Consider the following 144179-nt stretch of genomic DNA (forward strand, 5'->3'; position numbering starts at 1 on the left):
AAGGCGCCCCTCCAGCTGACTATCGACTCAGGATGCTGCTGTGAGCAGGGAGGGCCCTGTTCAAGAGGACCGAGGGGCCTGAAGAATGTGGGGCTGCAGCGAGGCCTGTTGGGTGGACTGAGTCACATGGATCCTGGCTCTGTGTCACATGGCTCTTCCCAAGGTGTACCAGAACCAACCAGCAACAGAGCCCAGCATTCCTGCGGTCACCCCTCCCCCTCCGCTCACTGCAACTTTCTGACCCCTCGGACCTTGGGGGCGTGGCCCTTTGGTACAGGTGCATGGAGTCCAACCGCACAGCACCTTCAGGGTGAGCCGGCCCAATGGGCTCACGTAGACATCGGCTAACTGCCCCGGAAAGAACCACTAGTCCAAGTCCACCCTCAGTTCAGGGACGCTAGAAAGCAAACATTAACTGAGACCCATGGGTTACCCTGACCTGCCCCTGGGCACACTGGCCGTGCCAGGTTCCCTCTAGGCCCAGATAGCTGCCTGGATAAAGAGGGTGAAAGGGCGAAACTCAGGGTAATGTAGTTTCAATTTATGCCAACAGTTGAGGGGACAGGACGCCTGGAATGTGGACTTTAAAATGCCCAAGTTAATGAAGCAGGGAGCACTCCACCCGCAGACAGCACCCCAGCTCCGCGTGGTTGTGTCTGACAGGGCGAGCCGTGTTTTGAACTCTGTGTGTTGAAATGGGCAAGGCACTGAGCACATCTCATTGCAGCAAGCCCAGAGGAAGAGACCTGAGTCCCCAAGGCCTGGCTGCAGGGCACCATCTGCCATTCACTCTCGCTGGCAGCTACTTGGCTGCTTGCTCTGTGCCCCCCGCCCCCAGTGGCCATGTGAGGCTGGGGGCTGGAACTGTTTCGGGAGCTTCAGCTGGATTGTAACCGGTCTAAACAGGCTTGGGGAGTCTAATTAGCCCTCAAAGAACAAGTGCATCTCAGGCTGGGAGAGGATTGGCTAGCCCTCTCCACGAAATGCCCTAGACCACTTCTGCCATCTTCATTCCCTAAGGCAGTGGTTCTCAACCTTTCTAAGGCCGCAACCCTTTAGTACAGTTCCTCACGGGGTGGTGACTGCCCCCAGCCCAGCCATAAAATTATTTTCATTGCTACTTCATCACTGTCATTTTGCTACTGTTCTGAATCAGGTGACCTCTGTGAAAGGGGTCATGCCCCACAGGTGGAGAAGTACTGCTCTACGGGCTCTCGGTGCCACTGGGCCACCATGACCTCTTAATCCAGGAGAACCACCCCATTTGTGGATCCTTGCTGCAGTGGTTACATGTTGGGCCATTAGCCATGAGGTCAGGCGTTTGAAACCACCAGCTGCTCAAAGGGGGAACGAGAGGGCTCTCTACTCACAGGGTAGTTCCACCCTGGCCTGTTGTTGGCATGTCCTCGGGCAGTGAGTTTGAACTTAAGCACACTTGGGCAGTTTCTTCTGCCACAGTAAAGTATCACCGGCAACTTGAGATTAGAATTGGCGCACTATTCAGCCTACCATACCCACCCACCTGGAAAAACTCCCATCTACCTTTGAGCTTTCTGCTCAGATTGTTTTCTGGGACGAATCCTCCGAGCCGTGGTCATCAGATCGGATGTCCTTCGGCCAGCAAGCCCTTTCTCCAGTCTGTGCATTGGGGACAACCGAGGCATGTGCCTCACAGGTGGCTCACAGGAAAATGAGATAAGAGTGTCACTGTGCTTGCACGCGCACGCACACATATAAGTGAACATTGTTGTTAGGTGCCATTGAATCCATCCCCACTCACAGCGACACTCTGCGCACAGGAATGAAAGGCAGCCTGGTCCAGCACCGTCTTCACAGTCACTGTCGTGCTCACGCCCCTCATTGCAGCCGCCGCGTCAGTTCTTGTCCAAGGTCTTCCTTCTGGCCCGAAGGGCTCCTCTTGTCCTGCTCCTGGTACATGCTCGGCTGTTCTTCATGAGGTTTCTCATGAAGACAGTGCTTTGCTTCCCGTCACAAGATTGTCCGTCTCTTCCTTCTTCACAGTCTGTCCTTCATCTGGAAGCTCTGGTGAGACCTGTTCCCTTTGGAACACCGGTGACATAACTTCCAGCACCATAACAACACGCAAGCCAATACAGCCTGACAAACCGGCAGACACGTGGTAGCAATCAAAAGGAGCTCTTGCTATTTTTATTCTGTTGGGCTTCTAACCACAAGGATGGCAGGTCAAATCCACCAGCAACTACTAGGGAGAAAGATGAGGCTGTCTGCGCTTAAAGATTTAGAATCTCAGAAACACTGTATGAAGTGTCTCTGAGTCAGAATCGACTCAATGGGTGATGGGTTTGGTAGGTTTGTTTTTCTATGCATGCTAAAGTTGGATGGTGAAAGAGAAGAATTGATGCATTTGAACTATGGTGTTGGTGAAGAATATTGAATATATACAAACAGGAGGTTGCTTACAATTGAGGATGAGGACATTTCTGGGCTTGCTTACTTTGGTCATGTGATGCAGAAAGAACGATCTCTAGGCCAGCTGTCATGTCTGGTCAACTAAGGGTCAGCAAGAGAAAGCCTCAGCGGGTTGGGCTGACACAACAACCCCAACAGGGCGCTCCGGGATCACGCAGATGGCCCGGGACCAGGCACTGTTCCTGCTATGATATGCAAGGTCACCACGAATCGCAATGACAACGGAAAACAACTCTGTTCAATATTGGGAAAACAACTCTGTTTAATATTGACAAAGATAAGGATCGTGGGTCATGTCAAGCACATAGAGGCGTTGGTTTAAGAATGCTGCTCCAGCCAAGACTAGATCATATCTCTATTTGAAGTAAATAAAGGTGTCAACGAGAAGCTTGCCAAGAGCACTTAGGAAGTGAGGTCTCATAGGTAACAGAATTCTTAAAACTCCCTCTGGATTCCCCTGCATCTGTGGGCCACTGAGGCCTGGGAAAACTCAAAGCAGTGGTTCAGGAATTGTTGGGCTCAAAAGCTACTTTCCACAGGGTGCAGACCAGACTTTTAAACACGAAACTGCTGAAGCGCTGAAGTAACCACAAACAAATCTAACTGGTTTTTGTGGCGGTTACCGTTTGTTTAACATTGTGTCCAGATGTCTAGATTGGGAAGGTTCACACCACATTAGCGCCAGAAAGTGTTTATCCCCCCAGCTCATGGGCGGGGTTAAATCGATAGGGCCCCAAACTGCAGACAATACCCTTGTGTAGGGGAAGGCAGGGGGGGGATCCTGGGTTTCCGAATAGAGTGGATAAGTAACCAAACAAAGGGAATCACATGTGCAAGGACTTCCCATCATGCTCAGCTATTTGCCCAGAGGAGCATGGCCACGTAATGAGGGGCTTTGTTGCCGACTGCTCCTGGGCGAGCCTGTCAGGAGAAGACTCCTTCCTGGGAAAGAGTTGGCTGGCGCCCATGAGTGAGTACGTCATGAAAGACTGCTTAGCCACCCCCTCGTGGTGTGGGACGCAGCCCTCGAGCCCTCCAGGTTTGAGAAACTGGACCCAGCGGTGCCGGCTTACTTTTTTTGTTGGGGGTGGGGGTGGTGACATTTTCCTTTGGATTTTTTTCTGTTCTTTTACTGCACTTGGTCGGAGCCCTCGAGGCCTAGTGGTTGTGCATTCGCCTGCTAACTTCGAGGCCAGCAAGCTCTCCGTGGGAGAGCGACAGGGCTTGCTGTCCCAGTGGAGAGTGACACTGTCAGAAACCCACAGGGCAGTTCTACCCTGTCCTGCAGGGTCACGATGAGTCAGAATCCACTCCACGGCGGTGGGTGTGGCTTGCGTGAGTTTTTGCTTTGCTTTTTTTTTTTACCAAACTTAACCATTAATATCCCCTGTAACACGTGGTGCTGGGATGACAACACCTGGGTAAGCATTCAGCTGCACCAGCAAAGTCAGCTGTTCGCACTGTTTCTCGGGCGAGAAAGACTCGGTCCTTGGCCTCGCACGAGAAAGAATTCGTGCTGAAGCCTAGTTCGTGATCCAAGTGAGTTTGTCTAAAGGGTAGAAGCAGTTTCAGGCATTACAGTAAACGGAACATGAGAGAGAGAGAGAGAGAGAGAGAGAGAGAGAGAGAGAGAGAGAGAGAGAGAGAGAGAGAGAGAGAGAGAGAGAGAGAGAGAGAGAGAGAGAGAGAGAGAGAGAGACCTTGGCCCAGCCTCCAGGGACTGCGGAGGAGCAGTTAGAAAAGAGGGTGGTCTCCTAGTTCAGGCCTTTTTAGGGCCTTCCGCTGGGAGGCATGATCGTCGGCGGCGCTGGTTGACCCCATTTGCTGAATTAAGCCCACCTGGCCTAGGTTGGGGCCCACGCAGGTGTGCTGGCTTCCTGGCTCAAGGGCCTGAATGTGCGCATGTCCTCTTCCCGTCAGCAGGGCAGGGAGACCCTGGCATGGAGTGGGACAGCCCCTGGTTTCCGCCTCTAGCTCCCTAACCGAGCCACCAGAGAACGATAGGGCAGTCAGCTTCCTTAAAGATTCAAAGTCTGGGCGTTCCTATGGGTCAGTGTTGCCCTCTCCTGTGGGGTCAGCAGGAGTCAGAATCGGCTTGGTGGTAGTGGGACTCTTGGTATTTGGGGATGACTTCCTGTTCTAGCACAGAAGTGGAAATGCACTTATGCATACATGTCTCTCTCTCTCTCTCTCTCTCTCTCTCTCTCTCTCTCTCTCTCTCTCTCTCTCTCTCTCTCTCTCTCTCTCAGGCCAGTGTTGGATGCGACCTCTGGGGTGTCATTTTAGGTTTGATCTGGAGTAGCAGGATAAAACAAGAAGAAATGCATGTGAGCAGATCAAAGTTTTCATAGAGAGTCAGCTCAGGCCAACACTTGATTTACTTCTGAGAGATACTCGAAAATGCATCGTCTAAGACAGGACATGTCCATAAATGTCATTCTTGTGAAAAACAAAGGGAAGAAAGATAGGCGGCTTCCAGATAGAAGCCTCCACCAGCTGGCTTTATCTCAACAAAGCCGAGGTTGCCCTGGGCCTCAGCAAGGACGAAACATGGCCCCCAGCATACTGCGCGGGCAGCGTCTGCAAACACTTGTTTAGAGCTTGTTATACCAGGCTCTCTGACTGGGACGCATTGCATCCAGTCAATCTGCCTCCTAAGATCCTCTAACGTGTTGAAAAGTGACCCAAGCCATGGTCTTTTCATTTGCCTTTTATGCATGTGAAAGTTGGACACTGAATAAGAAAGACTTCGAAGCATCGTGCATGTCCGTGCCAGTGCTGGCAAAGACTACTGAAAGTCCCACAGGTTCCCCTAGGAACTCGCACCTCTGTCTTGGAAGAAGTACAGTTAGGACATTCAGAAGCACGGACGGCGAGACTCTGTCTCACGTCTGTCAGACATGTTATCAGAAGAGACCAGTCCTGGAGAAGGGCACCTTGCTCTAGTCAGTGATTTACCTTCCCTCTCCTCGCCCTGGTAACCATCAAATAAGGCTTCTTTGAGGACAGGAGTTCTCAACCTTCCTCAGGCCATGACCCTTTCATATAGTTCCTCATGTGGTAGTAACCCCCAACCATAAAATTATTTTCCTTGCTACTGCATCACTGTCATTTTGCTACTGTGATGGATTGGATGACCCCTGTGAAAGGGTCGTTCGACCCCCAAAGGGGTCGCAACCCCCAGGTTGAGAACCGCTGTTTTAGGGTAAAGCCCCTTTCTTCTTTACAATAGTGCTTCATATACTGTTTATCCTTTTGTAGTTGACTCAATTCACTCAGCATCGTGAGGCCTTTCCAGCCTGCCTTCCTTCTCTCCTTCCCTCCTTCCTCCCATCCCTCCTTCCTTCCTGGCCCCCTGCATGTAAGGAGACATCACACGGTAGGTACTCTGTTGAGTCTAGGTACTAGTCAATGTCCGTTGGTGGGCATTGACGTTGTGTCCATCTTTCTGCAGTTGTGAATGGTGCTGCGATGATCAGGGGTGCGCGTGGACACCCTCCTGTTACAGCCGGAGTTGCTGCTGCATCTCCTCCCTTCTTCACCACTCAGCCCAGTGTTTAGAGCTGAAGGGGAAGGAACACGGGAGGGCTGGAGGCCGTGGCTTTTCTCTCTCACACACATACGTGCTCTTATTTGCGGAGTGTAACTCACATGGGGAAGAACATACAAAGCACAGTTGCATAGCCCGTCTCATCAGCACAGGGACAGTATTCAACACACACACACACACACACACCGCCATGCACACGCGTGTGGTGGCTCTTCCTTCTTTTCCATCCCTCCGCCCTCTCTCCTTCCCGTTCTGTCTCACACACTCACCACCACCACCACCCCGGGTCTGCCACAGAGGCTCTTATTTCTCTAGGATATGCACTTAGTAGGGGGGGTTGCTGGGCCACATGATAGTCCTATTTTCAAAATGGATAGGAAGCTTCAGGCACTGTCTTAAGCTGGCCAAAGATCACCCTGAAATAGCTAGACGAACGTGTAGCAAAGATGCTCCTGCTGGCAAGGAAGGCAAATACCTTTGCTATGAGACCTTTATCGCTGCGGCTGCTTGTCCTTTCAAAGCAAGCCTTTCTTCAAAGAAATGCCCAAAGCAGAACCGGTGTGTTTGAAGTGAGATGAAAGACATGTACCGTTTGACCTAAAATAGAAGCTATGGGAACTTAAGCCTTTGCATTCTGTTGAATGGGCTTAGAGAAAATTTTCTAGAGATACTTGGTTTTTAAGAGTTCTAGTATGATCAGGTACACCAAGGTATAGGATTGGAGAATACCATATACTCGTGTGTAAGCCGAGTTTTTTCCAGCACATTTTGAATGCAGTTTTTGTGGTAAAATTAGGTCCCTCGGCTGATATTCAGGTTGGCTTATACTCGAGTATATACGGTAATCACTTAGAAATAATTGCTCTTCGTGAGAATGTTTTAAACATTCTCCTTGCCTTTCCCACAGGTCCTGTAGTAGGTGCTGTCAGACTCAGAGAAGGGACTAGACATTTAGGGGTGGCAATGGTTTTGCAGCCCTTTCTCCCATATGAAAACACTAGAGTGTCTACAGAAACACCCTGGTCTACCAGAGGCCGAAAACTCTGTGGTTAGGGTGGCAGACTCTGAGGTCAGCTGGACTGGGGTTGAAATCATCTACCACCAAGTAATTTAATGTCACTATGCCTCCCATTCTTCCTCTGTCAGAGATTATGATATGACTCACAGGCTTTAAGGTGCTTACGAGGATAAGTGAAGCCGTGTGTGTAGCAGCTTCTGCATGGCGTCAGCCCCAACTGGCAAATGCCTTTTTACTGAAGACAACTTTGCATGACGATCTCTTGGAGACCTTCCGCAAGGGGACGGCATCACCAGCAGACTTGTGTCTAATTTGTACAGACATTAAAGAGCCGTTTCACGCAGGCCTCCAACTTTGTTGCTGCTGCTGTTGTGAAGTGTCTCTGGAGTCCGTCGCAACACATAGCAACTCTGAATGCAACAGAAAAGCCCTGCCTCGTCCTGGGCCATCTCCACCACCACTGCTGTGATGGCGTCCGTTGTCCCAGCCACTGGCTGTTGCCACTCCCTCCCATTGTGGAGCACACTCTTTGGGGGCTGAGTCTGCTTTACCAAGCCTGGGTGTCCTCCAGGGACTGGCCTCTCATGCTAACCTGCGGGAGAAAGCCTGGGCAGCCTCATTTCTAAGACGTCCTGGTTGTGGTTTTTCTGGGACAGCAGTCCACAGTGTGTTCTGTACTCTTCCCCAATGCCATAGCTCCAGTGAATCCACGGGTCTTCCATTTTTCCGTATGCCTTGTCTCCCCTCCACCTGTACAGGGAGGAGTTGAACATACCTGGCTTGGTGCACGTTAGACCTCAAAGTGACATCTTTTCTTTTTAGCCTATATAGAAGTCTTTTGCTATGGACTGCTATTGCCCGATGCAATATGACATTTGATTTCTTGACTGCTGCTTCCCGGAGCTTTAGTTGTGGCTCCATAAATCCTCAACAGCTCAATCTTTTCTGCGGTGGTCATGATGTTGCTCTTGGTCCAGTTGTGAGGCTGTGATCCTCAGTGGTAAGCGATTCCAGTCTTTCCACTATCGGCAAGCAGGCGTTTGTCACCTCCACCTTGCCGGTTGCTAATGAGCCTTCCTCTAGTCCTAATGCCATGTTCTTTACCACATGGTCCACCCTCTTGGACTTTCGGCTCAGCGTCCAGTAGAATAAGTATGGTGCATGGCTACAGCCCTGTGCACACCTTTCCTGACTTAAAACCATGCAGCCTTCCCGTGTGCTGTTCAAAGACCTGCGGATTGGGCTGTGTGACAGACAATTCAGTGTGAGTGCAAGGAAGCGTTTCGGAAGTCTCCCTCTTCTCAGTGTTACCCATAATTTGTTATGCTCCAAAGTTGAATGCCTTTGGTTAAAACTTTACACCAGAGGGATAAAATCAAATCTATTGTGTATGAAACTCTCAGGGCATACCAAACTTCCAACATCATGTTGTTCATTCTTATCACGATATAGTTAGACCACTATCTGGTAGAAAAGTTTAAATTTCAATAAAACCATCCATTGATTGAACAGTGACCCATCAGGTACCCTACAATGTGCCTAAGATAGCTCTAGACACCGGGCTACTGCTCTGGGAGCCCTGGTGACATAGTGGGTTCTGTGTTGGGATGCCAACTGCAAGGTCAGCAGTCCTAAACCACTGGGTGCTCCTCTGGACAAAGATGAGGCTTTCTACTCCAGCAAAGAGTTCCAGTCTCTGAAATCCATGGAGGAAGTTCTCCTCTGCCCTATAGGGTCGCTATGAGTTAGAATGAACTCAATGGCAGTGGTGTGTGTGTGTGTGTGTGTGTGTGTGTGTGTGTGTGTGTGTGTGCACGTGCACGCATCCCTTTCCTCATGAACTTTATACTTCTCACTGTGGACAAGTACCAGTGACCTAGCTAAGCAGACACTTCTGTGGACTCTCTGATGAGCTAGCAGTGACTTTGCTAAGCAGGAACACTTCAAAGGCCCTGTGAGTGAAATGATGGGCAGCCTTTTAGAAATGGAATGGAAACCCCCGAAGCGGCCCGCTGTCCGAGAACACTTGTTCTGCACTTTGCCAAATGAAGCCTGTCCTGAGGTGTTTGGTAGCTTCATTCTCGTTATCCCGGGATGCATCGCATCACAGTTCATTGTGCGTGTGGACCAGACTTTATCTGTCCACTCCTCCACAGGTGGGCATTTTGGTTGTTTGCATCTTCTTAAAAGCAGTTGACTGAAAGGAAATTGGCTAGCCCCTAACATTCTTGAGGAACTGATACCAAGGGATCAAGTAGAAAGAAAACATTTTGAAAAGGATGATGGCAACATATGTCATGTGCTTGATACAATGGAGGTATGGATTGTGATAGGAGCTGTAAGAGCCCCCAATAAAGCAATTTATGAAAATAAAATAAGTTTTAAAAATTATTGAGAGCCCAGAGAAGCACTCTCACAGCCATGTCCAGCTCTGTTGCGGTAGAGGTGAACTGTTCGCAGGAGCTGCCGACCCCATCACGCCCTAGAGGAACAGGCTACACCGCCGCCACCGACTACGTCCCATTGCTTCCAAATGAAGCTCTGTTGTCTGCCTTCCCAGCAAAGTGGGTTTTACCCAGTGCTTCTCCTTAATGTCCTCACCCCGGGGCAACATCTGTCACCCAGTTGGTAGACTTCAGCTCGTATGCTGGCGCTCTGGTTACAGAGGAGCCTGGGAAATCTCTGCCTTCCCCTTGGTAAAAGTAGAACTCAGAAAGCTGGGGATTTTCCAAATAGGTGAATTGAAAAGTGACTGGGCAGGAAAATTATTTAATAAACATTATGAAACATTACTCAACCCCTTTGTGAACCCCAGACCAGTACACCCCTACACACAACCCCAAGGATATGATTGTGCCTAACAGAATTCTACTCTCCCTTGCATAAACATTTAAAAATGAAAGAAAAAGCCCCATACGAGAAGAGGCTGCCAGGAAGTGGTTGTGGTACGGCACCTTTGGAGAGCAAGTGTTTCGTGATTAGGAATGAACTGGTGTCCACTGGCTAACCAATCGCTATCAGGTCCAATTCCCAGCAACCCACGTGTGGGAGTAGAGATGTGTGGCACGGAATTGTCGATGGCTGAGCTCTCGGGGGCATCCAGGGGGGTTGTGGATGTCACCTTGGCAGTGTCTTCCCCAGGGCTTGGGGTGCACTTGTCTAGAGCAGCAGCATAGGTGGACTTGGAGCCATGAACACTGCCTTCCCAGTTGGATGTCCTCTGGCCAGGCTGTGAAGTACTTTGTCAGCATCTGCGCTCTCTCCGGCCTGCTCAGCACCCATTTTCTCCTAAGCTGTTCTCTGGAAAAGGAACACCCCCAACTGTGAAGGATGAGTCATTCTCATCTGCTGACCTTGGACTCCTCGCAGCGCTCGGCCGCCCCTCAGAGATCAGAGATCGTGTCCTATGACCTACAGACTGAGAGTTTGGTAATGCTGCCCGCGGTCTCTGGAACAGATAGTGAAACTGGTACTTGAAGTATATGTTCTCCACGCTCCCACATTCAAGGCTATTTTTGTTGTAATAGGGGACAAAGGCATAAGGCAGACTGTGTCTCTTCTGGTGTCATATTGATCAGCACAAGATTTCCCAGGAAGCCACACGAGGTCCTGAGTCACAGCAGAGCAGAGTCGCTTCCCAGGGGTGAGTGGCGATGCCACAGCTCACAGATGATTGAGACCATATGGCAGGAGGAAGGAAGCCCTGAGCTTCTTCAGGAATGTCTCTTTCCAGGCTGTCACCTTTTCAGACCCAGAGGCCACAGTGGCTTCTATTTACATCCTCACAGCTAGGGAAACGTGATCTCCTGTGTCCCTGGGGCCAAACTCCACTGCCCGCACCATCTCAGCTTAGCAAAAGTGTGAGTTCAGGGAGACCTGAGGGATTTCAAGTTTCCTCCTCGCCAACCTTTCCAGAGTGGAACCGTATTTCAAGCTCTTCCAGGGTCAAAGTTCTACAGCCCCTTGGGAATTCCAGGGAAAGGGTTATCTTTGAGGAGCCCTTTGCAAACAGGTCGCGAAGAAAACTTCATTCAGAAGGAAACCCTGGAGGTTGTGAACTCATCTGAATTCCAATCAGAACCTAAAACGGGGCCAACCGTGAAGACTCCGAGGCCAGTAGCTGAGCTGTTCAGATGACAGTGATGGTTTATTCAACACGTGACGAGGTGACCGCTCCAACATTCCTTGGTCTGGAGAACAACTCTTTTCGTGTTGTCTGTCCTAACCCGGGCTCATTCCATATTTAGAGTGAAGAAGCAAGAACCAGGCTCCCACCTCACTTTGAAGATCTGCTAGCTTCTCCCTGAACACAGAGGAAATAATCAGAGACGCTGGGATATCTGAAGAAGAATGTGGCGTCAAGATCAGAGGAAGGCTGATCAACAACCTGGGATATGCAGATGACACAACCTTGCCTGCTGAAAGTGAGGAGGACTTGGCGCACTTGCTGAGGAAGCTCAAGGACTGTGGCCTTCGATGTGTGTTACAACGTGATGTAAAGTCTCACAGCAGGACCAATAGTTAACGTTAAGTTGTCGAGGAGTTCATGTTGCTCAGCAGGTGCAGATACGCAGCACAGTGCTAGCGAGGATAGTTGATTGCATCTTGCTTGGATCTGCAACCAATGCTCATGGAAGCATCAGCCAAGGGATCGAACGAGGTGTTGCATTAAGTCAGTCTGCTGCACAAGACTTTAAAGTGTTGAAAATTACGGATAATACTTTGAAGACTAAGAGATGCCTGACCTGAGTCATGGTATTTTCAATCACCACACCTCATATGCATGTGAAGGTTGAACGTTACGTAAGGAAGACCGTACAGGAACCGATGCGAGAGTGCTGGCCAAGAACATTGTTGGGACCCTGGACTGCCGAAAGAACACGGATGGCCCGGATGCTCTTTAGAAACAAGGGTGTCGAGACTTCCTCTCCTGTGCTTTGGACATGTTACCAGGAGAGAGCAGTCCCTGGAAAAGAACATCGTGCTTGGTAGCGGGACAGCAAAAAAGGAGACGGCCCTCAAGAAGAGGGGTTGGCATGGCGGCTGTGAGGATGGGCTCAGGCCTAGCCTTGTGAGGCTGGGGCTGGTGTGGGTGGCGTTTTGTTCCGTGGTTTGGTCCATATGAGTCGGCTCTGGCTCGAAGGCACCTAACAAGAGCAGGTCTTCTCACCACGTTTCTGTCTCTTGCCACAGATGCCCCCTTGCTGAGGCTGTTCTGCTGACTGCAGGCCGCAGGTTTGAAACTACCAGCCACTCCTCAGAAGAAAGACGGACTTTCTACTCCAGTAAACAACACAGTTGGCATCAGTTCAACAGCAGGGTGGTTGGTTCTCTTTCACTTTTTCAGGTAAGTTTTATGTTTTTATTATTCTGTTTTTGAGACTAATGCTGAGCTGTACAAAAATAGATCATCACTTGCTGAAGCTGTGGGCCGTTCTGTCTGGTCTTCGAATGAGACCATGGTACAAAAGAGAGTCCAGCCACCCAAGGCAGTTCCAAACACTAGCAGCCCTTTGTTTGTAGCTGATCAGCATGCTAAGGGGCTAGAACAAAGGGCTTCGCAAAGTTTGTGGGGATTTTTCGTGATTTGACGTTCAATTCTTCCACGAACTGTTTGAAGCCGCCTGGTATGTTTGTGTAAAGCCACGCACACACCATTTCTCTTCCGTCTGCTCTCCTTGCTTGCAGCTGTTCCTCAGTTTCTCTTTCCCCCACAGCCTGGGGAGACCCTTTCCCTTCGTTCACTCTTAATCTTCGTTGCTTCTTAATCTCCTGCCTCCTTCCTGTTTCTTTTCACTCTGCATTACAAGAACTGCCCAAACACTATGGGCTGTGAGGGAAGAGGTGACACACCACAGAGAATGTGACTCATGTCACTGAATTGTGCGTGTGCAAACTGTTGAACTGGTGGTGTATGTTCTGCATTGTATAATTTCACCAAAAGTAAAATAAACATACCGTATCTCCTCATGTATAAGCTGAGTTTTTCAGCACATTTTTAAATGCCGTTTTTGTGGTAAAATTAGGTGCCTCAGCTGATATTCGGGTTGGCTTATACTCGAGTATATATGGTATTTTTCAAAGCTCCTAGTTTAGAAATGTAGAATCTTCTAGAGAGCTGGGTGGAGGACAGTCCTCACGGGGGAGGTCAGCAGTCCTTGAACTGAGTGAATAGCTACCAAAGTAAATAAGCATTCATTTGACATACACCTGGGCCTATTTCTTTGTAGTTCACCTACTACTACTTCCACGTTTTGCAAAATGCTTCTCAGTTTCTAAATATGATCCAGCACATCAGGTAAAGGATTGACGATGACATGGCATCTTTGGGGTAGAGGCAGAAGCAATAAATACACAACTGCTCTTTACTTATCCAACATGACACATTTAGAACAGTAATAAGAACTCTACTCTCCAATTTTATAATGATGTACAAATGCTGAGATCAAGGCAAGAGTACCCTTGATCATGATGGTCACGGTTATGTGTCACTTTGTCTAGGTCCTGATTCTCCGTGGCCGGGCAATTATGTAATGACGTAATTTGGCAATTATGTAACCATGTACTCCTCCACTTTGTGATCTGATGTGGTCATCCTCCACTTGTGCGTGATACCGATTTTTACATTTTGGGTCTTTGGAACCTGTGGCTGCACATTTTATGTCAACTTGCACTTGTGTAGGGTTGGAACCCAACCTGTCAATCAAGGCATAGCCTAATGAGGCCTCCTGGGAAGTGTGGCCTTTATATAAGAGAGACGCTGGGGACCCCTCCTCTGTCTCTGCCTCTTTGCCTTCCTCCTTCTTGGGACTATGTGTCTGTCTCTAGGGATGGCCACATGTGGGCCACCCCACCCTGGGAGCTGTCATCTTCCCATTGACTTTGGATCCACAAGACTCTGCACGCACTGACCTGTGACCTTCCTGCATCCTGCTATGTTATTGGCCTGCACCTACGTGAGCTGAGGAGAGCTCCGGCTAGCATTGGACCCATGGACTTGAGTTGGACTGGGCTGGGGAGTCTTGTTGATATAAAATTACTCCTTGATATAAAGCGCTTTCTTATACATATATGAGTGTCATTGATTTTGTCTCTCTAGACAGACCAGCTTAACACAGAGCCTAGCCATGTGAGTAAGTGAGGAGTGGGTCTACTTATGACATAAAATTGCTGTGAGTTATTGGTGGAAATAACTTAAATGAGGACATAGAGGAAGAGACGGAAGAGTAGCAACAATGCCAGCTAGCTACAGTATGTAAGTTATGCCGACTTAGGCTCAATGAATACTAACGATAATAATACTTACACCTTTTTAAAAATACTAATACCTTTTAAGTGTTGATTATATGCCAAGAATTTTACACAGAATGTCCCATTCATTCCATAACAGCTCTGTAAAGTAATATTTACCTACCGCAGAGAGTGATTTCAAAACTCAAGAGAGGTAAGCCATTTGCTTGGGGCCTCTCATGTAATTAAATAGAGTTGGGAATTGCACATGGGCAGTCTGACTCAGAGACGCTTCTACCCATGCTCTACTGCCTCTTCACACTGGGAGGCCCCATTTGAAAGACGAGAGAGAGCCCTGGAGATTGAGACAAGGCCACGGGGCACGTGGGCAGGCCTTGTGCTCTCTGAACAGAGAAGGATAAGAAGTGGGGAAACCCCACTTATCACAAGACATGCTGCGTCGGAAATGCTGCACAGGGGCTAGCTTAGCTGGCTGAGACCACCTGCTGCATCACGCAGCTTCATAGGCCACTAGCTTCATACAGAGACTTACTTCTTGCTCGTATGGACTCCAACCAGCGTGCTCTTGTCAGACACTTTTGTTGGGCTTCCCCTCCACACAGTGACTGCAGGCTTCAGGCATCTGCCTCTTCGTGAAAGAAGGAAAGGCAGAGTGTGAGGAAAGACACAGTGGATGATAATTCATCACCTCGGCCAAGAAGTCGCTCACATCTCTGAGGCTTCTATCCACCCCACTGATAGGGAGTAATCAGGAGCAGTGCAGTTGCCAGGGAAAGGGTGTGCTTGAAACCTAAGACATGTTCCAACACCAACTAGGGAAGGGGCTCATGACTCTTTAGGGAGGGAGAGGGTCAACCAGTCATCTCCATTAAGAGTGGCATAATTGCCTGCAATTGTTGGCCAATGACATTCTAAATCTTTGCCTTTTGTAGGGAGTGTTAGAAATACAGTTCTCTGGAGATTTAGACTGGAACATTTTTCTAAAGAGGGTGATTCATACTCCAAAGGGCTCCGGGGCCAGCTGAATCTTGACCTTGGCACTTGGATCAGGTCTACCCTGGCGTCTTGGCTTGTAGTCCAATGTCACAGATTCTGACCTTGGGGGCACCCCTGCCAGAGGATTGAGTTCTGAAGCCATTCTCCCTATGGTGTTAGCTGGACGCACTTATACCTGGTCACACGATGTACTGGGGTTTGGAATGAGCTTTGGTTGACGAGCCTCTGGAGAGGCTCCGACAGGAATTCAATCCCATGCTTCCACCCAAGCTCTACTGTGCAGACTAAAGGCATTCTCAGGAAACATTTAAGTAAATGAGGCTGTCCAGAGAGAAAGGGGCAAAAAAAAAAAAAAAAAAAAAGGAGGATGGATAAATTCTGAGGGGAAAAAAACAAACAAACACAAACAAGCAACACGAGGCTGTACTCTGAGCCATATTTCAAATTCGAAATTTTTATACTCTTCCCAAACTGTTGTTAATTATGGGCGGTGTTCTTTGGAAGTTTGCTAATATTACTAGTTCTGGGAAGGTTTTTCCAGCTTCTTTTTCATGTGTGACTGACTGCTGATTTCATCAGCTGTTTCTCATTTCTTAGTATGGGTCCAGTTCAAAGATAATGGGTAACAATGCGCCACACACACACACACACACACACACACACAACCAAAGCATGAGTAAGTAACGCTGATGTTGACTATACAGTATTAAATGCCTGGGACTAACCTCTTTAGGAAATTATCCCAAATGTCAAGAACAGTGAACTACAAAACTTTTTAGTTACAGATTTTCTGAAACACTGATACCTTTTTGGCATTAGGAAATGGTATATAACTGCCTTTCAAAAGGCCCCTTGAGGATAAATGGCAAAAATCCCCTTAGATTCCAGACGAGGAAATAGCCTCTGAGATCAGTTTCTCCCAAGGCCACAGGGAATACATAGAGGTGGAGCTCTTGATTCCCAATTTCCCATGGCGGTGGGGGGTGGGGGTGGGGGTGGGGGTGGGGGGTGTTATCTACCACTATCAACAGCCCTACCCTTAAGCTGCCACTTGTTCTACCAAACAGCCCAAAGGACTGCAGGGTAGATTCACACAGACCCAGTGAGTTGGTAGGAGACCTTTGAAGACAATAGTAGGCGTTACCAGTTGAAATTAGCACCCAATACTGTTATAGTTGGTTTTTTAAAAAATATTTTATTGGGGTTCATACAATTCTTATCACAATCCACACATACATCATTTTTGTAAAGCACGCTTATACATTTGTTGCCCTCATCATTCTCAAAATTCCCATTCTGCTTGGGTTCCTGAAATAAGCTCCTCGTTTTCCTTTTTTCCCTCCCCCTCCCTCCCCGCTCCCCCTTCCCTCATGAACCCTTAATACTTTATAAATTATTTTATCTTATCTTACACTGCCCAGTGTCTCCCTTCACCCACTTTTCTGTTTCCCATCCCCCAGAGAGGGGGTTATATGTAGATCCTTGCGATCGGTTCCCCCTTTCTAGCCCCCTCTTCCTTCCCGGTATCGCCACTCTCACCGCTGGTCCTGAGGGGTTCACCTGTCCTAGATTCCCTGTGTTTCCCATTCCCATCTGTACCGCTGTGCATCCTCTGGTTTGCAAGGTAGAATTGGGACCATGATAGTTTAATCACATGTAAAAGCCTCCAAGAAGCACTGTTGCCTTTACTGCAGGTCTCCTTTACGGAAGCTCTCTTAGCCTCTCGCTCTCCTCTGGCTACGTCTCCTGTCTTCTCTCTCTCTCTCTCTCTCTCTCTCTCTCTCTCTCTCTCTCTCTCTCTCTCTCTCTCTCTCTCTCTCTCTCTCTCCTGTTACCATCCCAGCTTCCTCACTTGTCTTCTTGATGTCTCCTGCCCTCCATCCACTGGGTCTTCCCCAGATGACCCAGCCCCTTCTCTGCACCAGGACAGCTATCGCAGGGAATGGGGGTCAGGTAGAGAGTAATCCTGCAGGCCCAAACCCTTGCCCATTTGGGGTTTGCAGCAGAATCAGCCAGGTGTGTCTGCTGGAGCCAGTCAGCAGAGCATGGTAGGATCTAGCTATATGGGAAGTCATGCCCGTGGACATTGGGGCAAGAGGGGCACTGGAAACAGAGTTGGTGACTGAGGTAGCTGTAGAACAGATAGCTCTGCTTTCAGGAAAGAGGCACACTGGGCATGAGTTCAGAGGATAAGTTCGAATCCTAGTGCCGACAGTGACCAGCTGTGTGACTTTGAACAAGATGCTTAACTTCTCTCAACTGCCTCTTCCTCATGTCTAAAGTGGAGACGATGGCGTATCCACAGACAGAGCTCTTCGTGGGGCCTTGGTGTACAGGAGTCCCTTTGATCCTCACATCGACCCCACGGAGTGTGGACTGTCACCAACCTCATTGTACCATGGTGCACGGAGGCACAGGAGGTTGACTAACTTACCCTGGATCACAAGACATGCAGGGACTCGAACCCAGGCCGCCTGGCTCCTGAGTCTTCCCTGTTATTGTCAAGGTGTGCTAGGTGGTGACCATTGTAAGGCTCCCAGCTCCAGGCCTGGCATGGAGTCCTTACTAAAGAATTTCTTAGGAATTAAGAGACTTGGTGTGGGGATGGCAGGAAGGGAGTCTCGGCACACTAACCCAAGGGAAGAGGTTGAATGGAACCTGTGAGAGGCCAGACTGGGCGAACAGGTCATCATCCAGACAGACTAAAGTAGGGGTCCAAGGTTTAAAGCAGGACCAAAGCCATAGCCTAGTCCTAGGTCTCCCAGGAAGTCTTCCCCGTGCAGCTGACAGTCCACTGAGCAGACTCCCACCCCAGCAGTTACCCCAAAGGGCTGGAGTCACTTGAGGCTGTTGTAAATCCCACCACGGGGGGCTCTGCTGTGACTTTGCATGGGTGCTCTGTGTCCCCGGAGCTCGACATCTAGCCTGGGACATCATAGTTGTGATGAATGCGTGCAGACATAGGCAGACGGGTTGTCTAGGCAAGACTGACAATCCCCTGCCTCTTATCCAGAAGGCTGGCACAAGGTGGGAGTCCCCCCGGTGATCCCTGGGCAGCTGTCAATCCCACTCCAAGTGGAGGTAGGACAAGGTGGCAGGTGCATGATGCCCTTTGGATCAGAGGGGGAGCTGCAGGGTCTGTGCCTGGCCACACAGCCAGAGAGCGACACTAACAGCTAGACCACCACAGGACCTGAAGGAAGACCGACTGGCCCTGCCTCCCACATCCAAAAGCCTCAGCCTCCCCTGGCCTGAGCTGCCGTGTGGGCGCAGCCTACCAGAGCACTGGCAATCATACCTCCCGAGCAGGCCCTTGGCCCTCTCAAGATCCCCAAGGCTTTCCAAGGAAGCTTTCAAAGTATCTAGAGTTGGGGTATCACAGAAATGCTCCCCTCAGTAGCTTTTGAAAATGATTATTTCATGATTTTTCTGTGGTTGACAATACACACAGCAGAAAGTACCCCGATTTCTACACATGTCATTCAGTGACCTTGGGTGCAGTCTTCAAGTTGTGCCACCATTCTCCTTCTCCGGTGCAGGAGCCCGGGCGGAGGGGGGGGGCGTGTAGAATGCGGGCCTTGGGCTGCTGACCCCCAAGGTCAGTGTCTGAATCTATCACTTGCTCTGCGGTAGAAAGAGGAGGCGGTAGTGCAGAGGTTCTGAACCTTCCTCACCCTGCAGCCCTTTCACACAGCTCCTCATGTGGTGGTGATGCCCACAACCATAACATTATTTACGTTGCTGCTTCATCACTGTCATTTTGCTACTTTTAAAAAATCAGGTGACCCTTGCGAAAGGGTCATTTGATCCCCAAAGGGGTCACAACCCACAGGTTGAGAACCGCTGTGAGAGTTTCAGTCTCAGAAACCCACTGGGGGCAGTGTCTCCCCTGTCCTGTCCTCTCGGGTCGTTATGAGTTGGAATCGACTCAGAGGCAGTGAGTTTTGGGGTTTTTTTTCCAACCTGTCCCTCCCCCATTACCATCAATCCACTGCCCCTCCTCACATGTCCTCGGTAACCTCTGGGGTTGGTCCCATCTGGTCAGTCCCATCTCATCGAGAGAGTTCTTTAAATGAGCACTGGGCTGAAGGCAGACCGTCTGCTCAGCAGACTTTTAAGTAACTGCTCTTCTTATGCAGGTCGGTCCCAGCATGCCAGATCCTGGAGTCCCTAGCCCCAGCTCCACCCCGCCATCTCTAGCCCCTCTTCCCACATATAAAAGGCTTCTTTCTGCTCCTCTCAAGCCTAGGACGGGAGGAGCTGCGCTCTCTGAGGCGTCTCCACTGGAAACTCCAGGGGAATTCCAAGCCTGGTGGATGGCCTGCCGGCTGCTGAACTTGGCTCCTCGAAGAGCCCTGGCACTTGAACTGGAAGGCTCAGCACAAAATGTCTTCGTTTTCTTTTCCCAGTGTTGTTGCCCCGGCCAACCTCCAAGTTCTCAGAAATGTGCCCGATTGTGTAAGCTGGAAACAGGCAGGCCAAGATGTAAAAGGTTCTGGCACAAAGTATAGAATCAATGTATAATCACCTACCAGGCCAAGGTCAACTTTCATGATTCTCCTTTGCAGCTTCCGCCACGCCAACCTACTTCTACAAAACAAAGACAGTAAAGTCGCAGTCACTGGACACCTGGCTCCATGTCCAGTGCTGGCTCTTCCCTGTTGGAAAAATCTAGAGCTGGGGCTTGTCCCTCTGACCTATACTCTTCACACACCCTCCTTTTTCTGGATGTTAGACATGGCAGGAAACAGGCCCCCGCAACCATCGTGCTTTCAAAATCCAGGTGACTCTTATAATCCATTCTCTGGAAAGCACAGTGCCCAGAACATTCCGGGCAGTCCCGGGATAGCCAGTAATAATAAGAGTCGTCTGCAAATGATATTGTTGCTGAGAGACATGCGAGAAGGTAGAGCCAGATGTCGATGAAGGCTGTCTGTGTGCAGGCTGGCTATGGTGCGGGGGTGACACATCTGACAATCCTGTTGACCAAGAGAGGGGATCGAGCCAGGCTGTGGATCAACGGAGTGGACGGCTATCTCTTTGGTGGGATCTGTGGGTGCGATGAAGGCTTGGAGTCAGTCCCAGCTCTACTCCCCAGACCCCAGCGAGTTACTAAACTGAGTGACTGGAGCCAACAGTCTCTGCTCTGTCTCTCAGGATACCTTGAGGTTTAAACTCAGTGACCGGGTGGATGGGGTGGTGACAGCGATGAAGCAGTTGTTTCTTAGCTCCAGTTTACTCTGGGGCTGGGGCTCTGTACACCACAGCTCTCCTTGGCCAATTGCTGGCTCCCTACGAGAGGCTGCCAACCACGGGGCCTCAGAGCCCGGAAGGCACAATGGTGAGGTGCTCTGCTACGAACTGAAAGATTGGTAGTTGTAGCTTGCCCAGCAGCTCCACAGGAGAGAGATGTGGCAATGTGCTCCCATAGAGATGACAGCTGACACAACCCTGTGGGACAGTTCCACTCCGTCACATGGAGTCTCCCTCCCTCAGTCTAAATCAACTGGGCAGCACCCAGAGACAACCACAACCATGGAACAATGGGGAGCAGTAACTGAAACAGGACCAAGATGAACTGAACAGACAAGGCACCCACGGCACCAAGTTGAAGGAAGTGCTCCTTCTAAGAGGTGGACCTTGCACTTTATGACCTTCCTGGAATGGCCATAGAAATTCAGATGGAATACCTTGCATTGTCAGCTGTGATGGACAGGTCTGGCTTAAGGAGACCCTGCTACCTTCACATTCTGGGGCACTTCTTGTAATGCTTTCGGTCCCTTTGTTCCCTCCATCACACCAACCATGGAGCACTCGGGGTTTCTGCTGCAGTTCGTTCTGGGAGGTCAAGTCTGCCGTTGGAGACCCCATGTGTGCCCAGTACAACTCGCCGTATGGTTTTTAAAGCTGTGACCTTTCAGGGGCACATCGCCAGCTGTGTCTTCCCAGGACTCCTGTGGGTGGATTCAAATAATCAACCTTTAGGACAGGGGTCCTCAAACTTTTTAAACAGGGGGCCAATTCACTGTCCCTCAGACCTGTTGGAGGGCCGGACTATAGTTAAAAAAAACAACAAAAAAAACCTATGAATAAATTCCTATGCAGACTGCACATATCTTATTTTGAAGTAGAAAAACAAACGGGACAAACACACCTGGTGGGCTGGATAAATGTCCTTGGCGGGTGACATGTGGCCCGCGGGCTGAAGTTTCAGGGTGCCTGCTATAGGGCAATAGTTATATGCTTACCCAGAGACTCCTCTGGGCTTTGGTGGAGCTGCAGAAACTTCTGAGGACAGTGGGAATGAGAAAGTCCTTTGTTCCCATTCCTGTCTTGGATGAAACCACTTGGATGGATTCCAGTGGCCAGGGTTCTCTGGCTTTGGGCATCTTCCCTAAGTCCACACCTGCCCTGCGCTGACCTGTCTGGCAGAAAGTAGCGCGAAGAACAGGTGAGCAGTCAGCAAGGAAGGGCTTGGAAGAACGGCCACGAGTTAAAATCATGGAGAAAGATGAGGAATCATCTGGAGTCTGGAAGCACCGTCCACCCAGTGCAGTTGGCAACTGGCATCAGGAGCCCCAATTCCGGTGAAACTGTGATTGCACTTGGCTAAGACAAATAACATTTATGGTGTTCAATGATTTTGTTCCCATAATAACCCTGAGTGAATAAACACTATCTTTAGCTCTTCCTGGAGGAAGACACAAACACTTCTACTGAAGCAATGTTTAAATATGAAACACACCGATTCCCCTCTGCCTCCCTTACCTCAGACCTACTGCTCCAACTGGTATTGAAATAACCAATGTGCGGTTGTTTGAGCTGTTGACATCATGCTCGGGGACAACCCGGCTGCAGCTGCCACATGAGCTTTGTGTCTGCGTTTCATCTATTCTAAAGCCTAACTCAGGTTAGCCAAGTCCCAGACAGGAGCTGTGGGCCACGGACCAGAGCAGGCCTTATGTCTTTCCTTCCTTCCTTCCTTCCTTCCTTCCTTCCTTCCTTCCTTCCTTCCTCCCTCCCTCCCTCCTTTCTTTCTTTCCTCTTTTTTTACCATGCAAGAAAAAGATAGGAGCAGTATTTTCATAAAGAAAATTTAGAAATATGCATTTTTTAAAATGAGTCATGCAAATGATAATATTTGAAATCATTGCTCACATTTTTCCGAAGGCTTATGGTTTGGGGGATATTGCTATAATACTCAACTTGAATTTATCTAATCTTTAAAAATAATCCTTTAAAAAAGTAGCTGCTATTATTCTCATTTTACAGACCTGGTGTGGAACCTTTCCCAGGTTAAATGACTTCCTCAAGGTCATGGTTGTTGGGTACGGTCAAGTCAGTTTCAGCTCTTCGTGACCCTCTGTGAGAGCAGAAATACCTCCTACAGTTTCTTGGCTATAATCTACGGAAATGGACCGCCAGGCCGTTCTCCCGCAGAGCCCCTAACTGAGTTTGCACCATCCACCTCTTTGGGAAGAGTGGAACACTTAGCCATTGCTCTGCCAGCGCTTCTCGTTAACGTGATGCAACTATTAAGAGTCGGATCTTGAACCCAGTTCTCTGTCCAAGTCCAAAGAGGTCCAACCTTCAGAGGACCTACAACTAATCTCTTTCCAGCAAGCTGATGAAAATAGTCCCTGAAACTGGGCACAGACCTAGGGAGCAGAATGAAGAGCAAGGTCTTTGGGAGAGAAGCAGTGCCTTGGTTGCAGTCCTCAAGGAGGACTGTGCCATGCATCACTTCAGGACAGCAAACACGTTCATACCTGAAAAGCTCTTCTCAAGATTAAGCTAAAGTGAAACGGGGCGGGGGGAATCGATGAATAATTAAACCCCTTTCTGGATGTTCTTGGCATTGGGACAGAAAGCAAATGATTATTGTCGGTTCTGGAGAAATCCCTAGGTCCTGGGGACACACTTTGTACTATGACATTTGAACATTTGACAGGAATAGGAGCTCGATTGAGTAGATAACAAACACTGATGTTTATCTTCTCCTACTTTAAATACTGAGTCCCAACATTTTATTGGTGGGCGAGACATATCAAGATTACCAGATCTAACACCTCCCTTTCCCGTACCTGTCTCAAGATTCCTGTTTATTGTGATTTATTCAGACAAATTTGTCAGTGAGACAGCAGTGCTATTTCAAACATAATATCCATCTCACCTATTTGTGTCTCTCTGCCCCAGATATTCATCTTACCTAGATAACAGCCAGCTAGTTGTGATAAGAAACAAAATCACCACTTAGGATCCAAAGTAATCTTTGAACTAAATATTCCTAACATTTCAGATAAACACAATGACTGGCTTTCCCCAAAAATGTTAGCAAGACTCCATAAATATGGCTGATGTTTGCGTGAACTAGTTAATGTTAGCCATAGTTCTGCAATTACTAACACTTGAACATGTCATCACCATCGCAAGTATCACCTGTATCTGGTTCGGTCAAAATTACTATAAAAAGAAAGTTGACTAAAAAAATTTGTTAAAGAGAGGTGGTGTCTGCCCATAAATAGAGGTAACATTTAAAGATCAATCATCTACTTGCCATATATTCTGCTTAAAGACTCATACCCACATACATTGATATTGACCTGTTCACCTTGAATTGAACCACAAGGAGCTTCTAACGTTGGAAAGAATTATACCTAATTTCTAACCCAAACCCTCAACCTGATTTGACCATAAATCCACTTACTGCTGAGTTCCTGAACACGTAATGCATAGCTGCTAATAAAAACACTCAAGAGAAGAGTGAAGTGGCCAAAGGCAGGCAGGGCTACACGGAGACTTTAACTGCAGCAAGCATTAATCAAGAACTCCTCCGAGGAAAGATATTCCCTTTATAATAAAATCAATACGGCTTTCTAAAATCATAAAAATGCTAAGCAAGGTCAGTGTCAACAACAATTTCCCCACAAAGACACACAGCTCCACAATGGTATACAACACATGTACCATTCTCTGCACAGATTCTGTTGGGAGGGAAATTGGGGTGGGGTGTCGTTGGCTCTGTTGTCTGAAGCACCTGGGGCCGGTGGGTGTGTGCTACATAGCCCATCCTACCCTCCACTATGGAGGACTCTTCTCAAACCCATTCTCCTCTCCAGACCCTTTGTCCCTTCCCTTCCCTTCTCCTTCTCCTTCTCTATACCATGACTCAACAGAACAGTAGTTCTCTTTCTGCCCAGCACACTTGGGCCATCTCGTTATGGACTTTACACCACACTAGGTGTGGTGGCTTGCATGTTGGCTATGATGCTGGAAGCAATGAATCCAATATTTCAAATACCAGCAGGGTCACCCATGGTAGACAGGTTTGAGTGGAGCTTCCAGAATAATAGCGACTAGAAAGAAAGATGGAAACTTAGCAAATGAAAACCCATATGGACCACTGTAGAGCATTGCCCAACTTACTTGCTTTGCACACAGCAGTTGAAGGGATTAATCACTAGAGGAGGGCACCAAGTTGGGTGAAGTAGAGCCCAGCGAGCGTGAAGGAGACCTTAGGTGAGATGGACGAGCCCACTAGCCATCAGAATGGGCTGGAAGAGGCCATCAATCATGAGGAGCTGAAGGACTGGGTAATGTTGCATGCTGTTGTCAGAATAACAGCATCTACCATATATACTCGAATATAAGCCGACCCAAGTATAAGTCGAGGCACCTAATTATTACCTGAGAAACCAGAAAAACTGATTGACTCGACTATAAGCCTAGGGTGGAAAATGCAGAAGCTATTGGTGAGTTTCAATCAAAGCAAATGAAAATAAAATTACTAAAAATTGAGACATCAGTGGGGTAATGTATTTAAATATTTATTTTAAATAAAAAACATAAATAAAAGGACAAGTCATTTAACATTAGTAAACCAGCACAGTAAGTGGAAAATTGGTTCAACAAAATCAATAAGGTATCAGCAATGATACCTTAAGAGTACTATTCCCTGAGCTCAATCAGCAACCAAGCTAAAATGTAAAGAGTTAAAATCCTTCAAAACTGGTTTCCTCATCATCATCCGTATCCCAATGCAGAGCTTCAGCTGGTGTGAGGTCATCATAGACGCTGCCCTCACTGAGATCGCCGTCATCACCATCACTGCTGTCATTTTCATACAAAGCGCAATCTTCACTGCCATCCATAGCGTTCACTACATTTCTGGAAGGCACCTCGCACCATGTCTTCTGGAATGTCTTCCCATGCATCTCGAACCCACTTTGCTATTAACTCTATGTCAGGCTTCATGAGATTTCCTCCTTTTGTTAGTCGGGCTTGACCAGATGACATCCATTCATGCCACATCCTTTGCACATGGTCTTTAAAAGGCTTATTCAAAGATACACATCATAGGACGGCTCTGATTGGTTAGAGGTGAGTAAACAAACATTCAGAGCCCTGCAGTGTCAGCCAGTGGGGCTTTGAATGAACAGCGGAGAAACAGCAATCACCCGTGAGATAACGGGCGCTCGCCCTGTTACCTAGGGGTGAGGTGGGGGGGGGGGGTGGCCAGCGAGATGTTACACCTCGCTGGGGTACCACTGACCCGTGTATAAGCCAAACCCCAGTTTTTTAGCACATTGTGCTGAAAAACTCGTCTTATACACAAGAATATACGGTATGTCTCTCTCTAGCTACATCTCCAGTCATCTCTCTACCTATCTCTGGAAGAAGGTGGCAAATGCATTAACTTTTCTATCTAAAGGACCTAGCATTCTGTATGGGTCTATTTAATAGATGGATAAATTTACTATTTTGTACCATGACAAACTCCTTCCATCTGTTGTGGCAGAATATATAAGGGAGGCTCGAAAAACTTCATTATCTTCTCATTCAATGTTGTTGTTGAAGACCCCTCCTATCTTTATGCCTATATATGCTTTCTTCCTCTGATATTAACATTCCGAACTGCAACGTATATTTTTAACACACGTTTCCTTTGGTGGGAGGATGATCACGGTACACATCTGGCCACCTTACTGAACGGTGAGCTGCTTGTGGCAATCAGGTGGCATTCGAGGGCACTGAGCGTCCTCTGGAGGGACCTGTTCTCTGAAGCATATGAAGAGTTATACTCAAGGGGCAACTATTCTGGTTAACTTTTGCAAGAAAAACGTCTTAGGGGACACTGAAAGACCTTCTCTTGCACCTGGCTGTGTGACTCGGCTTTCAGGAGCGAGAGCAAGACTGACGTCTGGAAACCGCTCACCCCAGGTCCCGGCAGGCCAGCCTGTTTTGACCTCTGAGTCATGCTGTAGACCAGTCTTTCGGCAGTGCTGATGGGGACCATGATTCTCTATCCCCTCCAAGCTGCACTCCCGCCTGAGTAAACAGCCCTACTGCTGTAAACAGGCAAGAGGCTGTCAGCACACTATCCCACTCAGCTCTGAAAACCTACCATTTCCAACTTTTGGCAAGTACACAGTGCTCTCTTGCTAAGAGGACTCTACTTGAAAGTCAGAGGAAGCATACTTTCAAGTTAGGAGACCACAAACCATAGGGCTCCGGGGGCCAAATGTTCAGAAAACAGGGTCACCACTTTGTGCGTGGGTTGTTGTTTTTCTGTGGAGCCAAGGAGTGTAGCATGCAGGTGTGCACATTTGCATTTGTACCGCCCACCCTGCAAGGCAGCCCGCCGTGGTGTTGGCTTGGTGGACTATTTTGGGTAAGCAAGGGACAGTTTGCACTGACTTGACTTAACCTCAGAGATTGGGGTTTTCTTGTTGTTATGGTTGTTGACACGACAATTGCTAAGACCACAAGGAAAATCCAACGGAGGAAAACAAGACCAGTGCACTCACTTCCACTCCTTGTTGTAGATGCAATTATGGCTCCCCCAAACAGTCTGCATGTGAAAGGAACCCGGGGGGGGGGGGGGTGCGGGGGGGTAATCCTCTGTTAAGTGAATAAGGAGGCTTTCTCCACAGCTAAAGAGGATGGGAGGAGGAAGCAGGGTGAGAGGGGCTAGTTGGCTCTGTCGATTGTAGCAGAGCAGTTGCGGTTGTTGGGGAGAGCTTGGTGCTGGCGGGGGTGGTGGGGACCCACCGAGACTGCTCCTAAGTATGAATCATTCGTAAGTTTGCATTCGTCAGAGCCTAGCCGTCTTATTTCACAAGTAGTGGGCTGAGTATACACTCATCCTGAAGCTTGGAGGGTTGGCTAGTTGCTCTCTTGCGGTGATATTGTGCACCCTGGAAGGCAAGTCAACACTTTGGGGTGACATTTCAGTGGAACAGCAGCTCCCTCTCCCCAAAGGCGGCTTTGAGGATTGCAGAAGAAAAGTGCAATTTAGGGAATTTCTGAAATCCTTGATCCAAGCCAGGGGGTCTCGAGAGCAGGCAAAACCTAGCCCCATATTTCACAGGCAGCTCAGTCAACCACTAAGCAGCCCCTGGAAAAGATGCTCAATTAATTGGGGGAAGAATCATCACAAACACAAGGCAGAGATGTCCTGTGAGGTTTGCATGCCTCGATTAAGAGCGAACTTGAGCACCCAGAGGTTTCTTCTTGTTATTGAACCTAAAACTGGCTGTGGTTAGAGTAGACATCAAGATGGCAAAACAAGCGTTATGTCGAATTCAGGAAAAGCAGCGTCACTGCCTGTCCTGGGCTAACACTCCAGGCTGAACCGTGAAGCCATTTGGCTCTGGAAGTCTGTCCCCCTCGCATTTTTAAGGCACATGACTATGTGTGTACGGCGCTTCCAATTCCCTCTTCACCCTCATGTTAGTGCACCCAGTATAATTACTGTTCCCGTGGTAGGAGTTGGGACGATCATGACCTGTTTGACCTTGAAAAACGAGTTGCCACCCAGTTGATTTTAGTTGGTTTCAATGCAGCGTTAGCCTAGAGGCGTCAGACTAGAACCGTGCTCCACAGTCTGTTCCATGGCGGCTTTTTTTTTTTTAAAGATTTTTCAGACCAATTATATTTTAAATCATTTTGCTTTTAAATGATGAGCAATCTCCAGGCCTTTCTCCTGATGCACCTATTTCTGGGTGAACTCCAGAGTTTAGTCAACAGCTTAGCCGAGGAGCGGCTACCATTTGCACCAGCCAAAAACTTAACCCAGAGACGTCCTCGATTTATTTGTTCAATCAAAATTTTTGAACCCATATTGTTGGACCACAGAAAGCAACACTGCCTGGTCCTGTGCCATCCTCACAATCATTGCTAGGTTGGAGCTCTTTTTTGCTGCCACAGTGTCAATCATGTTCTTGAGAGACTTTTTTTTTAAACCAAGTATGATGTCTTCCTCCAGGGACTGGCCTCTCCTGACAACATGTCCAAAGTCCATGAGACAGAGTTTCACCATCTCGTTTTGAGGAGCAACCTGGTTATACTTTGTCAAGGCAGTTGTGTTTGTTCTTCTGGTGCTCCATGACACCTTGAACATTCTTCCCCAATGCCGTCATTCCTATGAGACCATATTAGCACCCAGTATTGCTTTAGGTCCAGCTATAGATTTTGTTTTTTCTTTTCGATTTTTTTGTTGTAAATCCAGTGAGGGGTTACTTTTCAGATCCTCAGCTTTGTATTCAACAGTTTAAACCACGAATCAAACCCCCCAATAGTTTTCCATTCTCCCACTCCTTGATTTCGCTTCTCCCTCTTGTGGGCTGTTATTTTCCATTTTTCCCAAGTTCACACCCATCCATCTAGCCTGTTGTTTATCTTCCTTCCTTTGCCCTCCCCATCTTGTCAATCTCCAACATCTGTTCCTTTTGGTCAGAAGAGCTCTATCTTGGTTTTTATGGGATTTTCCTTCCCTTGTAATAGTGGGATCACATAATTTTTGCCCTTTTGTGATTGAGTAATTTCACTCAACATGATGTTCTCCAGGCCCATCCCTGTCAAGAGATGTTTCACAGTTTTGTCATTGTTTTTTCACTGATGCATAGTATTTAATTTTGTGTATGTACCAGAGTTTCTTGATTCCGTTTTCTACTGATGGGCAGTTAGCCTGTTTCCATTTTCTTGCTCTTGTGAACATGGGTGTGCATATATTCTTTAACATATTTACAACCCCGCTAGGATGGCAGGAGGGTTCTGATCTCTCTGCAGCCTCTCCAGAATTTGTTATTTTCTGTTTCTCCCCCTTTGATGTAGTCTTTTGATGCACATAAGTATCTTATTTTTAGTAGGTCCTAGTCATCTATTTCTGTACCTACTATGTGTGTTTCCTTTATTATATTTGATAATGTGTCTATGCCCTGCCATGGGGCCTTTACATTTGTCCCTATTTTCTCATTGATAATCTTTATAGCTCTGGGTTTGACATTTAGGTCTTTGATCCACCTTAAATTCATTCTTGCACATGGAGTGAGGTATGGATCCTGCTTCATGCATCTACAGGTGGAAATCCACTTTTGCCAGCACCATTTGTTGAGGAAACGATCTCGTTGCCATGTAATGTCTTCTGTGGCCCAGGTACATATGTATCTCAGTTCGGATTAGGGAGTCATCTTGCTCCAGGTCCACGGTAGATAGCAGAGGTTTTGGTGGCGAGCAATGTTGGAATCTCTTTCCTTATTAGAAGGAAAGAGAAGTTCAGTGAGACCTCTGAGCGTGCAGGAAGCATGGCACTCACTTAGGTTACTGGAATCTGGGCATGAGAAGAGGTTCTAGCTTTCCTAAGTCAAATCCACTTCTTAGCTTTGTGACTTGGGGCCAGTCTTAAAGCACTTTTTAAGCCTGAGTTTCCATACTTGAAAAATAAAAGACAACTAGACCCTTCTCACTGAATTGTTGTGGGGATTAAATGAAGTCATAAGCAACATGATCAAGACTTTTAAAAAATCATTTTATTAGGGACTCATACAACTCTTATCAAAATCCATCCATCCATTGTATCAAACATATTTGTACATTTATTGCCATCATCATTCTGAAAACATTTTCTTTCTACTTGAGCTCTTGGTATTAGCTCCTCATTTTTTCCCCTCTATCCCTCATGAACCCTTGATAATTTATACATTATGATTATTTTGTCATGTCTTATTACACTAGCTAATGTCTCCTTTTACTCACGTTTCTGTTGGGAAAGGGTTATATGTAGGTCATTGGGATTGGTTCCCCATTTCTACCCCTCCTTCCCCTTCCCCTCCTAGTATCTCTACTCTCATTATTGGTCCTGAGGGGTTTATCTGTCCTGGATTCCTTGTGTTTCCAGCTATGATCTGTACCAGTGTACATCCTCTGGTCTAGCCAGATTTATAAGGTAGAATTGGGATCATGAGAGTGGGGGGAAGGAAGCATTAAAGAACTAGAAGAAAGTTGTCGTTTCATCGGTGCTATACTGCACCCTGACTGGCGCATCTCCTCCCTGTGAACCTTACATAAGGGGATGTGCAGTTACCTACAGATGGGTTTTGGGTCCCCACTCCACCCTCCCCCTCATTAACAATGATATGATTTTTTGTTCTGATGATGCCTGATACCTGATCCCTTTGACACCTCATGATCATGCAGTCTGGTGTGCCTCTTCCATGTGGGCTTTGTTGCTTCTGAGCTAGATGGCCACTTGTTTGCCTTGAAGCCTTCAAGACCCCAGATACTATCTCTTTTTTTTAATTAATCATTCTACTGGGGGCTCATACAACTCTTATCACAATCAATACATACATCCATTGTGCCAAGCACATTTGTACATTTGTTGCCATCATCATTCTACATTTTCTTTCTACTTGAGCTTTGCTATCAGCTCCTCATTTCCCACCCTCCATCCCAATTCCTCTCCCCTTGATAATTTATAAAATATTATTATTTTGTCATGTCTTATACTGTCCAACGTCTCCCTTCACCCACTTTTCTGTTGTCCATTCCCCAGGGAGGAGGTTATATGTAGATCATTGGGATTGGTTCCCCCTTTCTACCCCACCCTCCCTCCACCTTCCCAGTATCACCACTCTCAGCACCAGTCCTGAAGAGATCATCTGCCCTGGATCCCTGTGTTTCCAGTTCCTATCTGTACCAGTGTACATCCTCTGATCTAGCCAGATTTGTAAGGTAGAATTGGGATCATGATAGTGGGGAGGAAGCATCTGGGAACTAGAGGAAAGTTGTATGTTTCATCGTTGCTACACTGCACCCTTAGTGGCTTGTTTCCTCCCTGCGACCCTTCTGTAAGGGGATATTCAGTTGCCTACAGATGGGTCTTGGGGCCCCATTTTGCACTCCCCATTATTCACAATGATTTGAGTTTTTGTTCTTTAATGCATAATATCTGATCCCTTTGGCACCTCGTGATCACACAGGCTGGTGTGCTTTTTCCGTATGGGATTTGTTGTTTCTGAACTAGATGGCCACTTGTTTACCTTGAAGCCTTTAAGACCCCAGACATTATATCTTCTGATAGCTGGGCACCATCAGCTTTCTTCACCACATTTACTTACGCACCCACTTTGTCTTTAGCAATTGTGTAGGGAAGGTGAGCATCATGGAATGCCAGTTTATTAGAACAAAGTGTACTTGCATTGAGAGAGTACTTGAGTAGAGGTCCAATGTCCATCTGCTGTCTTAATACTAAACCTATAAATATGTGCACATTTACATGATCACGATTTTAATAATATTATATATAATCTAATTTATAATTCTATTATATATAATTTGGGGCACTTTTCAATATGCCAAGAACATATAAATATACGAACATCAGCATCATCAGATTTTTAAAAATTAAAAGAAAGGAAGCAAGGAGATTAGTATATCTAAAGCTCTGACTCCTGTGCCCAGCACACAGCAGACCAACATGATCCTTCAGACACATCCAAGCAAGTCTGCAGACCTGGAGGAGCTCCCCACTGGCTGTACCTGTGTGCTCCCGGAAAGAGTTTGTACTAAGAGAAGAGAGTCGAAGTTCCTAGGAATGATCGAGGAGGTGAAAGCAGGAGGAGACAGGTGATGCTGAGCCAAGGGCCATACCTCCTCACCCTACCCCTGCCGTGGGCCCTCTGTCTTCTGTCCTCAACCATGCATAGGGCAGAAGCAACCAGTTGCCATCGGTCAATTCCACCTCATGGAGGCCCCATGTATGTCAGAGTCGAACTGTTCTGCATAGGGCTTTCAAAGGCTGATCTTTAGATCAATGTATTCTTCTGAGGTGTCTCTGGGCGTGTTGAACTTCCAACCTTTGGGCTAGTAGCCAAGTGTGTTATCCGTTTGCACCACCACGAACTCCAAGGAGGCAGAATAACAACAACAACAACAAAAGCCAGTTCCCCAACCCGCTGCTATATTTTGAGATATTAGGCAGTCCCTGCTTTTAACCTTTAAACCTAGTGCCCAGGAGGGTGTCAATGGAGACGTCCCCTTTCCCAGTTTCAGAGGTGTCTGTTGAAAACTAGAGAACTGGCCACTAGGTACTGAGCCAACAGCTTGGGGCCGTGGCCTGTAAGACTGACATATTCGAGATAGAGAAGGAGTGTACATAGGTCACTGAGTCAGAACCAACTCACTGGTACCGAACAACAACTAGAGGAGGAAAGGAGGCAAACAGCAGTCCCATGGTACCTGGGGGGGGGGGGGGGGGGATGGGAAGGCATTTAACTAACACACCTGGACATCTGGCCAGTGATGTCAGTTCTGTTGGGATACATTTGTTGGACATCAGAGTGTTATTGCATGGCCACCTAAGGGATAGACTGGGGGCTGGGCCAGGCAAGGTAGAGTCACCTGAGGGGATGAAGCTTGTCCTTTAGGGATGGGCCTTAGCCATCTTGTTATTGTTAGGTTCCAACTCATATAACCATGTGTACAACAGAATGATGCATTGCCAGGTCCTGAGCTAGCCTTCCCATGGTTGCTATGTTGGAGTCCATTGTTGCAGCCAATGGGTCAATCCATCTTATTGAGAGTCTCCTGCCCCCTGCTCCCACTGATCCTCTACCTTACCAAGCATGCTGTCCGGCTCCAGAGGCTGGTCCCTCGTAATAACATATCCAAACTATGTGAGATAAAAGTCTTGCCGTCCTTGATTCTAAGGAGCATTCTAGCTGGACTTCTTCCAAGACAGATTTGTCCCTTCTGGCAGATGATGGCATACCCAATAGTCTTTGCCAATACCATACTTCAAAGGCGTCTGTTCCTCCTAGACCTTCCATAGTTATTATCCAGCTTTCACATGCATCTGAGGTGATTACAAACACCCTGGCTTGGGCCAGGTGCACCTGGATCTTCAAAGTGACATATTTGCATGTTAATATTTTAAAGTGGTCTTTTACAACAGATTTGCCCAATACAACACTCATCTAGTGTTGCTATAACAGAAAGACCACACGTGGGTGGCTTTAGCAGACAAAAATGTATTTTCTCACAGTGTAGGGTGCTGCTCGCTCTAGGGAAAGTCCCTCTGTTGGCTCTGGGGAAAGGTCCTCGTGTCCTTTCAGCCTCTGTGCCTTGACAACTTTCATTGGCAGGGCCATCTGTCTTCACCCATCCCTGTTGGCTTGCTTCTCAGTAAAACAGCTGCTTTTACATTTCAAAAGTGATTGGCTGAAAATTATAACCTTACAGTCCAGTGTTTCCCAAAGTGTGTGACACCCCCCCCCCCACTCCTGCCCTTGGAGGCTGCTGGAATGATCCGGGGGCTGCACAAGCAGATACCTATACTTTATCCTCGATTATCGGTGACAGTACAAAGGATTTTAATGACCAGGGCAGTGTTGAATAATTTTTGTTTCCTGAAAAGGGAGCCATAGGCCAAATAAGTTTGGGACCCCACGCCTCCTGTATCACCTTCTTAACATTACAAAGGAACCCCTGTTCCCAGATAGGATTGCTTCCACATGTATCCCCTGCACTGTCCAGTTGACTCTGGTTTATAGCAACACTGTAGGACAGTGAAGCTTTCAGAACAAAGGCTTTGGAAACAGACCTGCCTTGGATCTCTTTTGAGTCCTTCCACTTGCTGGCGACATGGGGTTACCTGGGGTACCTGTTGGAGACATGATGTCATTGTTCTAGCCCACCAAAGTGCAGAGAGAACTGCCATGCCTCTTAGGGGAGTTGTGGGGCTGGACTAACAGGAGGCTCGTCAAGCATGCAGCACATCAAAAGTGCTTTGTACCAGGCGGCTAGTATTGTTATCATTGCATGGCCTGCGCTGAAGATTCTGCTCCACTCACAAGCTCTGGGGCCCCAGTCCTCGGTGAGCTGCCACAACCTGGACCCGCGTCCTGCGTGAGCTGCTCGTGCAGTTTCCTCTGCCACCTTCCCTGTTCACTCTCCCCAGGCCACACTCGTCTCCCTTCAGTTCCCTTGAACTTAACCATCTTCCTTCCAGCCTCCGGGACTTGATACTGGTGCTTCCTTCTGTCAAGAGTATGTTTCCTTTTCCCATTCCCTTTGCCTGGCTCAGCTTCAATGTCAGTTCTCAGCTCAGCCCTCCTGAGCCCGCCCCTGCACCAGACTTATCTCCATTCCCCATGCTAATTGCCCTCGGAAGTGCTGCTGGCAATTATGGCTACAAGAATCTACCCCTGTCACCCCTCTTCCTTTCTACACCTCACTGAACTGAAGCCTTCCTGAGAGGGTGCTTCCATGGTGTCCTCAGGGCCCAGGACACTACTTGCCACACAGTGGGAATGAATGAATGAATGAACAAGTGAGTGAATGATTCTTGGGGCCATGTGTACCATCCAGATCCCCAGCACACTGACTCACAGAATTGGGCTTCTGTATCGTTTGCCACACGGCTTGAGGCTTGGCTCTGGACCTCAGCCAGCTTTGTGCAGCCTGACATCATACCCAGCTCCTCCAGTCTCTTCTTTGGACAGTTACATGCTGTTTTCAAACTCACCAGGACGCGCCCCTGTGTTAAGCTTCCTATACCCTTGCCGCCTGCCTGCCTGGATCCACACGATAGTGCTGGATCCCTGAATGGCCACCAAGCCTTGACACCTGCTGGACCTCAGTCAAGTTCCCATACCCTGGAGACATTAAGTACATGTCAGACCCCGCCCAGTCCAGTCCCAGTTCTCATGTATATCCAGGTCAGTGTGTAAGCTGGCAAATATAAACTATTTGAGGGTATAAACCAGGTCCCTTGCATCTCCACAGGGGTAACCAGTGTAGATTCTGAAAAAAAAAAAAATCGTTCGTCTCTTAAAGAGATTGGCACTTCCGTTCTGGTTATCCTCAATCTGCAACCCATTCTCTAGCTCTCGAACTTCACAGCACAGATGAGATGGGCCCAGAGCTTTATGGCAGTGTATGTGCCAACAAAAGATGTGGGGCTTATATGCACCAAAGTTTGTCATCCAAGGCTTAATTAAGATGGGGAGCCAGGATTAGATGCTTCCTAGAAAGAAAGGGCATCGTATTTGTTCCGTGAGCTCAGGGATTGAGATGTGTGCAGTCAGCTCGAGGACAATCAGAGACGCAGAGAGAAAGCCACCTGCCCGTATGTTGAGAAACTGGGATAAGAAACTCAGATAAAGAACCCTTGTGTAGATAGAGGAAGAGATTGGAAAGTGAAGGGGCTGGCTGAAAAGAGAGCCCGTGTTTGAGGAGAGAGTGATGGAATTTTAAGATAGAGAATGATAGATGGAGCCCAGGAGAGAGAAATGGAGTTGGCCCCTCTGGTATGGAACGTAGAGATAGAGAAGACACGTTTAAGTCTGGAGTTCTGTGATATGGTGGATAGCGTCCTCCTCGTCTCCCTTAGAATTCCTCAGGAAAAATCACCATTGTTCCTTGATGTTTTCAGAATCAGGTAATTGGACTGCTGAACTGATGTTTTTGATCAGAAGACAGGTGGAGTAAGTCTCCCGCTAGGTGCAGGGTGAGTGCCCAGCTATAAACTGGGTAACATGTGCTTGTCCTGATTTACTTTGTTGAGGACATTAGAGCTAGTCTTTTCTATGTTCACTTTCTTTCTTTTTAATTGTTTTATTGAGAGTTAATACAGATCTCATATTGTTCCATAGTTCAATCACATCAAGCAGTATTGTACAATTGCTACCACAATCTGTTTCAAAACATTTTCTTTCTTCTTCAACTCCTTGATCTCAGCTCCCCCCTCCCCTCTGCAGGAACCTTTATTCATTCACTCATTCATTCATTCATTGCTGTGGTAGTTACATAATCTGTTGTCAATTTGAGAGGATTAAGAGTAAAGGGGGTGGAGTTTAGCCTGTCAATCAGGTCACAGCTTGATGACCTCATTTGGAGGCACCACAGAGATAAATGGCTTGCTGGGGGCGGGATACAGGCTCACCCTCTAGGAGACATTCCTGCAGACAAGACACATGGAGCTACACTAGAGCCCTGGAGCTGAAGGAGTCACATGGAGACCACGGCCAATGCTGAGATGCCTCTACCACCACTGGATCCACAAGATTCCTCACTGTGATCATCCTGCATTCAGCATCATGGCATGTGTTTCATAAGTCTGACAAGGAAATTATAGATTGGTATCAGTCATATGGGCAAATACCAGATTTATGGACTTAATCTGGACTGAGCTGGGATGTTTTCTCAATAGTCAATTGCTCTTGTATATAAAAATCTTTCTTATACACATATGAGTCTCCTTGGATTTGTTTCTCTGGTCTACCTGGACTAACACAATCACCGTCCCATACACCATTCAGTATATCCATTCACATACGATACTGTTGTTCACTCTCTTCAAGTGCAGGTGCATAGTCATCAGTACTACCAGCTCCCTCTTCCCCCACCTCCCCGCTTTCTTCCCCTATCCTCAGGGCTGTAATTCTGATGTTTGCGGTTGGAAGGAGATGTGAGGGTGGGCAATGTGACCACCTTGCTGCCATCGGCTGAGGATGTCCTTGGAAACGGACTTAGCTCGGTATCCACAGCCGAGAGAAGACGAGAGCTCTGCTCCAAATCCCCGGCCTGCTCCTGGGTCTCCTCCTCTTGATTTTCTGATCTTCAGTTCCGCACTGTCCTCCCTCTGGCATCTGTCAGCACAAGCGCACTGAACCTTGCCTCCATAATTTCCTATTTTGATAGAAAACTGACGCTGCCTGCCACAGTGCACCAGGTAGAGAGATCGCCCTGGCTGGGGAGGCACCAGGCGAAGGGGCACCACGGACACCGCCCCAGAGTTATTTATTGATATAAAGACTAAATTTTAAAAAGTACAATTTGTGAGTAGGGAAAAATGTCACCCCCAAGTCTCAGCAAATGGATACAGATTTCCTTACTTTTTTCAAATCTCCTCTTTGATACTTTTTTATTGTGACTTGCACAAAAGTTTATAGAGCCTGTTGGTTTTCCATTCAACAATCATTCTACATTGTGCTTCATGTCACTGATTTCAAATCCCCACACGAAATTCAGCATTCCTTCTAGTTCCTTCTTGCATGGACCATTTCCAGTCAGCCTTCTTTCTGACCCTGCCAGTTTTCTCAGTTTATCCCTGGGTAATGCTGCTCTCTGGAGCTTGTCTGGTTGGCTTCTTGGGGAGTGCTGGCCTCCCTGGTATGAATCGAAAATAGCCATTGTTTGGCTGAAAGCGGAGCCACGCTTGTGTGTTCCTTTCCAGGCTGGAAGTGTGTGTAAGGGGTTTCAATAGTCTTTATCAGGCTGGTAAGTCTGATCTACTTAATGACTTGGGGTTCTGTTCCCCATTTTTTTCTCCCACTCTATCCAGGACCTCCTACTATGGCCCCTTGTAGCGCAGGCAGCAGTGGCAGCTAGGCACCGTCTGGTTCTTCTCATCTCTGGGTCATGGAGGCTAGGTTTCTCATGGTCCATTTGTCCTTCCAACTACCGTATATACTCATGTATAAGCCAAGTTTTTCAGCACAAAAAAATGTGCTGAAAAACTGGAGTTCGGCTTATATACGGGTCAGTGGTACCAAAGCGAGGTGTAACATCTCGCTGGGGCCCCCCAAGGTAATGGGACAAGCACCCGTTATCTCGCAGGTGATTGCAGTTTCTCCACTGTTCATTAAAGCCCCGCTGACACTACAGGGCTTTGAATGTCTGTTTACTCACATCTAACCAATCAGAGCCGTCCTATGACATGGATGGCTCCAATTCGCAGAAGCACCTGTAGTGATTCACTTACGCCAGCAGCTGAACTGGTAAGGATGTGTCTGTGGCTGCGCTCTGTCTCTCCACTCTGGTCGCTGTGTTAATTCAAATCCTGCATTTCCCGCCCACACGGACTCCCCCCCCCCCCCCTGGCTAACATGTCGTGGGGGGAAAGGGGGACATTATCAGGAAAGTTCTTTTTCAAAGTCTTGTTTCTTTATCCTATTAGAAATGGATACTCTTGAACTAAAACAAAAATGCCGTTCATATGAGGCTGGTTTCAAAATGAAGGTTGTGTCAAGAGCAGAAGAGAGCAATAACAGTATTGCAAGTAGGGAATTCTGTGTTGACGAAAAGCAAGTGAGGGAGTTGCAGAAAATGAAGGCAGACTTGGAATAGATTCCAAAAGCTAAAAAAGCTCGCCGTGGCTTAACGTCTTTTTATGGGACTCTGGAGAGTGAATTGCATAAATGGGTTATGGAGAGTCATCAAAATGGTTACTGCGTAACATGCATGGGAATCCGCATACATGCTCTACAGATGGCTAAGGATGACAAATATAAAGCACCAGGCATTGAAAAATTTGCTGCATCAGCAGGATGGTGTACCCACTTCATGAATAGGTGTGGCCTACTATGTTTGAGACAAAGAACAAAGATTTCCCAGAAGTTGCCACAAGACCTTGAAGAAAAAATTATGTCATTCCAGTCATTTATTATAAAACAAAGAAGGATTTATAATTATGACCTGGCAGATATTGGTAATATGGATGAAACTGCCATGACTTTTGATCTTCCAAGCAACAGAACTGTGGCAAGTTTAGGAGAAAAAAAAACACATTTTTCTCAAAACCACAGGAAATGAAAGAAAAAAAAACGCTTTACAGTTGTTCTATCATATTTGGCTAATGGAACTAAGCTGCGTCCTGTCATTATTTTTAAAAGGAAGACCTTACCTAAAAAGATAAATTTCCCACCAAGAATTACATGCACATGTTAAAGGCTGCATGGATGAAGATGGAACAAAAAAAATGGCTAGAAGAAATTTGGAACTGACAACCAGGAGCAGCCTTAAAGAAAAAGCCATTGTTACTTGTTTGGGATATGGTCAGAGCCCACCTATTGGATGACATAAAAAAATTGGCAAAATCTAGTAAAGTTACTTTAGCCATTATTCCAGGTGGGCTTACATCTGTACTGCAGCCTCTGGATGTATCTTTGAATAAGCCTTTTAAAGACCGTGTGCGAAGGATGTGGCATGAATGGATGTCATCTGGTCAAGCCCGACTAACAAAAGGAGGAAATCTCACGAAGCCTGACATAGAGTTAATAGCAAAGTGGGTTCGAGATGCATGGGAAGACATTCCAGAAGACATGGTGTGATATGCCTTCCAGAAATGTAGTATTAGTAATGCTATGGATGGCAGTGAAGACTGCGCTCTGTGTGAAAATGACAGCAGTGATGGTGATAACGGCAATCTCAGTGAGGACAGCATCTATGATGACCTCACACCAGCTGAAGCTCTGCATTGGGATACGGATGATGATGAGGAATCCAGTTTTGAAGGATTTTAACTCTTTACCTTTTAGCTTGGTTGCTGATTGAGCTCAGGGAATAGTACTCTTAAGGTAACATTGTTGATACCTTATTGTTTTTGTTGAATCTATTTTCCACTTACTGTGCTGGTTTACTAATGTTAAATGACTTGTCCTTTTATTTATGTTTTTTTTATTTAAAATAAATATTTAAATACATTACCCCACTGATGTCTCAATTTTTAGTAATTTTATTTTCATTTGTTTTGATTACTGAAACTGACCAATAGCTTCTGCATTTTCCACCCTAGGCTTATACTCGAGTCAATCAGTTTTTCTCGTTTCCCAGGTAATAATTAGGTACCTCAGCTTATACTTGGGTTGACTTATATTCGAGTATATACGGGAATTTATTTCTATGCAGCTTTGATTTTCTTCACCTTTCATTGTTCCAGACAGAAGCCCAATACCCACCCAAATATTAACCAAATCTTTGGGTAACATGTCCTTAAAATGGGAACCAAGGAGATCTCTGGGACAAAGAGACCCTTCATCTTTGGCTACCTTTGCTCTATTGATGGACAAATTCTTGCCGTTGATTTGTGGCTCGTTTGAGGGGGACAAAACATAGCAGCCATTCAACAAAGTGCTTTCTGGACACTCCTCAGGGAAGACCGGGGCATGGGGAGGAAGCTCTGTGCGAGAGCATTCTGCCCTGGGCACTGCATGGCCCGCTCACACACACTCCTGAAGCTGAGAAACTGGAGCTCCCAGCCAAGAGCAACAACTTGTGATCCGTAAGTGTCAAGCACGCCTGAAAATGGTCAGCGTGTAGGCGACAGATGGGAGGGGGTGGCGTTCCTTGGCTGTGGCAGGGCTGGAAGACTGGGGGGTCCTCTTCCATTTTGGAACTTGTGGCTTTCCTCTGCCGTGGAGAAGCTGTCCAAACCGGGGGTGGCCCTGACCAGGAAGCCTGAGCCTGCAGTCCTCCCAGCCTGAAGGTCAGGCGTGGTTACTTTAAAAATAAACTCTTATGACTGTAACTCTGGCTCTTAGCTCATGCCTTTGCGGCCTTGGACTGAAGACACCGGCCACTGCTGTGATTTGCATTCACCAAAAATAGACGGTTCAGCGTCTGAAGAGTGAGATGGGAAAGAGGAGCCAAGGTCCATGGCTCCCTTGCTGTTGTTTTTCTCCGAAGGACCAAGCAGATCAGCCCAGTGCTTGTTCTTGCCTCTCCCCTCAGTCGCCCCTAATTAGATTTCGTGACCTCCATTCCACCACCCTTGAATGAAGGCCATTTATGGGCCAGACACTGTCCTCGATGCTGGGGTTGCAAACCCACCCCACTACATTCCCCAGGGCCAGAGTGAGGAGATCAGTAAAAGATGCCTACCCACCCCCCCAACCCCCACCCAAGCCCTCCGCACGCCCACGCTCCCACCCCAGGCACAAACATGTCTGAAGAAGCAGCCCGAGAGGACGGCCAAGAGTGATGTCAGAATCCAAGTCTGGCCCTCTCAGAGAGCGGAGGGGGTAAAGACAAGAGACCTGGAAGTTACCTCATTGCAGGTGGGCATGTTGCTGTGATGGCCAAGTTAACACATGCCCTCTGGAGTCAGACAGACCTGGGTCAGAGGACGACAGATGCCGGGCTCTGAGATGCCACGCTGTTGCTTTTGTTCAAAGTTGCTCAGCCTCACCGGATTCTTCCTCCGGCCTTTTCTGTGGAGCTGGCCCGAGGGAGGCCAACCAGCTTCACACGGGTGCCAACGTGACGGGACCTCCCTTGAGGCTTTAGAGGCTACAGCGGGGGATGGGAGGAAAGTGAGGACCCACTTCAGGCTCAGTGTGTGCAATCTAGAACCTGGGCGGCAGGTGCCACCGGGAAGGCTCCCCATGGTCTGGTCTCAGGTGACAGTCACCTGTAACTCTCCAGCCTCCCCTGCTCGGCTCCTCCCATCTGGATCACTCTAAGGATTGGTCTTTCATCTTTGGTTTTAGGTTCTGCTTTTTAGTGGACCCAGTCTAAGCCAGCCGCTTCTAGCTGTGAGGCTTCAATCCCCGCCACAATGGAGGACAGATAGCCATGTTAGACAGTAGCCTCAAAAAGATGTCTGGGCCTTGATGCCTGGAGCCTGTGAATGTCTTATATAACCTGCCCCAGAGGGAATTAAACAGCTGGCCCAAGGAGCCCTGGTGGCATCTGCGTTATGAATTAGGGTGCTGACCCAAAGGCCAGCAGTTAGCATTGACCAGCGGCCCCGCGGGAGAAAGATGAGGTTCTCTGTTCCTGTAGAGAGTTAGTCTCTGAAACCCTTGGGTGCATCTCTGCTCTGTCCTATAGGGTTGCTCTGGATTGCGATCGACTTGGGGGTAGTGAGAGTTGAGAAATAGCCAACCTAAACACAGGGGGGATCAATAAGGGAGGTAAGATGCCTGTTCAGACATCCTCAACATACTGGGCCCTTTCTCAAGGGGTGGGTGGGGGTGGGGGAGTCCCTGAACCAAGCCAAAGGAACATTACCTAGAACTTGTTAGAAATGCAAATTCTACTCCAGACCAACTCACGCAGAGCCTCTCAGGGTGGGGTCCAACAATCTGTGATTAAGCAGGGCCTTCAGGCAAGCATGATTCTGATTCACGGGGCTCCTGCACCACAGAGCAGAAGGGCCCCATCTTCTTGGCTGTAACCTTTATGGGACGTGATGGCCAGGTCTCCCTTCCTCCCCACAGTTGCTCGATGCTAACCTTTCTGTGAGCAGTGGAGGACATAATCATTGTGCCACCAAGGTCTGTCCAGGTAGGCATTATAGCAGGTGCCAAGTGCAATAAACCACCTGCCAGAGCCCCTGGCAGATCTCAGTGGGCACACGTTCAGCATCCTTTCTGTTGTTATCACATGCTGAGCAGGGTCAGTGACACATCCTAGAAGCAAAACCAAAAGCCAAAAGCCAAGCTCCACGTCAGTGAGTCAATTCTGTTTCATAGCACCCCTATAGGACAGAGTAGAACTCAGAAACCCTAGGATTTGAATATTTATAGGAGCAAACGGCCTCATCTTGTTCCTGCAGAGCGGCTGGTGGGTTTGAGGTGAGCAGGCTACTGGGCCACCAGGTCTCCATAAGCTTACAGTCTAGGAAACCCCGCAGGACAGTTTTCCTCTGTCACACAGGGGGACTAGGAATCGAACTCTAATAAACAGCAATCAGTTCATCTTTGTGAAAGGAGATGGTCAGGTCTTCCTACTGCAGAGCAACTGGGTGCGTTCTGGACTCTGGATCTTCCTATTAGCAGCCGGGCTAGTGCTCAGCTGATCGATAACACCACCTGGGTTTTTCGGTTATTCCTTACCCAAACCAAAACCCATGGCCATCGAATAAATTCCAATTCATAATGACCTTTTTTTTTTATTTTATTTCTTTTTTTTTTCCTTTTAATTTATTTTAACAATTTATTGGGGCTCAAAGAGTTTCTGAAGCTGTAAATCTTTGCGGGCATTGATAGGGGGGAGACACATTGGTTCTCCCTCCTGCATAGGATTCAGCCTCATCATTCTTCCTCTGAGTGACTGGTGGGTTTGAACACTGTGCCTGGTGGGTTTGGATGACCTTGGCAGTTAGCTGTTCATCGCTTATCCTACAGCACCACAAGAGTCCCTGGGATAGATTTGCAGAGTTGCTGGAAATCAGTACTTCTCCAGCTTTCATTTGGATAGGAATCACCTGGCAATCCTGGTAGCAGAGTGGGTTACACACTACTAATCACAAGATCAGCAGTTCAAGCCCTCCAGCCACTCCTTGGGAGAAAGATGAGGCCTTTCTGCTCTCATGAAGATTTGCAGCCTCAGAAACCCACTGAAGCAGTTCCACTCTGTCTTGTTGGGTCACGATGTGTCGGAAATGACTCTATAGCAGTCGGTTTGGTTTGGGGCTTGGCTCTGTGGCAGCCTGGGAGTCTGTATTTGTAACAAGCTCTTTGGAAGGCTGAGGCTGGTCACCTGGGGGCAGCCCTGTGGGTGCCAAAGCTTTGAACCTGTTTATGGTTTCATGCATATCATCCCTGGCTAGTTCACCATGGCTCTGCTAGGGAAAAGTGGCAGGAAGGATGATCCTCCTTCTCAGATGAGAACACTGAGAGTCGGAGACTGTAGCGTGTCCCAGCAGGCTCCGCAGGACCCTGACACTCCTCTCTAGGACCTCCCCGAATTATCAGGAGGAGCTGACAGGGCAACAAAGCAGCCAGGCGTCCCCTGATCATCTGATTAACGCCTGCAGAGGAGTTTATCACAGAACCGCAGTGCTCTCTCCACCCGGGTGTGGATGTGGGGGAGACATGCTGGTTCTTCCTCCTGCCCAGGGTTTAGGCAAGAAAACAGACATAAATGACAACGCTTTTGCATGGAAAGCAGCCCTGGGCTAGCACGGAATGATTAGGAAGGCAAGCTCTTGGGGGGTGGGGGACGGGACATGGTCCTTGAAAGGGTAAAATAACACTGGAGCATTAAGATCCTTTCTCCCTCCCCCACCTTTTGAAATAAACATCTCCTGGTCTCCTGGAGTAAAGGAAAAATGGGAAGCAGGCTTGTCTTGGCTGGTTGCCAGCTCAGGGCAGCTGGAATCTATTGGACACTTTCAAACAGGCTCTTTCCTGAAATAGGCTGGCTGGGAAATGGCCGTGTCTTTCAAGAATGCTCTTCCCCCTGCCGGGCCTCCCACCTAGGGCCGAGGGCCCCTCGTACGAGGCCCACCCTTGTCTCTGCACCTCGCTCTCTCCTGGCCTCTCCTCAGCTCGCTCAAGGTCTTACAAAAGGTGATGCCATTCCTTCTAAGTGCAGGCAGGGATTGGACGCCCAGCTCCACATCGCAGTAAATATGTTTTTTTTTTTAATGTATTCACTGCCCCTGCCCCAAGTGCTTGGCCAATCCGAACCAATATTTATCATTTTGGCTGTAAATATATATGTTGTGATCGCTAGAATTCAGCTTAGGCAATCATCTGCCTGCAAGGAATGCGTTCCATTTGGGGTTGGCTGTGATTTCCCGCCTGGCGGGAAGCTAGCTACAGAGCAGAGCGAGGGAAGCCCGGCCTTTGTTGTTTCCCAGCGCAGCGGGGTTGGTGTGGAGTCCAAATTTAGCCATAAATGGAGTTAGCATGTTATTTTTACAGGCATTTCATCGAACCATTCATTTCAGTTTTGCAGTTCTCGTCTTCCTTTGAAGTCCCTACCATTTCTTGGGGGGGTGGGGGACCTTGGATATTTTTGTCAGCCCCTGAGGGTGTTTAAGGGGTGAGGGTAGGGGCAAGTGGAATCCAGGCAAGGCCAAGGCTGTCAGAGGCAACCACTTGTCAACTCTGTGAATCTTCACAGCCCTGTGCTAAACTGCATTTCCTCCCTCCAGGGATCCAGCTCCAGCTGAGACTCTGGTTACCATGGTAACAGGGCACCTCAACCTGGTTGGAGGAAAGGGTAGGGTCCTGGGGCCGCTTTCCAATCGGCCAGGTCTCCATGAAGGTATGTGTAAGGAGCAGAGGCAAGCGGGCATGTCCTTCCGCAGGACTCTGGGTGGAAGGAATCGCTAGGTGGTGCAGCTAGACAGTAACATACTAGAAGGTTGCAGGGTCGAGACCCCGTGGAGGTCTGTGTCAGCCACTGGACGTCGTATGGAGTCCGGTTCTGCTCTGGCACATGTGAGGGCGCGAGGGCGGTGTAGCAGGGCAGGCATCGCCTCCCACCCCACTCTGCTGGCCAGACTCGGGAACACCCTGAGTATAGAGGGGGCCAAGAAAGAGGTCGACCGCAGAGCTGGGAGGCAAAGCAGCCAGCTGTGGCCACAATGGGTGATGGAAATGCCCAGCTCAGTTCCCAATCCAGGGCTCTCTGCGAGCAGAGAGGAAAGGAAAGGGCAGTCTCCAACCTGAAGGAGACGGGAGAAGCGAAGCCAACCGAACAGCGTCTTACAGAGCGCTGTCACCAGCCCCACGGAGAGGCTGCGGATCAGGCCTGGCGGGCTCGGCCTTGCCCGCCTCCATCTTTGTCCCGACCCTCTCTAGCCCGCTGAGCCTGTTCCAGTTCAGCTGTGTGTTATCCCCGCAACGACACACACCAGGGCGTTTTAAAGCCAGGGTTTTGTCTTATTCATCTCTGAATCCTGAGTTGTTGCTGGTTTTAGGCGAAGCCCAACGGTACTGTTGTTGATAGGTGCCGTCCAGTTGGTTCCTACCCTTAGCGACCGACCCCGTGCACAGCAGAACTAATACTGCCCCGTCGTGCGCCATCCTCACAAGGATTCCTAGGCTTGAGTCCCTTGTTGAGGTCACTGTGTCAGTTCATCTCCTTGAGAGTCTTTCCATTTTTCGCTGCCCCTCTGCTTTACCGCGACCCTTTCATACAGTTCCTCATGTTGTGGTGAGCCCCGAAGCATACAATGATTGTCCTTGCTACTTCATCGCTGTGATTTTGCTACTGTGATGAATTAAGGGACCCCTGTGAAAGGGTCGTTTGACACCCAAAGGCGTCGCAACCCACAGGTTGAGAACCACTGTTCTAGAGGGGCAGGTCTTTCCTGATAATACATCAAAGTCTGTAAGACGAAGTCTCACCGTCCTGGCCTCTACCGAGCCCTCTAGCCGTACTTCTTCCAAGACAGATCACTTTCGCAGTCCCTGGTACTTTCAGTATTCTCCGGCACCACAATGGAAAGTCATCGATTCTTCTTCGGTCTTTATTCAGCAACCAGCCTTACTCAACCTTATCCATAGCTTCGAAACACTGTCAAGTGTCCAGGGTCGAGCATCCAATGTTGGTTGAATGTAACCAGAGCTATTGCAGTCAGGTGGACAGTGGTGGAGAGCATGGGCTCTGCCTGTTTGCGGCTGAGTGGTCCCAGGCAAGTTACTTAACCCCTCAGAGCCTCTTCTCCCCCTGTGCTGTGACACGGGGTTATTGGTGGTGGTAGGGAGGACTGAATGAGTTAAAATATCTTAAGGTACTTTGAAGAGTGTCTGGCTTATAGGAAGTCCTGAATACGTGTTTGTTGCTATTTCGGTGAGTAAGGCAGTCAGAAGCGCTACCACTGACAGGCTTGTGAGGGGAGAAATGAACAATGACAACAAGAAAGGCCTGTTTTCAGACAGGCGGGGGTGAGCGGAATCCGAGGGAGACAGGTAGGTCCCCCCACAAGGCCAGGAAACTTCAAAGCGGGCACACATCAGAGGGTGACATTTAACTGTTTACAGAGCAAATGGAACATCACCCGTCTAGCCTTGAGCAGGCTTCGGCAGGAAACGGGGCAGCCACAGCTGAGCAGTGGAACACAAGTGACTTAGGACTCCCACGGTATCAAGTCCAGGCGGATGTTTTGAAGGGGAAATAGGTCTTTGTGCATACTTATATGTACATGTCGGAGACACAGAGGAGGAATTTCTTGGGTTGGAGGATGTCTGTGAGAATATTTAACGTTTAAAACCCTGTCTTCCAGCAAGAGGTGATTGATTTCCTGAATTAACATTTCCATAGTGATAAAGATGCATTGCTGCAGCTGCATGGTAAGATCGCAGAGGGATGAGACTTGTTGATGTTATTGTGCATGTTGATGTTATTAGCTGCTTCTGCTCAAATGAGTTCTGACTCATAGCGAGCAGCCTATGGGCCACAGAACCAAACCATGTCGAAGAGGCCTGCACCATCCACATAATTGACATGGTCAAGTCCATTGCTGCAGCCACTGTGTCAGTCCATCGCCTTCACGGCCTTCCTCTTTTTCACCGCCCCTCTACTTTACCAAGCATGGTGTCCTTTTTCCAGGGACTGGTCTCTGCTGACAATATGACCAAAGTCTTGTCATCCTCACTTTTAACATCGTAGACCATGGCAGCTATACTTCGTCCAAGGAAGACTTGCTTGTTCTTCGAGCAGTCCACAATATCTTGATCCCAACCCAGAGTTCAAATGCATCACTTTGATTTCAGTCTTCCTTATTCATCCTCTGACTTCCACATGTCTGTGAGGCACTTGAAAATTCCATTGGTTGGGCTAGGTGCACCTTAGTTCTCAAAATAACCTCCTTGCTCTTCCACTTTTTAAATAGTTCTGTGCACCAGATCTGCCCAAGGCAATATGTCCTCAGAGTGCTTGACAGCTGCTTCCATGACCACTGATGGTGGATCCAGGCCGAATGACACCCTTGACCACATCAAGCTTTTCTCCATGTAAACCGAAGCCACACTCACGGCCATTGAGTCAAGGCTGACTCGTAGCAACCCCTATGACTGTGTATGGGAGTAGAAAGTCCAGTCTTTCTCCCAAGGAGATGGTTTGATGGTTTCTCCCAGTTTGATGGTTTCAAACTGTTGACCATTCCAAACACAGCACAGTACATAACCACTACACCACCAGGGCTCAAAAATCCCTTGATAAGAGAAACCCCAAACCCATCGTCAATAAGGTGATTCCAAGTCATACCTAATGCAGTGCATTTAATTTAGTCATTCAAGTGTTTGGCTGATTTTTCTTGGAAATGAAGCACAGATTATTCTTGTTGGCATCCAAGACTAGCATTTAATGTGTGGACAACCTCGACCCAGAGTTCCTACTGGCTCTTTCTTCCCTCATCAGCCTGTCTCACAAGGTGGTCGGGGGTGAAAAACACACATAACTATCCTCTGGCTCTCTAATATTTCTTCCCTTACTATTATGACTTTTATTTGTTTATCTCATTAACCATGTTAGATTTGCATATGTTCATCTGTATATTTAAGATCGCTCTGTACATGGAAGTCAAGATAGATAACCCTTCAGAAACAGTAGCAGGAGTAATGGTTCTCTGAGGACATGGGCAGAGAGGGGGAAAGGGAAGAATTGGGGAGCTGATAGCACTGGTGACTGTATAACCCTACTCAATGGGAATGAACAACAGAATTATGCGTGAAGGGCTAGATAGGTTGTGTAAGATATGGCAAAAAGCTATCATAAAAAAAGAGAAATGAGAAACATGATGCAATGCCAATTATTCAAATCTGATCAAGGGGAAGAGATAGCTGTAGGTGGCCTCCCGGAGAACCTGGGTGATGAGTAGGAGAAAGGAAGATGTCAAGGATGTTTTGATTCTTACTTTAGAATTCTGATTCTACCTGCCACATGAAGGCAAGTTGGTCTCACTCTCAAGGAAACAGATCCTACATGCAGACTCAACTTTCTCTGAGGGCAGGGGGCCTCAAAGACTTGACTTGTGAAGGGGTACCCAAAAAAACCCAGAATTATGCTGGGCGGAGGAGAGCTTTTGTAGTACACATTTTTCCCATCAGGCGAGCATCATTCAATGTGTTCTGAGTTAGTGCACCCAGTGGCATCACCTGGAAAGATTCTCTCTGGTCACAGAGAATTTTTTCATAAAAATAGTTTCTCTCAAACCTCATTTTTGTGATGGCTGATTTCAGAGACCAGCATGTGGCTGTGAAATTTTGTTTCCTGCTCCAGAAAAATGCCACAGAAACTGTTGTGATGTTTAACTCAGCTTACAAGGACAGTGCTATGGGAAAAACACAAGTAGATGAGAGATTTTCTCATTTCAGAAAAAGTGAAATGTCAATTGATGACAAGCTTCATTCTTGACGTCTGTCAACTTCCTGAACAGATGAAAATGTCAACTCATGTGTTTGGAGTTCATTCCACTTGTCCATACTGTTAATGAAGCTTTCTATTTAGAGCTTCTGAAAAGATTGTGTAACCGTGTGCAACAAAAAAGGCCTGATTTGTGACAGGCAGGGGACTGGTTTAGCCACCATGACAATGCACTTGCTCACACAGCCATCTCAGTGCACTGGTTTTTGGCAAAAAATAACATGCCTCTCTTGCCCCATTCATCTGACTTAGCTCCATGTGACTTCTTTTTGTTTCTGAGAATGCAGAGGGACATGAAAGGACAGTGATTTGATGACATAGAAGAGGTGAAGGAAAAAAATGAGGTGGGTGCTATCAGTCATCCAAACAGATGAGCTTAAAAAATGCTTCCAAGAATGGAATCACAGATTTGACAGATGTATTAAATGTTGTGGAGAGGATTTTGTTAAAAAGAAAGAAAGAAAGAAAGAAAGAAGAAGTTAAATACATAGCTTTGAAAAAAATTCCAATTTTTTTTGCTACTCCCTTGTATATGATCAGAATTTTTAAAAAAATTCTTCTTGCTGTTGAGTCCATTCTGACTCAAAGCTACTAGGAAGGACAGAGTCAAACTGTCCATAGGGTTTCCAGGATTGCCCGGACTTTTCTTCCTCGGAGTAGCTGGCAGGTTCAAACAGCCAACCTTTTAGCTAGCCCCAAGTGCTGAAAGCCACTTGTGTCACTCCTAATACAAAGTCCTAAGAATGGAATCCACATGAGTTTGAATCCCAGTGAGTCCCACCTCAACCTTCACCATTTATTCCATCCATCGCTCTGAAGATGCCCTGGCTTAGTCCCTTCAGCACGCCCAGTGTCCCCCCATCTCTCAGAGCCCACTCCACATTGGTGTCCTCTGATGCCTTTCTCTCTCTCTTTCTTTCTTCTTTCTTCCCTTCTTTCTTTGAGAAAGAGCATTTCATCCACCGTAAGGGATTTTGTTGCCTTGCTAACCATTGCATTCCACGCACCCAGCATACCTAGTAGTCACCACTTCTGCAATGGTGGAAGGAATACATGTGTTTGTAGGTTTGGGCAAAGCCCAGCATCTCAGTTTCCAGTAGAATTGCCTTTGGTGAGTGGGCTGAGTTTCTCTAAGTCTACTGACAAGGTTCTGATATTGGTGAAAATAGCCTGTGGGCACGACCGAGTCTCAAATCACATCCCCAGTTGCCCGACTGTGGATCATGTGGGTCAGTCTTGAAAGATCGTTCATCTGAATTCACTCTTCCTTCCTTCTAGCCATAGCAATAACAGGGAGTCCCCTAGTGAGAAAGTGGCCTCCCAGGTTTTTACAGTGTTTTGTTTTTTTTGAAATGAACTCATATCACAATGGTATCCAAGTCCATTTCAGTTTTACTCTTCACCCTTTTCAACCTGCTCAGACCAATGTTGAGATCTCATGGGTAAGGAATCGGGACGGGTTTTAAGGCTGTTTCCCTCGCTCTTGAAAACCTTTAACTTTATTCATTTATTTTTTTCTTTCTCTCTCTCTCTCTCTCTCTCTATATATATATATATATATATATATATATATCCATCACACATGTGTGTATATATGTATGTATGTGTATATATGTGTGTGTATATATATATTCACACACAGATATATGCCCTTTTGTGTGTGGAATATAATACTTAAAAAGAGAAGCATATTCTGTGTGGTTGAACAGTCCATCACATCACATCAAATCACTGACAGTACCCCATTAAAGTCCCTGTGCATGTAGTTCTTTATTGTTCTTTTTATTCTTTTTGCACCTTCTTTCCCTCCACAATTTCCTATTCCTTTCTTCTTCCTCCGTGTCCCGCCCCAACACTGGCCGCATCCAGAGTTCTTAAAGTCATATTCTTTGGTGGCAAAGCCATTTTTCTCTTTCTTTATTTTCCTTTATAATAATGGTATCCTGACCTTAAAAGAAAAAAATTCTTAAAAAAAAAAACAACCCAAAGCTGACTTAAGAATATGTACACCTTCTCCATGATCTGCCATGTCCACCATCTAATATTGGCCATGAAAAATAAACTTTTAAAAAATTAAATCATTTTATTTGGGGCTCATACAACTCTAATCACAATCCACACATACCTCCATTGTGTCAAGCACTCCTGTACATTTGTTTCCCTCATCATTCTCAAAACATTTGCTTTCTACTTGAACCCCTGATATCCTCTCCTCATTTTCACACTCCCTCCCCGCTCCTCACTCCCTCATGAACATTTGATAATTTATAAATTATTATTATTTTGTCATATCTTGCACTGTCTGACGTCCATCTTCATCCACTTCTCTGCTGTCTGTCCCCTAGGGAGGAAGTTTTATGTAGATCCTTGTAATCTGTTCCTCCCTTCTCCCTCACCTTCCCTCCACCCTCCCCGATCCTGAGGGGTTCATCTGTCCTGGATTCCCTGTGTTTCCAATTGTCATCTGTTCCAGTGTACATCCTCCAGTCCAACTGGATTATTAAGCTAGAATTGGGATCATGATAGTGGGGGGCAGGGGGTGGTTAGGAAGCATTTAAGAACTAGAGGAAAGTTGTGTTTCGTCATTGCTATACTGCACCCTGACTGGCCCATCTCCTCCCCGTGACCTCTCTGTAAGAGGATGTCCAGTTGCCTACAGATGGGCTTTGGGTCTCCGCTCTGCACTCTCCCTCATTCACAATGATATGATATTTTGTTCTTTGATGCCTAAGACCTGATCCCTTCGACACCTTGTGATCACACAAGCTGGTGTGCTTCTTCCATGTAGGCTTTGTTGTTTCTGAGCTAGATGGCCACCTGTTTATCTTCAAGCCTTAAAGACCCCAGACACTATATCTTTTTATAGCCAGGCACCATCAGCTTTCTTCACCACATTTGCTTATGTACCCATTTTGACTTTAGCGATCATGTTGGGAAGGTGAGCATCTCAGACTGCCGAATTAGTAGAACAAAGTGTTTTTGCATTGAAGGAGTACTTGAGTAGGGGCCTGCTGTCCATCTGTGAAAAATAAAATTTTTAAACAATAATAATAATAATGTCCTAAAATATTTATTTTTATGAGATTGACTAACTTTGATTCAACATTGAACAACTAGGGAATTAAAATCAACAAGGAAGACATAGAGATCCTGGGGGTGTTGGAGCAACAGCACTCTAGCTGAAAGGAATTATTAAGAAACAGAAGAAGAGTGAGCATGATGGTGGCACAGGAGGAAAGTAAAAGGAAGCAGAGGAAAGATAGAGGAAGCAAACTATGGATAGAGGTATAAGCATAGGCGTGTACCTATTTAAATACATTAATTCATAAAAATAGAGGTATTGGCTTATGTACATATATTTATATGGCAATACACTAAGGTAGTGGATGAACTTTGGGCCTCTGCTCAAGCCCTCCCATCAATGCAAGAACATTTTGTTCTAACAACCTGACATTCTATGATGCTCACCCTCCCAACACAATCGCTGAAGACAAAATGGGTGCATAAGCAAATGTGGTGAAGAAAGAGGACGGTGCCCGACTATCAAACGATATAACATCTGGGATCTTAAAGGCTTTAAACAAGAGGCCATCTAGCAGAGAAGCAAGTCCACATGGAAGAAGCACACCAGTCTGTGCAATCATGTGGTGTCAATGGGATTGGGTTATGGCATCAGAAGACCACAAACAAACAAACAAAAGCCATATTGTTGAGAACGAGGGGTGTTGGAGCAGAGACCCAAAACCCATCTGTAGACAATGGGACATCCCCTTAAAGAAGGGTCACAAGGAAGGGATGAGTCAAGCAGGGCGCAGTATAGCACTGATGAAACACAATATTCCTCTAGTTCCTCAAGGCTTCTTCACCTCCAAACTATTGTTACCCCAGTCTTGCCTTTCACTGCAGGCTAGACCAGAGCATGTGAGCTCTCTTTTAGCTGTTTTGATGAACTCTCTTAATGTGCACAAATGTCCTTGTTTTAGAAAAGGTCCAAGCCCTCTATTTTGTTTTTTACAGTGTGAGTGTTTTCATTTTGTTCAGTAGTCTATTTATGTCTTCTACAAGTTTGTTCCTATTTTTAATTGATGGTCTTTCTAGAGTTCATATTTAGGTCTTTAACCCATCTTGAATTATTTTTTGTGCATGGTGTCAGGTATGGCTTATTTCATTATTGGGCAGGTAGAGACCCAGTGTTCCAGCACCATTTTCTGAACAGGCTGACTCCATCCTTATGTAATGTGCTCAGTCCTTTATCAAAGATCAAGTGTCCACAGGTTCTTGATTGTATTCTGAGTTCTCGATTCTAATCCACTGATCTTTCTGTCTATCATTGTACCCGTATCATGCTGTTTTGATTGTCATGGCTAGATGGTAGGTTTTAAAATCTGGGAGTGAAGTGACTTCTACTTTGTTTTTGTTTTTTAATAGTGTTTTGTTTATCCTGGGTTCTTTCCTTTCCATATAAAGAATCCAACTGAATTCTGAATGTTCATCTTATAGTCTGCTATGTTGCCAAATTCTTCAATTAGTTTCAGCAATTTTTAAAATGGAATCTTTGGGATTTGCTCTATGTAGGATTATGTTGCCTGCAAATAAACAGAGACTTGTTTTCTCTGTGCCAGCGTGGATGCATTTGGTGGCTTTGCCAGTGACTTATCAATTTTGTTCATCTTTTCGAAGAGCCACTTTCTTGTCTTGCTTTGCCCCCTATTTTCCCCTATTTCCCCCCTATTTTTAGTTTTTCCCCTATTTATAGTTTCCCCCCTATTTTCCCCTATAGTTAATTTTTTTAATTCATTTATTTCTGTTCTAAATTTCTTTTCTTCGAGTGTCTGAAGATTTGGTTTTCTGGTCACATTCCATGAAGTGTTGTTCAATTTCCACGTATTTGACTTTGGGGAGTTGATTGTTATATGGTTGGTTTCTAATTTTAGAGTATTGTGATCTGAAAAAAAACGATTAGTAGTATGTCAGTGTTTTTCATTTATTGTGCGCAGCACAGAATCCGTGGTTTTTTGCAGGATTCTTTGCGTCAATTCCTCCCTCTGAGAGACCCACCATGTAATTAGCAGAAGTTTCCGTTCCTCAGAGGAGGTCCAGAACTCAGGCTGCTGCAATGTGCCCACTTTTTGTCCAGTTCCTTTGCAGAGGATTTCACAGTAGCTCTGACTATAGAGCCATGCTGCATCCCTCCTTCCAGTGTTTATAGTGTTAAAGATATTAATTACATATGACGGGATATCCTCGATCAACACCTTTATTGTGATGTTGTATTGAGAGTTAGACAAGTGGGTAAAGGGACATGACAGACAGTGTAAGACATGACAAAATAATGATTTATAAATTATCAAGGGTTCATGAGGGAGGAGTAAGCGGAGAGGGAGGGGGGGAAATGAGGAGCTGATGCCAAGGGCTTAAGTGGAGAGCAAATGTTTTGAGAATGATGAGGGCAACGAATGTACAAATGTGCTTTATACAATGGATGGATGCATGGATTGTGATAAGAGTTGTATGAGTCCCCAATAAAATGATTGTTAGAAAGTTAGATGCTGAGCATTAAGAATGACATGAGAATAAAAAGACAACTACACAGACCAAAGGCTTCCCCTCCTGGCACCCAGAAGCACTTTCTCATCATGTGAACCCTGTTGGTAGAAAGGGGGTCTGCCGACCCATTTTAGAAAATTTGAGGGCTGCTATGTAAAACGTGCCACGCGATGTAGGTGGTAACCTCCTTGAGAGATTATCTACAAGGGCAAGCCAAAAAGTATTGCCACAAAATCATAGAAACTTTATTAAACCAAAATATCAAAATGCGAAGCTATTGAATCCCGACCTTTCCTCCATCGAAACCTGCTCCATTCTGAAGGGGCTGTTTTCACAAAGAATCCTGTACTCCTCAGTGTACATCGCCTCAGAGCAACAGGCGTGGCCTCCTGAGGGACTCCAATAGCGTTCTTGCTAAATGCTCTTTGGGTTAGGGCACAACAGGACATCTGACAGGTGGGTGGGCTAAGAAATTCTCACAGGCAGCCCTTACTACCTTAGAAGAATGAGCAGGGGGGGGGCAGGGGGAGTCCTCAGTGTGACTTACCTTGCCTTTTCCTCACCAAGGCAGTTTTCCATTTTCTTAAAACTTTCCAAAAAGCTTCCATGGTTGTTCTGTGTCCTTTTATAATATATTTTGAGATTCTTTTTGTCCAACCTCCCAAACTAAACCCCAAGGAACCAGCCACCATAACCTTTGAGTCACGACAAGCACGTTTCCGTGTTATCACTTGATCTTCACAAACATGATTTTAACCTCAAGCATACTCTTCTGTCTATTGGGATATTATCATAGGAGCTTTCCCCCGTTTCCTTATGGAGTGACAGGTATGTTGTCTCTGATTTTCCACAGTTAGAAGCTGGCCATGGTATGCTGTGCTACAGAGTTTAGATTTTGTTCTTCAAGCAGTGAGAAGTCCCTGGCAGGTGTTAAGCAGCCAAATGACATAATCAAGTTTTCATTTGAGATCTTTGTGTCCTTGTGTGTGAAAGAAATTGACTGAGGTGGTTGGGGGTGGGGGGAGAGGAAGGACAAGAAAGCCCAGAGTTGAACTTTGAAACTCCCTAGTATCCCTATATTCACAGTTCCGGGTTTTTCCTTCAGTTCGCATGGGATTGCAAAAGATTTGAGCACGGAAAACCTGGGGGTACAGCTCCCCCACTGTATAGGTGGATAAATGAGATTCAGAGAGTTTAAGTTACTTCTCTGAGACCACATAAAAATGTCATGAGGATCTGCGACTAGATCACAAGGCCACAGTTCAGGTCCTTCTCTGTAGCAGATATGTGAATGCAATGTTCTTTGTATCGTCAGCTAGTCAGCACCGTGTAAAGAAGGTGTTGTGTCCAGAAGATGCTTGGTGAAGATGAATGACAATGATAGTGTTTCTTTAAAGGGATGGGACACTTCCACCGCAGTGATCTCAATGGATCTCCAAAGTAATTCAAACAACAGTGCCCATCACTCATTTCCAAACTAGGAATCCTCTGATTCCCTAACTAAGCAGCAACATCTCATCTAGTCACCGCCCTGGGTATTTCTCCCATAGAGTGGTGGCTGGTTTCAAACTGGTGACCTTGTATTTAGCAGACCAAAGTGTAACCACTATGCCACCAGGGGTCTGGAAAGTCTGTTATAAATCATATGTTAACATAAGCTACAGCCACCAAGGTCGAACTAGGAGACATCTCTGCCTGGAATGATATCAAGTTAGTGAGTGTACATCAGTTAGTTATGCTTCTGCCCCATTGCATGATATGAAAATGTATGAGATGTATGAGAGGGTGTGTTAGTCTGGATACATTAGAGAAATCCACAGAAACTCATATGTATAAGAGAAAGAGTTTTCTCTAAAGGATTAGTTCACATAAAGAAAACATCCCAACCCAGTGCTGCCCAAGCCCACAAGTCCAACATTAGGCCATATGTCCAACACCAATCCACAAAGTTCTCCTCCATCTCACAAACACATGCAATGATGCCGACTGCAGGTGGAAAGCCAAACCAGTGAGTATGTCAGCATCTCAGCACTGGCAGGGGTCTCCACACGGCTGCTCCAGCACCCAGGGCTGCATCAGGGTAGGTCCATGTGGCTTCTCCTCAGGGATGTCTTGCAGGAAGTGAGCCTTGCCAGCTGAAGCAGGGAACTGGCTAAGACAGCTGCACCCTGGTCTGACCATCACAAACAAGAGACCCGAGAACTCAACAGGCGGGTCTCACTGAGCCATTTATCCCTCTGGCCTTCAATTAACCCATGTGTTTATTGGCCAGGTTGGCACAATAAACTTTAACTCAGAGGGGAAAAGAAAAGTAATCAGCAGTATTTGGTGATGAAAGAGTTAGCGTCCCCTCCAAGGGTTCATTCAAAGGCATTTTCCGATTTTCTTCTTTGGGCTTCTGGTTTCTGCTCAACTCTTTCTGAGAGCCGAAGTCTCTGCAGCAAACAATGCAGCTGTGTGCCTATACGCCAGAATTTACGTTCTGATGGGGAGAGATGGAACATAAACAGATGTCAGAGCTGTCTAGTGGGAAATGCACTAGAAAGAAAACTAAGGCTCTTTCCGGGGAGAGAGGAGCCTCTGGGGGTTGCCGAGGGTTCAGTAGCTGGCTGCTAACTGAAGGACTGGTCATTCTGAGAAGTTCACTCTGACATCCTTGAGACCACCACCAGGCAGAACTGGCTCAAGGGCAACTGGCTTTGGTTTTCGGAAAGAGGGGGTAGAGTGAGTCATCAGGGAGGACAACTAAGGAGATCGGAGGGAAGCGAAGGATGAAGACATGACCCGGACAACTCACGTGCTCCTAACCGAGGAGCTCACACACAAACCTGAGGTGAGAAGGTCCTTCGTCCCTGTGCGGTGGGGGCGGGGAAAGGGGAGGATGGTAGGTCAGACGCAGCAGAAAGGATCTTTGGCCTCAGAATATCCACAGTGAATGTTCCCAGCCCTGACCCCCAGACATCCTCTATTTCCAATGAGGTTTTTTCTTGAACGTGTTGACCCGCCCACTCCCTCCTCCAGGAGTTCTGACAGCCTTCTCTGCTTAGGACTCGATATCAGTGGGAACCACCCTTGGAGCTCTTTGGCTTCCCAGGCATGTAAGCTTGGCGGTTCTGAAGTGAAATGGGAACCATTTGTCTGGCTTCAGCCAGCCCTGGGCAGAGGCTCTCCTCGGCGCCTGGCTGGGGGCCAACTGTGTTGTCAGCGAGTGGGATGCCAGCCCTGTAATAAGGCAAAAGAGGCAAGTGGGAGAAGGGAAGGAGAGATCTGACCCTCGAGGACAAAGGGAGGGGACAAAACTCCAGAACAAAAAGGCATGTGGATGTGCAAACTGATGAAGCAGGTAACGCAGGATCCCCGCCCTCCTCCCCATAAAACGATGTTGGCTGGAGTCTCTTGAAAACGATTCCCTGTATCCCTCCCTCATCATCTCCCGTTCATTTTCCCGACATTTAAAATGAAAGCCTGCAGGAGCCGACCAGGCAGTCTAATAAACCCAGCGGGGGCTCTGTGTTCCTTCTCTGGTACGGTGAGCCTATGGAATGTGTCAGATGTGACAGTGGCATCGGCAGCACCGGGCACACCCCCCTGCACGGCACACCCCCCTGCACGGCACAACATCTGATTAAACTCTAAGGGGGAGTGCGCTGCTTTCTTACTGGCTGCTCTTTGCTGACACGCTGTCTTTTGATGTAGAAATGAAACTATCAGAATGAACAGTTCTTTGATGGAAGGGGCCTGCGCTTAGCCTTCCCCCAACTCTCCAGCCTTCGGTGCCCCGTTTTCTTTTAGCACCCAATTTTATTGCCTGGAGTCCTTGCTCTGGGGGATTTCAAGAAGCCAGTCCCCTCCTAGGTCTTTCTGGAAAAGTTGGCACGTGTGTGCATGGCCTGGGTGTTGCTTGTCACTTGCCACCCAAAAGCATCCTTCATGTCTCTGTCCACTCATTCTTTTTTCTTTTTCTGTTTTTAATTGTCGATGTTTGATTGCCCATTGGGTAAAGATTTACAAAGCACATCGATGTTCCATTCAGCAACTCAAACACCTCTTGTTTCACCTCACTGACTGCAGTCCCCTTACCGTGTCGTCAAGGACGTCACTGTCTCCCTGTGTGTCATGTCTCCATTCCTCCTCTCCCAACTGTTCTAAACCGCGTCCTTGAGTCCGTGCTGCCCAATTGCTCTCCAATGATTAGTGGTTCTAAGATGCATATACCATAATGACTAGTGTTATCGCCCTCCTTGTCGACCTATTAACTGCGTGGCTGGAAATTAAACCATGGGGGTTCATTTCTACTTCTAAAGACTGAGGAAGGGCCTTAGTCTCAGTGTTGAACTGCTAACCATAAAGCCAGCAGTTCCAACCCACCAATTGCTCCAAGGGAGAAAGATGCGGCTCTTTTCTCTCATAAAGAGTGACGGTCTCAGCAAACCACCTGGAGCAGTTACACCCTGCGTTAGAGAGCTCCTTGCAATAAACACCGCAGTGGTCAGGGCAAGCTAGCAGGGGCTCTGGAAGGATGCCCATCAGCTCGAAGCTGTTGGACGCCAGTTGAGGGGCATCTCCAAGGAGAGTTTGATTGCTGTCTGTTGGCTACTATTTACGTAGCAGTCGCCCTTGTGAGGTGGCGAGTAGTGCATCGGCCTGCTAGCCACAACGTCGGCAGGGAGAACCCGCCAGCTGCTCCTCGGGAGAAAGATGAGGCTCTCTGCTTTGGAAATCCACAGGGCCGCTTCTACTCTGCCTCTCGGGTCGCTGTGAATAGGAATGGATTTGATGTGGCTTATTTATGTATGAGGCTCATGGTGGCCTAAGGAGCCCCAGGAGCACGGTGGTGAAGCACCGAGCTGCTAGCCAGAGAATTGGTGACTGGCGCCCTATAGGTAGCTGTGCATTGGAATCAGCTTGCTGACCATGGGTTTGATTCCTTGGTTGAGGATGCCCGGGACACTGATCTAGGTTTCTTCAGTGTCTGAACTCCCCAATCTACTGACAGGGCCTTTTCCCCAACACTGACCCTTATCCAACTCTGACTACCCCAAACCACCAAGCCTCTTGTCATCGGGTCAGCTCAGCTCAGTGACCCTGAGGGCAGAGAACTGCTCCTGAGATTTCAGAGACCCTGCATTTATGGTAGCCGCTGGCCCCATTTTCTGTGGTGGGATCACTTACTGTTTAACCCTCTGCGGGGCCAGTGCTCCTTATCCAAACCTGTAGTCGTTAGGCGCCATCTGCTTGGTTCCAGAGCAAGCAGGCACCAGGACCCTCTCGGTGTGCTTAGGTGGTCTCCAAGGGGAAGGCCGTGCCATTCATGACCCTTCTCCCAAGTCACCTTCCCACCCCAGGCGCAGGCAAGTGCTCTTTGACTCCTTCGCAGCTAGGGGGCTTTTGAACAGCAGTCTACTTACTGCTTCACCCTCTAACCCCGCAGTGTTCGCACACCCAGGAGAGGAAGCCGACCGGTGAGCATCCATGGCATTGGCAGCCCGCCAGGGCCTATGTAAGAATGACAGTGGCCCCGGCTCTGCTTCGGAATCATGCGGGAAGCACCCATCAGCCCCTCAAGCCACATAGCCGCTGCTGCCCAGGCTCTCTCCTGTCTGCTGCCTCCTCACCCACTCTCAGGTCCCAGCACCAGTTTCACCCAACCAGCCCCCCCGCCTCCCACCAGGCAGCTGGAAGAAGTGGGAGCCCCTCACGGCAATGTTAGGGCAGCTCCTGACAGGAGAGCAATGAAGAGACCACAATTGGGGTTCTTGAAGGAGGGAGGGGAAGGGAGGGGAGGAAGTGAGCTGATACCAAGGGCTCAAGTAGAAAGAAAATGTTTTGAAAATGATGATGGCAATATACGTACAAATGTGCTTGACACAATGGATGGATGGTGATAAGAGCTGTATGAGCCCCCAATAAAATGATTTTAAAAGAGATCACAATTGGTATAACTTAGAAGCAAATGGTTTTTTCATCTAGAGTGGCCGTTTAATAAAAAGCACAGTCCACTAAGCACGCTCCACCTAAAACCTTCCACCTTGGCCTAGCAGAGGGCATGCTACCTGGCTAAACTGCTGCTGCTAAGGCAGCTAGAGGTGGAGGCTGGGGAATGTGAAATTGCACTTGCTGTCCTGGTGTCTTGTGAACGTTCTCTTATAGGATCCTTCTCTGGACTCAGTTGCAGGAGGATAGGAAGCAAGGCTGGTGAGAGCTCTCATGCCTGCCTTGCTGCGCGATGGATAAAGAGCGGGGGCAACAAGAGATGCTGACAGCTGCCCTTGGAGGTTTGCTCTCACCAAGGAAGATCATCCTTACTGATATAAAGGCCACACCAGCCAATGTTCCTCCCCTTGGCATGGGGTCATTGCTATGAGGTATTGGTGGCTCCATGACAGAATCCTCGCCAGCACCAGGATACTTATGAATAAATGGTTTATATGGCAAGAAGGAATTTAATAGTTAATTGGTCTGCACAGCACTACAGAAGGTTCAGTTCAACTCATTCCCATGGAACAGTTAATATACTGGAAGTCCTTCAACTCACATAGGTTTCTGGGTCCAAGGTCAAGGCAACAGACAGCAGAGACCTCCCAGGGGCAAGGCAAGCAGAGTCTGCTCACAGACAGCAAACACGGGGCAAGTCATCAACAGTCTAGCTTAGCAAAGCAGGCCTAGATGGAATAGTGAACTCAAGCAATGAAAGATGACAGAATCCACCAGCCTCAATTTCAAGCAATATATGCACCAGCAGCATGGCAAACCAGGCCTCAAAGGAGCCTCAAGCTCTAGCAACATGATCCACAGGTTGGCTTGGCTCACAGGTAGTGTACCACACAAGTTAAGGCAGAGAAATAGCAAAAGCAGCCACATGCTGGTCTGATCACCAGAGAGCAAGAGGGGGGGGCTGGGCCTTGAAGGACCATTTATCTCTTTGCCCTCCGATCAAACTGTGACCTGATTAATACCACATGTTCCTCTTGGCCAGGTTGGCACAATAAACCTAACTATCACAGCCTACCCCTTGCCAACTCTGCACCTTTACACAATTTTTTAGCCATATATAATTTCCAGATATTAATGTAATCACACACCTAACATCATATATCTATCATGCATATAAATGAAAACACACTGAATCTAATTGTATCTGGTGTATCGTACACGAACAAAGGAAAGATTCAATAAGCACATATAAAGAATAAGTACTAACAATCGCAAACTTCGCTTTTGCAATAGATCGTGTGGTCGTAACTGATAGGTAGAATTACCTTCTTCTACTACCCATTCTGTATTACGTTTGCCCTTGGCCAGCACCTCAGCTGGTCGTGGTTCTTTGCTTGGTGAAGTAACCCAGACCTTCTTTCCTGGGGGGTCTAGGTCATTGTAAGACTTGTCAGGATTGGGTTGCTGCAGTTTACCATTTACTTTAGTCACAAGGCATGGTAGTACTAAGAGGTGGCCTAGGGAATATCCTGGATTCCAGACATATTCTTCTTTACCTCCATTATGTAGCACCAGTGTAATTTCTCCATGTTAATCAGGATCAATCACACCACTCAATACAGTGACACCCTTCTTGTCTTGTTAATCCAAAGACACGAGGAGCTTACAGTGGCCAGGGGATATTCTTTGCTGCCAGTTCAGGTGGGAGAGTTCCTTCCTTCAGAACTAGGACCTCCAGGTCTGAAGAGCATAGACTTGTTAGGAAGCAAAAATGCTGCAAGTGGATCACTAAGAGTAATAGTGTGTCAGTCCGGGTTGACTAGAGAAACAAATTCATAGACACTGATATGTACATAAGAAAGAGCAATTGTATATTAAGAAAACAGTCCAGATCAAGTCCATAAGTCTGATATTATCCCATATGTCCAATACCAGTCTACAAATTCCCCTTCAGACTCACACAACACATGCAATGACACCAGATGCAGGAAGATCGCAGGCCAGTGGGTAGAAGGTCTTGTGGAGCCCTTGGTGGTGGAAGCATCTCAGATGCAGGAAGATCGCAGGCCAGTGGGCAGAAGGTCTTGTGGAGCCCTTGGTGGTGGAAGCATCTCAGCAGTGGTGTTGGTCTTCACATGGCTCCTCCAGATCCGGGGCTCTGGTTCCATCAGCATAGCTCTATGTGGCTTGTCAACAGGAATGTCTCACAGGGACAATGTGTGTCCTGCCTCCAGGGAGGAAGACAGGAGTTCCCAGAGTCCTCAGGAGAAAGTCATGTCCACAAAGAGTCCCCATTGGCTATGACCTGATTGACAGGCTAGACTCTAACCCTTTACTCAAGTTGACAGTAGATTATGTAACTACTGCTACAAATAGTGAGTGTTGCCCCTCTGGCTTCCACCCCTTGGTTCCTGGACCCATGGACCCTGGTTATTGGAGACACAGCACCATATATTGGCCAGTGGTTTAGAGCATATACAGCCTCCTGGGGAATGTTGCCCCAGCCCTGCAAGGTGTTGTCACCTAGCTGGCACATTAGTTGTGTCTTTAGGAGCCCATTCCATCGTTCTATCAAGCCAGCTGCTTCAGGATGATGAGGAACATGCTACAACCAGTGGATTCCATGGGAATGGGCCCTTTGCCACATTGCATTTGTTGTGAAGTGAGTTCCTTGATCTGAAGCAATGCTGTGTGGGATGCCATGTCGGTGGATGAGGCATTCTGTAAGTCCATACGTGGTAGTCTTGGCAGAAGCATAGCGTTCAGGGAAGGCAAGTCCATATCCAGAGTAGGTGTCTATACTAGGAAGAACAAAATGCCCCCTCCATGATGGAAGTGGTCCTGTGTAATCAACCAGCTTCCAGGTTCCTGGTTGATCTCCCGGAAGAATGATCCCATATCTTAAACTCATTGTTGACTCCTGCTGCTGGCAAATGGGGCACTCAGCAGTGGCAGTGCCCACGTCAGCCTTGGTGAGTGAGAGTCCATGTTGCTGTGCCCATGCATAACCTCCATCCCTGCCACCATGTCCCCTTTGTTCATGTGCCCATTGGGCGATGAGAGGAGTGGTGGCGGAAAGAGGATTTGTCTCCAGAGTACGTGTCATCTTATTCACCTGCTTGTTAAAGTCCTCTCTTCAGAGCTCACCCTTTGGTGAGTGTTCACATGAGACAGGATTATCTTTATTTTCTTGGCCCATTCAGAGAGATCTGTCCACATACCTCTTCCACACATCTCCTTGTCACCAGCTATAATGTTAACTTGGGGAATCTCAATTTGATAGCAATGACCTGTTGTTATTAGCTGTCATCAAGCCAATTCCATACTCATCCATCTTACTGCCGTCCAGTTCATTCGACTCCGGGTACCATGCAGGGCAGGGTAGCACCACCCCGTGTGTTTCCGAGACTGCGAGTCTTTACAGGAGTAGAAAGCCTGTCTTTCCCCCTAGGAGGACCTGCTGGTTTCCAACTGCGTTGGCCCCAGCCTAGAGCTCCTAAGAGAGAAATCTGCATTTCTGAAAAATGTCCTGGTGAATCTCCTGCTTACCCTAGTTGAAAAGGACTGTCTAGTCACCCCACCTCACCCTCCTGATTCTGAGGGGGAGAAAGTGGAGAGAGGAGAGAGAGGAGCCATGAGGCCAGGGCCACTTTCCTTTGTGGGTCTGTGAAGAGACACGGAGAGCAAGTGGCCTGCAAGCAGCCCCCCAGCTCTTCCTGCCTCAGGAGATGGGCTGAGAGCCTGACACTTGAGCAGAGAGTCCCCGCCACTCTTTTCTCAAGTCCGACAGCTTCCTCAGCCAGTCAGCTAGGTAAAACACCGGGGCGCAATGACTTCAGCCCTTTATTTATTTTTAACTAATTTATTTATTTCTATCATTTTATTGGGGACTCGTACAACTCTTATCACAATCCATGCATTCATCCATTGTGTCAAGCACATTTGTGCATATGTTGCCATCATCATTCTCAAAACATTTTCTTTCTACTTGAGCCCTTGATATCGGCTCCTCATTTCCCCCATCCCTCCCGAACCCTTGATAATTTATCTTTTTTTTTTTCATGTCTTATTGACCAATGTCTCCCTTCACCCACTTTTATGTTGTTTGTCCCCCGGGGAGGAGGTTATATGTAGATCCTTGTAATCAGTTCCCCCTTTCTACCCCACCTTCCCACCACCCTCCCAGTATCACCATTCTCACCACTCGTCCTGAGGGGTTCATCTGTCCTGGATTCCCTGTGTTTCCATTTCCTATCTGTACCAGTGTCCATCCTCTGGTCTCATCGGATTTGTAAGGTAGACTTGGGGTCGTGATAGTGGGAATGGGGGGTGCAGAGAGGAAGCATTAAAGAGCTAGAGGAAAGTTGTATGTTTCATCAGTGCTATCCTGTCCCCTATTTTTTATTTTTTAAATAGAATTATTTATCTTCTTTTGCCTGTTAGACCATGTTCATGAAACACGTTCTGACTGCCTTGCAGGGTCAGGGCTCTGGCCTCCTGGAGGAGCTCTGCCCGTGAAGGTCCACTCTCATCCCACCCTCTTTTGTGGGGGTGGGTCTTATTCTCTGCTCCTGAGCCAGCAGGCAGCTGTTTGAACCAAAGACCCTTGGGAAACTCCCATAAGTGGGCCCCCTTTCATTTTCCTAGGGCTCCCTTCTCCTCCAACGCATGCTAAGAACAAAGAAAAGTTCTATCTCAAACTATATTTTAATGAAAATTCTCCCAAACTCTTTTTTTTCTCAATCTTGCAAAAATGTCGAGAATGCCTGGCGCTGTGAAGAACGCCTGCGTTGGCGTCCCTCAGCACGGCGGGGACGCACCCTCTGACGGGGTGGATGTGAAAGGGGGGTCTACTAAGGAAAAGCTGAGCCTCTGTCTTATAAACACACAGCTGGAGCACGTGTGTTTGCATCTCGCTCGGTGAGCGCAGGGGCCTGCTGCCCTGCCCGCCTTGCGTCTCACTTCACTCCCGCAGTCAGGATGGAAACGTGCGCTCATCTGAGCAGAGATGTGCCAGATTTGACTCCCTAGAAAAGCATCGCGGATGAACACGTGGCATGGACACTACCCATTTTGAGAGATTTTCTTGTATGCGGTTGTTGTTGAAAATACACGCAGCAGAACATGCACGGCATCCACAAGGTCTCCATGTCACTGGCGGGGGACATTGATTCACGGCCATTCTTCCGGTTGTCCAATCGTTCTCGCCTTGCTCTTCTGAACTGTCCCTCCCCCGTTGACATCAGCTCTCTGCCCCTGAGTTTTCTCTCTAAATTTTCAACTGGCCATTGCTAAACTGATCCCACGCAGACCGTTCTTTATAAGGGAACAATGCTCAGGGGAGTTAGGTGCTCCTGACTGACCGAGCTAAGCTATGGATTACTTTCAAGGAGACTTCGGGCAATGTTTTGGATTTAAGGTGCGATGTTTCCCAAACTCAGACAACCTGATTTAATAGGTCTGGCAGGGGTCCACGAACATGCGTTGTACACAAGCACAGCCCTTGAACCTGAGGCGGGCTTAGCCACGCCACGGGCTCAGACTGCCGTCTCTGAGGCTCCCCAGACCACCTGGCTGAGCAGCCGCAGAGTCGGGGCCGACCCCGCCTCCTCTCCCTCACACAGCAGGCTCTCCACGCAGGCTCTCCGAGTGTGTGTTTGTAAGCTCTGCACGTACATGGGTTTCCATGGGAACACTAAAGCCTTATGAAATCCCACCACGAAAGCTGTGCTTCCAGGCATACGTTGATGCCTATTTTTAGAAAAGTCCCGCTTCACAAGGTATTGTGGGCTGCGTTGTCCTCTGTGTTCCCGTAGGTTCTTTTAAAATGGTTTGAGTCTGATTTTGTGGTATGCCGATGACAACATCATTTGACAGGAGAGATGCTAATGGGGGGGGCTGTGGCGGGGGGGGGGGGGGGGGGGGGGAGACAGGGCCCAGGATGCAAAAAGAAAACAACCAAATGAACCAGGGCTTATACTGAAAAAATGTGGAGAATTGGTGTGGAAACCACGAAGCCATATGCCTTCATGGGCGCTGCAGGGCCGCGGGACAGACCCAAAGCCGTAGATTAACTGACGTGAAGCCCGAGCTACAAAATAAGGGGTGGGACAGAGGAGTTTCTCCAGGTCTGAATAAATAAACAAGTAAGCATGCGGAGGGTTAGCTTCAAAGTATTGTGGTGACGAATATTCCATTTACCGTAAATCCCCTGGTTAAGAGCACAAATGATCCTCACAGAGGACAGATTGTATTGGTTGGGGGGAGCGGGGGGAGGTTAGATCCCGAAGGGAGTTCTCAGTGAACAAAGGAGCTTGAGAAACTGTCTTCCGAGAGATGAAATGCCTCCCCTCAGAGCTACGTTTCCATGTGTGAGACAGAGGTGGGAGATGCTCATCCTCTGTGCAGCAGACCTGCTTGGATTTCCAGCGGCGGCTGGTGAAGCCACCACCTATGCCCATGGAAGGGTGGAGGTTGGCATGTTGCTAGGATGTTGAACAGGTTTCAGTACAGATTCAGACTACGACGGATTAGACTAAGACTCTGGCTTCATGGTTTCCACACTAATTCTCCACATCTTTCCCTGAAAGGCAGTCCATGAACACTGCATGGATCACCCCGGGACAGTCCCCAACCCAGCATGGGGTTGACAAGGGCCTGAGCGGCGTTGTGTCCCGTGGCAGGTGAGGCTGCTATGAGGCAGCCGACCGGGTAGTTCTTCATGGCGTGTCACCATACAGGGCACTTAGAATGTGCCCAGCCCTGCTTTGCTTTACATTTTCATCCCCTTTGATCCTCACAACGAGGCGATGGAGCAGGTACCATTGACCCCATTTGACAGATAAGCAAACAGAGGCTCCGTGGGTCAGGCAGCTGGCCAGATTCACACACCTCGTTTTTGAGGTGGTTTTTACTCCAGGGGATCTGGGCTCAGCACCTATGCTTTAAAGCCACCCTAATCTCCGCTGCATCTCGCTTATAACTGGCAGGACCGTCGGAAGAGCATTATCTTAGGCGCCAATGAACCATTGAGAAGTGGGGGTTGGAACAAACTGAACTGCTTAGCATGTTTGGGGTAGAGGGAGGGCCGTAGGGACAGGGAGAGGAAGCTCTGAGAAGGGGCTTAGCCCGCTGCCTGGAGTCAACTCAGACGCAGGATGAGCCTATAGGACAGAGTAGACGTGCCCTTTGGGATCAGTGAGGTTGTAAGTCTTCAAGGGACAGAAAGCTTCATCTCTCTCCCTCTGAGGGGCTGGTGGGTTCAAACTGCTGACCTTGCAATTAGCAGCCCAATGCATAACTCACTATGCCACCAGGACTGCTGGAGCAGGGACCCGGGGGATCAGAAATAACCAGGGTGGATTTCAGAGTTTGGCCTGGAGTTAGGGCACTGGCGGTGTCGTGGTTACAGGCTGTGCTGCTTAACTGCTAAGTCAGCAGTTAGAAACCACCAGCGGCTCCACGGGAGGACATGGGACTTTTGACTCCAACAAAGAGTGACAGCCTCAGAAACTCCCAGGGACGGGCTACCCTGTCCTGGAAGGTTGCTTTGAGTTGGCATGGAGTCAAGGGCAGTGAGTTCGAGTTTGGAGTGTGGAGTGAACCAGGCCCTGGCGTTGCTCCAGACTGGGAACCCCACTGGTTGCCGCCACTCCTCAGGAGAAAGTCGCCCGGGGCTGTCTGCTCCCTTGAAGACTGACAGCCTATGGAAGATCGAACTGCCTGATTGGCAGTGGGTTAGTCTGGAGTGCTAGGGCCTGAATCCTTTCCTGTTCATTTTGATATGCAAGGGTGCTGCCCAAGCCCAGGAAAGTAGAATTAAAAGGCCATGGGTGGAGGCCATGGGTGGGAGAACAGAAGGAGCCTCCTTGGCCATGATCTTGAATCGTTGCCCTCAACAGTGACTAGACCCGGGCAGGATTCAGTGTGACGGGAGTAGAGCACTAAGAATGGGGAGAAACGCGGCCTGGGTCCCAGACCCTGTGGGCTGTGTCTGGAAAGCTTCCGAAGGAATTGTGTTGCCTTGGAGATCGAGGCTGCTGAGAGAAAGGGTGCGCTGGGAAGATCGCACTTGGGGAGGAAACAACCGTAGGCTGGAAATGAAAACCAGAGCTGATGCCAAAAGCTTGGACCAAGCCTGACACCAGAGAGCAGACACTGTTTTTCACGTGTTTTGTCGTTTGGACAGAGTCCGGGAGAGTAGAGTTTTTGCTAGAGCACATTCTAAACCGGGCTGGGGCAGAAGATGGAGATGTCTCCAGGCAGAGAGCTTGTGCTGACTGGTGTTGGTGCATAACGCCTCCCCCTCGATGTCCTTTTTCTTTCCTTTATTCGCTGCCTCCCCACGCTTCCTCCTCCTCCTCATCTTTCTCTACCGCTACCACTTCCTGCCTTCTCCTAGGCCCTCCACTAAGGTGCAATGAAGGCAACGAAGATGATGATAACAAAGAATGGTCTACAGACTTAACCCTCTCAGAAATATTTGCATTCTAAATAAAGTACAGTTTATTAACCCTACATACATTCCCTTCACCTAACTGCCTGTCAGTTTGGCCTGCTCTGGTGGCTTGTGGGTTGCTATGATGTTGGCCCTTATGCCACCCAACATTCTATGATCTTTAATATCATAGAAGGGGCACCTATGGTGGGCAGGTTTCAGCAGAACTTCCTATGAAGACAGACTAGGAAGAAAGCCATGGCGATCTACTTTCAAAATCAGTTCATGGATTCCCTCAACGCAAGAACACTTTGTTCTAACAACCTGGCATTCTGTGATGCTCACCTTCGGAACACGATTGCTGAAGACAAAGCGAGTGCATAAGCAAACGTGGTGAAGAAAGTTGATGGTGCCTGGCTATCAAAAGATATAGTGTCTGGGGTATTAAAGATTTGAAGATAAACAAGTGGCCATCTAGTTGAGAAGCAAAAAAGCCCACATGAAAGAAGCACATCAGCCTGTGTGATCACAAGATATCGATGGGATCAGGTAGTATGCATCAAAGAACAAAAAATCATATCATTTTGAATGAGGGGGAGTGCAGAGTGGAGACCCAAAGCCTATCTGTAGACAACTGGACATTCCCTTACAGAAGGTTCACAGAGAGGAGACGAACCAGTCAGGGTGCAGTATAACACCGATGAAACACACAACTTTCCTCTAGTTCTTTAATGCTTCCTCCCACCCCCACTATCATGATCCCAATTCTACCTTACAAATCTGGCTAGACCAGAAGATGTACACTGGTACAGATAGGAACTGGAAACACAGAGAATACAGGACAGATAAACCCCTCAGGACCAATAATGAGAGTAATGATACCAGGAGAGTTAGGGGAAGGTGGGGTAGAAAGGGGGAACCGATCACAATGATCTACATATAATCCCCTCCCTGAGGGATGGACAACAAAAAATGGGTGAAGGGAGACGTTGGACAGTGTAAAACATGACCAAATAATAATTTATAAATTTTCAAGGGTTCATAAAGGAGGGAGGCCAGGGAGGGAGGGAAAAATGAGGAACTGATACCAAGGGTTCAAATAGAAAAAAAAATACTTTGAGAATGATGAGGGCAGCAAATGTACAAATGTGCTTGACACAATGGATGGATGGATGGATTGTGATAAGATTTGAACAAGCCCCAACAAAATGATTTTAAAAAGAAAAAAATATCTGTCCATTGAAAGCCTATGGGTCAAAAGACATAATGCCAGAAGTTGCAAAATACCAACAGTCATGGGAGTGGCAAGAATGGGCAATGTTTCATTCCGTTTATTCTACATAGGGTTGCTACGATTGAAGCCAACTCCATGACCATCACCAACAAGGAGTTTGTTGAAATCGGACAACTGGTGATATGTAGAGTTTCAGTGTAGGGGAGGGACAGTGGTGGTGGACATCTGTGAGTTACAACTCCCCTGCTATTCCTTGACTACCAGGAAGTCCCATGCCCACACATGTCACTCCCCTATTACCACCACCGTCCTCTGGTGCACACCAGAAATACAGGCTGCCAGAAACGAGTGGGTTAGGAATGGCGTAAGCTAGCCAGCTGAAGAAGGCACTCCAGGAATGATGCCTCATGCCGGTTAAAGCTAGAGGAGACATAGCATTTCATGAGCTCTTCGGAGCCGTCCCATTGGGCCAACTGTTGCAAGGATGGCAGTTCAAACCCATCAGTGGGAGAAAGATGAGGCTGGCTGTTCCTATAATTACAGCCTCAGAAACACTAGGGAACAGCTCCCCGCTGTCCTATAGGGTTGCTGGGAGTCAGAATGGACTCAATGAGTTGAGGCTGCTAGAATTTAGCATGCTCAGACACTAGTGCTCTTTCAGGAGCCCTTGTGGCACGATGGCTAAGAGAGCCGCTGTGAACTGAAAGGCCCACAGTTGGAAGCCACCAGAGGTTCCATAGAAAGAAAAGAGCAGGCTTCTCTGTATGCCCTTTGCCTCCCACTGCTTTCCTCTATTTCCTTATGCTTTCCTCCTGTCCCACTACCATGGTCAGCCTTCATTCTGGTTTCAGTAATTCCTCTCAGTTACCTTGCCCTTGGTCACTCCCTACCAGTCCTCCCGTCCCCTCCCTCCACTGGTTTTGAACCACTCGTTGTTCCCTTGTCCCTGGGTTGACCAACACCTCCTCCCTTCCCCTACCTCCCACACTCTCATGTCCCTCTGGGAACGTTGGTCCCATTATTTTCTTCTCACATTGTTTGTCCAGCCTATCTTATCTAGGTGGACCTGCAGATATAGTAATATGTGCATACCAATGCGGATGACTTTGACAGCACCCAAGTGGCACATGAGAACATGGCCTCAACGGCAGCAACACCAACAAGCTAACAACCAAAAAAGCCACTGACATACAAAATTTAAAAGAAGAGGAAAAAAAAAAGAATAAAACAAAACAAAAAGACAGCAAAAAAAAAAAGCCTGTTAGTAGTTCAAGGTCTGTTTGTTGACCTTTAGGAGTGTTTTCTGGATGAGTCTGATGGGGTGCCCTGTCCTGGCCCCAAAGTCTGTCCTTTATACTCCCTCGGTACCTCCGGTACCTCCTTGCTCTGCTTCCCCTGCTGTTTCATTGCACACCCCCAGTGTTTTGCCTCAGTGTGGTGGGGTCAGCTCAGTTGCACATCCCCCACTGTCTCAGGTGCTGTCCCGTGTAGGGCCATGGGTCAGTGCAGGATGTCACATCTCGCCGTGGGCCAGCTGTATGGTCCTATCTGTACGATGGGCCCTTCGAGCCGGGCTATCGTCCTCAGAGCTTGGTGGACCCAGGTGTGCTCCGCTCCGGTCTTCCTCCTTCCTTTGCTTTGGCTTCCTTCTGGGTGTGGTGATTGATGTATGTATGGATTGTGATAAGAGTTGTATGAGCCCCAATAAAATTATTTAAAATAAATAAATAAATAAATGGATGTTTCAAAAGAATGGTTCAAAATTGCTATGTCAGTTTTGTTCTTCACTGCTGTATTTTAGGTTTCTGAAAAAGAAAAGAGCAGGCACATTGCCCCTCTAAAGACAACAGCCCCAGAAGCCCTGGGGGACAGTTCTACCCTGTTCTAATGGGTACCCTCCTGGGTAGTGCCCCACAACATTGGGCCCACAGACTGGCTCAGTGGAGCCAAGGGCCTCCCCGCCTCCCAGGCACGCATTCTCCCTCAAGCCTTGTAACATTCACGGTCATTCTCCCTCAAGCCTTGTAACATTCACGGTCAAGATTCCGGTGGCCTCTTTATTCCCTCGGGCTAGTGAGGCTGTCCCGGCTACCTAGTAAGCATATATATTTTTTAAATACATGTTTTTGTTTTATTTATCAGTCAAAGCACATTCCCGTTGTTTTCAGCGTGTGATGTGTGTGTGTGTGTGTGTATGTGTAAGCACACCTGGCGAATGAGTGGTCATCTCAGTGCCCCCCAGCACCCACCCTGGTGTTGGTTGATGAGATCACTGCTGCCCAGTGGGCCTCAGCACCACGCTGGCCACACTTGATGGGTCCTGCTGGCGGGCCACTGCCGTGCGATGGTGAGCACCCAACTGTGTAGCTATTCAAGGAGTAGGCTTTGGGCACACCCAGCCTAGTTTCCCTCTTTCTTTTTTTCAAGTTCTCAGTTTACTTTGGAAGAGTGGGTGATGTTTTCCCCCCACGTGGCATGCCCTTGAAGGAACGGGACACAGGGTTGTGACAGGGATGGGAGGTGGGGTCCACCGAGCCCAGTGGAAGCATCTGTTGGTCTCATTTTGGCACATGCTGTGCCTTCCACTTGACAACTGACCTCTCCAGGCCCCCCGTGCCTCTGTGCTCTCTGACCACTAATACTGACACTGTGGGGGCCTGGTTTCGCGATGCACCTCAGGGCTCATCTCTAAAGTGCTGTGGTTTCTTACGCAGAGGTTGAGTGCTGACATCAGCAGTTAGGGAGCAGCTGAGGGACCAGCAGACTCATGCTGCCACCTCAGTTCTGTCTCTGCAGAAGCATTTACCACCCGAGTTTCATCGATGGGTACCACTCCCACCCTTCCCCACCTGGCAGATGCTGGCATAGAGAAGTGAAGTGTGCCTTTTAGTTCGCAACCCAGCCAGGTTTCATCCCCCTTGAGCTCTTGATGCCGGCTTCTTCATCAGAAGCAGTGGTGGCACGGGGTCGGGGGGAGTTTAAACCCTTGGCTTTGGGCTGACAGGTTTGGTGGTTCGAATCCACCAGCCAATCTGCAGGAGAAAAATGTGTTAAACATCCGAGCTGGGTGAGACCCTGCGGGGCAGCTCTGCTCTAGGAGTTGGAATCAACACCTCAATGGGTTTGGTTGGTTTGTGTCTACGTTTGGGCTTTTCCAAGGATGTTAAACTGCGGTTCAGCTGAGATCCCTATATTCCTGCCACCCACCCACCCACCCACCCATGCCAATCCCTTTAACACTGCCATTCAACACCTTCTTTTTTATCTTTTAATCATTTTATTCTTTAATCATACAATTCTTATCACAATCCATACATCCATCCATTGTGTCAAGCACATATGTGCATTGTTGCCATTATCATTCTCAAAACATTTGCCTTCTACTTGAGCCCTTAATATCTGGTGCTCACTTTCCCCCTCCCGCCCCACTCCCCCCTACCTCATGAACCCTTCATCATTCATAAATTATTATTTTGTCATATATTACATTGTCTGATGTCTCTCCCCACCTTCTTCTATGCTGTCCCTCCCCCAGAGAGGAGGCTATACGTAGATTCTTATAATCAGTTCCCCCTTTCTACCCTACATTCTCTCCACCCTCCAGGCATTGCCACTCTCACCACTGGTCCTGGAGGAGTCATCTGTCCTGGATTCCCTGTGTTTCCAGTTGCTATCTGTGCCTATGTACATCCTCTGGTCTAGACAGATTTGTAAGGTAGAATTGGGATCATGATAGTGGGGAGGAGGAAGCATTTAAGAACTAGAGGGAAGTTATATGTTTCATCATTGCTACCCTGCACCCTGCCTAGTTCACCTCCTTCCCACAACCCCTCAGCGAGGGGTGTCCGGTTGGCTACCATTGGGCTTTGAGTCTCCACTCTGCACTCACCCACATTTTCAATGATATAATTTTTTGTTCCTTGATACTTGATACCTGATCTCTTTGACAGCTCGTGGTCACACAGGCTGGTGCATTTCTTCCATGTGGGTTTTGTTGCTTCTGAGCTAGATGGCCACTTGTTTATCTTCGAGCCTTTAAGACCCCAGATGCTATATCTTTGGATAGCTGGGCACCATCAGCTTTCTTCACCACATTTACTTATGCACACGTTTGTCTTCATTGATTGTATCAGGGAGGTGGGCACCCACTGATGTGGTTTTTAGATCTTTGATGTCTGATAACTGGTCCCTTCTGCACCTTGTGGTCAGACAGGCTGGTTTGCTTCTTCCATGTGGGCTTTGATGCTTCTCAGCTAGATAACCTCTGTTTATCTTCAAGCCTTTAAGACCCCAGACACTTTATCTTTTGATAGCCGGGCACCGTCAGCATTCTTCACCACATTTGCTTATGCACACATTTTTCTTCAGCAATCGTGTCGGGAAGGTAGCATCCTGGAATGCCAATTTATTAGAACAAAGTGTTCTTGCATTGAGTAAGTGCTCAAGTGGAGGCCCAATGCCCATGTGCTGCCTTAATTCTAAGCCTCTAAATATATGCACTTAGATCTGTTTCCCCACACTCATATAAATATATTTACATATGTACATTCCAGTCTTTGGACCTCTATGAATACCCTTTGTCACCTAGTTCTTTCTTCTATTTACTTTTACTTTCCTCTTGTCCCACTATCATGCTCAGCCTTCATTTGGGTGTCAGTAATTTCTCTAGGTTACCTTGCCCTTGTTGAATCCCTACCAGGCCACTCACACCCTCCTTGCTACTGATTTTGGATCACTTATTGCTCCCCTGTCCCTTGGTTGGTCAGCACCACCTCCCTGCCCTCTCCTCCCCCTTTCCCATGTCCCCCTGGAACCATTGGTCCCGTTGTTTTCTCCTCCAGACTATTCATCCTGTCTATCTTATCTAGATAGATCTATAGAGATAATAATATGCACCAAAAATAAAGTCAATGCAAGATAGGCAATGAGTGAGAACACAGCGATAACAATAAAAAGGGAAAACTATTACCCATAGAAGAATAAATTAATTAAAAGAAAAAAATTTTTAAGAAAAAAAACCTGTAAATAGATAAAGGTCTGATTTTTTATCTCTAGGTGTGTCCTTCAGTCGGGTCCAATGGGGTACCATGCTCTGGCCCCAGAGTCTGTCCTTTGTACTTCCTCGGGGGCTCCCTGCTCTGCTCCCACAGTGGCTGTGTCACACGCTTTTAGTGTCAACACCTTCTTTAGGAACAGAGGATGGTAACAACATCTGGGCTTTGTTGTTCTGTAACACCGAGGCCTAGCCAAAATCTGTCTCCCTGCCTCCAAACAGCGGGTGTTTCAGAGCCTCTTGTGAACAGCCGGTTCACCACTCGTCATAAACACATTTTCTTAGGGAAGATTCACTGGAGAAGTGGAGTGGCTAGATTTGGGAATAAAAATACAGGACATCAGTTCATCTGAGTTTCAGATGAACCACGAATCATTTTTTAAGTAAAAGCACATCGCGTGCAAGATTTGAAACATCTTTATGCTTAAAAGTTACCTGTTGGTTGTCTGACATTCAAATTTCACTGGGTGTCCTGGCAACGCTCGCTATAAGCCACCACCACAGCAAGCTGGAAGTTGACTGGCTTAGGCCGCTGAGGAGTCCCGAGGCTAGGCTGGCCGTGACTCAGTCTGGGACCTACCGGAGGTCATCAAGGACATGGTTTCCTGGTCCTCCATCGCCTGGGTCGGCAACCCCTGGGTTGCCTGTGTTCTCAGCATCGGGGTCTATCCTTGTGGTAGGAAAACAGCAGGGAATTTTTTACATATATAAATCATTTTATTGGAGGCTCTTACAACAATCCATACATCAATTGTATCAAGCACATTTGTACATATGTTGCCATTATCATTTCCAAAACATTTTCTTTCTGCTTGAGCCCTTGGCATCAGCTCCTCCTTTCCCCCCTTCCTCCCCCATCCTTCCACCTTCGTGAACCCTTGATAATCTATAAATTATTTTTATTTTCTGATGAAGGCAACATATATACAAATGTGCTTGATACAATTGATGTATAGATTGTTATAAGAGGGTAAGAGCCCCCAATAAAATGACTTATTTTAAAAATTATTTTTACTTTCATATTTTACGCCATCCACTGTCTAGCTTCAGCAGCAGGAATTTGGTAGTCTCATTGTCTTAAGTCAGAGGTGGGGAGCGTCCGGCTCACACCACACGCCTTCCCAAGGAGAAGCAGCTCCAGCCATCACGTGACCCATCACAAGGATGGGCCAATTAAATGTTTGGCCTGTGAACGAGGTTATAAATATCCAAATGGGCCTTGGTCAAAATGGTTCTCCACCCCTGACTTACATTTTTGAGTTGATAAGAAAGGAAATACTTCTTTGTCCAAAGGCTTCCACAAAACTCTTAATTCAGTGGTTCTCAACCTTCCTCATGCTGCGACCCTTTCATACAGTTTCTCGTGTTGTGGTGACCCCCAACCATCAAATTATTTTCATTGTTACTTCATCACTGTAATTTTGCTGCTGTTACGAATCGGGCGACCCCTGTGAAAGAGTCTCTCGACCCCCAAAGAGGTCACGACCCACAGGTTGAGAACCGCTGCTCTAATTGGATCCATTGAGGTCATGTGTCCACCACTAAAGCGATCTTTGTGACCAGGGCAGTGAGAAACACGGATTGGCTCTGAGCTGAGGTGGCAGCCCCTCTAGAGGACAGGGGTAGAAGACCAAAGAGTTGTTGCTGGAAGAAGCAATGGATGCTAGGAAGGGCAACACAAAATATTCTCCATTTGTGTCAAAATGAAGGAGCCATGGTGGTGTAGTGGTTACGCATTAGACTGGCAACCACAAGGTCAGTAGTTCGAAACCACCAGGTGTTCCTTGAGAGAAAGAGGAGGCTTCCTATGCCTATAAAGGGTTACAGTCTCAGAAATCCACAGGGGATGTTCTACCCTGCCCTAGAGGGTCGCTATGAGTCAACATCAACTAGATGGCAGTGGGTTTGGTTTTTTATTTTGTGTCGATTTAGACAGACAGCTCTCTTTGGCTTCTTCAGCAGCTTAGAAAGACCTGGGAAGTGAGAACGAAGGGGTAAGACTAAGACAATGTGGAAGACAGGCCTCTCTTCTTCCAAATAGCCCAGAAGGTGCCACCCAATGGGTGTGCAAGTTCACCCTCCAGCCCCCTCTTCTGGTGTCCTAGCTGTTTCTCCCTGTGCCTGCATTAAGACAGCACCCCCGACAGCTTCAGAGTGGGGTGACTTCGTTAACACAAAGCACTAATTAATGGACAGAAAAGGCTTTCAGAATGTTGGAAGACCCAGGAGACGTGGCCGGCCAGAGACTTTCCTGTGTATCCATTACAAGGGCAATGGGCTTTGAACATTGCTAATGTTTGTCCTGAGCTTTATCCCATTTTATTCAAATCACTCAGATTTCATAAGTATTTTTTAAATGATCAAGTGTAAGCACTGTCTTCTTTTAAAAATTGAATACGAAAGACTCGAATTGCTGCAACAAATCATATGAGCAGAAGGAAGTGAGGAAATGAATGGCCAATAAGTTTCCGGATGAAAAGCCTAAGAAATCAGGTAGATGCTCCTTTCTCTTTCAGGGGATGAAGGCGGGAGGGAGGCGGTCCAGAGGAGGTGCTCTCAGTCAGAATGAATACCAGCTCATAAAGGAGTCCCTGGGTGGCACAAACAGAGATTGGCAGTTCAAATCCTCCCAGAGGCCCCTGGAAGACAAGCCCAGCAACGCTGTACTTCAGAAGGTCACACGGGGCATACAGTTCCACTCTGACAAGCAGGGGGTCTCTGGAAGTCAGAACTGGCTTATCAGCCACTGGTGGCTGCGGTGGATTTGCAAGAAAGCAGAAGGGACAGATCGAATTCTTAGAGCCATCAACAGTTGAGAAATAGTTTCATGTTATAATGAAAATAAAACATTGAGAATTTTTTCCCAAGAGAGATCTCCAAATAAAATTTTAGACAAAGATACCAAACATGACATAAATGAATCTTGAACAATTTCATAATATCTCAAGATTTTTTTATCCCCCACTCTTTGTTCAATATATCATTTTCTCTCATTTTTACCACTGTCTGGGTGTTCTTGGGGGGGAAGTGTTCCATTCTGTGTACACAAGGTTGCTATGAGCTGAAACCAACTGGATAGCACCTAACAACACAATCATGGAATATGACTTCATGCCAACAGTGTCTTATTTGTCATACCTCACACACCTAGAGTTCTCAGTACCTGTTGTTCCCTCAGGTAAATGTGACGTCTGAAATGGGTGGGGGAGACAGATAGTGGTAAATTGTTGAGAACTATCGAAGCTGAGGGATGAGTACAGTGTTCATTATTATATCGACTTCAGTACTTGAAAACGACCATCAAACTTGGTTTTTTATATATGCATCGGAGTTACCTCCAAAAACAAACCAAAACCCCTCCAAAGCCATTGCCACTTGATTCCAATTCACAGCATCCCTATACAACAAGGTAGAACTGCCCTATAGGCTTTCCTATACTGCCCTACAGTATTGATGGAGCAGACTGCCATACCGCTCTCCCACCGTGACGGATGGGTTCAACCCATCGGCCTTTGGGTTAGCAGCCAATAGACTGCTGCTTCACCAACAGAGCTCCTTCTGGGTTCCGTATTGTGGCGAGGCGCTGACAAGGTGGTTCCGATTCGTAAAGACTCTATTAACAACAGAAGGAAACAGTGACTGGTCCTGCACTGGCCTCACCCCCAGGGCGAGGTTTCAGCCCCTGTGGTAGCCACTGTGGCAATCCGTCTGGCTGATAGCTTTCCTATTCAAGGATGCTTCAAAAAGTTCATAGGGAACAAATCCATTATCTTTCAATTCTGGTCCTGTCTGGTCCTGTAAAGATGTAAAGTTTTAGAAATTCTATGGGGAAGATCTACAGGGTCCCTATGAGTCGGAATTGAATGGACTACAGTGGGTTGGTTTGTTTGGTGTAAATAGTACTTTGGTGAGTGTGTGTGTGTTCGGGGGAATCCCTGCCATTCTGACTCACGGAATGTGGCTTTCCCAGACTGTAACTCTTTATGGGATGAGAAAGCCCCACCTTTCTCTCTCAGAGCAGCTGGTGGTTTTGAACTGCTGACTCTGAGAGTGGCAGCCCAAGGAGTAGCTACTACACTGCCAGGGCTCCTGATAAATGGTTCTTAAAAGGATACAACAATCAAGGCAAACATTTTGTACTAGTCCAGCTAAACTATTGTTTAGTTTTCAGAGGACCACAGGGGTGGCTGATTAGGATCGTTATTACAGTTTCCTGAGAATTCAGTAAATGTTTAAAGAACAGACTGTTAACTTTCCTTTTTCTAGTCAAAATAGCTGGTGGGTAGAGGGGAAATGGTAGCAAATTCTTTTGATTTTCTGTGGTCTCCCATCTGAGTGTGGCAGATTGCATCGAGGGGTTGATCTCAATCTGGAAGGCTAATCTCGACACGCTTTTGTTCCCAAACAGCGAGGACTGTGTCACACTTTAAATACTTGCTTTCGACAGAAGCCCATAATCTTTCATAAAGTTTTCTTTGTTAGAAAAAAAATCCAAAGAGAGGCACTGCGCATGATTCATCCTCCTCCCTCTCGCCCCGAATATTCATGGCGAACCTGCGTAGAGCTGCTTTGGGCTGGAGAGGTGAGTAAGACGCCCCCACGCAGCCTTTTTTCTACTTCGAGAAAGAGACACCTCAATAGCTCGTGAGGGAAAAACTGCGCTTCGTGTCCGACAGCAGCACACGGCACGCCATGGTCCTCGGGAAGCAGCACAAAGTTCCAACCAAAGAAGAAAGATCGGAGAAAATGCTTCCTGTTGTAACAATGTTGCCTTAATTAAAAGAAACTTAACACCGGTGGTATTATGACATCGTCGAGTTGGGATGCATGCCAACTTTGAGCCAACTAGCGCGCACTGCAAAGCCGCGCGGCACAGGAACGCATGCGCGGCTGTTAGTGCAGTCCACGCGTGCTTGCGGACCGCATGCCTTCACCACAAATTTCTCTGTGCGACAAAGGAAATCTGCAATTTAATGAAGAAAGGCCTTGAACTACGTCGGTGAAAAAACAAGTTCGCATGTAACCTCATGCTTAAATTAATAGAGAAATTATTTTTGTTTTTCACAGAGTTGGGTTTCTCGAAGCTGTTAAACGGGTGTTGTGTTGTTGCTCGTACCTGTCATGCAGTCCGTTGGGATCGCTCGTGATCACGCGAGGCGGAGCAGGGCCGCCCTGAGAGGCTGTCTAGGTGGTGGTCTTTCTGGGAGCACACCGCCAGGCCTTTCTGCTGCCCGGCCTCGGGGTGGGCGCCTCCTCCAACCTTCTCGTCAGCAGTGCTGCCACGGAGCGCAAAGGCTGGCGCCAGGTGCCCTGGGGAAGGCGGGAAAGCTGGTGAGAGCACCGGAAGCGGATGCCCGAGAGAGGTCAGCTCACCTGCCTGGGATTTCTTGGCATCGCCAGTAACCTTAGAAGGTGGGAGTCACAAGTCGCTTTCCAGCTTGACGCAGCCACATCACTCTGTGTTTCAACGAGCACTACTGGAGGCTCTGTTCAGAAAATGGATCTATGTGGAGATATCCTGTGTGTGTGTGTGTGTGTGTGTGTGTGTGTGTGTGTGTGTGATGTATGTGGGGGGGTAGGGGTGTGTGTGTGTTTGTATCTATGTGTGTTTGTGCTTGTATATATGGTGTGTGTGCACGTGTGTGAGCGTGTATGGTGTGTGGTATGTGCATGTGTGTGCTTGCATGTATGTGTGTGCATGTTTGTGTGCATGTGTGTGCATGCATGTATGTGTGTATGCCTGTTTGTGTGCATGTGTGTGTTTCTGTTTGCCCGTGTGTGCGTGTGCGTGAGTGTGTGTGTGTGTTGAGAAATACTTTCTGGGATCCTTGCATGTCCTCCTCCTGTGACCCAGAGTCACCCCTTCCAAAGAGAAAAATCAGAGCTGGCTCCGGAAGTCCCTCCCCGCTCTAACATGGAATGATCTAGAACTGCTTGTCACGGCCACAGAATGCATACTAGATGAGGACATGTCAACAAAAGCTTCAGCCCATCTGGGGAGTAGGAGCTCAAAGCAGGACATTTCTAGCTGGTCAACTTGGTAGCATGTCCGACAACGCAGGAGCTAAGGCAGAGCGGCTCTTTATCCTGCTTCGCTCCCAGACAAGGCTCTTAAGACGGCGAGAATGTAAATGAACATAGACCCAGATTCTGGCCTTCCAGAAGAACCCAAAAGGCATTATCACCTCACAGGGAATTGGCTTTGTTTCAGGCTTCCCTGTTTCATGCTCTCAGTCAAAGTGTCACGGAGAACCCCGGGTTCAAGAAAGTTGTGCCTATCGCAATGAACACAGGCCATCCTGCTGATTACAGACGTGGGGATAATGGAGCCGAGTGAACAGAAACACGTTTGCCCGACGGCAAACCCCAAGCACATTTTCCATCATCTGTAGCAGACGGAAACGCTGGCATGGAGCAGATGTTTTTCTTTGCTCATTTGTGGACTTTGCTGCAAACACCCTTTGGGGAGGGAGACGGGGAGGCAAGAGTGTAGAGAGATAGCAGGAAGGCCAAGAATCCCTCTGCCTTGCTCACAGGAACCGCAGCGGGTCGGTGCTGCCAAAGTCTGTTGTCTATGCAAGGCCTCCTTGAGAGAAGCCCGAGCCTCCACGTCTCAGAAAGGGGGGTCTGGCGAGGCTGACCCCAAGCAGTCTTATGACTTAGGCCGTGGCCAAACCCCCCTCCAAGAGACTCAGCCATGGATTTCATCTGTCAAGCAGCCTCTTGTGTTAGGGCTAAACCACACGCCATCTGGAACTAGCTTTAAGGAGCTCACGCAGTTGGAGACTCTACCCCCAAACTTTACCCTCCCAAAGCCAAGCCACTCACAATCGATTGCTCCTTCAGCCCTTGCCCTTTTTCTTACCTGGAAAGGAGACTGAGAAATACCTAGGTGAGAATATAATAAGCCAGCCTGAGAGGCCTGATTTACTTTCCTGGCTTCCAGCAATGTGTACTTAATAAACCAGTCCAGTGACTTCTCTGTACAAATTCCCTTCTGTGGGGAGAAGCCATTGTCAACACAGAGCATTTTATAGGACCGCGTTCCAAGCCACAGAACATTGACATTTTCTCAGCCCAGCCCTCGGTGCGGAAAGGCTAGATCTGAGTCTCAGAAGCACATTGTGTAGTCTTCCCTGGTGCATCTGGCAAAGCAGAACTGGGGTTCCCAGCAGATTGTGTGCACTGGGATGTTGGTCGGGACGCGCTCCCTGACCAAGGCCTCTGTGCCTTGTCCGGTCAGCTTTCGTGCTTTCTGGCCGGCGCCTGGTCTGTACCTGTGAAGCCACCCCCAGAAAGCCCCGGTGAGACTGGAATGAACGCCCCTCATTAGACAATGAAGGATTCCCTTCCCTCGCTCCAAACTCCCAAGGACTGACTTAGTGCCGCCGCACATCTGTATTATGTCAACGGGGAGAGCTTTAGTCTGCTTCCAGAACAAGGTGGTCGCCTCCCCACCCCCTTTTCATATAACACACACACATATATGCAAAGACTAGGAGAAAACTCCCCAGTGGACAATAGTGTCTTTCTTGGAATGGTGAAAAGCTGATGACTTCTCTTTCCTTCCGTATTCTTCCATATTTTCCAGCATTTCTGGAAATGAACAGATATTGTTCTTATAACAGGAAAAAAGAGATTGTGTGTGTGGGGGGGGATGCGCGTGTGTGTGGGTGTGTGTGCGCGCGCGCATGTGCATGTTAAGTGCAATGTGGTTGTCAGGCCAGTATCAGCACAGAATTTGTTCTCTGCCGAGCCGACGGGCCCCAATCTAGATTGTTGCTTGAATCCCCAAGAAGTGATCTTTACCTTCTATCTTCCAATTATTCAGAAACCTCTATCGCCTCCTGGTTCACTTCCAAACCCTGAGCTTCACTATGGAGACTACTATAAGCATTGACAAAGAGATCAGGTGCTCAGATAGCTCTCTCCACAGTTGAAATGGGACCAGCCCACCCTGGTGTGAGCCCAGATCTGTAACAGTACTTTTGGAGGGATGCGGGAAAAGTGGTCACTGCACAGAGGGCTTGGGCGAGAAGAGTACAGAAGACCAGAGGCATGCGTCTGACCTGAACAGTTACAACTTTGTCAGTAGGTCCCCCTGTGATGTGGGCTGGACCTGATCTGGTTCCCAAACTTTCCGTATTTTGGGTTTGTATTGTTTTGTTTGGTTTTTGTTTGTTCATCTTAAGGAGCATCTCAGAGATGTTGTCATTGGAGGTCATCCTCTTGAAGCTGTGTTATATGTTTTTACACATTTTGGTATATGAAACCCAGGACTGAAGAACCTGTAGGGACAGCGACTAGAATAAGAGGTGAGGGCAGAGGGGGTACAGTTGGGGGTGGGCGGCTAAAAGGGAGATGATGTCAAGGAGTGCAAGCAGAAACAAAATGTCGGCAAGCAAATCTATAATTCTCCTTGACGTGATTGAACTGTGGGATGATATGGTGTATGTATTAAATCCCAATTGATAATAAATTTTAAATAAATCAATAATCATCTTTTTAAAAAAACAATATTTTTAATGTTCCTATTATGAGCACTTCCTTTGCATTGCTCATAAGGCATATCCATTGCCCAAGGATGGCCACGGCTGACACTGGATAGGTTTCCTTCTTCCACTTGGCCAGTGAGAAAAGTGGCCGCCCAGAACACGCAGTAGACAGATTCTGACGGTGGCCCCGGGTGTGTAGAGCAGAGCGGCTCCCTGGGGTTCCGAGGCTGGGAGCTCTCAGAAGCAGGTCGCCAGAAGGGAGGCTCGTACCATCATGTGCAGAGCAAATGCTGGGTGCAAGTTTTCACACAGCACCCCCGGGTTCCCCAGCTGTTGCCTTTTTACGAGTGCTGACTTCTGGGGTCAGCCGGCTCAGACCTGAATCTGGTTCTGCCTTCTGCTTGCCCACGGCTGTGAAAGGTTTATTAACCGCTCTCTGAGTCATAGCTCCCTTCTGACCTCCTTTGGGGGGCTCTTGAGAGAATGACTACAGATGTGGACCCCTACCAGGGGCCCTCCTGGGCTCTTCAGAACACCCACAAGGTTTTCCTACCTGTGGCTGTGTCTGACTAACTTCCTCCTCACAGATCCTGACCAGCACGATAGCCAGTCCCCCTCCACACAGATCCTGAGCAGGCACGATGGTCAGTCCCTCTCACACAGATCCTGACCAGGCACGATGGCCAGTCCCCCTCACACAGATCCTGACCAGCACGATGGCCAGTCCCCCTCACACAGATCCTGACCAGCACGATGGCCAGTCCCCCTCACACAGATCCTGACCAGGCACGATGGCCAGTCCCCCTCACACAGATCCTGACCAGCACGATGGCCAGTCCCTCTCACACAGATCCTGACCAGCACGATGGCAGGCCCCCTCATACAGATCCTGACCAGCACGATGGCCAGTCCCCCTCCACACAGATCCTGACCAGCACGATGGCCAGTCCCCTCCACACAGATCCTGACCAGGCACGATGGCCAGTCCCCCTCACACAGATCCTGACCAGGTACGATGGCCAGTCCCCCTCACACAGATCCTGACCAGCACGATGGCCAGTCCCTCTCACACAGATCCTGACCAGCACGATGGCCAGTCCCCCTCCACACAGATCCTGACCAGCACGATGGCCAGTCCCCCTCACACAGATCCTGACCAGGCACGATGGCCAGTCCCCCTCCACACAGATCCTGACCAGGCACGATGGCCAGTCCCCACAGAGGAGAACTTGGAAGTGAAGGAGGTTCTGATGACGCACCTCAACTACTCAAGCAGGTTTGGTGAAGTGGACAAGCCAGAGAACTCTAATCTGCTTCTCCGGCATACTTCAGCCTGGACGGAAGAGAGGCCGAGACAGATGTAAACACCATGTTGAACAATGGGTGGCTTGCTCGGGGTTCGGACATGGGACACCCAGCCTTATGCTGGCTTTTGCCCTTGTGGCAAAGTTGGCAAGAGCAGAAAGTCCTACTGTTAAGTGGTACAGCGAGTACCGGCACAGGCCCTATTGATGCCAAGTGAACCCTGGTATTAGCCAGTGTTGATCCACCTGGACTCCAAACCCACTCTTATCTTATTTGCACAGGGGGTGGGGCTGGGGGTGCGAGGAGTCCTTCTGGCGCTTCCTCTCGCCCTCCCACAGTGTCTGCTGGAAGCCGAGCAGCGCAGCCACTCCAGGGTCTGTAGTGCAGCCTTATCATCGCAGCCAGACGGAGGAGGCCACTGAGGCTGGTGATAAGCAAGCAAGCAAAACTTGCCCAAGCCTGAAACCTTCCTGCTGAGGGAAGGACAAAGATGATATGGCCCGACTTTCCTGAGCTGTCTAGGCCAGAAAATGTAGAGAGGGTGACATTTATTGGGGGGTAACTGAGACAGCGTCCTGCTGTCTGAGTGCTGGGCTATTCGCCAAGAGGCTGGCCGTTGTTTGAACGTACCCCGTGGCTCGGTGGAAGAAAGTCCCGGCAATCTGCCGTCATCAGGGTTAGAGCCGAGAAAACGCAAAAGCAGGAGCAGGGGTTGATGTGAGTGCAAATGGACTGGCAAACTCCCAACCTCCACCGCCACCCAGATGGGGTGAGGTGGGAAAGGGAGAGTGGCTGTGTAGGTAGCAGTGGGGGCTGTGGATGGTGATGGGAAACCCGGCCGCAGACAGGGTGCCTGGTATGCACCCGGCTCACCAATGTCACTGGATTGTACACGTGGAATGCTGAGCTGGGAAAGGTTGTCTTTTGGATACATTTTAACCAGCACACGTGAACAAGGAAAGACCGTCGACACACAGCCAACGCCAACGGGTTGGAAATGGGGTTGAGCCTTTCTCTAATGATCACCAAGGCCTTGGTTCCCCCCCACCCCCTTTTTCCCTCCCCCAACCGCTGTAGTCTGAATATTCCAGAGTAGTGCCAAGAACCAGGAAGTCACTTAAAAGGCAGCAAAAGTACAGAGCATTGATGTTACGAGCTAAAGCGGGTATATTTTATTCATAGGCAATCTCCCAGGGCCTTGCTCTGAAGATTTTCTTCCATCTGGTGAAGCAGAAGAGATACCGAGTTTCCTCTGCGGTGTAAATAAATCTCACACTTGGTGACACATCTCCAAAATAAGAGTTCAGCCCAGGACATGCCTGTTCTCCTTGGGTGCCCTGCAGTCCTTTCTCGACTCCCAGTGACCCCATGTGACAAGGTGGAAACACCCCCACAGGATTTTCTAGGCTGTCAACTTTACTGGAGCTCCCCATGAAGCTTCTGGGTGAGGGCAGATTGCCAATCGTTTGGTTAGCAACCAAGTCAGCATGGGACCACTTAGAACCTGTTTTGTCTCGGTCCTTCTTCCACCGAACCCCACCCAACCATGTGATCCAGGGCTTAGATCTGAGAGGGCAGTTTTAGCTAGGGTAATAGAGAGGAAAAGAAACACTCCTGTGTCCATCTGGGTAGACTAGAGAAACGCAATTCATAGACACTCATATTTTATAAGAGGGAGTTTTGCATAAAGGGCAAGTGTGTACATTAAGAAAGCATACCAACCCAGTGCTGTCCAAGCCCATAAGTCCAACATTAGCCCATATATCCGCCACGATCAACAAAGTCCTCCTCAATCTCACAAAACACATGCAATGATGCAGACTGCAGGAGGAAAGCCGAATCAGTGAACGTGTAAGCATCTCAGCACTGGCAGGGGTCCCCATGGGCTGCTCCAGCACCCTGGGCTGCATCAGGGTAGGTCCATGTGGCTTCTACTCAGGGCTGTCTCACAGGAAGAGAGCCTTGCCAGCTGAGGCAGGGAACTGGCTAAGGCAGCCACACACACTAGTCTGACCATTTGAGAACAAGAGACAATATAGGCGAGGCTCACCAAGCCATTTATCTCCCCGTCATTCAACTAATCCCACACGTCCTCATCGGCCAGGTTGGCACAGTAAACTTTAACTCTCACAGCTCCAAAACCAAACTCTCTGCCAGTGAGTCCCTTCCGACTCGTGGCAATCATATAGGAACGGGTTGCACCGCCCCTGTGAGTTTTAGCCCTGCCCCTCTTCATGAAAGGAGAAAAGCTCATCTTCCCTGGCAGAGAGCTAGCTGGTGGTTTCAAACCGCTAACACGCGGTGCCCCCCAGAGCTCTTAAAGGGAGCATCGGCAAGGAAGAAACAGCTTTATGTCCCGGCCGATCAGGACTGACTCCAAGTCATATCTGAATGAGATCCCATTCGTGAGTGAATTCTATGTCATACCAAATTTCCTGGAAAGAAACCCTTTGAAAAATCCACAAATGTGATTTAAAGGTAAAGATGGATTCTTTTCTTGTCCATTCCTTGAAGAATTCACGGCAATTTGGTTTGGGGTATGAGATCAATGACATGAGATGCTTCTTTCTTTACTTCCATTGAATCCATGCTCCTCTGAATTAGCTCACTTCATACTCACTGACCAACAAAGGAGAGTCAACTCAGAGCATGATCATGAAGAGTTCTACTGGGCTCTGCAGAGGAAATACTTTTTAAAGCTGTGGAGCCATTCCCAACTCTATCCATTAGGGCCATGCAGAGAAAAATAACTTTGGTAGTTAGGAAATGCCACCATATGATCAAGAGCTAAGTCAAATCTCAATAGAATCTAGAGTACCAACGGTGAATTAGGACAATCAGTACCAGAGGCTCAGTCTAGAAGACCAAGACTGGCTGAGTTAAAATGCTTCCCCAAAAAACACGCCAATGATGGAGAATTGTTGTTTTAAAAATGTTGTCATAAGACTTTAAATAGAAAAAACAACCCGCCCCACCTCCCCACCACCCCTGCCAAAGCTTCAAAGGTTAAGCTTAAATTTTAATAGCTTCACCAGCTAGCAAAGGAACCTAATTAGATTAAGAAATGGCATTCACCAGAATATCCATTACAGTCTTTATCTTTTCTATGTGACCCTCAAACTTCATAGAATTTAATCAATTGTTACAATGACTGGGTGTGCGCTATTATTTTATACCATCCAATTCTAGGCTGGGATTTTTTTTTTTACTGTAAAAATGTCAAAGTTTATAGTTGCCTGACCAAAATTTGGCCTTGCAGAATTTTGACATACCTCTTCTCAGCTGGCCTAGAGTCGATTTCTTTATTAGGCTAATTTGCTACCAGGACACTTTATGAGAGCAAGTGGCTATGGTTTTAGAAGCAGAGCGGGGAAGCTGGTGTGTATGCTCTTGGATTTGCTGGGATTATTGTTGACATTTCTTCTTCTCCCTATCTTTCCTCATTTTAGCTCCACTTGCTTGTAAGAGCTCGGAAGTAGCCTTGGAATAAGTGAAAGATTTCTCCCCTCAGCATTCATTTCAAACATCATAGGCACAAATACCATATCCCCTAAACAAAAATTACGCTGGAGGAGCCAGCCCCAGGAAAGCGCACCCACGGTAAAGAATAAGAGGATGTGGGTGAAACGGATTTTTCTGAGACCCTTCTTTGTAAGAAGTGGGGGTGGAGGAGTTGGGGAAGGGAAGCTCTTTTTTTTTTTTTTTTTTTACTGCAATAATGGTATTCTTTGTCCACAGCAGGGATGGGTTTGAATGGGCCTTGTCAACCCCATATGCTCCAACCCCCCATGTTTCGTGACAGCCAGCTTTCTCAGGCTGGCAGCCTGAGATGGGCAGGGGTTGGAGAGGGGAAGGAGGGGAAGGGAAGGGGGTAGAATCTGAAGCACCTAAGCAGGGACAAGTGAGCTTACGAAAGGTACATGTTACCTTAAACTTGGCCAGCTGGCTGAGCCAGATAAAGTCTGACTGGAATTCCCAGTAGTCCTTGGCACCCCTGCCCTGGACAAGAGCCACACAGGAAGGAGTGAAGAAAGAACATCGGTATTAGTGGAACCTCAGAGCAATGGTGACGACAAGGTCTGGAGTCAGGGGGCATGGATTCAAATCCTAATGCTGTCACCTGTTAGGGTCTCGCCCAGCGAGACCCTCACGCAGTGACCTGGAGAGGCAACGACCCTGGATGGGAAAAAGAAAGAGAGACATGGGGCAAGACAAGTGCTGATCAAGCCCGTTTATTTTGCCAAAACTCTGGGTATATATTCACAAGAGAGAAGGAAGTGGGAGGCACATATTCCAATGAAGCACATTGTGTAACAACCGCACACTGTACAACAACCAATCAGCCATATGTTCCCAATAAGGTACAAAGGGTGCGCAACAGTACTCAAAGACATCGTGGTGATGTACGGGTGAACTTATCACTATGTTCCTAATATGGTATATCTGCAGTTCAATGGGTGCTCAGTACTTTGACTAATGGCAACAAGGTCAGTTATCGGAACTGCTCATGCTACAGTAGCTTGGAATGTGGGGGCGAAGTTGGGCAGGAAACAAAGCCTTGCTGTTAGAAAGTGGCCAAGTTTCTGCTACGTGTCTGAGGCCAGGGTCTTAATGGCTATCGGCTCCCAACAGTCACCTAAGTCAGGGTAACTTTGAGCTCAAGCGTAACAGTTTTGCGATGACACAGGACCAGAGTGTGTCCACACTATGAACGGTGCAGTACAGAGAGCCGCTACAAGCCAGAACCAATTTGGTAGAGCCTCTCAACCGGCACCTTGGAGAAGGCTCTTTAACTTCTTTGTGGCTTAGTTGTCTCGTCTGTAAAATGGGTGTCCCTACATTTTAGTGAGATTAAACAAGTCACATGTAAAGGGCTAAGTCCTTAGAACTCCATGTGACTTATTTACTGAGTACTTAATAAGTGCCAATCGAGCCTTGGTGGCGCTGTGGGTTAGCTATTAGGCTGCTAACCTCAAGATCGGTGGTTCAAACTCAGCAGCTGCTTCACAGGAGAAAGATGAGGCTACCTGCTCCCAGAGCCTCAGAAACCCAATATAGGGTTGCCATAATCAGAATTGAATTATGGCAGTAGGTTTGGGGTTTAGTTAAATATGTATCCAACATTACATTAGGCACTTTTATTTAATGTTTTCTTTAGTCTTTAAAACAAACATAGAAGGCAGGTGATTTTTTTTCTATGTTAGATAAAGCATTGAGGCTCAGAAAAAAAAATAAAGAAAATGACTCTGATGTACATGAATTTAGTAACCCAACTAGAGAGCATCCGCGCGAGGTGAGTGTGCTCCAGCATTACAGCAAACTGCCCCTGTGGCAGTTACATAATCTGGTGTCAATTTGAGAGGATTAGGAGTGAAAGGGTGGAGTCTAGCCTATCAATCAGGTCACAGTTTGATGGCCTCCTTTGGAGGTGCTGAGGAGATAAATAGCTGGCTGGAGGCAGAACACATGCTGACTCCCTGGGAAACATTGCAGCTGACAAGACACATGGAGCCACATGGAGACCCCTGCCAGCACTCAGATGCTTCCACTGCCACTGGCACCATAAGACTTTCCACCCACTGACCTGTGATCTTCCTGCATTCAGTGTCATTGCATGTGTTTCATGAACCTGAAGAAGACTTTATAGATTGGTACCAGACATATGGGTTAATATCAGATGTATGGACTTGATCTGGACTGGACTGGGATGTTTTCTCAATATTCAATTGCTCTCGCATATCAAGCTGTTTCTTATACACATATGAGTGTCTATGAATTTTTGTCTCTAGTCTACCCAGACTAACACAGCCCCCAACTTTAGCCGTCATTTTGCAAGTACTTGCATTATAGTCTAGCTAATCAAATTCTAATAATTTCTAATCTAATATATCCCTATCGCCATCAGCTTAACTCATTTTCAATGAACAGAAAGCATTAGATCAATGGGTCTGACCCCGGACATGGCGTCCCTCTGGGCCATGGGAGAAAGCACTGAGCGCCATGGGTTTGGGTGCAGTGGCAAGGGAAGAGTTGTTCCTTCCTCCCTCCTTCCTCTCCCTCCCTCACCAGACAGGAAAGACCAGCAAGTATAGAGATGCCTCTCAACGAAGTGACAAGACTGGGGGGCCTTCTTTCCTGAAGCTGAGAAGCATCTGCTAGCTCACTTACTTACCAGGCTCTTGTTTGTAGGACCCCTCCTCCCCCTCAGCACTTAGGAACTTGAGCCAGCGCTTTGCTCACAGAGAGCACGCGGAGATGGAAGCAGGCCTTCCTCTAGGCTAGTCAGCTCAGCTTCCTGGTCACACAGAGGATGAGGGAAGGCACGGCCACAGAGCAACAGTAGTTAAAAAGAAGCAGCAGCAGCACACTCCCCTGTGGAACTAGCCCGTGATGGAAAGCTCACGCTCGTACAAAAGGCTGCAGCCTTGGCGTCCACCCAGGACAAGTAGATATGTTTACACAGAAGGTAATTTATATCTAAAAAGCACGGGAGGATAGAAAACATTTGCCTTTGTCGCCTGCCAAGTGTTGGCAGGGTCCTCTGAAGCTTCTTGCTTGCAGGAGGAGGAGTGCACAGAGGGAACCCTTTTGGGAGCTTGGAGAGGTGATACCTTGGCGAATCAGCAGGCAGGACACGGGACAGGACGAGGTCTGTCCTTTGAACACGTGCTCCAGGTAACTGAGGCCAGGCCGAGGTGGGACCCACCTCTCGGACGACATCTTCCTACAGGGCCGCACAGTGGAGTGGGACAATGGAGGGGGCAAATAATGGGGCTGTGGAATCCCTCCTTTGACTTTAATTTTTTAATGACCTAAGCATTGAAATACTAGAAACATATGCAATGCTAGATAACATCAAGGACTAGTCATCCTACTGACTCCAGTTGGGCCATTCTCTCTCCGCACCATGTCTATTTTTGTCATCGCTCTTACTATGGCTTCCATTGACATACTTTCTGAATTTGATTGTTTGTTCATGTCATTTTTTTAAGGCAGATCCATACTTCCCACTTGGCTGAAGCTCTGCAGCACCAGGAAGCCTGTCTGTCTCAGTCATCCCCCCTCCCACCCGCCCCCGGACTCAGCATAGGGCCTGGCATGCCAACTCTCAAAGGTTTGCTGGCGCCTGCCACCAAACATGGTCTGTCACATCCACCCCCAGTGGAACTTCCAAGCAAGAGACTTTCCGCCATCATAAAAGTCAGAGACCTGGTTTGTCACCAAGCCTGTCAAACCAGTGTGATGATTTGGGTACTGGCTGGGTAATCAACATGGCTGCATTGGGCAGATTTCCATCTGCAACTCACAGGCATTGTAAGGAGCAGTCATGATGGCGGCCATCGCCTATCCTTAGCCAGCGCAGACTTTGAGAACTATCCAAAAGAACCCAGCATTACAAACATCTAGATTGGCTTAGGTCAGTTCATGCCACATCTACCAATGGCGGTGAAGGGAACTGAGTCTGATTTTCCTTGATGACAAAGATGAAAAGAACATGGATGGCATCTCTTCCTTTTATAGCGCCAGGCAGCAAACGCATAACTGTTGAACGTATTCCATCACCGCTGCCTAGGGCAACATTTTAGAGGGCCCTTTGACAGCGGCTCATAGGGAATATTCAACATTTTTATTTTATAGTCACACCTGGCATGTTAGAGCCACACCTCATTGAAGCCATTGTCTATAATCTCAACAAAAGAAACCAAGGGCAACAACCTGGAAGGGTTGGGAGAGAACCTCTCTGAGATTTTCTTCTTCATGTCATGATTTAACCTTGTGATAATCACTCACCCCTTCTTTTCTATACAACCCTCATATAGATCTTCGAACTTCAACCAAGTGACCCTCCGCTAGGTCTTGGGAGGGTTAACGATATGAATTAAGCATAAACCCTAAACCACCAACTTTCTAATGTAATGCGACTTTCTAATGTAATACGAGTTGTATGCAAACATCAGCCTATAAAACTAGCCCAAACGTGCCAATTGAAAAATAAAGAGATAGCAACTACACAGAGATGAAGGCTTCTTAGCGATTATCAGCGGGTAGGGGAGAGGAAGCCAGGGAGTTGTTTCTGGGGTACTGAGGGTCTGTTTTGGGTAAGGGCTGTACATGGTGAATGTAATTGCTGTCACAGGATTGTACACTTGAAATGGCTCAAATGAAAATGTTCTGTTATATGTATTTTTACCACAATATTGAAAAAAAAATGAAACCAAAAAGCTCAGAGAGGTAAATAGCTTGTTGGGGGAACTCTGACCGCAGGACGCTCAGGGCGGCAGGAAGTACAGGGATGTTGTGGTCTCAAAGAAAAGGATGAGGGGAGACTTGAAGAATAAGAGTTCGATAGAAACATGAGGAAGGTGCGCCATGCGTGAGGCAAGTCTCAGAGGTGGGAGAGTCTGCGCACGTTCAGGGAAGAGGGGATAATCAGACACAGTAGGAAACACCACCAAAGGGGGCACAGGTCTTCATGATATCCAGGTACACAGGTTGTTGTTCATGGGTACAAAGGAATTCTTCCAATGTGGCTGGTGACGCTACAACTTAGCCCTCCATCAGCTTACTTACTACCCCTGCCCTGAGTCCCAACTACCAGAGGAGAGGGCATCTGTGTTAGTCTGGGTAGACTAGAGAAAGAAATTTATAGATACACATGTGTCTAAGAAAGAGCTGTATATACAAGAGCAATTGAATATTGAAAAAACATTCCAGCCCAATCCAGATCAAGTCCATAAGTCTGCTATTAGCCCGTATGACTGATACCAATCTATAAAGTCCTCTTCAGACTCATGAAACACATGCAGTAACACTGAGTGCAGGAAGATCACAGGCCAGTGGGTGGAAAGTCTTGTGCATCTAGTGGCAATAGAAGCATCTGAGTGCTGGCAGGCGTCTCCATGGGGCTCCTTCAGCTCCGGGCTCTAGCACAGCTCCATGTGTCGTCTCAACAGGATTATCTCTCAGGGAGTGAGCATGTGTCCTGCCTCCAGTGAGCTATTTATCTCCTTAGCACCTCCAAATGAAGTCATCAAGCTGTGATCTGATTGACAGGTTAAACTCCACCCCTTCACTCTTTTTTTTTTTCATCCCTTCACTCTTAAGTCTCAAATTGACAATAGCTTACATGTGTAACTACCACACACGATGTACTGGCTTAAACAGAGCTTCCAGGGTAGGACACACTAGAAAGAAGATTTGGCAGTCTGCTCCTGAAAAACTGAAGAGTGAGAAACCTAGGAATGGAGGCAGAATATTGTTAGCTGAGCATCAGAAGATCACGTCTCTGGTCGGAAGGTATTCAGACAACAAAAAATATTTATGTGCGATATTAATATTATTTAATCATTTCTTCATTCTGTTGGGCCACCTTTCTTTGTACTGGGTCCTAATGTTTGCTCTCTTCAAGTCAGTACATCAGGTAGTTACTCTTCCAGATTCCTTGGCAGAGAGATGGGGGTGCTTCCAGTGTGGCACCCGTTGGTGGGAGCACCTCAGTTGGGAGTCTGAAAACTCCCAGGGCCTTGGTTTTCACCCGTGCCTTCGAGGCAACTTGAACTCCTCTTTTAACACTATTGGCTCTTAACAAATAAATAAACAAACTGTGGATTAGGAGGGATTTTACAGTCCAAATAATGGATTTTGTACTCAACAGTTTAAACTACTCATCAAAACCCCAACAGCTTCCCCGATCCCTTCCCTTTGATTTCTCTTCTCTCTCTTGTGGATAACTATCTTCCCTTTCACCCAAGTTCATACCTGTTGACCGTTATCAGAGCACCCACCACTTCCTATTGAGCCCGTCTCCTGCTTCAACAATTTGTTTCTGTGGGTTGCAGCACAGTGACGGATCAAGGCCAAGTACCAGACTCGCTGGCAGGGTGTCGGGGTTGGGTGGGACACTAAGGGGAAAGACTGGCATCATGGAATTCAAACCATTGATGGAAACACCGGCTTTCTTTACCTCACACCTATGGCTTCTTATACAGAACAGACATCAAGTGACTTGCCCAATGTTTTAGGTTCCTGGGTCCAGAGTCCTAATTCCCAGTTAACCAATACTCAACCTCACTAAATATCCCATGGGATGTCAGCAGGATGGACAACTCTACCTTGGAAGAAGTACAGTCAGAATGCTTGTTCAAAGCAAGCCTGGAAAGGCTTCATCCCACATATTTTGGTCGGGTTAGCAGGAGGGACGGACTCATGCATGGAGCAGGATGCCATGCTCAGCAAAACAGAGGATCAACGAAACAGAAAGCGGAAGACTCTCGACAAGATGGACCGGCCCAGTGACTGCAACAATGGGCTCACACGTAGCAGTGGCCGTGCGGATGGTACAAGACTGGGCAGTGTTTCATTGCGCTGCACATGGGGTTGGTCACATGTGTCTGAACCAGCACAACTGCACCTAACAACAATAACAACAGCATATTGTGCTAGTCGATCTTGCTTGTGTATTTATTTGTTTATTTTCCATTACTGCCCTCCCTCCCTCCATGGGTGCGCTTCTTTTACTTCTTCCACGTCGTTTGATATTATAATGCCTAGAACATAAAAGTCACCCTTTTAAGGCGTACCCTTTAGCGGCGTTTAGTCTACTCACTGGACAATGCGATCAACACCATTTATCCAAGCCCAGAACATTTGCATCTCCCAAAAGAAACCCATACTTACTAACACTAATTCTCTATTCCCCTCTCCTCTTTCTAGACAAGCACTAACCCACTTTCTGTATAGATCTACTTATTCTGGTTATTTCATACAAATGGAATCAGTCAATGTATGGGGTCTTTTGTTTGGTTGGTTTTTGTTCTGGTCTGGTTTCTTCCATTGATGGTATGATGTTTTAGAAGCCCATCCATGCTGTCGCATGTAACAGGTTTGCATTCCTCTGTATGGCTGCAAATGTCAGGTTATTTTCAAGTGGATTCCAGACTTACAAATAAGCAAGTCTTCCCCTGTTAAGTTCCTTTCTGTACAGCCCTCTTCTGTGAGGCTATGCCATTGAACACACTCACCACAGGGACCCAATGCCCCCCCCCCTCTGAACACACTCTCTTCTATTCAGCTTGAGAGGCCCCCTAGAAGGGGCCATCCTTGTCAGGATCTTGTGACCATCTTGGCAGGTCTTCAGCAGCAATGTAACTCAGAAGTTTAATTGGGAAAGTGGCAACCCTGTAATGCATTCATTTGCTTAAATATAATAAGCTATCACAGAGTAAAATGTTGCTAGACAGTCTAGTAATTGGAACTGAATGTAGCCCATGATTTCCCAAGCTCACTCTGCTGTAGATGCAACTTGGAATCAGAGTTAAACCAGACCTGTTTAAGCTGCAACTAAATATAATTTGCTGCTGTGTTTCAGAGTGTGGGGGTGGGGTATCATGGGGGTGGGGTATCATGGGGGTGGGTTGTTATGGGGGTGGGGTATCATGGGGGTGGGGTATCATGGGGGTGGGTTGTTATGGGGGTGGGGTATCATGGGGGTGGGTTGCCATCACTCCTTTTTGACAGGAAGTGGCTGTGCTTTCCTTTAAGTATAAATATCCTGTAACCTGTAAAAGTTCTATGTGGGGGTAGCCAGTCCCCCACAACTAATCACAGGTTCAGTAAGTGCAATTGTACGGTGAAAAGATATATAAAGGTTACAATAAAGTCATAGATAATAATGGAGATATAAGAGAGGGTAAAATGAAGAAGTCAGACACATTTCATGGTAGCATGCTCACCTCAGCTCCTCTTGGTGGTACATGTGGGGATGTGGGAGGAGAGGAGGGCAGGAGAGAGAGAGTGATTTATTTATAACCAAGACGTATATATCTTTGGGGACATGCAAGCCCCCTAATTACAGGTAAAGACATACATCACAAGAAGGGGCAGTAAAATAGGCATACACATCACAGGAAAGGATGTACAATAGGCATAAGTGTACCAGGAAGGGGATGAGCTAGGGGGGTACACATGATAGGAAGGGGAGGGACTACTAGGGGTATACATGTGACAAGATGGGCGGACCCTAGATTCATGATGGTGACCTAACCTTGGTCACCCTTGAGTGGGCTTGACCTCCCTGGGAGGCTTGACCTCCTTCAGGGAAACAATCTACTACTATCCTTATCAGAAGGGAGTGGGCCCTATTCAGGGTGGGTCAGACTACACAGTCTGATTGCTCTGGATGGCTGACAACCCTTAGGGAGAGTAACCTCTGACCTGCTTTCATTGACCTCCAAGTGTTTACCATGTGTAGCAAGCAGCTAGGTTTGGCATATATTTGGGGAAGGCAACTTGGGAGAAATCTTTCTGTATCCCACAGTTCTACAACCGGGAAAACTGTGATCTCATTGGGAGCATTCTAGGTACAACTACCTCTCATTATCAACATGGTTAAGTTCAAAAGCCCTGACCATACTGCAAAAACCGTCATTACACAAAAGTGGAGGATGACCACATCAGATCATAAAATGGAAGATGACAACATCATGAAATAACTGCCAAATTACATCATCAAATAATTGCCAAACCATTGTGAAGCATGATCCAGCCAAGGTAACAGAGTCTTAACCGTCATAGTCAATGTTCCTCTTACCTTACAGCTTAGCATTGATTAATGCCTGACGTATATTGTCAATACGCCAAATATTCAGATAGTAGATATTTAAACCATCGTGTAAATTCTAAATGTGCACTATCTAGATTGTAAATTAGGGGTGGGTGTATACATAGTGTCTATCATAATATAAAGCAGAAAATGGTTTCTTTTTTTAAGTTCAAAACATTTCTAATAGGGTACTTTGGACATTCAAAGTTTTTTAAGGATGTGATTTTTATTTTTTATATGCGTCACGTTTTTTTCTCATCAAGTTCCTAGATAATTGTTTTTTGGATAATTGTTTCCTTGGAGAGTTTAGGTAGGATTTGATTGTGGCTATTTGAATGTTCAAAAAGGGGGGCAGTGAGTAGAAGGTTAATTACAACTCATGTATGAACATCGTATGTGAACATGAACTGGGGAAAGTGTGTGGGGTAGCCTCATTTGTCTTCAGGAATCTGCTGTGATGAGAGCAACAAGGTGAAAGTTTGAAGCCATCTGAGCCGTCCGTGCTCATGTGACACTCGGCTGTCATCAGCTGGATGGCTGACTCAGCACTCATGCCTTCCCATTCTACTTTCCTAATTGTGTGAGTCCAGGGAGACTAGAGAAACACATTCATAGACACTCATATGTGTATGAGAAAGAGCTTTATATACAAGAGCAATTAAATATTGAGAAAACATCCCAGCCAGTCCAGATCAAGTCCATAAGTCCAATATTAGCCAGTATGTTCAATACTAGTCCATGAAGACCTCTTCAGACTCATGCAGCACATGCAATCATGCTGCATGCAGGAAGATCACAGGCCAGTGGGTGAAGAGTCTTGTGGATTCAGTGACAGTGGAAGCATCTCAGCGTCGGCTTGGGCTTCCATGTGTCTCCCACAGCCCAAGGGCTCTGGCTCCATCAGCCTAGTTCCATGTGGCTTGTCAACAGAAGTGTCAAGCAGAGAGCATGTGTGTCCCACCTCCAGGGAGGAAGACAGGTGTTCCCAGAATTCTCAGGAGAAGGCCATGCCCACACAGAGGCCTCATTGGCTATGACCTGATTGACAGGCCAGAATCCACCCCTTCACTCAAGTTGACAGGAGATTATGTAACTGCCACACTAATCTTCCCTCTTTATTTTTCATGGATCTCTTACCTATAATACTTTTCCCCTATAAAATACCATATGTTCGAGTTGATGGGTTGTACGTTTGTCGTCCCCTATTTTACAAGCATCATGGTGGCGTGTGTGTCTTACCTCTCTCTACTCTTGGCATGTGCATTTTTTCAGCCCCCTTATAGCTTGGAGGAAGCGAGACAGGGTTTCTTCTCCCATGGAGTGGTGACAGTCCCAGAAACACACAGGGCAGTTCTACCCTGGCCTGGAGGGCCACCATTGTAAGTCATCAACTTGATCGATGGCAGTGAGTTTGGGTTTTTTGTTTGTTTGTTTGTTTTGTAGCTAGGCATATGTTTGGGATACTGTAGCATGTAGAAAATTTTTGTTCTTCTGATTAAAAAAGAAAATCAGTATGAATGTGCCTTTTGTACCTGTGCCGCTGGGCCTCCTTCTCCTTTGTCCCCCTGCTGTGGACCCACTGTGATGCCTGCAGATGGAGCTTCCTTCCTGAGGCAATGTCATCTTCTTATGATCAGAAAAAGATCAAGAGAATCCGAGAGCTGATGAATCAACCCCATTCATTAACAGCCTACGTCCAACCTTCATGTTGTTAGAGAAATAGAAACCTCTGTTTGTCTAAGTGACCGTGAGTCAGATTTTTGTTACCTGAGTAAAAATGCTAGTTAATCATACAATGTATGAAAAAGAACAGACCTATTTTCGGCTTTCCTAATATTCACCTTAGTATTTCCACCTAAATACTTACCTTGCCCCTCTTTTCCTCGGGCCTTTTTATTGTCCCCCTCCGTTCTTTTCATGGAGTTGTAACCAATGTTTAAGTTTGCAATGTTAGGGGGAAGAGGGTGGCAAAACCTATTAGGAAAGAGCTAGGTTCACGAGCAGTTTCTTGTTCAGAATCTAGCGTGTTTCTTCTCGCAAACATGTGGCGGAGGGAGCATTTCCTGGGGCAGTTGCATCCCACACATGGTGGCTCTAGTTTGGTGTGGGAGGACGAGAAAGGGAAACTGTGACCGTGTCTGTCAGCGCAAAGCTGGCTGGTTAGAGGCCTGTTTATTCATGAAGACAATTCTTCAAGAAACCTATAACCTTTCACAACCTGTAATGCCAACAGCAGAGTGTGAAATAGCCCAAGTGGAAAACCATAGCAGCCTTATTGTTCTTGTTCAGCTTCATTCTTGTACAATTTCTTCATAAGGCTTTGAGACTCCATTCAAAGGACTCCATGCTTTGCATAATTGCTAGATCCATCCCTCAAGCATGTCCTGTGTTGAGGAGCATTTCAGTCCTTCACACACACGCAAAACAATTTTTAAAATGCTGTTAAGGCTAGTGTCTATTGCGTCGTGTACTTTCCTGTTTATGGGAACCCTGGGGGGAATTCGTGTCTGATTGTGAGTTAAGACTATTTGTACCTCCATAAATAGCTTCATTTTCATCTCTTAAATATCACAGCTGATTTAATGATCAATATGCCCAATTGTCAGTAAGCTCTTGGTTTTCTGTTACTGGGTTTGGTTTGGTTTGTTTGTTTGTTTGAATTACCTGAAAAGATGCACAAGTCTCACAGCAGGAGTGCCTAGTGAGACAGGAGGAATCGTTTAGTATAGATGTCCATGTCACAGGCAGGAGGAACTCTGGACAATAACACACGGTCCACCTCCTTATCGTGTTTCCTAGCTGTGACTCGGGATATGTAAATCAAAACCAGTGATAGTGGTCACCTAGCTGATTCCAACTCAAGGTAACCCCCCGCCTGTCGGAGCAGAACTCTGTTCCATACCGTTTCCAATGGCTGGCTTTTTTCAGAAATGGATCAGCATGTCTTTCTTCAATTCACCCCTGGGTGAATTCAAACTTCCAACCTTTCGCTTCGAAAGCATGTTAGTCATCGATACCATTCAGGGTCTCCAATGCTATCTAGCAACACGTGGGTTTTCAAATTAGTAGTTCCTCAGCTAGCACCAATCCTACAGAATGCTGGCAGCAGAGCGTTGAGCCACTTAGCCACTGACTGTAAGGTTGGCGATTTGAACCCACGGGCAGCTGTGCAGGAGAAAAGAGCTGACAAAATCCACCCCCGTGAAGATTTTGGAAGCCCTAGGGACAACCTCCCAGGAAACTTGCCTATGAGGTGGTCCTCCTTTGTCACAGAAGATCACTGTGAATCAGAATCAACTGGACGTCTCCGACACACACAACAGCATCGCCAATCAATCCTGCCATCGTTGATGACACTGCAGGAATTTCTACGATAGAATGCCAGTAAATAGAAGTTCTTGGGTGTTTTCATAAAGATAGCAAACATTCTGAAGGCAGATGGACCCCACACATACTCATATTTCATTGGTCCACGCTCAGTTGCTTGGCCACACCTAACTGCAAAGGAAGCTGGGAAATAAAGTCGTGTTCTCTGTCCAAAACAAAGGAAGTCGATTTGGTGAAGACACTGATGTCTCTCCCACAGTGAAACAAATAATAAAGTAAGAGACAGAGCTTTACAAGCTGAAGAGGGCTGGAAAACGCAGTGAGCTCCACTCACTTGGAGAAACAACAAGCGACAAGAAGGATTTCAGAATTCTCTCCACCCAAATCCTGCGTTAAAAAGCGCAAGACTATGGTAAATAAATAAATAGGATCAGGGTGATCCAGGGTGAGATTTGAAAGAGATTCTGGAGATGCGTGGCTCACTCTTCTCTGGTGACATAATAAATGAACAACCCCGCCTATAAAAAGAGCCCAGTGTGTTAACAGCTTGTTCAGACAGATCGCTCCAGACAAATCCCCAGCCTCACAGTATCTAACTGATCATCTGTACAGCGGCTCAAAATAGCTGTCGCCTGCCTCACATGCCTCCTGCCCTCCTAGGCAGAATCAAGTGGCTTTGTTTCCCTGGAGAAGGTGTATAAAAAGCATGCAGGTGGTGAAGGCAATCAGTACATGGTGCCCGGATTTGGTGCTACGTGGTAGGAGTAAGTTTTATAACCACTGTGATGATCAAGTTGAGAGTGTCACTTACGAAGTTTGAAATGTTTAAAAGCAGTCGACATTTTCGTCCTATAATTTTATTTCAAGGAAACTAGATGGATAGTGGATCTGTGATTTTAATGTAAAGGTAGTAAAATCCTGGGCTATGTTCGTAGGGCTTGAATGTTCCGGGACACCTACTTGGCTACATGTATATGTTACTGTTACTAGGTTTATAGGAACCATTTGAGACATGGGCAGGTTTCACATGCTAGGTTTGGAAGTAAGCCCCAACAGGCATCTGTTTCAGAAACGCATGTATGTTAACTTTGCTAGGTACCTACCGTAGTTGAAAATTTCCAGGAAATGAGTTACCTGTGTAAAGGTGCCCAACTGTTTGAGGAAATTGAATCTTTTGAACCATGTCACTTAATTGAACAGGAATCACAGAGGGGAAGCAATTGTCGTTTTTATATAAAAGTCACTATACGTACAGATAACCAGACATGCACGGACGGCCAGCAGAACAAATACACCTTTCCTGGAAGAAGTACAACCAGAATGTTCCTTAGAAGCCAGCTTGGAGAGACTCGCCTCATGTGTTTGAGACATGTTATCAGGAGAGACCAGTCCCTGGGGAAGGATGTCATGCTTGGTAAGGTTGAGAGTCAGTGAAAACAGGAAGACCTTCAGGGAGATGGATTGGCACGGTGGTTGCAGCAGTGGTCTTGGGCACTGGATCCATTGTGAGGATGGTACAAGACCTGGCAGTGTTTTGTTTTTTTGTCCATAGGAGCCAACTCGATGGCACCCAACAATAGGTAGGTGGAGTGACCATCGGACCTGAGCCTCCGTGTTGTGCTCTGCCCACAGGAAGGAGGCAGGCCCAACTAAGCCTGGCTGTGAAATCACTATAAAGCTAAAGGGGATCAGGAAAGGCTCCGTATTTGAAAATGCACAAGAAAGGGTGAGATCGTTAATACATAGGTTGTTGAGATGTATTAACATTTAGTTGCCTCTCCAGTGGTTTGTCTCTTTAATTTGGAGACGCGGGGACAGGGGGTAGTTGTTGATTACCCACCTTAGGTAGTCCTCCCCCCAAAGAGCCCCATGTACAACAAACCCCCAACCCACCTAGTGCCATCCCCAGGATCATTCACAGATTGCACCATTATGGTCCACGGGCTTGGTTTTCATTGGCTGATTTTAGGAAGTACATCACCAGGCCTCTCTTCACCATCAATTAAAAAAAAGAAAGACCCTCCCTCCCATGGAGTCGATACTGACTCATAGCGAGCAGCCCTGTAGGACAGGGTAGAAATGCTCGTGTGAGTTCCTGAGACTGTAATTCTTTACGGAAGAAGGAAGCCCTGTCTTTCTCCGAAGGAGAGGCTTCTGGTGGTGAGCCACTGACTTTGTGGTCAGCAGTCCAACATATAACTGCGCCACCACGGGGGCTCGGCCCCTGGAACACAGAGCGGTGATGGTGTGCATGTCTGAGGACGTGAGCACCCAGCTCATCAAATTGCCAGCAAGTGGATCCTGACTCGTGGCAATGCTGTGAAGTTTCCAAAACTGTACATCCTGATGGGAACAGTGTCGGCCTCAGCTAGGAGAGCACTGCTGGAACCCTGAGGAGATGAGAGCAAGACAAATCCTTGGGCCGTGGGTTAATTAGCAGGGAGTCCCAGCTGAGTAAAAACAGTGAATTCACCTGACTAGAAAATGAATGGCTCCAGTTCACCCGAGGTGCCTCAGAAGAAAGACCTGGTGGTCTACTTGGAGCAAAGCAACCCCTGACGTGAACCCTAAGGAGGATGCTCTATTCTGATGCATGTAAGAGTACCGTGAGACACCGTTGATTCTATGGCTACTGGTTTTGTGCTGACAGTAAGACTGGAGGGCTGAGAAAGCATCCTGCCTTGGATTGAGAAGTTCTAACTTAAAGAAGTGCCCAGCGCACCAGTAGCTCTGTGTAGCTCGAGCTGGCCTGCAGTTGGTCTGTCACATGCATGCAATTGTAGGTAGAACTATTTCCAAAGCGAATCAGCCGTCGGAAACCCCAGGAAGCACGAACCTACGCTGCTGCTGCTATGCGTGGGCTCTCCATGACTCGAAGCCAACTCACCGATAGCTGGCATTTTACTTCTCAGTCGGTGGGCATCTGAGAGCATCATTCTGTGACCAGACACCAGGCTAGATGCTGTCTGTGCACAGTGACAGCAGATCACGAGATAGATATGGTCGCTTGGCTTACATTCGAGGGGGAAACTGGGCGTAACAAGTAATTACAAGAGTCACAGTGGCACCATGGAAAAGCCCTGGGCTCCGGGGCACATTCGCCTTGACTGAAGTCCCGTAAGGCTGCCTTGAGCAAGCAGAGTTGGAGCTAAGATGCAGAGGGTGCGTGGAGTGAACAAGAAGCAGTCAGGAGGTGTTATGGGCTATCACAGTGTAGAGACACGAGCCAGGGAAGGTGGGGGCATGCTGAACCCAGAGAAGGGCAGAGGCGTGGGGAGCAGAGCACCAGCTGGGGAAGGAGGAGGGAGGAGGCGCTGCAGGCAGGGCTTAGCCTCATGGGCTGCAATAGATTAATTCTAAGGGAAATGACAGTGCTGACATTTGTTGAGCCGGATGCCATGGTAATGACTGCGTGCATTATCTCATTTATCTTTCCCAGTAGCCCCAAGGTCACACAACCAGAGGGGTCAGCACCCAAACCAGGCCGCAGGCTAGCAGCCCCGCCTGTCGCAGTGCACGGTAAGAACCCTGCACAAGCTCACAGGCAGTCCACCAAAGCCACACGTGGACCATTTGGGCCCAGAAGGAATCGTTGGCCCCGCCCGAATCTCTTGGATATCCCTAGTTGTGTAGCAGGTGTTCCCGAGGCCGTGGGGAATGTGAAAAATGGAATCCGCTGCTTTTAAAAGACACTCACGAGGAACAAATGACTCTGGGTTAGGCTGCTCCTCTTTCTGGTCAACATCCTGGTAGGAAAGGGCCAGCGCTGCCTGCAGCAAGCGCAAGAGACTGGAGAAGGAAGGAGTGCTTCCCCTGGCCTGTGGTTTGGTTTCCTGTCTGGCTTTCCAAATGCGCATCAAGACTTTTACAGTGTTTTTAGAAGGGTTGGTTTTGTTTGTTTGTTTCGGTGTTTTAGAAAATCTTCCCCACGAAACAAGGCGTGCGTTGGTGAGCCCTCAGACACAGCAAGTGTAAAGGCTCAGCGTGTGTTAGCATCTGTTACCTCCTCTCAGAAGCCTTTCCTGTCCCCTGCACCCTTCCCCTTGGAAATGTCCCCGCCTTCCTCTCTGCTCTCATCTTTCTGGTTGTTCATTGCTATTGGGTTGGCTGTGAACAATGGAGCAAAAGGCTACTTGATCCTGCCATCGCCATGACTGGGCTGCAGGGATCCGTGGGGCTTGTAGTGGCTGGTGTTCAGAAGTAGATCCCCTAGTTCATCTTAGTCTGGAAGTTCCACTGAAACCATTCCCCTGTTGCACTAAACAAAAAAACTCCCTGCCGTGAAGCAGATGCTGACTCACAGTGACTCTGTAGGACAGGGGAGAACTGCCCCTGTGAGTTCTCAACCCCGTAATTCTTTATGGAAGTCAAAACTCTCGTCTTTCTCCCCTGAAATCGCTGGTGGCTTCAAACTGCTGACCTTGAAGTTAGCAGCCCAACTTGTAGCTACTATGCCACCAGGGCTCCTGATTCCTGTATTATAGCAACATCATAACCTCCCATCATGGACAGTGACTGTGCATGAGTCCTTGAACCCAGGTCTTCGACAGAAGGCAAGAACTCGATCACTGGACCACCACTGCCTCCACACTCTCACTCAGCACCCCACCACCCCACATACGTATTTCCATGGCACCTGGTCAAGCTTATTTGCTTTCATGGGTGGTGAACATCCTGTCCCAGGACCACAGACGGCCCTCAGAATCATCCCTATCTGCGAACATTACACACTACCAGAAAAGCTGTCCTAGCCATCACATTAGGGGTGAGTTCATTTTTGACCAATATGGCCCCCCAGTGACATTATCGATATCTAAATGGCCCTTAGCAGAAAGACGGTTCCCACCCCTGGCTCACGTGCTGGCTGGCCTATTAGACCGTAAGCAATTTAAAGGCAAGACATGTGTCTAACACTTCTTAAACTATAGGTCCCAACCCCAAGCCTGAATGTAGGGGGTGAGAAAAATTGGGGAAAGGTTTCTGAACACACAATGAGCAAGATGAATTCAAACAATCAAACGCGTAATGAATCCGTGTTTCTGGCGGTGCTTAGCTGTGTTGCGAATTTCTTGGGCGAGCAGGGTTTCCGAGTGGAAAAGGGATAAGCCATCTGGCATAAGCCATCGGTTTAACCCAGTGCTTACACGCTTGGTGCATAGTAGCTACTACTAAACGCTGACAGAGGTGAAGGAGCAAGCGCACACCTGCCTGGAGGATAGCAGCATCAACTGAGTGCCTGCATTGTGATGATGAGTACTATGACTTTCACACTAAACTACCTTTCATTCTCACAACCCTGCTGGGCCCGTCAGACCAAGAAGCCGGGTCTCGGAATCAGCACGCACCCTCACACAAGTCATAAGCAACTGAGCCAGGTGTCCAGCACAGGTGCTCTTTCCCCTAGTATACCTCTGCCGTCTCCCAGAACATGCACAACAAAATGTGCACAAAAGGGCCGGCTTTGGAAAGCTGTCTCTTACTGATCATGAGGCTGATAATAAAGGGATCAGGCTTGCTTTGGGGTGATTCTGCTCTGGTGAGGTTCTGAAGACAGAAATTGGCTTCCGTTTCTATGATTGTTCTTTGAGGACGCAGCCTGGACTGGGGACGGGTAGGGGTCTCTGAAGTCAGCCAGGCCAGCTTTCTGAACCCGGCTTTTCATGTACTAGCCGGGTGACTCCAACAAGTGGTTCAACGGCCTTGTGCCTCAGCTCTGTGTCTGTCATTGAGAGCCCATCACACCTATGGCACAGGAGAGGGAAGAGCACCTCGCACCTGCCAGGGAGAGTGGCTGGCACGTAACCAAGCAGTTGCCACCAGGTCAGCTCCGGCTCGCGGTGACCCTCTGGTTTTCAAGGACTGATTTGTTCACAAGTAGATCACCAGGCCTTTCTTCTGCGGTGCCTCTAGGTAGACTCCATCTGACTCAGAAGCCAAGCACATTCGCTGTTATAGCATCCAGAAACTCTGAATTGCAGTTGTTGTAGGCTGTGTGGTCGAGTCTGCAGCCCACTGCACCCTAGAAGGAGCCTCCCTGCACCCTGGAAGGAAACACTGTTGGGACCTGTGCCATCCCTGAGACCCACTTCGAATTGGACCACCACTCATGGTGCTGGGTTTCAGAAGGAGGTCGCCTCGCCTTACGTCCAGGCAAGCACGTAGGGAGTGCAGTTCAAGGATAGCTGGTTTGACGGGGAGGTGTTGGTGTGAGTGACCGCGGTGGTGGCAGCCCTCACTGATCCCCTGCACTAGCTGCAGCAGACAGAAGGCGTCAAGCACAGCTCTCTCCCTGAACACCCATGACTCCCTCAGCTGAGAGGACTCCTCCTATCCTCCCCACTCTGTTCTCATGAGTCACACAAGCTTCTCCAGAAGCCCCTGGTGTTAGTCCGGGTTGACTAGAGAAACAAATCCAAGGAGACTCATATGGGTGTAAGAGAGAATTTTATATCAAAGAGCAATTGTATGTTAAAAACATATCCCAGCCCAGTCCAGATCAAGTCCATAAGGCCAATATTAGCCCAGATGTCCAATACTAGTCCATAAAGTCCTCTTCAGACTCACACAGCCATGCAATAATGTTGAATGCAGGAAGATCACAGGCAGTGGGTGGAAAGTCTTGTGGATCCAGTGGTGGTGAAAGCATCTGAGCACTGGCGTGGGTCTCCATGTGCCCCCTCCAGCTCCAGCGCTCTGGCTGCCATCAGCATGGCTCCATGTGGCTTGTCAACAGGAAGACAAAACAGAGAGTGTGTGTCCTGCCTCCAGGGAGGATGAAAGGAGTTCCCAGAATCCTCTGGAAAAGGCCATCCTCACACAGAGGTCTCATTGGCTATGACCTGATTGATAGGCTAGACTCCACCCCTTCCCTCAAGTTGACAGATTATGTAACTGCCACACCCTCCCTGAACTCTTTAACCCTTCTGCATGGTTCCTTTGTGGTCTGTTGTCCGTTGGCTAGTTAATGTCCAGAACCTTGGCCAGTTGGCTGACCGACTGGAACATGCCAGTCAAATCCAGCTCTCTCTGTTTTTGTACAGCTGACTAGTGAAAACAAGTTTTTGTATTTTTTAATACTGAAAAAAAAATGAAAACAACACCACTCTTTGGTGATGTGGGAGACGATATGACATTCCAATTTCAGTGACCATAAATAAAACCTGGCAGGAATCCACCCCCTACCACGCGTTTACGTATTGTCTATGACTGCTTCCCCACTACACACACAGTGTCACATCATGGTGACGGAGACCATATTGCCAACAAAGGCTGCCATATTTACTATCTGGCCCTTCACCGAAAAGTTGCCAATTCTTGGCATTGAGCAAATAACAGCAGAAGAGTCCCCACTCAGACACACCCAACAACCCCCTTCCCTCTCCCACTTCCTGGCTGTTTCCCCAAATAGAATCTCAGGGCGGAGGCTCTGGATTAACACACTGCAAACACTTCCCCGGGGAAGCTGTGCACACCACTGTTCACACCTATTTCACCCCATCACACCGCAGCTGGGCCCAGGGGAGGGGCTGGGAAAGGCAGAGCCAGCCAAGGAGCAGGGAGGGAAGAGACAGTGGGAGGCAGTGAGACAGACAAAGCAGGGCACCAGGCACCATCACAAAGAAAGACACTTCAGGCCGGCAGCTCCGTTCTTTAAAAGGCCAGCGACAAAGGGTCCCGATGGAAACCTGTCCATTCCCCCTGCGTTCCATGCAAGAGACAGATTGTGTCCTTTCTTCTTGAGGAAAGCATGTCCGTTTGGGCAACAAGAGGTGAGAACGCCACTAGGGAAAATGATTAACCAAGGCACCTGTGCTTGTCAAAGCTTCGGTATTTGCTCAGCGTAGGACCTGCTAACCAACGGACTGAGGTGAACTCCAGAGGCTTGGGCTGCCAGGCAAAGGAAGCTCTTGAGTCCGGCTGTCTCAATGCCTGGGCCGCGCTTACAGAGGTCAAGGTAGCAATTGCTGTACAGCACGCAGGGTTTTCAAAAGCTGTTTGGTTTTTGTTTCTAAATACATCAATAAAACTTTTTTCCAAGGCACCTTAGAGCGGGCTTGAACTTCCAACTCCTGTATCAGCAACCACCATGCCCCAGGGGCTGGCTCCCTTGAAAAGCTGTTGCTGTTGTCAAGTGCCACCAAGTTGGCTCCCACCCATGGTGGCTTTATGCACCTTAGAACAAAGCACTGCCAGCTCTTGAGTCAATGTCACGGGGAGTGTCCCTGTGCCTAAGCCCATTTGTTGCAGCCACTGAGTCAGTCCATCTCCTGGAGAGCGTGCCTCCTTTTCGATGCACCTCTACTTTTCCAGACGGGATATCCTTTTCCAGGGACTGGTCTTCCCTGATATGTCCAAAGTATGTGGGACCAAGTCTTGCCATCCTTGCTTCTAAGGGGCACTCTGGCCTTCCTTCTTCTGAGACAGATTTGTTAGTCTTTTTAGCAGTCAATATTCTTCAATATTCTTCTCCCACACCACATTCAGATGCATCGGTTCTTCTCTGGTCTTCTGAAGATGAGCATTAGAAACTATGTTGAGACGCTGCAATAGTCAACAAAGAAAATCCTTGGGCAGGGTGGAGAGAGGAGGATAGAACAAAAATAATTTAAAAATAAAGTCTACATGGAGCTACGGGGGACAACACTGGAGACACAGTGCGGCAATTGTGCCCAATATGACCCCATCACAGTGGGGCCAAACACTAAGGGTATGCAACCAAGCAGTAAGGGGAGCAAAGTAATGAAGTGCCCGGGGAATACCCCCCCCCCCAAAAAAAAGACTTTGGGGTCAGGATATGGCATCCCATCAGACTCAACTGGAAAATACTTCTAAAGGTTAACAAACAAATCTGGAACTATTTATAGGCTTTTCTTGTTTGGACATTGTTTTGTTGTTGCTGTTTTGTTTTGTTTTGTTGTTTTGTCTTCTTTCGTTGTTTTGTTTGGCTATGTCTTGTTTTTGTGCTTATTATTGTCTAGGCCTATCTAGATAAGATAGGCAGGGTAAACAATCTGGAGGATAAAACAATGGACAGACAGTTCTGGGGGGACAAGGGAGAGGGGGAGGTGAGGGAAAAGAAAGGGGTGTTAATAAACCCAGGGACAAGGGAACAACAAGTGATCTAAAATCAATGGCGAGGAAAGCATAGGATGACTGGTGGGGCTTAACCAAGGGCATTGTAACCGAGGGGAATTACTAAAACCAGAACGAAGGCTAAACATGATAGTGGGACAAGAGGAAAGTAAAAGGAAATAGAGGAAAGAACTAGGAGGCAAAGGGCACTTAGGGAAGTCTAAATATAGGCATGCACATATGTAAATATATTTATACATGACAATAGGGAAATAGATCTATGTACATATATTTATATGTTAAGTATTCATGTAGCAGATGGACATTGGGCCTCTACTCAAGTACTCCCTCAACACAAGAGCACTTTATTCTAATAATCTGGCATTCTGTGATGCTCACCTTCCTGACATGATCACTGAAGACAAAATGGGTGCATAAGAAAGTGTGGTTGTGATAAGAGTTGTATGCACCCCTAATAAAATGTTAAATAAAAAAAAAGATTTGTAGATTTGGAAACCTACCTAAGGTCGCTGTGAATTGATATGGACTCCATAATTGCTGATTTGATCATTGGGGTTTATATCCTCATTTATAATTTTAAAATTAAGCATCTGAAACAAACCTAAGTATATGTTTATTAAATAATGATGGGGTAAAAATGTAGAATTACCTCTCCCTGAACCTTTCTTCTGTATCCTTTTATCTCTGTGAATCACTCAAGATGAAAAGTTATTAAAATCTAATAAAAAATTTTTTAAAAGAAAATGTGGTGAAGAAAGCTGATGCTGCCTCGCTATCAAAAGATGTGGCTTCAGGGGTCTTAAAGGCTTGAAGATAAACAAGCAGCCATCTAGCTGAAAAGCAACAAAGCCCACATGGAAGAAGCACACCAGTCTATGTGATCGTGAGGTGTTGATGGTATCAGGTATCAGGCATCAAAGATCCAGAACAAAAAATCATTTATCAATGTGAATGAGGGGGAGCGCGGAGTGGAGACCCAAAGCCCATCTGTAGACAATTGGATATCTCCTTACAGAAGGGTCCCAAGGAAGAAACCAGCCAGTCAGGGTGCAGGATAGCACCAATGAAACACACAGGTTTCCTCTGTTCTTTAATCCTTCCCTCCCCCACTATCTTGACCTCAATTCTACTTTACAAATCCAGCTGGACCAGAGCATGTACACTGGTACAGAAAAGAGCTGGAAACACAGGGAATCCAGGACAGATAAACCCCTCAGGACCAATAATGAGAATAGAGATACCAGGAGGGGAAGGGGAAAGTTGGGGGAGAAAGGGGGAACCTATCACCATGATCAACACATACCTCTTCCCAGGGGGTTGGGCAAAAGAAAAGTGGGTGAAGGGAGATAGTGGACGGTGTAAGACATGGGGAAAAAATTATAAATTATCAAGAGTTCATGAGGGAGAGAGGGTAGAGGAGTCGGGGAAATGAGGAGTTTATATAAAGGGCTCAATCAGAAAGAAAATGTTTTGAAAATGATGACAACGTATATACATTTGTGCTTGACACAATGGATGTATTACGGATTATAAGAGCTGTACACGCCCCTAATAAAATGAATTATAAATAAATAGAATAAAGTCTCTACATTTACTTGATTAGCATTCACCTTCTTTTAGTGATAGAGATGCCCTGATGATGAGAATACAGGAGAAATTTAGTTTTACCTGGGGTGCCCATGGACCTCATGGCAAACAGCTAGGCACAGGCAGGGGGGTTGTTAAAATATCAGAAGCAACTAAGGCATTTCTTTGCTGTAAGGCAAAGACAATAGTAGAAATGTTTGCTAAAGTCAAGCCTCATTTGACTTCCCTCCTTCTCCCGCCCACCCCGTCCTTCATCCTAGGGTGCTCTTGATAATGAGGAGGCAAGCTATTTTCTCTAAGTGGGACTCACCGAGGGGCTGTGCTGAGCTGGAAACACTCCCTGCCTCCCTTCCAAAGGCACATGCTAATGACAAGAGACGAGAGAACCGCACAATGGCAAAGAGCAAGGTGGCTCATGCAGACACCAGGCCAACCCTTGCCACAGCTTCCTGCACTCTGGTTTCCTTAGCATCGGTTTGGGCTCCTGACTGTGCCAGTTCAGGGGTTCCACAGTTCTCCTTTGGAGACGTTTATGCCCAGACTGTGAGCAGCAGACGTGCCTCATTGCCACAAGTTAGATGTCAGCAGAAGTAAAGGGGAAAGGTCAAAGGGATGCTTCCAGCCAGTCCTCCCCAGGCTGCCAAGGTCACGAAAAACAAGGAAAGACGGCTGAGAAACTGTCCTAGTGGAGAGAAGGCTGAGGAGACACTGTGACTCAGTGCAACGTGGTGTCCTCAGTGGGGACCCTGGAGCCGAAGAGGGGCATTGAATAGAAACCAATGACATTTCAATTACATGTGGACTTCAGTTATATTAGTATCAAAAAAAATTTAACTCACTGCTGATGGCGACGCACAGTGAGCCTCTAGGACAGAGAACTGCTCCTGTGGGTTTCCGAGACTGTAACTCTTTTAGGGGTGTTTCAAGTCTGCCGTGTTTCCAATGAATGACCATGTAATAGCATGAGTTCATTAATTGTGACCAATGTCGGTGCTCCTATGACATAGGATGCTAATGCGAGCGGAGACTGCGTGAAAGGGAACATGGGAAGTCGATACTGGCTTTGAGGGAGGAGCCCAGGTAGCATAGTGGGTTATGGAGTTGGGCTGCTAACCACAAGGTCTGCAGTTCAAAATGACTGGCCACTCCAAAGGAGAAAGATGAGGCTTTCTAAACCCGTAAAGAGCTACCGTGTCAGAAACCCACAAGAGCATTTCTACTCTGCCCCGTAGGGTCGCTATGAATCAGAATCTACTCAAGACAGGTTGTTTGATACTAGCTTTGAGGTTAGCCCTGGTGGTGTATTGGGTTTCCTGCTGGGCTGCGACCGGCAGGTAGACCTCACCAGCTGCTCTCTGGGAGACACATGAGGTTGTCTGCTGCTACATTAAAGATGTGAAGTCTCAGACGTCCACATGGGCAGTTCTGCTCTGTCCTCCCAGGTCACTGTGAGTCAGAATTGGCTGCAGAGCAGTCAGGGAACCAGTCAGATCTCCAAGAGGGCAAGCCTGCTGCTGGGAAGGAGCCGTGGGGCCACAGAGGTGAAGTGCTTGGGCTGCTAACGGAATTCAATTCACCAGCCACCAGACCTCCCGTGAGCAGGTCGACCCAGCCCTCCGGCGCTGCCATGAGTCTGTGTCAATTTGATTGATAGCAATGGGTCGGGTTGGGTTTTCAGACTAGTTTTGCAATTTTGCTGTCAATCTAAAACTGTTCTTTACAAGATCACATTCGTTTTGAAAAAGGACTCATTCAAAAAGAAAAAAGGTCTCATTCACCTGATGGGCATTTTGTGACTGCCGGGCAGTGCACCGGGGCTCTCACTGGGAGCCTAGAGTCTCCGTGAATCTGCAGCAGTAACCAAGGGCCTCGCCACGGCACAGAGTAAAAGGAAGCAACTGTGCCCTTGACTCTGGGCACAGTGAACTCAGTCAGGGCTTCCACAGTGACATGCTCTATGGGATGAAGCAGGTGCTCGTTTAAAAAGGCATGGCTGGTTCCGAGGTAGAACTTTCGTTTTCTGTGAGTGAGACCGGGTTCAATTCCTGGTCCGCGGGGTTCATGAACAGCCACCACCCGCCTGCCCGTGGAGCCGTGCATGCCGCTATGATGGTGAGCACGTTTCAGCAGAGTCTCCAGGATAAGACAGCCAAGGAAGAAAGGACTAGAGATCGACTTCCAAAGATCCATCCGCGGAAACCCTATGGATCACCACAGTCTGATCTGCAACCCATCACGGGATGTCACGGCACCAGGCAACGTGTCCTTCCACCGTGCATGAGGCCACCATGAATTGGGGTCTAACTTGACAGCCATTAATAGCAATGATTTTTAAAGGGGGGCAGGGCAGTCTTGGCTACAAGAAATTTCAGAAAAACTACATGAAATCAAGTTAAACCCATCTGTTGACTACTCAACTTCTCCGCCCTGGTTACAGCGTGCTCCAAGTGTTGGGCTGCTAATGGCAAGGTCAGTTGTTCAAAACCACCAGTGGCTCCCCAGGAGAAAGATGAAGCTTTCTACTCCTCGAAAGAGCTACCAGTCTGAGAAACCCACAGGGTCCTTTGGTGGACCGTGAGTCAGGATTGCCTCGATGGCAGTGAGCTGAGTTGGTTTTGAGTGTGGATGCCTTTAGTCTTCGCATTCACTTTGCAGGCTCCACTGCTGTCTCACTGGTTCCCACTCATTCTCACCTTACAGGACAGAGCAGAAGTGCCCCCACTGGGTTCCAAAGCTGTGGCCCTTTACGGAAGCAGACTGCCACATCTTTCTCCCTTCGGAGGGGCTGGTGAATTCGAGGCACCAACCTTTCGGTTGGCAGAGGAGCGCTTCTACCACCATGCCACATCTATCCCTGCCCCCCACCTCCCCCCCACACACAAAGCAACTTTACAGAATGTAACATTTCTCAAATGTATTTGATCATAAAATGCTTTCATTTCAGACCCTCTCTTGGGGCTAGCTTTCCCCAAAGCTACTAACTTAGGCAAACAGGGACGAGAACGTGCCTGTGTGGGAAATTGCTGTGTGGAGGCCTGGATATGAGAAAGTTGCAATAAATGACGAAAAATGTCTAATTAGCATTGCTAGATTTTCACTGCTTGCTTCAGGGGTCTCAAAAGCAAAGTGTGACCAACTAATTGCATGACATTCTCATTTTATACCCAAAGTCTTAAACCAGAGCCCAGTGGGCTGTGTAGCTTGTTAAATGGAGCTGCTGCGGAAGCTATTAACTCTAGGCGCTGCTGACACCGTCCCTTCATTGCTAAACAAAAGGCTTTTTTCCCCCTCAGCCCTTTGAGAAGTGACACACATTTGGAGGCGAGCAATGAATATTTGGTTGAGATGAGTTAATACAGAAGTAAATCCGTGAATCCTCTCTCCTGGGGAACAAAGAAAAGTCAGTGTGCTAATAACCGCAGACAACTGGAATGTTTAGAGCTTGTGTGTGAGATCTCGTACATCTTTTTCATTGAAGCTCACAACTTTCTCACATCTAAAAACATTGAATTTTTTTAAATGTAATCAGTTTGGCCAGTTGGATCTCTTCAACTGAGGTTCAAACAATAATAGAGTCAGCCCATGCCAGAATTTTCTTGCAAATTTGTTTCAAAGTGTAGCAGATGATAAGGGACAGGACTCCAGTCTTGGCAGCAGAGCTCTGCTAAAGGACACATTTCCAGCAGTTTTTGTTTGGGTTTTTTGGGGTTGTTTTAGTTGATATCTGACTGCTTTTAGCACAATTCCTTGAAGAATTGGGGGAATCTTGCTTGGGCCATATTGGAAGTAACCGAAAAAGAACTGTTAAGGAAGCAGAAGAATTGTGACCCCAGAAGAGAATAAGGCGCCAAATATTAGCGGGAAGAGCACAGGGCTTGGGGGGGGGGGGGAATAAGAGTTTGCAGCCTAGCTGCATCCCTGCAAAGCTAAGTAACCGCAGGCGCGTGAGTCCTTTGGGAGCTGTTTCCTCTTCAGTAAAATGGGAATAAGGAAATCTCCTTTGTAAGGTGGTTATGAGATACAGAGATAATGTTTGCCAAGTGCTTGACGGTATCATGGAGCCCTGGTGGTGGCATAGTGGTTACAAGTTGGACTGCCAACTGCAAGATCACTGGTTCAAAGCCACCAACTGCTGCACGGGAGAAAGATAGAACTTTCTACTCTCATAAAGAGTTACAGGCTCAGAAAAATCACAGGGGCAGTTTTACCCTGTCTTATATGGTTGCCATGAGTTGGCATTGGCTCAGCAGTGAGTGGTGCTGAGAGTTAGGCACTGGGCTGCTAACCTCAAGGTTGGTGGTTCAAACCCACGAGTCGCTCTGGGAGAAAGATGAGGCTCTCTGCTCCTATCAAGATTTACCATCAGGATCGACTTGATGGCAGTGGCTTTGGCTTGCGTGGACTTTTGACAACACTGGACATGAGCTGTCTCTATTTACATGGTTATGAGGACCAGAAGAACCATCACACAAATCTTGAAAGAATGACATCCAGCAAGCCCCTTAAAGGAAAGGATAGCAAGACTTCATCTGACATACTTTGGACATGTTGTCGGGAGGGACCTGTCCCTGGAGAAGGACACCATGCTTGGTAAAGTATCCGGGCCGCCTAAAAGAGGCAGACCTTTGACAAGATGGATAGCCACCGTGACTACCTCGTGACCTCAAACATCAGAGCAACTGCGAGGCTGGCACCGGACCAAGCAGTGTCTCCTTCTGATGTACACGGGTCACTGCGAGTCGGAACCTACTTGCTGGCTCCTAACCACAACGGCCAGCATCACACATCTTCAGCAGCAGCACAGTTGGGCAGAAGACAAGCAAACCCAGCATATCAACGCTGAAACCCAACTGGAAGCCTGTGGGAAACGGGAAGGGAAAAAGCAAAGCGAGGCCAGCTGAAAGAGAATGCTGTGTGGAAAGATCAACTTCATTGCCGCGGCAGTGTTTTGGAAGGAAGGCAAGACTAATAAACATGTAGCCTTTTGGCACCACTCAACTCAGTTACAGTGTCTGCTTAAATCAAATCTCCAAAACACCCTCCGCCCAGTTGGAGGTGCAGTGGACAAATCTGTGAAGTGGAACTGCCTTGTACTTCCAAAGTCAACCAAGACTCAGTGGTGTCACAAGATGGTGTCACCCTCCACACCACCCCCCCCCCAGGTGCTACTGGACAGTAAGTAACCCCCCCCCCCACCTCCACCAGTTGGTGGCATGACCTGGTCTCTTCCCTCACTCAGGGCAGTTCCAAGCCCCCAGCTCCTCCCTTCTCCCATTGCCCCACGATGAGGAGAGTCCTTCCTTTCTGCCCAACGGCGGCAGGAGCTTCCACCCACCCTCCCACACCCTGACCAGACGATGCCAGGGACTGGGCATGTGGGGTGGATACAAGTTACCGCACGGGATGCCAGGTGACACTGATCCAACTGCCTTAGTGGCCTCTCCCCATGTATCTGCCAACACTGCAATGGGGTCATTTTGGTGTCACCTCCTCTGATCTTGTCAGGGGACCTAGTCCCCACCCAGTGTCCCCACCACTGCCGCTACCCCCTTAGTGACGCCGATGCTACAACACTGCATCCTGAGGCTCAAGTGAAAAGCGCCTGGCGCCTGCTCTCATGAAGCAACTTCTGAGAATTCCTCTTAGTCAAATCATACAACCAAAACCACACTCCCTGCCATCGAAACCATGCTGACTCTCTCTTCTTAGTGACCCCTGTGGGTTTCCGAGACTGTAACTGTTTATGGGAGTAGAAAGCTCAGCCTTTCTCTGGCCCAGCGGAGCTGCTGGTGGTTTCAAACTGGTAACCATGTGGATCGCAGCCTAGGTTTATAAAGGAGCAGTATCCCCTGTCCGTGGCCGGGGCTAAAAACAGTGAAGTGTCTGAGAGGAAAGGAAGCTAGGCCAATGGAAACTGAGGGAGCAAATTAAATAACAATGCTGACACATTGTAAAGAGTGTATCCAACCGCACGGAATGTTTTGTATAAAAATCCTTAAAGGGGAACTAATTTTCAGTGTCAACTTTCACCTAAAGGACGATTAATGATGCAATGAAAGTGAAACAATAAAAGTGTTTCCCGAAGTACATTTGTGCGATGTTAGTCTGGGGGAGCAGAGTTAGAGAATTTAGGAATGGTCCTGTCAGATGAAGTAAAACCAGCTTCCAGGCTCTCTCTCGTGTTCTCTCTCTCTCTCTCTCTCTCTCTCTCTCTCTCTCTCTCTCTCTCTCTCTCTCTCTCTCTCTATTAAACTTAATACGTAAATGAGAGGCCTTCCAAAAGTTCATGGAAAAGTTCCATTGCTTTTTTCCACAAGGGAAAAATGCCATGATCTTTTCCACAAACTTGTACATGGCAAAAAGTAAAACCACAGAAAAGAGCATCTTTTAAAGACTCAGATATTTTCTCACTGAATGTTTGGTCCCCCACAGGATCAGTACTAATGGTTTACTGTGTAGCCTTCCAGAGCGTTTTCTTTCATCAAGTCTAGGGTCACGACAGGTCAGACTCTCCTTGATGGGAGTGGGCCTGATCTTTTGGTTTTAGATCTAGGTCCAAAAACCACACGAACACAAACAAAACCCCACTTCCACGGAGTCGGTTCTGACTCATAGTAGCCATAGGGTGCTTGAGGCTGTAAATCTTTACAGGAGCCGATATCCTCAACTTTGACCCTCAGAGAAGCTGGCGGCTTTGAACCAGCAACCTTGAGGTTAGTCGTCCAACACTGACTGAAAGTGCCACAGCGGTTCTCATCCCTTCCGTTCCAGCTCATCAGGGCCCCACGTACAACAGAACGAAGCACCACCCACTTCCGCGCCATCCTCACCATCATTGATCAAGCCCAATGCTTTGGGCATTGATCAAGCCCGAACACCAATCCATCTCCGGAAGGCACTTCCTCCTTTCCGATGGCCCTCCACTTTACCGAGCATAGTGTCCTTCTCCAGGGACTGTCCTCTCCTGACGACATGTCCAAAGTACGTGAGATGAAGTCTCAACATCCTTGCTTCTAGGGAACATTCTGCCCCAACGTCTTCCCAGACAGATTTGCTTGTTCTTTCGGCCGTCCCTGGTACTTTCAATATTCCTCTCCAGCACCACATTTCAAATGCATTAATTTCCCTTTGAGCTTCCCTATTCAGTGTCTAATTTCCACATGCATAGGTGGCGATTGAAAATGCCATGGCTTGGGTCCGATGCACCTTAATCCTCAAAACGACATCTTTGTTTTTCCAGACTTTAAAGAGGTTTGGTACAATAGATTTACGCAATGCAATGCGTCATCTGATCTCTTGACTGCTGCTTCTGTGAGCACTGATTGTCGACATAAGCAAAACAAAATCCTTGACAACTTCGATCTTTCTCCATTTATCATATTACCTATTGGTCCAGCTGCACGGAATTTGACCTTCTTTACACTGAGTTGTCATCCTTATCGAAGGCTGCAGGCCCTGATCTTCACCTGCAAGTGCTGCAAGTCTTCCTCGCTTTCGATAAGCAAGGGTGTGTCGGCTGCATATCAAAAACTGTTAATAACCATGATGCCGAATTCTCCTTCCTAGAGTCCAGCTGCTCTGATTACTGGCTCGGCATACAGGTTGAGTGTGTACTTTTCTTGATCTTAAATCCTGTGGTACTCTTAGAAATAGGTAGATACGGAGAACTTTCTAACGCAAATGCTAGTCGACTGTGCATACTTTGGCTTCTTCCTTTCTTTGCTTAATGCATCTTGGGGGAAAAAAATCAGTTCATGTGGATGATGGTCCTCCACTTAGAATGTTAGGGTCTGAATTATATCCCCCCCCCACCGCCAAAAAAAAGTATCAATTTGGCTGGGTCATGATTCTCAGTGGTTGGGCAGTTATGCAATGATATCGTGTGGCAGGTATGTGATGATTCCCCATGAAGTGAGCTGATGCGTGAAGCCATTCAAGAGCAAGAGGACCAAGGCTGGGATACAATGCCCGCAATCCCATCACAACCCTCACCTGATGTAGGGGGAATTTTTCTGGATACGGCCAGAAAACCTTTTTCACTTACAAGAGACAAAAGAAGAGAGATGTGAGTCAAATCAGAGAGAATCGGCACCACACCGTAGATGTCCCCTGGAACTGAGATCCCTGCAGTGTGAAACTAGCTCCTCAATCCAGGGAGGCGGATGCCACGGCACATGGTGATTGCCCAGGAGTATTGGCCCAGAGACAGCAAAAGGAGATGGGGCCTTTCCTGAAAGCTGACAAGAGAGAAAGCCTTTCCAGAGAGCAGGTACTTTGAATTTGGACTTGAACCTCCTGAACAATATCTGACAGTGCTTTGAAGCTCTGCGTAAGGGTTTCAGCGGGTTCTTTCTCTGAATTGGGCAGCCGATCCTTCATGTCTGGTCCTAGTCTGGAAACTGGTGAAACCTGCTCACTGTGGGTGACCCTGCCGGCATTTGAACTACCAGTGACACAGCTTCCAGCATCACAGGCCACCACAGGAGGACAAACCGACAGATAAGTGGCAAGACTTCATCTTAACATACTTTGGGCATCCTGTCAGGGGAGGCCAGTCTCTGGAGAAAGATATGCTTGGTAAAGTGGAAAGGGCGGCAAAACTGAGGCAGGCGCTCAACGGGATGGAGGGACACAGGGCTGCAACAATGGGCTCAGACACAGGAACCGTTGTGAGGGGCGCAGGACTGCGTGGGGTTTCATTCTGTTGTGCAGAGGGCCGCTACGGGTTGGAGTCAATTTGATGACACTTAACAAAAGCAACAAACTCCTAAGCTGTGAGGGAATAAAAGTATCCGTGACACCCGTCCATTTGTGGTATTTCTGTTACAGCAGCACTAGAGAACTAGACAGGGAACTCTGGAAACATTTCCAGTTGTTGCATCTTGGGAAGTTGCTATTGGCATCTAGTGGATTGAAATGCAAACAACTGTCACTCATAACGAAGAATTACACAGTCCACAATGTCCATGATGCCGCTTGAGAAATTCTAATTTTGAGCTACCTCCTTCTACTCCAATATGTGCATAAATGATAATGTATATAATCAGTGTCATACTGGTGGTCATTTAGTGATTTCAAATTCTTTACTACAGGGGCGGGGAGAGGGAAGCTGACATAAATACCTTGTGCAATTGCAGAAGTATGTCCGTAAGATGACATTCTATAGGTGGGATTTTTTTAATGTTGTTGTGAACTCAATTCCAACTCATAGTATGTCAGAGTAGAACACAACCCTATGAATCGAAATGTGTGGGCATTTATTTTTAGCTTTGATAAATATTGTGTCTTTCAAAGACATTACAGTCACCCATGCTGCCTTTAGCAATAGATCTACATTTCTGCTTCCTAGATCCTAACCAGAGCAGTATAATCACATACTCTGGTGTTTCTCGGTTTAATTGGTTGAGCAAACTGCATTGATTTAATTAAAAGTGAGGTTAAATTATTTTGATGTGTTTAAAATCTACTACTATTGAGTCGGTTGTGACTCATGGCAACCCTTGTAAGGCAGACCAGGCCTTGACAGAAGCAGGTTGTCATTCTGTCCCCATGGAGTGGCTGGTAGGTTTGAACACCAACCTTTTGGGTAGCAGCCAAGGGGCTTAACTACTGCATCACTGGGGCTCAGTATTCTTTTAAAAAACTTTTTGTGGGGGGAGCAGTAACATGTAGTTTTATTATATTAAGACTATATTTTATACTAAACTATTATATCGTTTATTATATATCTTTATCTAATGCAGGACTTAACATATTAAAGGGTCTTTCGTGTGTTCATTTGTAGTGTGACTCTTCAAGCAGGACTCAGAAACAGTTTGACCTAGTGGTTATGCGTTGGCTCTTCACCAAAAGATCAGCAGTTCAAAACCCCCAGCCACTCGGAGGGAAAAAGACTGGACTTCCGAAACTCACAGGGCACTTCTACCCTGTCCTGTAGGGTCACAATGAGTCCACATCAACTCGATGGCAGGGAGTCTGGTTCTTGTCTGGTTTTTAAATCACTGCTTCCAATAATCTTGTTGGCTCAATGGTTAGAACGCTTGCTGCTAACTGGAAGGCTGCTGATTCAAACTCAGCAGTGGCTCTGCAGGGGGGACCTGGACATAAAGATGGCCATGTTCTCCCTTAAAGATGACAACTGAGATGATAACCGGTTCTACTCTGTTCAGAAGTCTTGTCCGCTTTAACCAGTTCTACTCTGTTCAGAAGTCTTGTCCACTTTAACCAGTTCTACTCTGTTCAGAAGTCTTGTCCACTTTAACCAGTTCTACTCTGTTCAAGTCTTGTCCACTATAACCAGTTCTACTCTGTTCAGAAGTCTTGTCCACTATAACCAGTTCTACTGTTGTTCAGTAGAGTCGACTCAGTGGCACACAACAACAATAGCATGATTCCTTCACCTGAGAGATGTGATCAGGTGGCTGTTTTTGTCCTCGCAGATGATGAAAACCGAACCAGCTCTAAGAAGGTTGTTGTCCGGTGCCATAGAGTCAACTCTGAATCTTAGTGACCCCACGTGACAGGCTAGATGCCCCCTAGAGACTTTGTGGCTGCGGTCATTATGCAAGCAGAGCAACGGGCCAGTCTCTCAAGGAGCCACTATTGTGGTTGTGAGGTGCCCTTCGGCTGTTTCTGACTCATAGCAATGTCATCCTCACAATAGTTAATGTTTCAGCACATGGTTGCAGCCACTGTGTCAATCCATCTTATTGAGAGTCTTCCTCCCTGGCAAGCATGATGTTCTTTACAATCCCCACTTTACAAGCATGATGTTCTTTACAATCCCCACTTCTATGGCACATTCCAGTTTCACTTTCTCCAAGACAGATTTATTTGTTCTACTGTCAGTTCTACAGTATGTTGAATAGTCTTCACCAACACTATAATTCAAAGGTATCAATTCGTTATCCAACTTTCACATGTGGGTGAGGCTATTGAAAATACCAGGACTTCACATGAAAGAAGCACACCAGCCTATGTGATCATCAGGTGTCAATGGAATCAGGTATTAGGCATCAAAGACCCAGATCAAAACATCATATCAATGTGAATGAGGGGGAGAGCAGAGTGGAGACCCAAGGCCCATCTGTAGACAATTGAACACAGCCTTAAAGAAGGACCACAAGAAAGAGACCATCAGTTAAGGTGCAGTAGAGCACCAATGAGACATACAACTTTCCTCTAGCTATTTAATACTTCCTGCCCCCCACTATCATGATGCCAATTCTACCTTAAAAATTCAGCTAGACCAGAGGATGTACACTGGTACACATAAGAACTGGAAACAGGAAATCCAGGACAGATAAACCCCTCAGGACCAATAAGGAGAGTAGTGATACCAGGAGGGAAAGGTGAAGGTGGAGGGAGAAAGGGGGAACCGATCACAATGATCTACATATAACCCCCTCCCAGGGGAACAGACAACAGAGTGAACAGAGACAGTAGTCAGTGTGAGACATGAAAAAAAAAGTATAAATTATCAAGGGTTCATGAGGGACGGAGGATGGGGGAGGGTAGAAATGAGCAAATCCCAAGGGCTCAAATAGAAAGAAAATGTTTTGAAATGATGATGACAATATATGTACAAATGTGCTTGACACTTGGATGGGTGGATAGGTGGATGGATAGATGGATGGATGGATGGATGGATGGATGGATGGATGGATGGATGGATGGTGATAAGAGTTGGGCGAGCCCCCAATAAAATGATTTTTTTTTAAGAAAATAAATTACCAGGACTTGGGTCAGGTGCGCCTTAGTCATCAATGTGACATTTTTGCTTTTCAACACTTTTAAGAAGTCTCGTACAGTAGATGTGCCCAGTTGAATACATTTGATTTGTTTGATTTCTTGACTGCTACTTCCGTTGTGGAAATGAGATACTTGACAACTTTGAACTTTTGTCCATTTATCATGTGTCGATTGGTTCGGTGGTGAGGAATTTGGTTTTCTTTGCACTGAGTGCAGTCTGTACTGGTCTGCCTTCCTTGATCTTTGTCTGCAAACACATCAAGTCCTTGCTTTCAGCAAACAAGGTTTTGCCATCAGCCTATCACAAGTTGTTACACTCTAATCCTGATGCTGTGTTCTTCTTCATCTAGTCCAGCTTCGCGGATTATGTGCTCAGCATGCAGATGCAATACATATGGTGAAAGGATACAAGATTGACACATGCCTTTCCACAGCTTAAACCATGCAGTATCCCCCTGTTTAGTGTGAACAACTGTTTGTTCCATGCACAGGATCTGCATGATCAAAATGAAGTATTCTTGAACTTCTATTCTTCTCAATGTTATCCTTATGATGTCTATTCCCAGGAAAAGATGCATGGGGAAAACTGGACCACTTTGTACTACAGGTTGAACATCTATACATTTATTCATGTTTATAATAAAAACATTAAAATGTTTATTATAAAAGACATTTATTAAATCATTCATGTTAGTTTCTCTCTGCCTCAATAACACTCTGGGTAATTTAAACAATACAAATTTGTTATACAATTTGAAGGTCAGGAATCCAAACTAGGTATCAATAGGTCAAAATCAGGGGCTTACCCCTAACATCAAACCCCATGCTCAATGTAAACAGAGCCCAATCAATTAAGAAATCAATCTGTATAAAGCAACAACTCATGTATTGTAGCTCGCAATTGGAATATACTCAAATAAATTCAATTCTACGTCATTGGAAAACTTATTGATGTTCTCAGTGCAAACAGTGCAATACCCCAGGGTGATGATTGACAATGTTTTCCTTTTTAGTCTCTTAGGGTTTTTTTTTGTTTTGTTTTCCTGTCTTTTGTATTGTTGTTTCTCTTGTGGGTTTTTGTTTTTGTCATAATATGACTGCCAAAGTAAACCAGAGTCCTGTATAACTCACGGACAATCAGCTGAATTCTGGGCTCCCACTTCAAGAACAAACCAAGAATCATTAGTTCTTATAACATGGCCCTGCTTGGTGCTCACCTTCATGAAATGATCACTGGAGATAAGGGCACCCCAGCAAAGTGTGGTGAGGAAAGCAGACGGTGCTGGGCTATCAATGGAATAGTGTCTGAAGTCTTAAAGGCTTGTATTCTAAGTGAGGTGTCGACTAAGTCCACACAGGAGAAGCACCCAAGCCTGTGTGATCCAAAGAGACAATAACAAAATCCAAATACAATGAACATAAAAGAATTAGAGCTTAACTTGTGACAATCCAATTTGTGAAGGCCATGCAAAATAGTGGGAACCCAAAATCCATCTGCCAGCTGTCTGATCAGATGAAGCCTCTGGCAGATCGCCCCTGGCCACAGACGAGGGACTCAAATAGCGTTACAATTAGACAGAGGTTATTGTAAACTTGATTATGGTGAATCGGACCACAGTATAATATGACACTCGGTCAGTTGACCTTTCTTGACCCAACTTGAATTTGCTCTAGGCTCAAGTATTTCTCACTTGTTCCATGACATAAAGTCTTCCCTGGATTTTTAAATATTGATGGTGGTCTTCTTTTTTTTATTTCGATTATTTCCTTTCTTTTTAAAATCTTTTCCTTTTTTATTGGGGGCTCGTACAACTTTTATCACAATCCTTACATCCGATATCCATTGTGTCAAGCACATTTATAAATTTGCTGCTGTCATCATTCTCAAAACATTTGCTTTCTACCTGAGCCCTTGGTTTTGGTTCATTTTCCCCCTCCTCTCTCATCTCCCTCCCTCCCAAGCCCTTGATAATTTAGAAATTATTATTATTTTGTCATGTCTTACACTGTCCAACATCTCCCATCACTCACCTTTCTGTTGTCCATCCCCCAGGAAGGGGATTATATGTAGATACTTGTGATAGGTTCCCCCTTTCTAACACACCTTCCCCTTACCCTCCTGGTATTGCTACTCTCATGTTTGGTCCTTAGGGGTTCATCTGTCCTGGATTCCCTGTGTTTCCAGTTCTTATCTGTACCAGTGTACATCCTCTAGTCAAGCTGGCTTTGAAAGGTAGAATTGGCATCATGATACTGGACAGGGGAGTGGGAGAAGCATTGAAGAACTAGAGGAAATTTGCAGTTTCATCAGTGCTATACTGCACCCTAACTGGCTTGTCTCCTCCCAGTGACCCTTCTGTAAGGGAATGTCCAGTTGCCTACAAATGGTCTTTTGATCTCCATTCTGCACTCCCCCTCATTCACAATGATATTATTTTTTTGTTCTTTGATGCCTGATACCTGATCCCATCGACGCCTCATGATCACACAGACTGATGTGCTTCTTCCATGTGAGCTTTGTTGCTTCTCAGCTAGATGGCCGTTTATTTATCTTCAAGCCTTTAAAACCCCAGATGCTATATCTTTTGATAGCCGGGCACCATCAACTTTCTTCACCACATTTGTTTATGTACCCACTTTGTCTTCAGTGATTGTGTCAGAAGGTGAGCATCATGGAATGCCAGTTCAATAGAACAAAGTGTTCTTGCATTGAGGGAGTACTTAAGTAGAGGCCCGATGTCCATCTGCTAGATGGTGGTCTTTCTTTCTGACTCTTTATGTATGTTTTTATCTTATGTTATTATTATTATTATTTTCTACTTGCCATTTTCTTTTTGTTTTTTATTGTTTCTGTGGGGTTTCCCAATTTGTGAAGCACAGAGGAGAAGATACTTACAGACAATAATGGATGCAATTGGGGTGTGGAAGTGGGGTGGTAAAGAGGAAGAGAGAGGAGAATTGGGGAGCAAACAATGAATGTGGGAATGGAGAGGGATCACTAGAATTGATGGTGATGATGTATATGCAAATCATTTAAAAGCATTGCAACCATGAAAGTATATGATATGTGAATACTATATGAACAAAACTACAAAAACAAACTAAATGAATTTGACCAATGGTTGCAATGGGTGAAAGAAAAAGAGTCATTGCTTAAGGGACATTGAGTTTATGTTAATGGTGGTGGAATAATTTGGAAAAGGATATCAATAACAGTTATACAACAGAAAGAATAATCAATGAGGCTAAATTATACGTGTAGAAATTAGAGAATTGGAGAATGCTTTGGTGTGTATATTTTTGCCACAATTAGAAAAAATACATAAATAACAATGAGTACAAAGAAAAAGAAAATGTTCTAGGGTTGAATGTGGTGATAATTATACAACTCTTCATGATATGATTGTGTGATTGAATTGTATGCCATGTGGATGAAGTGCTAATACAACTATTAAAAAAACAAACAAACCGGGACTCAACAGGGATACATTCCTTTCTGGAGACTAGAGAAAAGTACATTCCCTTACCTTCTGCAGTTTGTAGAGGTCACCTGCATTGCTTGGCTTGTGGCCCTCCCCCTCTGTCTCAAAGCCAGCAAAGGCAGAGCACATCCTCACATCATAGCACTGACTTTGCTTCCATTCTGGCTCCTTCTTCCACTCTTTGAGTGCCTTGTCATTACGATGGGCCCACCAGGAGGATCCACGATGGATCAACTGATTAGCAACCTTAATTGCATCTGAAACCTTAATCCCCATTTGCCATGTGATGTAACAGTTTCACTGGTTCTACGTAGTAAGACAGAGGAATTTATGGGGCCATTACTCTGCTTACTGTGCCAATTAAAACTGGAAAGATAGTATCATCTTTTTCTCTTAAACCATCAAGTAGATGACTTGTGTATGAACTATTAATTCTTAATGATATCAAGTACTCAAAGGGTATAAGATAAATGTCTAAATTTTAAATGCTTAAAACGTTCAGGGGATACAATTTACATGGACATAGAAAATTAAGTCCCTGGAAGCAAAAGGTTGTATGGTTCCATTTATCTGAAATAGACATATTCATACAGACAGAAAGTAGACTTGTGGTTGCCTGGGATTGTGGTGAGGGGTTATTGGGTACAGGATTTGGGTTTGCTTTTTTTGGAATTAGGAAAATATACTAAAATTAGATACTGGTGATGATTGCCCAACTTTATGAATAAACTAAAGACTTCTGTCATGTATACTTGTAAATGATGAGTAAGTTGGTATATGAATTATATCTCAATAAAGTGCTATTAAAATAAATAACTTAGAGAATCACTTATAGGGATCTGTCCCAAGATAACTCAGTGAAACCAAATGATTCTATAATAGTTCATATTTATGAAATGTTTCTTAACCCAGACGTTAAAAAGTACTCTACATGTATTAACATTCATTCTTTATAATAACTACAATGATAAGTATTTTTATCCTCACTTAATAAGTACACTAGGACCTTTCCAAAATGGCATAATAATAAATTGTCATATTTGGAATTGAGCTCCAATTGCCCAGCTCCAGAGCCCATATTTTTAACCACATACAACGCATTCTTTTAACTACTATAACATACTATTTTCTAGACTAGGTATAGTCCATTAGGAGAATTAGAATTGGATATCTGGAAACCCAATTCAAATACTAATAATATTTTAAGACAATAACAAAAGCAACTAAATATTTCAAGCTGAATATCTCTACATCTTGGTAGAGCTAAATACTATACCCAGGAAGAATTACCCTACAGTTAAAGCCTGGTGGCCTAAATCTGTTGTTAGATGCAATCGAACTGGTTTCAACCCATAGCAACCTTACACACCAACAGAACAAAACACTGCCAGCTCCTCCACCATCCTCACTATTGTTCCTATGCTTGAGGCCATTGTTGAAACCACTGTGTCCCGCCCTCTCCTGCAGGGCCTTCCCCTTTTTTGCTATCACTCTACTTTATCAAACTTGATGTCCTTCTCCAGAGATTCTCTCCTGACAACGTTTCCAAAGCATGTAAAATGAAATCTCACCATCCTTGTCCGGAAAGAGCACTCTGGCAGTACTTCTTCCAGTGCATATCAGGTTGTCCTGTTACCAGTCCATGGTATTTTCAATATTCTTCTCCAGCACCACAATTCAGATGCATCAATTCTTCTCCAGTCTTTTTTATTCCATGTCCAGCCTTCAGATGCATATGAGGCAATTTGAAATACCATTGCTGGGGCCAGCTGCACCTTAATCCTCAAAGTAACATCCTTGCTTTTCCATGCTCTAAAAAGCTCTTGTAACACGTTACTCTCAATGCAACACATCCTTGGAGCTCTTGACTGCTGCTTCCATGATATTGATTGTGTATGTAAGCAATACAAAATCCTTGACAACTTCGTTTTCTCCATTTATCATGATGTTACCTATGTATCCAGTTGTGAGGATTTTTTATCTTTCCTACCTTGAGTTGTCATCCATACTGAAGGCTTCAATCCTTGTTCTTCATCAGCAAGTGCTTCGAGTCTTCCTCGATTTCAGCAAGCAAGGTTAGTTCGTCTGCATATCACAAGTTGTTAATAAGCCTTCCTCCCATCTTGATGCCACCTCCCTCTTCATATAAGCCAGCTGCTCTGATCATTTGCCCAGCATACAGACTGAACAAGGAAGTATCAAATGAATATGGGAAGGCCAACCTCACAAGATCAAAAAGGCAGTATTTCCTAGAAATAAATCTCAGAAAGCAGAAAGGGATAAGGAAAGACAAATTAAAGTGGTCAACACAGGGAGGAAGTGAGAAGAGTGCTGTGGAAATTGGGGAAATTGCAATCAGTGATATGAATCAAAATGTGGTTGAGAGGTGGAGGTGAAGGCTAATTTTCTCTGTAAACTTTTACCATATCATAATAAAAAAATTTTTAAAGGGAAAAATTTTAAGCAGATGCAAACAATACATAGCATCACTGTACCAAAAATAGCTGATTGGCACGCAACCATTTCAGGAGGAAGCATATGATCAAGAACTGATGACATAGGAGGAAGAAGCTCAAGCTGTGCTGAAGGCACTGATGACAGAACAAGGCTCCAGGAATTGACAAAATGCCAACTGAGATAATTCAACAAACAGATGCAACACTGAAAGCACTCACTTATCAATGCCAACAACTTCAGAAGACAACCCATTGGAAAAGATCCATACTTTTGCTCACTCCAATGAAATGTGGTCCAAAAGAATGCGGAGATTCTCAAACGATACCATTCATATCACACATAAGTAAAACTTTGCTGAAGATAATTCCAAACCTGTTTCAGCAGTACATCAACTGCTGTCAGGAATTCAAGCTGGCACTCGAAGAGGATACAGAAGGAGGGATGTCACTCCTGATGTCAGATGAGCACTGGCTGAAGGCGAAGAACACAAGAATGATGTCTACCTGTGTTTCGCTGACTACGCAAAGGATATATGGATCATAACAAATGATGGTCAACATTGCAAGTAATGGGCATTCCAGCACACATTGTACTCATGTGGAACCTGGACCTGGGCCAAGAAGCAGTCATTCAGACATAACCAAAGGATAGTGCATGGTTTAAAATCAAGACAGATGTGTATTAGAATTGTATCCTTCCAGCATGGTAGTAGGGAAGGAGGAAAGTCAAGGGAGATGGTGGAAAGAGCTAGGAGTCAAGGGGCATTTATGGAGGTCTAGACAAAGACATGTACATGCAAATATATATAGGAGGATGGGGAAATAGATCTATGTGTCTATATTTATAGGTTTAGTATTAAGGTGGCGGAAGGACCTTGGGCCTCTACTCAAGCACTCCCTCAATGCATGAATACTTTCTTTTATTAAATTGGCACTCTACGATGCTCACCCTCCCGACACAACTGCTGAAGCCAAAGCGGGTGAACAAGTAAATGTGGTGAAGCTGATGGTGCCCGGTTATCAAAAGAGATAGTGACTGGGGTCTTAAAGGCTTGAAGATAAACAAGCAGTCATCTAGCTCAGAAGCAACAAAGCCCACAGGGAAGAACATACCAGCCTGTGTGATCACGTGGTCCCGACGGGATCAGTTATCAGGCATCAAAGAACAAAAAATCATATCATTGGCTGCACACCTCCATGATACGATCGCCGAAGACAAACGGGTGCATAAGCAAATGTGGCAAAGAAAGCTGATGGTGCCCGGCTATCGAAAGAGATAGTGTCTGGGGTCTTAAAGGTGAGCAAGCGGCCATCTAGCTCAGAAGCAATAAAGCCCACATGGAAGAAGCACACCAGCCTGTGCGATCATGAGGTGCCAATGGAACCAGGTATAAGGCATCATGCAAAAAAAGAAGAATATATATATATGTATATATACGTGTGTGTATATATATATGTATATATATATATACACACACACCATAGTGAATGAAGGGGGAAGTGCAGAGTGGAGACCCAGGGCCCATTTGTCGGCCACTGGAGATCCCTAGGAGAGAAGATGGGTCAGTCAGGGTGTGATGTAGTACCGATGAAGAACACACAATCGCTTCTCGGCCTTTTGGCTAAGATCAAGTGATGAAGAACACAGCTTTCCCCCAGATCCTGGATGCTTCCTCCCCCCAACTACCATGATCCGAATTCTACCTTGCAGGACTGGATAGGGCAGAGATTGTACACTGGTGCATATGGGAGCTGGAGGCACAGGGAATCCAGGGTGTACGATACCTTCAAGACCAGGGGTGTGAGGGGTGATTCTGGGAGAGTGGAGAGTGAGTGGGTTGGAAAGGGGGAACTGATTACAAGGATCCACATGTGACCTCCTCCCTGGGAGATGGACAGCAGAGAAGTGGGGGAAGGGAGACTCCGGATAGGGCAAGATATGACAAAATAACAATCTATAAATTATCAAGGGCTCATGAGGGAGGGGGGAGCGGGGAGGGAGGGGAAAAAAAGAGGACCTGATGCAAAGGGCTTAAGTGGAGAGCAAATGCTTTGAAAATGATTAGGACAAAGAATGTATGGATATGCTTTACACAATTGATGTATGTATATGTACGGATTGTGATAAGAGTTGTATGAGCCCCTAATAAAATGTAAAAAAGAAAAAAAAAGTTTAGGATAGCATAAAAAGATACAGTACACCTAAGACTCAGAGAGCATATGCATATCATCAACAAACCTGAAAGAGCTCTCTCAGATGTTCTTATAAATAAAATAATGGGACCCATGGGGAAAAAAAGAATTGTATCCTTCCACTACACTTAGTCAATTCGCATGCTGTGCTAGAAAATTTGGATTATATGGAGAAGAATGGAGCATCAGGATTCGAGAAAGACTTATTAACAACCTGTAATATACAGCTGAATCAACCTTGCTTACTGTAAACAAAGAAAACTTGAAACACTTCCTGATGAAGATAAAAAATTTCAGCTTTTGAAAGGGATTACGCCTCAAGGTGTACAAAAACAAAAATCTTCACAACTGGACCAATAGGTAGCATCATGAAAATAATGAAGATGGCAAGAATTTCTTTTATTTTACTTGGACATATAATGAATGCGCCTGGAAGTCACAGTCAAGAAATCAAAACCTGGGGAAATCTGCTGCCGAAGACACCCCAATAAGGTGTTAAAAAGCAAAGATGTTCCTTTGAGGACTAAGACGCACTTGACCCAAGCTATGACATTTTCAATCAGCTCGTATACAGAAGAAAGCTGGACAATGGATAGGGGAAATGCGAGAATTGATACCTTTGGATCGTGGTGTTGATGAAGAATATTGGACATATCATGGGCTGTCCTGGAAGAAGTGCAACTGGAAAATTCTATGGAAGGAAGGATGGCAAGCCTTCACCTTGCATACTTCAGACATGTGATCAGGAGGACTAATTCTTGGGGGACACCCTCCTCGGTCAAGTAGAGAGTCAGTGAAACAGAAAAAGACCCTCAATGAGAAGAGGTGACTCCTTGGCTACAACAGGCTCAAGCATATCCATCATTGTGAGGATGGAATAGGACTGGGCAGTGTTTCGTTCTGTCGGACATACGTCACTCTGAGTAGAAATCAACTCAACAACCCCTGACAATAACACAGCATAAAATCAAGTAAGTCATTATGGATGAAACCCTTTCTTACCCAAATCCAAAAAAATATTTGCTAAGCAGTTGTATGTCCTTTCAAAATGTTATCAATATGATGAGCATTGCATCAGAGAACACCAGCTATTCCATATCCACAAATATTTTCTTAAGTAATACAAGCTAGGAGACTTGACATTAAGATGAAATATAAATATCTTCACATTGATGTGTCACTGACATTTGAATTCCTTTGTCACATACAAAACACACCTTGTTTTGCTACAATTTCTAATATGTGGGTCTGGTGGGAAAACTAAAGTGAATTTGAGAAATTTCTAAATAGCAAGGTGTTATTTTGATTTTGTCTCCACAAGATAAACGACACTAAACAGGAAGCTCAGGGTAAGGTGGTTTTATATATTTTATAATATGGGTAACATTTACTTGATCTTTTGTTTTAAACTTAAACTAACGGGATTCTGCTCGATTAACATTCAGAGTCTAGTGTTAGGTGTCTTCTTAGCATCCCAAAGTTGGCATCTCAGAAATCGATAACCTAACACACTGCCATCGAGCCAAGTCGTACCCATAGCGGTCCTATGGACGGAGCAGAACTGCTTCTGTGGGTTTCTGTGCCGTACTCTTTGTGGGAGTAGAAAGCCTCACCTTTCTGCTTTGGAATAGCTGGGAGTTGAAACAGCTGACCTTTCAGTTAACTGCCCCAGCGGAAACCCACTATTCCCCGATGACACCTGTCAGAACATGACAGGGCATACGCTCTTCTCTGATCCTTTGGTAGTTACCCCAGTATCCTATGGGATATTAAAACAGGGAAGTCGAGTACACATTAGAAGAACCAGCTAGTTGATTTGGCGGTATGCCTGAATTAGAATTCTACTGTAAACAGTCGCCAAAATTTTCTACCTGAAATATATGTGTGTGTATGTGTATGGTGTACATATATATGTGTGTGTGTGTGTGTGTATGTGCATGTTCTGGACTGTGGGAAATAAGAAGTGTGGCAACCAGCTAGTTGTTGATTGTACATTGCTTTCTTCTATATCTCACTGCAATCCTCAGGTTTCCGCTACATCTGTTCTGCACCTTTGAGTCTTGACCCAAACTGCCTAGATCCCTTGGAGAAATCATCCTCTTACTACAAACCCCACCTCCCCTTCCTTTTCCCCAACTCTACATGTAGCCCACTTCATTCCAGAAAAGTGTTATGAACAGCCCTTCATTCGGTCACTAATATTCAACCAACATCCACTCATTTAACACAAAAACTGTGTGCCAGACTGCCCAAACCACCTCTGAGTGACTCTGACTACTGAGAGCCACTGTGCAATGGTAATGATGGTGTACAGGGATGTGGTAATGCTCTGTCTCGCTCTCTATCCTGTTTTGTTCTGTTGTACAAGGGGCTGTACATAGATGGTGTGGTAGTTATGTAATCTGGTGTCAACTTGTGAAGGGGTCGCAGTTTGATGACCTCATTTGGAGGTACTATGGAAATAAATAGCTCACTGGAGGCCAAACACACTCACTCCCGGCCAGACATTCTTAACAATGAGCCTGATGGAGCTACGCTGATGTAGCCAGAGCCCTGGAGCTGGCGGAGCCACGTGGAGACCCCTGCCAGCCCTGAGATGCTTACACTGCCACTGGATCCATGAGACTTCCCACCCACTGTCCTATGATCTTCCTGCATTTAGCATCATTGCATGTACTTTGTGAGTCTGAAGAGAAATTTATAGATTGGCATCAGACATATGGACTAATATCTGATTTATGAACTTGATCTGGATTGGGTAGGGATGTTTTCGCAATATTCAATTGCTCTTGTATATAAAACTCTTTCTTATACACATATGAATGTCTCTGGATTTGTTTCTCTAGTCCACCCAGACTAATACATATGGGGATTTGCTTGTTGGTGGTACGGTACCTCTGAACTCGTAAGCATACATTTGATTCTCAGTGAATTCTTGTTAGGGGACAGGGGCGAGTTAGTGGAAGAATTCTCACGTTCCCGGTGGGAACCCCAAATTGTTGTATTCCCAATACAGCTCGTGTGCAGCCACTACCTACCCCTCAGGACGCATGGCATGAGTGTTCCTACGATGCCGAGCAAGTTGCGGTGGTGTTTCCAGACTAAGACAGATGAGGGAGAAAGGCCTGGTGATCTCCTTCCAAAAATGAAAATCCACTCATAGAAACCCAATGGATCCCAATGGTCCGATAGCCGGTTCCTCATGGGGATGACACAGGACCAGCAGCATCTCATACCCTTGTGCACCATGAGCTGAGGCCATTTTTGTGAACCTTTTGACAGACTGATATTGCCAAGAGCAATGATTCCAGGTGCACTTCGTGGTTAAGAGGGAGGGAGGGAGAGAGGGAGGGAGGGAAGGAGGGATGGGGGAAGGGAGGGAGGGAGGGAGGGAGTGTGCCTTGTCTCACACTGCTGGGCCACACTCACCCATCTGACTTTTGATCCCTCCTGTCCTTATCCATCCTCCTCTTCCTTCTCCTCCTCCTCCTCCTCTTCCTCCTCACCAAAACAAACACAGGATATGTACCCCAGAAAGTCAGCATATTCCATGAATTCCATTCATTGTTGGCCCAGAACAGGACTGCTCAAGCTTGGCCTCAGTACTGGGGCTCAGTAATGGTTCGATGAAAAGCCATCTGAGAGTATGGGTGGGGAGGAGACAGGATTGGAGAACCGGTGCTGTTCTGAATCAGCTGAGACATCCTGGGCAAACCACACCCTCTCGGAGGTCTCTGACGTCCTCATCACTGAGATGGAAATGCTGGCACCTGCCCTTTCGACTTCAGAGGCTTTTTGTGAGGAAGAAAATGGGACCGTTTAAGAAAGTGCTTTGAACATGACAAAGGCTACAAAACCATATCGACACACCCTGCTCGACTTCACTTGCTGCCTTTCCCAGCTCCTTCCGAAACCCACGTGGATGACTCAGAACCTTCGTCCTGGCCTTTTGGCACTAGAATCTGAAAGGCAATCATCACTTGGCTTTCTGTGGACTCACCCATGCCTCACCCCCCCACCCCTGCAATATGATTCCATTTTCAGAAATCTAATGAATCTTAAAGGTCATCGAAGCGCTCCATTTGCCAAGGCTAAGGGTTTGTTTTCCTTTCCCAAAGACTGGTCACCTGATCCTGTCCATTATTTATCTTTCTCGACTTCTGTGACATAGCTAGAGGGACTTGTTTTTCTTCTCACTTCTCAACCCCATCTTCTCAATACTTTCTCACTATATTTCTGCCTCCTTCTGCCTCCCACCCCCCTCCCTCTGTGCTTCTGTGTGTGTGTGTGTGTGTGTGTGTGTGTGTGTCTCACTCTCTCTCCACAAAGACTCAAGCAGCGTGTTAGGTGACTAATTTCTAAGCAGATGATCCACATGTGTAGCTTCAGGATGCTGGATACTCCCATATGGATGGCCTACCATCAGCTTGACCATGTCATGTCCAAAACAAGACTTCCTTTTCATTTGTAGACTGGCTCTTCTTCCTCTTTCCTCTTTCTTATCCTGCCCCCCTAATCCCTCCACTTCCTCCAAATGTAGTTAGTCAACCAATTCTTGCAGCTCTAATTCTGCATCTAGCTTACATCTCTACTGGGTTTTCCTGATTGGCAGAAGTAAGTCTTGAAAGAGGACCTTTGCTATTTACTTACACAAGAACTTTGAACTTTATGGTGCATTTTCCTAAGTAACAACTGTCTGCTAACCATTTTTCAGACATTGTCTTGGGACAAAGCTTTGAGATTGTTATTCTCATTTGATAGTTAAAAGGTTATGTAATAGTATCAATTGTTTAAAGCATTATATAATAGGTGTTGAGTTGGTTGGTTGGTTTTTCCAGATCAACCAGCCATGACTCACACAACTTTCAGTCTCCATAAACCCCTAAGCCCCACACCTCCCAACAACCTTTCCCTGACACTTACCGATCAGGATGGCATACCATTTTTCTTGAGAAGTCTAAGCCACACCCTCTAACACTGGCTGAACTGCAATGATATGCTTTGCCAAAAACATTAATGGCATAGTTCTTCCAATTTTGTGAATTGCCCAATCTCAATATGACCCTCCTACTATAAAGCCAAGACATGGGATCCGGCCCCACATCCGGATGGTTCCTGGAGGGGGGGGGTGTAATTGAGGGGTACATTAAAGAGACAGGAGACAAGACATGCAAGGGCTCACCTCTTCCTACAAAGACTGGAACCAGAATGAGGCAGTAATGTATTTTCTCCAGGCTTATATCATCTCGGACTTGCAGTCCACAGTAAGCAGACTATATCACGTACATAAGGGGGACGAACTAGGGGGATGCATACAATAAGAAAGGGAGGTACTAGAGCAGTGGTTCTCAACCTGTGGGTTGTGATTCGTTTTGGGGTCGAATGACCCTTTCACAGGGGTCTCCTAAGATCATCAGAAAACACATATTTCCAATGGTCTTAGGAACCAGACCCCTCCTCCAGGTGGGTCCACCCACATGCAGATACACCCACATATGAGTACCCGGTGTGAAGACCATTACCCATGCTATACCGTGCTTCAAGACAAAAATTCATTTATTTGTCATTAGAAATAAATATTTCACAATGTGTAATTGTATTTTGTTTTGTGATTAATCACTATGCTTTCATTATGTTCCAATGGAAACACATTGTAACAATGGAAACACATCCTGCATATCAGATATTTACATGACAAATCATAACAGTAGCAAAATTACAGTTATGAAATAACAACAAAAATAATTTTGTGTTGGGGGGAACCACAACATGAGGGTCACAGCGTTAGGAAGATTGGGAACCACTGTACTAGAGGCACACATGTGACTGGAAGGTACATACTTAATAAGATGGGTGGGTTCTAGAGTTAAGGAGGTGGCCTAGCCTTGGTTGCCTCTGAGCTGGCTTGACCTTAGGTGTCTTTGAGTTCTTCTTCAGGTGGATAATCTATGATCCTTATTCAAAGGATACTTAGGGTGGGACAGACAACAGTCTGATTGCTCTCAATGGCAAACAACCTTCAGGCAAGTAGTCTTCTAGCAGTTGACCTTCAAGAGCATATAGTAGCAACCATGTGGTTGAAAGTAGCACCTTAAAATTGGCATGATTGGGTGCATAAGCAAATGTGGTGAAGAAAGCGGATGGTGCCCGGCTATCCAAAGATATAGTGTCTGGGGTATTAAAGGCTTGAAGGTAAACAAGCAACCATCTAGCTCAGAAGCAACAAAGCCCACATGGAAGAAGCACACCAGCCTGCATGATCACAAGGTGTCGAAGGGATCAGGTATCAGGCATCATCAGAACAAAAAAATCACATCATTGTTAATGGCAGGCGGGGGGGAAGTGTGGAGTGGAGACCCAAAGACCATTTGTAGGCCACTGGACATCCCTTACAGAAGGGTCTTAGGGAGGAGACAAACCAGTCAGGGTGCGATGTAGCAATGATGAAACATACAACTTTCCTCTAGTTCTTAAATGCCCCCCCCCACTATCATGATCCCAATTCTACCTTACAAATCTGGCTAGACCAGAGGATGTACACCGCTACAGATAGGAACTGGAAACACAGGGAATTCAGGGTGGATGATCCCTTCAGGACCAGTGGTGTGAGTGGCAATACTGGGAGGGTGGAGGGAGGGTGGGTTGGAAAGGGGCAACCAATTACAAGGATCTACATATAACCTCCTCCCTGGGGGACGGACAATAGAAAAGTGAGTGAAGGAAGATATGACAAAATAATAATTTGTAAATGATCAAGGGTTCATGAGGGAGCGGGGAGTAGGGAGGAAGGGGAAAATGAGGAACTGATGTCAGGGGCTTGAATGGAGAGCAGATGTTTTGAGAATGACGAGGGCAATGAATGTACTAATGTGCTTTACACGATTGATGTATGTATGGATTGTGATAAGAGTTGTATGAACCCCTAATAAAATGATTTTTTAATTGGCATGATTAAGGGCGGGGTGGGGGGGGGGCAGCAGGGAGACAGGACATCATGGGGAATGACTTTTACTTAGGAGAATGTGAGTGGGACCTATCTCCAACCCATGGACATAAAGGTCTCCCTCCACGGGAGCCCAGACCTCCCAGACTCCTCAACGCATGAACACAGAGAACATGTCCGTAATATACTCTATTTCTGGTGCTTTCTCACACCTGGATTTCCAGTTCTTAAGCGTAGAGTCTACTTTATCCATAAATGTCTTAAAATCTTGCTTGACAACTCATGCCCGCGCCCCTCCTCCTTTCCCCTTTCCTCCCATTTCCTTGCCTGGAAAACATACCAACCCCAGTGAAACGCATCTTCTCTTCCTGCCCTGCACACCTTGAGCTTCTTCTCTGCCGGGCCTGCTGGAGCACCTTCCAGTGTTTGCCAGCGCACTCACAGCCCTTCCTTCTGCCCTGGCGAGATGGACGGTGTCTGTCGTTCCACTTCCTGCTCATCTCTTAAAAGTGGGAACTATCATGACCCCAAAGACAATGTTACGTGTTGATATATTCATTTTGAGCCTCTCTTTGGTGCTGTGGATATTTTAACCCCCACAATGGCGTCTATGCCTCTGAAAAGTGAATTCTATCACTTGCAGCTTCCTTTTGAATGATGTGAATGTGTCAAATAGCAACACTTGCCTGCCCCTTACTGAGGCAGCACGGCAGACTTTGGTTGGATGAATGAAGCGCTTTCTCAAGTCATGTTAATTGATCCTAGACTCTTTGCTTCCTTTCTCCTAAGGCAGGTCATTTGGTCCCCAAATCCATTCCCAGACACCATCATCTCCTCTGTTATACACAGAGTGGCTATGAGTCGCGACCAATTCCATGGTACCTAACGAGAACACCACCCTCATCTCCTTCCCCTTTCCCTCCTCCTGGATGTTTTCTCTGTTTCCCTAGAGGAGCTTCCCAAGCTTGAAGGGAAATTGAGCCCATGGCATTCATTCGCCTCCTCTCTGAAGGGTCTCTCATGACAGCTGCACGTTACTGACCTCACCCAACAAAATCCTGGCTAGAGAAACAAGTCGCCCCAGTCTCTACTCCAGCAAGAGCTCTCTCCAGCAGGTGGGCTCTCCTGGATGAAGTGGAGATGGCTGAGTCGCTGTGCTGTGTGCTCACACTGGGCATCCACTGCTGTCAACACCCTGGCCCCCCTGTCCTTATTAAAAATCACAGGAGTCACCGCCACAAGTCCAACAAGAACCACGAGACATAATTTATCAGCCAGGAACAAAAGGGACGCACAGGAAGGGAAGAGGAACAATTGGGGGGTTAAAAGCAAGGTCTCTGGATTGACTTCTCCACGCAGGTTAGAGCGGCGTGAACTTGCCCAATCACAAAGAGCGCTAACTAGGTCACCGACAGGGTGATGTTCCCTTCCATACTAACTCACGACGATGTTTACGCCCCAGTCACCATTTGAGACACTTACTTATTTCTTTGGGCTTTGAAGTTTATGACCCAGTTTTCAGTTTATCTTTTCTACCTGGTTCACAATATCTACAGTCAAAAGTACCATGCAATTCCATTTTCTTCCGCTTCTTGAAGGATCACTCCAGCATAAAAGCCAGGGGTGGGGAAAAGATTTCTCCTTCCTTCTGCTGTCCTTCCCTCTCTGACACAGCCTCTATGGACGCTGGCCCAGAATTTGATCAGCTCTTCATCCTGGGCGTAATCAAATGGGCCTTGTGCCCTATTAAAATTCAACTACACAAGAAAAGGAAACACAGTAAGCCTTAGCAGTACCAGTTGTTTGATTTTTTTTAGAAATGTGAGCTAACCTAATGCTTTCCAGAAATCAAGTTTTGACTGAGCAAACAGGTTGTAGACACTGAGGTCCTGGAGGAATCTGCAGCCCAGCTGCCAACGTCACAACCTGGCCCAACGCCGAGCGCAAACAAAAGGAAGTCGGTAGTTTGGTGTGAGGCGTTATTCTTTGAAATTTTGTTGTTGCTAAGAGCCCTGAAGTCAGTTCTGATCCACAGCGGCCCTGTGCACAACAGAACAGGACACTGCCCGGTCCCGTGCCGTCCTCACGGCCACTCCCATGCTTGAGCCCATTGCTGTAGCCACGTGTCAGTCCATCGCATTAAGGGCCTTCCTCCTTTTCACGACCCTCTACCTTACCAAGCACAGTGCTCTCCTCCAGGACTGACCTCATGACAGCATGTCCTAAGAAGGTGAGGAGAAGTTTCACCATTCTTGCCTCTAAGGAGCCCTCTGACCTTACTTCTTCCAAAACAGTCCACGGTACTTTCTTTCTTTCTTTGTAAAAATCATTTTATTGGCGGCTCTTACAGCTCTTATCACAATCCATCCATCCGTCCATCGTGTCAAGCACATTTGTACATATGATGCCAGGGTACTTTCAATATTCTTCACCAGTGCCATAATTCAAATGTATTGATTCTTCTTTGGTCTTCCTTCTTTTCAAATTTATTGTTTTATTATTATTTTAATCATTTTATTGGGAGGTCTTACAAATAGCATAGCATTCCATAGTTCAGTCACATCTAGCAGTATTGTACATTTACTACCACAATCGGTTTCAAGACATTTTCTTTCTTCTTGAACCCTTTGGTGTCAGCTCCCCTTTATCTCCTCCTTCCCCATGCTAACCCCCAGGAATCCTTATTTATTTGTTACCATACCTTACAATATACAACAGCACTAACCCCCGGCCAGCTCTGAAGTTCCTTGAATACATGACATTCAGCTCTAACTAGTCCATCCCAGCCTTCTCCAGGGGAGGACAGACACAGTTGCCTTTGCCACCTTCCCGTTGTTGCTCCTTCCACCCATCTGATGGCCCTACACACGACGTCCTTTACTGACCCAAAGCACACAGAGGGCAGCACTGGAGAGACAGTACAGGAATTGTGCCCATTCTGATCCCACACACACGGGCACAACACAAAGAGAGCGCAACAGAGCAGCCAGGGGAAGAAAGCAACAAAGTCCCATGGAATTCTGAAAATAGACTTCAGACTCAGGACACAGGACCTAGCACTGGATCAGGCCCGATAAGGAAAACATTCCTAAGGGTCAGCAGTCAGACTTTGAACTATTCATAGTCGTGGGTTTCTTTCTCCCTCCACCCCCTCTCCCCCCACAATGTCTATCTATATAAGATAGGCAGGATAAACAATCTGGAGGAGAAAACAATGGGACCCATGGTTCCAAGGGGACAAGAGAGGAGGAGGTGGGGGAAAAGAAGAGGGGAGCCAACAAACCCAGAGTTAAGGGAACAGTAAGAGATATAAAAGCAATGGCGAGAGGGTGTAAATGCTGATAAGGGTCAATCAAGTTCAATGTAGACCAGAGGAAGTACTGAGAGCTGAATGAAGGTCAAACACGATAGTGGGACAGGAGGAAAGTAAAAGGAAATAGAAGGAAGAACTAGGAGGCAAAAGACATTTATAGAGGTATAAACATAGGCACGTAAATACTTAAATATATAATGAGAGGAATATAGGTCTGTGTATATATTTATAGGCTAAGTATTAAGGTAGCAGACAGATTAAGGCCTCTACTCAAGTCCTCCCTCAATGCAAGAACACCTTGTTCTAAGAACCTGCCATTCTGTGATGCTCACCTTACCAACATGGTCACTGAAGACAAAATGGGTGCATAAGCAATTGTGAAGAAAGCTGATGGTGCCAGACTATCACAAGATATAACATCTGGGGTCTTAAAGGCTTGAAGTTAAACAAGTGGCCATCTAGCAGGGAATCAACAAAGCCCACATGGAAGAAGCACACCAGCCTGTGTGATCAGGAGGTGTCATAGGATCAGGTATCAGGCATCAAAAGACCCAAAACAAACAACCATTTTGATGTGAATGAGGGGGGTTGGAATGGAAACCCAAATCCCCTCTGTAAACAATTGGACATCCCCTCCCAGAAGGATCACAAAAAAGGGATGAGCCAGCCAGGGTGCAGTATAGCAATGATGAAATACACAATATTCCTTGAGTTCTTTAATGCTCACACACACACACACACACACACACACACACACACACACACACTATCATGACCCCAGTTCCAGCTTACAAATCTGGCTAGACCAGAACATGTACCCTGGTACAGATAAAGAGCTCTGGACACACAGAATCCAGGACAGATAAACCCCTTAGGAACAGCAGTGGGAGTGGCAGTATCATGAGGGGAAGGGAAGTTGGGGGGAGAAAGGGGGAAAAGGGGAGAAAAGATGGCAATGATTGATGTACAACCCCCACCCTACCCCCAGGGGGACGAACAGCAGAAATGTGGGTGAAGGGAGACAGCAGATGATGTAAACTATGAAAATAAAAATAATTTATAAATTATCGAGGCGAGCGGGGAGGAGGGAGGTAAAAAAGAGGAGCTGATACAGAGGACTTGAGTAGAAATGTTTTGGAAATGATGATGGCAACATATGTATAAATGTGCTTGATACAATTTATGTATGAATTGTTATAAGAGCTGTAAGAACCCCCAAGAAAATGATTTATTAAAATAAAGTTTTAAATCCTAGAACAGATTGTGATACTGGGAAATGTTACCAAACTTTTAGAAAATTGACATTGATACTGTTTAAAGTCTTCCAAAAGATAAGGCAGGAAGGAAGACTCCCTGATTCATTCTTGGAAGCAAATATAACCCTGCTTCCCAGACCACACAAAGACAACATATATAAAAAAGAAAACTACAAGTCAGTATCTTTTATAAATACAGATGAAAAATTCTCAACAAAAGAATAATGGACAGAATCAAGCAGCATGTTAGTATTTTTGAACCTATATTATTAACTATCTTGAGAATAAAATATTAATTAAAATAAAAGGAGGAAAATCAGAAAATCTTTTACTCTGTAACTAATAGTGTAAATTCAATGTAAAATGATCTTAGAAAATAATTTTATTCTTAGTCTTCATGTCATCCAAGTAATATGACATCTAAACTATTTTATTTTTTTTTAACTCATTCTTACTGGGGACTCTTACAGCTCTTATCACAATCCACATATAATTGTATCAGTCACATTTGTGCAGATGTTGCCATCACCATTTTCAAAGCATTTTCTTTCTAATTCAGCCCTTGGTATCAGCTCTTTTTTTTCCTCTCTGCCATTTTCAACTCTTTTAATCGCATGTTATTTTATGAGTAAAATTGATCACCTCCATTACTAAAGATTCTATGTGACATGGGATGGGAGGAGGCCTGGGGAAGGTAGGCCAGGTGAGGAGGAGGTGACACTGTGTGACCACACTG

This window comes from Tenrec ecaudatus, chromosome 5 (assembly GCF_050624435.1).
Source record: "Tenrec ecaudatus isolate mTenEca1 chromosome 5, mTenEca1.hap1, whole genome shotgun sequence".
NCBI lineage: Eukaryota > Metazoa > Chordata > Mammalia > Afrosoricida > Tenrecidae > Tenrec > Tenrec ecaudatus.